Consider the following 144,179-nt stretch of genomic DNA (forward strand, 5'->3'; position numbering starts at 1 on the left):
GCTCGTAAACATCATCTATCCTAATACAATACAATAGGCAATTAATATTGTGAAAACAAGACATAGTAAGCATCACCCATTCTTATAGGGTTAAAATAAACATTTAATCTGAGCCAGTATAAAATACCCAACCCTTAATTACAGTGACTATAATATTGGAATGGAAGCTTGAAGTCGTAGGGTTTTTGAACCAAAATCCCAAACTGTTCAGATAGTTGAAAAGAAATTGTGTATGCAAATCTGAAACCCAGGCATGGATCTGCTACCAAAGACTAAGCCATTCAGACTGTCAAGAATCAAATATGGAATGGATGCTCTCAGGCCTGGGCCTAGTGTCCTCTCACGAACATAAAACACCTTAGAATATGGCAAGTCTTTTTTTTTTGGGGAGAGCTAAGGCCCAGGCCCAGGCCAAGGGTACCCTGCCAAATTGCTTTGAAATAATGAAATCTGCGGCATGATTTTGTGGCAATAGCCAAAAGCCAAGGACCTAAAGCCAAGACTTCAGGACAGAGAATATAATAAATCCCTCTTTAGTCTCCACGATTGATACGAAATTGCGATGAAATTACTGAAGCCCAAGGAAAGAACAAATACCCATGACCCAGATTTTTAGTGTCTAAAGATTAAACATTTCAACAGGTGCCAAGGCCTAACATCATCTGAACTCACATAAAATCCTTATAATAGTACCAAGAAATTTTGTTTGTTTATCTGAAGCCCAGGCCCAGGGTCTTTTTCTCAAGCATTTTTCGTTTAGCTATGAAAGATTAAAGACTATGATTTGTTTTCTAAGGCTCTGGTACGTAGCCCTTTAACAATGAACTAAACTTTATGTTGAAAAGAAAGACCTAACACCCTTCCAAAGTTCCAGGAGCATGAGCCAGCCATTTGGACTCAAACTCCCTTAGAATCAGACCAGGACCCAACCTCTTAGAATAGCAACTATAATATTTGAATGGTAATTTGCAGGATAATGCCCAGGGTCTCATAACTGCACTTGTTAACTGAGGCCAAGGATGAAAATAATTGCAATGAAATCTCTGAGCCAATACCCAATATGAACCATTTCATTTTGAAAGTGTAAAATGGCACATGAGCTCTTGAACACAGGCCCAGAGGCCTCTATCCTATTACAATCGAATAGGGAATTAATATTGTGAAAACAAGACCTAGTATTCATGACCCAGTCTTTTAGGCTTAAAAAAACATTTAAAGTGAGGTGATTAAATCTGTATAATCATGAATTCGCAGTTTTGGGTGTTTGTTCACACTGAATAGGCATTTACTGCACTGCACAAGCGCTTCAACACTTTAGGAAAAGCCAGGAGCACGTTTCAGCATTCTCTCAACGTGAAAACATCATAATGATTATAAATAGACATTTCTGCCATGAAATACCCTTTACATGTAATGGAAAAGAAAGAAAATCCCATTTCCTTGAGAAAAAATAGGACTACTTTAACTTGGGTGACTACACCTGTACAATCATGAAGGTTTAGGCGGTTCTCTACACTGAAAAGGCTTTTCTAGCACTCCACAAGTGCTCAAATGCTTTAGAAACCCTAAAATCGCTTTGCAGTACTCTCTAAACCTGAACTCATTATAAAGATCAGAAACAGACATTTCTGCTGGAACATACCCTATCTCTCCAAAGCAACTGAACTATAATCCACTTTGTAGGAGATAGAACGCAAAAGCATTAACTAGGAAGACCAATCCTGTACAGTATTGACCTCGTCCTTATGTACTGTAGCATACAATGAAAAGACGTTTACTGCACTCCTCAAGCGCTCAATCGCTTTGGAAAAGCCAGGAGCGCTATTCACCGTTCTCTTAAGGTGAAGACACCATAAAGCTTAAAAACAGACATTTCTGCCAAAAAATACCTTTTATATATAATGAAACAGACCTTAAATCACATTTTCTTAATTAAAAATATGACTACTTTAACTTAGGGGACTACACCTGTACAATCATGACGTTGTGTATTTAGACGGTTCTTCACACTGAAAAGGCGTTTCCAGCACTCCACAAGCGCTCAAATGCTTTAGAAAGGCTAGAAACGCTGTGCAGTATTCTATTAACGTGAACTCATTATAATGATCAAAAACGGACATTTCTTCAATAAAACACCTTTTATATGCAATGGAACAGACAGTAAAAGCCCTTAGAATAAAACCATGACCCAACCTCTTAGAATAAGAACTATAATATTTGAATGGTAATTTGAAGCATAATGCCCAGGATCTTATAACTGCATAACTGCATAACAGATCTTATAACTGCATCGTTTAGAGAACAAATATGACTACTTCACTTGAGTGACTACACCTGTACAATCATAAAATCGTGGTATTCGGCGTTTTCACTGAAAAGGCGTTTGCAGCACTCCTCACAGACATTTCTGCCATAGAATATGCTTTCTATGTAATGGAACAGACCTGTTATATATGTATTTAAGTTTTCTTAAGAAAAACTATGACTACTTTAACTTGGGTGACTACATCTGTACAATCTGTACAAAAAGTCGTGGTGTTAGCCATTTCTTCCTCAGATAGTAAAAATCAGTTGGGCCACTTCTGGCCCAAATGCCGCATACCAAGCATGAATCTCATCAGCCCAGACTCAGTTTGAATCTAGGCCCAATTCTGGCCCAAATGCTCGGCTCACATTCGGGCCAAGTGCCGCATACCAGTATTTAATAGATCGGCCCACGTCAGGCCCCAACGACTGACCCTTGTCCGGGCCGAGTGCTGCATGCCAAAACAGTTGGCGTGGCCTCGGTTTGAATCTAAGGCCGATTCCGGTCCAATTGCTCAGCTCACATCCGGGCTGAGTACCGTCAGCTGATATTTATTTGATCTGCCCACATCCGGCCCGAATGATTGGCCCACATCTGGGCCAAGTTCTGCATGCTGTGATACTCGGCACAGCCTCAGTTTGAATCTAGGCCCAATCCTGGCCCAAATGCTCAGCTTACATCCGGGACGAGTACCGCAAACTGGTATTTGTTTGATCGGCCCACGTCCGGCCCGAATGACTGGCCCACGTCCAAGCCATTTCTTTGAAAACAGCATGTGAACAGACAACTGCTTCTTAATTATGCTTTTTTTATTATTAATTATGCTCCTAGCAACCCACAGCATTTGAGTTTTGTCTACTCCCTCCTCACCCCACCTGATCCAGCTCATGAAGGACATGATAATCAGTTGATGAGCAGGATCAGGTGTGGGGTAGAAAACACGTGAAACTGCAGTGGTTGCCAGGAGCATAATTGGACATTTAACACTAATATTTTGAAAAAAAAATTTCACTTCTGATACTCACTTTGTAGAAAATGTAGAAAATATCCCTACTTGGCATCAACTAGCAGGCCTCCCTGCACCCCTGGTAATAGGCAGTCGTTTAGCCCCTGCTTTTTCAAATTTTCTGTTCCACCTTGAACGGTGCAGCAGTTACATTCTGGTGCCTAAATGCACCCAAATGTTACTGCAGTGCCATTTAATGTGAAATGGAAACTTAACCTTAATTAGCCTTAAGTTTATCAACGACTCCCAGACTGATAAACCAGAAAACCTGGCCACACTTTCAATTAAACACTCTCATCAGGTCATGTATAAAGATAATGTAAGCAACACCAGGGTATATATTGCTCTGCTTTACCCCATCTACTAATGTAAGAATAGCTACTCTTGGGCCCCATTCTTCAGATAAAGCTATTTTTGCTGAGTTTGCTGCTGGCACTGACCTGATGGGATTTCGCCTGACAGGTGAAAGTCTATAAAAAAGAAAATACAATAAGGTCAAATGCATTTTCAAAATCATTTTGCCACAGAATGAGTGCAGTAGGCAAGAATATCTAACTGCTATGAGGAGAAGCATTAGTTCCTTTTGTACATCTGAATTTTGCCCTCTTTCTAGCTTGGACTTCTCTTTAATAATGCAAATTCAAAAGCAGTATTAGACAGTGAAAATGCATATAAGGTAAAGTACATTGTAATTAACATTTTGACACCAATCACATGAAGCATAGCTATGCAACTCTAAAAATACATTTTAATTTAAATAAAGCTACTCATGACAAGTTAATAACAAGTTGAAATAGCTGAATTGAATTTGAACTGCATATATGCGTGGGAAATTTAAATGCAAACTGACATTTTGCATATTACTTTTTCATTATCTATATGGTAAGTAGAGCTGAAAAAATTGGCAATGAGTGTAGATTGAAGGAGGTGTACTTAATGAAGTGTCAGTCGATATATATATACAATTTATCAAAACCTAATGCTTCATAAATCATTTCAATGATAATGAAAATCAGAAGTAGTTTTAGTAAAATGCTGTTTGTTTCCTTCGCTCTCCTGTCCTGATCAGCACAGATCTGCTGCTTAGACCTATATCTTTAGCTGACATGCTTTTTTATATTAACTGATTCATTTAAAATGTTTTAAAAAAATCTAATATTAAATAATGTAATATTGTAGGCATGGGAGATATCTAAAAATTCTCAATATCTGCTCTAGTTCTAGTTTATATGCTTTTCTAAACATTAACTGTTTTAATGAAAATCTTTAATAAAACCACAAATTAAGTAATCTTTTGAAAACTACTTCACCTGTCGTTTTAATAGATGTTACTGCAAACATCTGCTCATAAACCTCTGCTGCAGATTTATGGTGACTTGCATGCTAATCACGCTCCAAAGCCATGCCCACGTGCTTTACATATTAGTAAAAAGCAAGCTGTTTTCCATTGTTATAGTAGAGTTTTCATTACTCAATTAACCACCAGCTGACTTGAGCTGTACAGAAAATAAGGGCAATTTACTGTTGCATACCTGCTTTTAAAGGCCCCATGATAGAGCTGGACAGTGACTGCCCACTTTTTAGCAGCTCTGGTTATGTAAAAATCCCATTAATTTCCTCCACAGACATTTTTTAAAATCCTTAAATAAAGAGTTATAAGCATTCAAGCGAACCAGTCAGCTGTGAGACAAATCATGACCTTACAAACATTAAATTGGTGCAAGAAAAGATTTGAAAAATTAGCAAAAAGGTAAAGGTGCAAGACTGTAAAGGTACAAAGCACTGTGAATGGTTTCAACCAATCCAGTTCACTCCTTTTTTGCACCTACTTTTGCAATTTTCTTTATATTTTCTCTTTAGTGTTTTGTAGATATTACGCTTTTAATATTGTAGACAGTACAGCCTTGCACATCTACATGCACATATAATGTTTGATGTGTATCATTATAGCTTTAACAGTCCGTTTATTCTGTTTTTGCTATCAAGCTTTTTTTAGAAGTCATGGTGCAGTTTATTGACTTCCACAAGAATTATATTAATCCTAATATGGCCTTTCTTCTTATGTTACTCATTGATTTGGCACCAAAGGACAAATACAATCACTGAAAGGGAGCCTGAAGCGTGGAGAAAGTTTGATGCTGTGTTAATGTGTGGAGTGAAGGGGATTTTTGTTGATCTGTGTGGAGTTCATAATGTTTGTCCCTCCACAACCCTGTACATGTCTTTCTAAATCGGACAGAACCGACCACCTGCCCCCCTCACACAAACTACGCTCCACTACACTGCCGGACTCTGATTTTCAGTCTGAGCTCTCTTCTCCTCTGTATCCCTAAAAAACTCATCATATCCGACAGTGAAACCGCGCTGCTGCTGATCGCTGACAGACGCCGCTGTGCTTGGTGCTTTTCTGGCGCTAAACCACACTGTTTAAATCGCCATGGTAACAGCGATGTCTCTGATTGGTGGAGCTCTCTTTAGGGCGTATGGGTAATGTATTTGTTCACGAGAAAGGAATAAAACGCGATTTTTCGGAAACGAAATTACGAATGGGATTTTTGTTTCCAGAACCAGACTGTTCTCAGCTCTATAACTTAATGTTTCAACAGTAACAGTGAATAAAACATGCTGTGTATATATTATTTAATATTACTTGTTACCTTTTTCTGAACCTGTTTCTCGGGCGAAAACGAGGGTAAGAGGATCTTTCTTTCCTGGGCTGGTGCTAGCTTCTTTAGGGTAATGCCCAGTCACTTTAGCCTGCTCTTTTATCGCATCGAGTGACACTTAAGCAAGTATAAGTTCTAAAGCACGTCGGCATTTATTTTCGGTTCATGCACTCAAGCTAAACTTCAGGTAAAGTAAAATAAACAGAGGGAAGAGGGAAGAGCTACGTGGTATGTAAAGCTAGCATTACAGAACGTAGCAGAGAGAATTAACAGTCAGCTAGTCCCCTCTAGTTCTGTCGGTTATTTTTCCAATATGGCGACGATTATCTTTTACGCATAGTCCTATTGCCCTATAGACAAATAACACACACACACACACACACACACACACACACAATACATGGCTCACCTTACCCCACTGCGTTTTCAGGCTCGTTCATCATCTGTGAACACAGAAAGTATTCAAATGTCTAGCAGTTCTTTTTCAACATTTTACAAACCAATAGATTAAGTACTTTTTTATCACCCAAGACAATTCAAGTGACCTGCCCTGTGATGCTTGGAGTTATTAGTCTTCTCATTTTCTAGCCGACTTAGCTAGGAACAGCTAACAGCCAATTAGCTATAAAATTTGTGTTACAGGAATTAATCTGTCAATAAGAATATATTAATGAACATTAACAAATATTGAATAGAAGGAAGGCTGAAGTAGCTAGCTAATGAACTGTATCGTATCGTAAGTTATAAATTCATGTTGCTTTTAGCTAGCTTTTTCAGCTAGGTACCTAGCTAGCTAACATTAACTTCACTGTAAAATGCCTGGAAATACAAAATGGATTTCTGCATTTTTGCACCATTATGGTAACGTTAGCTAGCGAACTTCGTTGTGATGACCCTTATAAGTAAATTAGAAACCTTTAAAATTAAGTATTTACAGAAATCGTGCTGCAATGTGTGTGGATAATGTGGAGTTATATGCTATTCAAAGGACTTAGTAAGTTGACCTTTTAATATAAAGCTTTTAATTAATTTTTGCTAATATTAGATCCCTATTAGAAACTGTTTAGAGTATTCTAAAGTCATTTTAACTTAAGACATAACCATAATTAAACTTACAGAAATTTTGACGCAGCCTCTCTTGAAAGGGGGAATTCCAATGAAGGTGGGGTCTTATCTGCATTGTCGCGCCAATGACACATCATCAGTACTATTTTTTTGTATAAGCAGTGATTAAATAACCTTTTCCAAACAGAAATCCTTATTATTTTACCTAATTTTATTAGAATAAAATACAACATTGCAGTATTTGTTTCTTAATAATTTGGTGAGGACTTATAATATTTCTGCGATTGCAGACAGGCTGAATCTCAAATGGCTCCTTATTCCCTGTATAGTGCACTATATCAGTTAAGCAATTTTGACTTCTTCAACTAAATAGTGCACTGTATGTCCAGTAGGGAACTGTGCACATGCCTGAATCCCAGCTGGCTCTTTGCAAGACATATTATGCACTGTTTGGTTTCAGGAGCCGTTATTTCAAGACCTACATAGTGCACTATGCAGGCACCAGGAAGCCATTTGAGATTTATCTATAATCGGCACGAATCTATAGTGCATGTTTGGGCCGGATGAGCACGTATGGGAATTGGCCCGAGCTCATTTTGCCGACTCTCCAGACACCGAGTGTAACGTGCACTCGACCCGATCCTATAAATACTCATTTGGGCCGTATCAGCAGATACGGGAATTGACCCTAGCTCCTTTTGCCGAATTTAACCCGCGACTGGCCCGAGCCTATGGACGCACACCTGGGCCGCGTCAAAACATACGGGAATCGGCCCGAGCCCCTTTTGCAAGCTCTTCGGTTGCAGAGCGTCATCCACACTCAGCCCAATTCAAGCTGGCCGATGACGTGTCTCAGCCGATGCTGCCACAGATCAGCCGTGTCTTCATGCTATCTAGGTCACACTGAAAATGCATTTCCAGCACTCCTCAAGTGCTCAAACGCTATAGAAAGGCTGAAAACGCTGTGCAGTATTCTCTTAAGTTGCACTCATTGTAATGGTTATAAACAATTATTTCTGCCACAAAATACCGTTTATATATATAATGGAACAAACCGTAAATCACATTTTCTTCAGATAAAATATGACTACGTTAACCACACCGGTACAATCATGAAGTCGTGGTTTTAGGCGGTTCTTCACACTGAAAAGGCGTTTCCAGCACTCCACAAGGGCTCAAACGCTTTAGAAAGGCTAGAAACGCTATGCAGTATAATCTTACGTGAACTCATTACAGTGATCCGAAACAGACAATTCTGCACTAAAGCATTAACTTGGGTGAACAAATCTGTACAATCATGAAATAGTAGTTTTAGGCGTTTGTTAAAAGTATAATCTTAACGTGAACTCATTACAGTGATCCGAAACAGACAATTCTGCACTAAAGCATTAACTTGGGTGAACAAATCTGTACAATCATGAAATAGTAGTTTTAGGCGTTTGTTAACACGGAAAAGCAGGCTTCAGACAAGCTAGAAGGCTACATAAGGAATATGTCCGTATTGCACAGGTTTGGTGTACTTTAGTGTTCTTTCTCATTAAAACTTGATCATAGGTCAGTTGCTTTGGAGACAAAGGGTATGTTATTGCAGAAGGTTCTCTTTCTGATCATTATAATGTCTTCATGTTAAGAGAATACTGCATTGCTCGTCTGGCTTTTCTAAAGCGTTTGGGCGCTTGTGCAGTGCATTACACGCCTTATCTGTGTAAACAAACGTCTTAAACTACGATTTCATGATTGTAAAGGCTTGTTTACTCAAAGTAATACTTTAGTGTTATGTCTCATGAAAATGTGATTTACACATTTTTCCAAAAAGTGTGTTTTATTGAAGAAATATCTGTTTCTGATCATTGTAATGAGTTCAGGTTGATGAAATAACGCACAGCGTTGCTAGCCTTTGTAAAGCGTTTAAGCGTGTTTGGAGTGCTGGAAACGCCTTCCCAGTGTGAAGAACAACCTAAAACCATCACTTCACTGTTGTACAGGCATTGTCAACAAAGTGAAAGTAGTCACATTTTTTCTGACAAGTGTGTGATTTACTGTCTGTTACATTACATATAAAGGGTATTTTATGGCAGAAATGTCTGTTTGTATTCATTATAGTGTCTTCACGTTAATAGAATACTGAATAGCGCTGCTGGCTTTTGCTAAGCCTCTGGGCGCTTGTGGAGTGCTGGAAACGCCGTTTCAGTATAAACAAACGCCGAAAACTACTACTTCATGACTGTACAGGTGTGGTCTCCCAAGTTAAAGTAGTCATATTTGTTTTTTAGAAAATGTGATTTACAGTCTGTTCCCAAACATATAAAGGATAGTTTATGGCAGAAATGCCTTTTTATAATCATTACTATCAGTCCACGTTAAGACCGTACCGCATAGCGTTTCCAGGCGTTCTAAAGCGTAATAGCGCTTTTGGATTCCTGAAAAAGCCTTTTCAGTGTGAAGAAGCGCCTTAATCCATGACTTCATGATTGTACGGGTGTAGTCACCCAAGTTTAAGTAGTCATATTTTTTATTTTAAAAATGTAACTTACTATCTGATCCCACATGTATAAATGGTATTTGATGGCAGAAATGTCTGTTTATAATTCTTATAATGAATTCACGTTAATAAAACACTGCATAGCGTTTCGAGCCTTTCTCAAGCTTCTGAGCGCTTGTGGAGTGCGGGAAACCGCTTTCCAGAGTGAAGACGCGCCGAAATCCACGACTTCATGATTGTACAGGTGTAATCCCCCAGGTTAAAGTAGTCATATTTTCTCTTTTGAAAATGTGATTTACGGTCTGTTTCCACACATCCAATGGGTAGTTGATGGCAGAAATGTCTGTTTATAATCATTAAAATGACTCCACGATGAGACAGCACCGCATAGCGTTTCCAGCCTTTCAAAAGCGTCTGAGCGCTTGTGGAGTGCTGGAAACGCCTTTTCAGTGTTAAGAAGCGCCCAAATCCACGACTTCATGATTGTACAGGTGTAGTCAACCAAGTTAGTCATATTTTTTCTTCAGAAAATGTGATTTCCTGTTTGTTCCCACACATACAAAGGATTGTTGATGGCAGAAATGTCTGTTTATAATCATTATAATGAGTTCACGTTCATACAATAATGCATGGAGTTTGTAGCCTTTTTAAGCGTTTGAGCGCTTGTGGAGTGCTGGAAACGCCTTTTCAGTGTGAAGAAGCGCCTAATCCACGACTTCATGATTGTACAGGTGTAGTCCCCCAAGTTAAAGTAGTCATGATTTTTCTAAAGAAAAAGCGATTTCCTGTCTGTTCCCACACTTATAAAGGATAGTTTATGGCAAAAATGTGTGTATATAGTCATTACAATGAGTCCACGTTAAGACAGTACGGCATTGCGTTTCCAGCCTTTTTAAAGCGTCCGAGCGCTTGTGGCTTGCTGTAAACGCTTTTTCAGTGTGGATAAGCGCCCAAATCCACGACGTCATGATTGTACAGGTGTAGTCCCCCAGGTTAAAGTAGTCTTATTTTCTCTTTTGAAAATGTTATTTACAGTCTGTTTCCACACATACAAAGGATAGTTGATGGCAGAAATGTCTGTTTCTAAAAATTATGATGAGTTAACGTTAATACAACACTGCATAGCGTTTCCAGCCTTTCTAAAGCGTCTGAGCGCCTGTGGAGTGCTCGAAACGCCTTTTCAGTGTGAAGAAGCGCCCAAATCCACGACTTCATGATTGCACAAGTGTGGTCCCCCATGTTAAAGCAGTCATATTTTTTCTTCAGAGAATGTGATTTCTTGTCTGTTCCCACACATATAAAGGTTAGATTATGGCAGAAATGCCTGTTTATAATCATTATAATGAGTTCACGTTAATACAACACTGCATGGAGTTTGTAGCCCTTTTAAAGCGTTTGAGCGCTTGTGGAGTGCTGGAACGCCTTTTCAGTGTGAAGAAGCACTTAAATCCACGACTTCATGATTGTACAGGAGTAGTTATTAACCCCGGTAACTGTCAAAATGATTGATGAGTTATGCGTGACGTCACAGCTGTAACATGTAAAGTATTTTCCCAGGGTGTTGATGTGTATAACAATGTAAACTTCAGTTGTATGATGTCACGTGTGAAACATGTAAAAAATTTCCCAGGGGTTGTTGTGTGCAAAATGTAAACCTCAGTTGTATGACGTCACGTGTGAAAATTGCAACTAATTTTCCCAGGAGGGAATGTGTGTAAAAATGTGAACAACTATTGTAGGATGTTAAGAATTTTTTCTGGTGATAAAATGTTCAATTTTTCCCAGGGTGCGTGTTGGAGTGGAAAGCGTGAACAAATTTTCCCTTGAGAAGTGTTAATGAAAAAAATTATGTGAATTTTGTGTAAACGTTTAAAGGGTTGAAAAATTAAATCGGGTGGTCGTTAAGCGTAAGGATGAAAAAAAAAAAAAGATCCGAGGACTTACCGTCGGTGGGGGTGGTTGGGTTGGGGCGTGGTGTGTGTGTGTGTTTGTGTGTGTGAATGCTTTTTGACAATTTTCCAAGCATTGTCCGGTATGGTACGTGGGAAGAATTTTCAAAAGATTCCCAAGATGTGTTTTGGAAAAAGATTCCCAGGATGTGTTTTGGAAAAAGATTTCCATGATGTAATGGTATGATGCAACCGAATGTAGTTGCTGTTGTGTATTTGAGTGACAGTAGCAAGTGCGGGGCCTCCGTTCTGCTAAGCGTGAGGGTTAGGGTTAGGGTTAGGTTAGGGTTAGGGTTAGGTTAGGGTTAGGGTTAGGGTTATAAGCCAAAAAATAAGCTGGATCAAACCATGTTAATGATAATGATTAAAAATCATAGACTTTAGAAATAAAAATGAAGACACATCAACATGTAGCAACAGGGAACAAGAATGGTTTTATAATTGCATCTTGGCATTATTTTAAATTGAAATCCAATCAAACCAAATCATATCACATTGTGCCAAGAGATTCCTGCCCCTCGACTGTAATCAGTTTTATTTTAAGGCTGTAACACAACAAAGTGTTAGAATAACGAAAGTAGCTTTAAAATTTTGTGAAGGTGCTGTATTTCTAAGGCACTGTCACACATTTTTATAATAATCAGCTTGACTGTTAGGTCCATATTAGTCAAAACGTCATTTCAGTCTTACCAGTCATTCTGCTGGTGATTTCCAAAGCTCTGTGAAATAAAATGCAGACATTAAGCATTTTAATATACTGCAGCAGACCATACTGATAATAGTTTTACCACAAAGTGACTTAACTTAGTACTTTAAGCCAAACTCCTAAAATGTCAGTGTAGTGCAGACTAAACTAGCATAAAGTTATACATCAGACACTTTAATTTACTATCCTAATTCTCTGTGTGAGGGATGTTTCTTTGATTTACCTTCCTAAATGTTTTGTCTGCCTTCTGCTACCTACACAAACGTTGCCAGCTGTTAGCTTACTCAGCTGTAGCTCCACATCAGCTCTGAGTGATTCCGGCTCTTCATAAATGCCGTAGCCGCGCTGTGGGGTTGCTAAGCAACATCAAAGGTTACAGGCAGGCGAGCTAGCTTTCGCTAAACTAAGATTATGCTAGCGTTAACTAACTTACCCAAAAGGTAGTGTCAGCTGACAGACACAGCTAAGAGTATGTAAGCTGAAATTCAGTTGTGACCGTGGTTTTAAACCACAAGCAGAAGAAGTGAGTTCGTCCTCATTCCACTTGATCCAGTAACGCATACGCTTTGGCGCTCGGTGAGAAGAGTCTTCGGTGTTTTGGAGCTGCAGTTTCTGTCATCACGCATCAGTCATCTTAGTAATGAGCATAAGCGAATGTTGTGAAGAGGTTTTACTGCACCAGCTTAATAAAAATGGTAGTTAAACAGGTATCGTTCATTTGGTGAGTATGATTTGAATATACAGAGCTCGAAACGGTCGCGTTTGGCTTAACGGTCACGTCGAGACTCGCGCTACATGGGGGCGGAGTCAGGCCGGACAGCTCCGCCCATTACGTGTTTTACCGGTCTGAAATAAGCTTTTCTTCGCTGAAACTCTCACTAAGGATTTTTATCTTATTTAAGTAATTTATGGCACAAAATAAGTACAAAAAGTCAATGATTAAATTGTTACAATGTTGTGTCTATAGTCAACTTTTTTATTTGTTTAAAGAAGTAGCCCCATGTTACATTGTTTTATTTCAGGGATTTTGAGATGGTTTTGAGATGGTATTTGGCAATACTGAATTCAGGGGATTCAGTTGTTTTTTATGATTCTTAAAAGCGGCCTTTTTAACAAAGGTAGTGTATTCACTGTGCTATGAAGTTGATAAAAGATGAAAGCAGTGTTGCTTTTTTTTTGCTTATTTCAAGAATTCTTACAAAGTAAAACTTGCTTGATTGTTTTAAATATATGCTTATAAAATAGCATGCATAAGGAATACATCTTGGTTTTTGGTCAGAAAACACTATATGCAACATAATTTACATTTAGAAATACATATTGCACCATCAAAAAAAACCAATACCTTTTTTAAGCAGGTCTCATAGAGCTTTGCCATACATGGGTCAGATGCAGTTTTTGCGCGAGTCTCAGTCAGTCGTCAGTTTCAACACTCAGCAAAACAGCCTATTTGCTAGCAGAGATAGTATGGTTGAAGACAGTAACTACAATTCAACATTGATTTAACGTCTTGCTTTCAACGTTGAAACAAGGTTTAAGGATTCAGCCTATGGCAACGTTGATTTGTAGTTGATTTTTGGTCATCAACCAAAAAAGACGAAAATTACGCGATATCAACGTTGATTCAACGTTACTTTGCTATCTGGGTAATGATTGAACAGGTGTCGTGGTGTTTTTCTCCTCACAATACTATAAAAACTGTCCGTAAAAGAGATAGATTGGTGCGGAGAGCGACTTTTCTGCAAAATCATCGTCATGGATTCTCCAGACAGACCGTCTAAGGCTCAAGATGGATCTCCGATCTTGAATTCCTTGAGCAAATGGTGCTATCGTACATTTATTCGGGACAACTTACAAAAGCGTGGAATACCTTATTTCGTGTGGCCAAACAGTCTAAAACGACTGAAACTGAAGGAGCTGCCCCGAGGTCCAGTCAAATTTTGAGCGCGAGGAAGGCCTTCGTTCGCAATGACATACCTTGACACTGCTGGCCCCGTTAGATTCGGGCAGAAAACGATGTTAAACCTTCGCAGAAGAAAAAGCAGGAAATCAACAGATTCAGAGCGGACGACAGTCTGTTTAAACCGAGCATAAAGAGGAGATGTCTTTCGATGACGTATTTGACAATTTTGCCGAAAGAAAACTAGACCTAGATTTAGACCTTGTGGAACGTAAAAAAAAGCGGTGAAAATGACATTTCAGATTCGACCAGGGCGAGCGAGGTAGAAGATGAAGCCTCCGGCGTGACCGATCCGGACAGCGATGAATTTATCGTGGTGGACGAGGACGGGTTGCAAAGCCGACCGTCTTCACCGGCTGACATCGAGCAGCGTGAGAGAGAACGCGAGCGCTTTCTCAGGAACGGGGTCACAAGGTCAATGCGAGGAACCTCTTGACACACATAAATTGTGGAATTTATCTGGGCAAGAGCGATCGTCCTGGCTGTGCGTCAATGGGTCACGAGTGATTGCGGTGGGTGTCAAATTGAACACCCTTCACGGAGGCAACACATCTGCGTTGAAGGCATCCCGTAAGATTTTTAGACAACGAGTTAAAACAGAAGTGGCTGAATCTCATTGCTGCTTGTGAATTGGAGATCGAAGAGTCTCTAAAGCAAGACTTTGAATTAAAAGAACCTCATGAAGGTTTTGTAATAAACATTTTGCATAGAATTTACACGCTGACGCAGGAAAAATTTGGTGAATATAACCCGCTGTCCGAGTACCTGAGCAGAGACCCGTCCGGTTCTATATGCGGCTAGATGAACCTCTGGACTGCGTTGCAGAATCAAAGGCCGCCAACGTGTGTAAAATTCTGACGGGGTCTGAGGATGACAGATCGGTGTAGTGATTCGCGAGAGATTGTGTATTTGTACATAAGACATTTATGACACCGATGTTTTTTTTGCTGCTAGGAAGTTTACACATTGTATATTTTTTATTAGACAAACCATGAAACATTATTATTAGAAAAACCTTTTTGTTTTATTAAAAAACATCACATGCTTTTCATTTAATATTTTAGTAAAAAGTAAGCTTTTTATTTTGTATTTTAGTAATTTGAGAGTTTGTGTAATTGTTTATAACACCTTATCTTTTGATCGCTGCTAGTAGTTTACATATATTTTTTGAACCCCTTTGTGCATGTTTATTAGACAAACTGTGTAGTCTTTTCATTTTAATATTTTTTAATATTTCGAAATCATGTAACCATTTTTAATATTTTTAAAATCATGTAACCATTTTTCATTTTAATATTTTAGTAAAAACGTGTAACCTTTCAATTTTTATATTTTAAATCATGTAACCATTTTTCATTTAAATATTTTAAAATCATGTAACCATTTTTCATTTTAATTTTTTGAATCATGTAATTATTTGTTCATTTTAATATTTTAGTAGAAACGTGTAACCTTATAATTTTTATATTTTAAATCATGTAACCATTTTTCATTTTAATATTTTAGTAGAAACGTGTAACCTTTTAATTTTTATATTTTGAAATCATGTAATTATTTTATACTTCAATGTTCATCACATTTAGTTTGAAACTAATTTACCTATATCTCGGACTAACGGTTTGTCAGTAGATTTGATACTAACAACCATATATATATATATATATATATATAAAAGAAATAAACCATTTATGACAAAATAATTTAAAAAACACATAAAAACCTTTTGAAGTCGTCTTCGTGTCATCAGTTTGTTTTCTCCACATTTTATTTTAGACCGTGTTTTTTGAATTGCCCAGAAGAAAATATAAAATCCTAACATTTTTCAAACCTCGGCCATTTGAACATGTCTCAGACGACGCTGCAAGATTTGTATCATAAACCGGGGTCGGAAGGCAGTCTGTGTGGTAGGCAGCCCTTTATCAAAAGTGTAAGAGAGGTGGGGTTGATTAAAAAAAATAAAGATGAAATTGAACGGTTTTTACAAAGTTAAGACACTTACACGCTACACAATCCCAGAAGAATAAACTTTAAAAGTAGTTTCGTACTGGCGTCCGAAAGAGATTCACAATGGCAGTTAGACTTGGCAGATTTATCCTCTCTATCGGAACACAACGATGGGAAAAAAATTATTTTAACCTGCATAGATGTGTTTTCAAAATACGCGTGGGTAGAGGCGTTGGAAAATAAGAACGCCAAGAGCGTAACAAAGGCCTTTGAACAAATACTTTTACAAGGTAGAAAACCCGTAACTCTTCACCGGGGTCCGGGGGCGAGAATTTTGTAATCATTTATTTAAAAAAAACTTTTAAACAAATATTAAATAAGACATTTTACTACGGCTAGCGAATTGAAGGCCTCTGTGGTGGAGCGATTTAACAAAACGCTCAAAACGCGGATGTTCAGATATTTTACAGGTTTTAACACCTTGAGATATTTAGAGGTGCTTCAGGAACTAGTGAGCTCTTACAATCGCACCTTTCACAGATCTATCCAAATGCGTCCCGAAGAAGTGAACGAGGGCAACCAGATAAAGGTGTTTCATCAACTGTACGGAAAAGAATGAGAGGCGAATTACCCCGACCCAAGTTTAACGAGGGTGATGCGGTTCGCGTTTCCACAGAACGCAGGGTCTTCATGAAAGGTTATGAACAGTCTTTTATGGATGAATATTTTTTGTGGATAAAATTATTAAACGAGAACCACCGATGTATAAACTAAAAGACCTCGATAATGAAATAATGGAAGGTTCTTTTTATGAAGAAGAAATGCAGAAAATTATTGTACCTGAAAATAAAGTCTATCGTGTAGAAAAAATACTGGCTAGGAAATAAAATAAATCCGAGCTACTCGTTAAGGTGAGATGGAAAGGTTGGGATAAAAAAATTGACTCCTGGGTAAACGAAAATTCTATCCAGGACGCTCGATAAAACCGTGAGAGAGCGGGCGAGGCCTATTCAGAAGCGCGGGACCCACCATGGAAGAAACCAGAGATTTTTTCATCACTTTGCCGAGTAACGCTAGCGACAAATTATACCCTCAAAACGATATATCCAGCTACAGGGTGAAATTAGCGAAAATTATTCATCTCAAGGGCGGTTGGGAGGTTGGTGTAGCCGAAATATCATTTCCCCAGAGTTCGTACACGCTGGCGGATGGCGGGCGACAGGAAACGGACTTTTGGGTGTGTGAAGGGCCGGATCTCAGCAAACAGGTGGCTTTTAAATTAAAATGTGGATATTATACCTACATCAATGACATTTTGACCGAAATGAACAAATATTTTAGAACCACCAAAACCCATGTCGAATTATATTTGGATAAGGTCACGAGACGGATAAAATTAGAGGTCACACCGGAGGAGATTAAACGACTGACCTCGCTGAACAGATGGCCTATTCAGATTCGAACGCACGGACAGTTGGCGCACATTCTGGGCTTCGAGGAACAGAAGTGGACAGACCCGACCGAAACTAAATTTCCTGCCCATATTAAAGGAGGAACGTTTTATTTGTTTCTTTATTCGGATATTTTTTCGCATCAGATTTTAGCCGATTCCTTGGCTCCTCTTTTGAACTATTCAAATACCCAAAGCACATCTGGATTTCGTCACACTAAACTTTGACAAAGTGCATTACAACCCGGTCAGCAAAAACGTTTTTGATGAAATTTTAATAGAGTTAAAGACGGATCAAAACCGAAACGTCAAATTCGAATTTGGAAAAGTAATCATGAAGCTACATTTTAGACCGATCCGATAAAAATGTCTGCTTATTGCGCCGACCCTAGCCCCATACGTCCTCTATTATACGCGACAGGCGGGGTCCGGAATAAAAGGTTTCAGCGGAGCGCCCGTGCAGTACGGAAGAGGGATCGGCAACGTTTTTCGGGGTTTGTTTAGACTGGCGGTGCCTCTGCTAAAATCGGGCTTCAACTTGGTCAGACCACACCTCAAGACCGCTGCTAAAAATATCGCGAAAGACGTGGTTTCCGCAGCAGCGGGGAAATTATTGGGAAACGTGTCAGAAAGGCGGCAGGAGGACGAAGGCCTGGTGGTTTTGAGCCGTGCGAATCGGCGCATGCGCCCGCCAGGGCGACGCGGTTCCGTACCTTTTAAAAATAAAAGCGTTTTTTCAAAAGGCCTCAGTCTGAACAGGAAGCTGGTAGGTGCTCTCGTCCGCGCCTCTCGTTTAAGGAATAATAAGAAAAAAAAAGAGCGAGCGGAAAACCGGTGCGGCCCGACATATTTTAAAAGATGTCTCTCAAACACAGCGCCTCGGCGGAATGCATGAAGTCCGAGCTGGACCTATTTACGATCCCTATGACGCAACACAGTATAGAATCCTACAAATATGTAGAAACGCCACCGATCACGGCCATTACCGATAACGGACCCCTTGAATTTTTTATAGTGGGGTCGGGGGACACCTACATCGATCTGAACCGTTCGCCTTTGTACCTCACGTGCAAAGTTACCAACGCGGACGGAACCGATCTGGCGTCCGGCGCGGCCGTAGGTTTGATTAATTACCCCGCGGCTACTCTTTTTAGCCAAGTCGACCTTTCCCTCGGCGATAAGATCATTTCTCAAAGCAGTTCGATGTACGCTTACAGGGCCGTTCTGGAGTGTTTGCTTAATTATTCCGAACCTACTCTGAATTCGCAATTCGCAGCGGGGCTGTTTCGCAAAGACACGGCGGGGCACATGGATGAAGCTGACCCGAACAGAGACAATGAGGGGTTAAGGTGGCGAAGTGCTTATTGCGAAAGGAGCCGAACGTTCGAACTGATGGGGTATTTGCATAACGACTTTGGATTTCAGGAAAAGCTTCTTTTGATTCTGTCGACGTGAGAGTCAAGTTAGTTCGTAATAAAAACGAGTAAGTTTGTTTTAATGTCATCGGATCCGAACCCGGGCTATAAACTTCACATTTTATCGGCCCTTTTGTACGTGAAAAGAAAACACGTGTCACCCAGTGTGAAACTGTGGCACGCGTCAGCTTTGCTTGACGCTAAGTACCCGTTAGAGAGAGTTAACGTGAAAGTGTTAAGCATGCCGGCGGGGGTCGCGTGTCAAACCAGGATAATCTATTTTTGGGCCAAGTGCCAAAATTCATCGCTATAGGTTTTGTTCATAACGAAGCTTTTAGCGGATCTTACGCGCGAAACCCTTTTAATTTCCATCATTACGACATGGAATCTTTAAATTTGACGGTGGACGGCGTGTCCTATCCGTCCATGCATTTTCGACCACTTTTTCCCAGACAGCGCTGTCTGCGAGAATATTTCAGCCTGGTCGAGGCTACGGACAGAGGGTTGAGGGACCAGCCTTTGGCCATTTCTCGTGAAGATTTTTCTCAGGGCTACTGTTTATTCGCGTTCAACTTGACCCCCGACGAAAGCTCCGGCGACCACGTTTCGTTAATACAGTCGGGAACGTCAGGCTAGACCTCCGGTTTTGAGCGCCTTTGCCCAACACCATAAACGTCATCGTGTTTGCGGTTTTCGACAACGTTTTAGAAATTAATCACAAACGTGAAGTGCTTATGGACTATTTTTGAAAAAATGGACACCAGACAGATCGCTAAAGCTTGCGATGCACCCTTCGGATTCAGAGGCGTATTCCCCTGCCATCAACTGCCGCGGGTGTCAAACCACGCACCTCCGTCCGGTTTTATCGTGAATACGCACCCCCACACTCTACCAGGGGAACTTTGGTTGGCTGTTTTAATTCTGTCAGATGGAAATGCCGAATTTTTTTATTCCTACACTCTAAAAATGATTCAGAGGGTTAGTAAATAAAACTTGATATACAACGTGCATTCAACATAAAAAATTAAATGTGTTACATTTTTTTCTAATGATACATTCAACCAACTTGGAAATAAAATTTTTATCCAGATGCATTGTTTTATCCCTTTTGAATGCACAATTTTGCGTCCGTGCAACAAGAGACACGTTTTGAGTTGAGCCAACGAAAACATCTGAGCTGCTGGAACGAACGGAGGAAGAAAATATCTGTGCACGGCCCCTTCCCATTAGGAGACCAACACGAGGTGGGTAACTTGCATTTTTCCTTCTACGTCTGCTGATATAAACAATTTTGCACGACGTTTCACGCTGAAAATGAGCATGGTCTTATTAGAGGGCACGCTCTGTCACGTTAGGTTTATGTCAACTAGATTTTAGCGGTTTATTCCTCCCTTGTAGGAGAGAAGCCTGCTTGGGAAACGTTAGCAGATAGCTAACACGAAGCCCCAGTAATAGACAGCACTTTAGTTCAAACCGAAGCTGCTTTGTAAACCCACTGTAAGAATATACGTTTTGTAGATATTTTTTTAGATTGAGAGGTTATGTTTGAGTCTGAGCTGATAAATGCACCACTGCTAGCTTGGCGCTAGGGGTGCTCATCGTGCATGGGCCATTAGCCGAAATTGGCATTCGCTGACACAGGGTACTTAAACAGCTACTTACTAGGTATCTGCTTTAAACTTTGCATTTCGGCACTACAGCTTGTTATTTTTCTATATTTAGTTAAGTTATATTTCTACCTTTAGGACGTTATTAGCGTTTAGCCTTGCTGCAGGGTCTGCCCGTATTTTGAGCTCATACATCGGCAAAGTTACTGCCAGAAATAAAGCAGCACTAACTCGCATAGCCAACTAGACGTGACTGCATTTGTGGACGCTTAAATTAGATTGTAAGGCCTTCTTGGTAATATATTGTTTAAATTTCGTGGTGTTTATAGTGCAAAAGTAAGAACAGCAAGTATTACACATTTTGCTCATGTTGGGGGATAAAATGTAGCTAGGTTTTACTGGTTCATCTGATGTCGCCTGTGCGCGCCATTTTGTCCTGTGGTTGGGTAGTTGGTACGATTTATTTCTAATCTAAATCATTTTTGTTTTATGTTTATTAATTATTTTTCGTATTTTGCACATTACCAGCCTCTAATATTACATATCGTCATACTTGTTTGAGATGTTTAACTGCAGGTTTTATAGTTAGCTATGCAGCTATGGTAGCTAACGTTAATTTAAAACAGAAAAAAACATCTCTTGTGAAACAAAAATGCTCTTGTGAAAACTGTTAGCTATATAGATAGCTGCTGGGTAGAATTTATATCATATGCCAGTTTTATTCAGTATTAGGCAGTTTTGTGATGCACTGATTGCTAAACAGCTAGCTAAGACAACTAGTTTAATTAAAATGTGTGACTACTCAAACATTTAAAAATGCATTGGTGCTGTAAAATTTGTACATTTAAAACGACAAATAAGACTGAGCTCTTAAAACATTATAGACTACGACATTGGCATAGTGGACAAATTTTGCCTTGTCTTTATTGGGAATGTTACTGCTCCTTTAAAACATGGGGCAGCCTTAGAACACGTGTCAAGAAGTCATTCCCCACAATTAAAAAAAAAATCCATCTTGGCATTTAAATGTCCATGTTGTGCATTAAGTACTATTTCCACAGAAAAGGAGTACTTTGAGCACATTGGTCGTCATTTAAAAAAGCAAGAAACTGTGACATGTGTCATTTCAGAACAAACATTTATGGGACATATGCATCTCATAGGAGCCGGAAACACAATCCTCACTCGTTGGACGACTTCAAGGGTATTTAAAGTGTGAATCCTTTAAATACAGGTGATGATCTTGATGAAGAGGAAGATGTTCAGGGTGCTGAGGTGGAGAGTGCTGAAGTTGAAAATGATGACATGAGAGAACTGCCTAACCTAATTGAAAAGAATATAGCCCACCTACTGCTGAAGTTGGAAAGTATATTTAATGTACCCAACACGCTGAAAAAAAATTACCAAATGGTTTGTCAACTTTACAAAAACATTTCTTGTGCTATTCACATAAACAAGTTGCGTTTCTTGCTGAAAAGTGATTTCATTGCTTAGAACATACTTAATTCAAACTGAAATAAAATCTATTAGTTCTAATCACGTAGAATTGATGGGTTCCATATGAGTAACATTGACGTGATTTAATTAAGTTAAGTGATTAAGTGAAATCTCGCGAGACAAAGGCATTCCGCGAGATGATTTGGGCGGGAAAGCTTGTCGGCTGGTCTCGCCGAGTAACGCTACGTTTGGGCGTTTTTAAAACAAGTAAGCATAATTCATGTTCAGGTTTCATATTATTTAATGTTGTGTTCTTAAACATGTCAGCTGTAGACTGTATATCCGCTATATATACACAAAGAAAGACATAAGCGTCGTTAGCACTCTCTTTCCAGTTCAGTATGAAACCCACCAAAAGCAACGTTAGGGGAGAGAGGAGTAGCCGTCAAACCAAAACGTTCTTCGGAGCCCCTGTGGGGTGGGGAGGGGTGTTGGGGGCGATTAAAATGTCTTTACATTAACTTTCATTGAGATTAAAGAAAGTTTTGCCCTCTCCTGTAAAGTTACCATTTTGTAGATACTTATTTTTCTTTGGACAGCGAATATATATAGCTATAGGAGACAGACATAAGCGTGGTTATCACTTTAAAATGACCCTCTCCTTCAAGTTCAGTGTGAAACCTGCCAAAGCAACGTTAGAGAGAGGATTAGCGAAAACACAACCCGTCAAACCAAAACATTTGTGGATGGGGTGCGACGCGGCGGTAACGTAACCTATCTAGGTTAGGTTAGCTAACGCTAGATAGCTAGCTAGCTAGGCCTCAAACCAGTATTCTAAGCAATAGTGAAGGTCAAATCTCGCGAGAGGATTTGGGCGGGAAAAGCTCATCGGCTCTGTGCATCGCTAAGGTTTCGAAGCCGGTAAGCATAATTCATGTTCAGGTTTGATATAATTTGTGTTCTTAAACATGTCAGCTCTAGATGGTAGCCCCCTAAAATGGTCATCTCCTTCAAATTCAGTGCAAAACCCAATTAAGTCACATTAGCAGAGAGGAGCTAGCCATCAAACCAAAACGTTCATTGGAGCGGTTGGGGGTGATTAAAATGTCTTTACATTTGCTTTCATTGAGAATAAAGAAAGTTTTGCCCTCTCCTGTAAAGTTACCATTTTGTAGATACTTATTTTTCTTTGGACAGCGAATATATAATACATATATATGTATATGTGTGTGTATATATATAATATTCGCTATAGGAGACAGACATAAGCGTGGTTATCACTTTAAAATGGCCCTCTCCTTCAAGTTCAGTGTAAAACCTGCGAAAGCAACGTTAGAGACAGAGGAGTAGCCATCAAACCAAAAGCAGGGTGGGGGGTGAGGTGTACTAGGGTGCGGCGTTTATCCAAAATGACTTTCGTTAGCTGCTCTGTTGTAAAAACATATGAATCGTGTTTAGAGAAGTACAGTTTTCCGTTGATTCTTCCCCCCCCCCTTCCCCTTTTGCTCTTTGTTGCTGCAGATTGACAAGCAAACTCAGTCTGTGCATGTCTTCTGGAGTCAGCACTTTCACTGGCCTCAAGTTATTGTGGTGAGTATATGTTTTTATGTTTGCTCTGTTAATCGCAGAGCAAATATAACAGTTATTCATGTTAATGGCATGACAGGGCTCTGTTATTTATTCTTTCCCCCTTTTATTATTTTATTTTAATTAGAAACAACTGTAGATTTGATTTCTTCATTAGACATTAATTCTCGTTTATTTGATTCTTTTTGCAGTGAATGGTGCTGCAGGTGTGGTAGAATGTTGCTGTGAATGTGGCGTTGTAAGGCCTGCCCATCAGTTTTACCAAGTAGGTCCCAAGTATTAAAGCATTATTGAGTGAAACAGAGATATTATGGTGGTAATAATCGCTTTCCCTGCGTATATGAAAGCTGCCCGTGCAGTTTTAGGACGTGGAACACGCTTTTAATTCATTTGAATAGATGTCATGTGACTGAAACCAGTCCTCACCAGTCAGAGAGCAGTATATTTAGGTGTCATTTATGTCCTTGCAAGGATCTTGTCTCTGAAAGGGATTACTGGGTGCACATTAATGCACACCTGAAGAAAAATGAGCTTGTAACTTGCATGTTTTTAGATTGCAACTTTCAGACGAATATCTATGGAACATTTAAATCCCACAAGAGTAGAACGCACAGTTCATATTCATTATTAGATTTTAAACCAGAAATTGTGACATCGAACACCTTTGTTTCCCTGGAATCTGTGGGAAATACTTCAGATGATGACATAGAAGAATACTCTGATACACAGCTAGACTGCAATGGTGATGTCCCGGAGGACCTTTCAAATGTAGTCGAACATACTTTTGCAGCAGCTTTGTTAAAGTTAGAGCATTTTACCCATGTACCAAGCACATGATGATTTTTTGCTAGAGCTTCACCACTTAACTAGCTCTCTCTCGAGTTCCCACACTGATGGTGTTCTAGCTGATATTTTTCAGAAGCACAATCGCCAGGTTGACAGTGCTGTCATAGAGAAAATAACCTGTTCTCTGTGCACAGGGAATCCTATAAATAAGGCCATAGGAAAGGGTGGTCTTTTGAGGTCTATATATCAGCGTAAGCAATATTACAAAACAAACTTTAATATTGTTGAACCAGTTGAATATATTTTGAATGCTAAAGAGAACAAAACCTTTCAGTATGTCCCCATTCTTAAATCCCTACAAGCGCTATTGAATAGGAAAGATATTGTGGACAAAATAGTTTGTAATCACGAAACACAGAAGGAAACAGAGACTGCAAAAGAAATTGTGTACAAGTCTTTCAGGGATGGTCTGCTTTATAAGCAGAACAGTTTCTTGTCAGGGCGAGAGTTAAGGCTATCTATTTGTTTGTATGTTGATGACTTCGAGGTCTGCAACCCTCTAGGCACCTCCCGTAAAACCCACAAACTTTGTGCTGTGTACTGGGTGCTGGGTAACCTCCCCCCAGGGTCTCATTCCTCTTTGTTCTCCATTTACTTAGCTATTTTGTGCAAAACAGACAATGTTAAGTTGTACGGCTATGACAAGGTTTTAGAGCCACTTATACATGATCTTAGGTCTTTGGAAGTTGATGGAATTTTTGTCCCACAACTGGGCAGAGCGGTGAAAGGTACAGTTCAGACTGTTGCTGCGGACAATTTAGGAGCTCATGGAATAGCTGGCTTTGCTGAGAATTTTACAGGCCCCTATTTTTGTCGTTTTTGTACTGCAAATGCTTCAGACATCGTATCAAATGTGGTTAGATCAGAAACTTTCAATCTCAGAACAGAAGAAGTACATGGGACTCATGTCAGAGCAGCCTTAGAAAGTGGCAGTAGCTGTTTTGGAGTTAAAAGAGCTTGTCCTTTGACTAAAGCACTTTCTCATTTTCATGTTGTCAGTGGCTACCCCCCTGACATTGCCCATGATCTTTTTGAAGGCATTGTGCCTGTTGAAATAGCATATTGCCTCTCATTACTAATATCAAAGAAATATATCACTTTGGATGACATAAACAGTTCCATTCTACATTTCCCATATAAGTGGACAGACAAAACAAATAAGCCTCATACTTTGCCAGAAAACCTCTTAAGCAGAAAAACCATTGGTGGTAACGCCCATGAAAATTGGAGCTTGTTAAGATTGCTCCCATTTCTAATTGGGCCTAAAATTCCTGAGCATGATCCCGCATGGCAGGTCTTGTTGGACCTAAAACAAATTGTTGAACTTGTCGTTGCCCCAGTCCAGCAGGATGCTAGTCAGCTCAGGCGTCTGTTAGCTGACATAACAGAACTGGCGGTTGGTGCTTTCCTCCGAGCCCGTTCAGATGTCCAGTGTTGTTGTGTTAGCTGCAGTTCGAAAAGATGCAGCGACTCTTCACAGGTCTCGGAGGAAGCCTGTGCTAGCTTTACACCAGAAAATTAATAATGCACTCATACTGCCCCATTGTGAGAGATTTTTATAAATTTATCACATTCACTAGGGCAGGATGAGGTCATTATTAAAGATGCACAGCTACCCGAAAAATGAATTTGAAAAATGTTGGCTTCGTTTGGGCTCAAACTAAGGACCTGAATTGTCTAAAACAGAGATGCACCTGCACCTGAAATACAGCTAACCGCTTATTGTGGAGCTGGGGTGGGCAACCCTGGTCCTCAAGGGCCAGATTCCTGCACAGTTTGTTGATTTGCCTACTCACACACCTGATTCAACTTATCAGCTAATAGCCAGGTTTGGTAGGTGTAACTTTGCAGGAATCTGGCCCTCCAGGACCAGGGTTGCCCACCCTGGATGTAAAGGGTGAATTAAAATAATCAGCTGATTACTGTTAAAAAAACTGCCACTAAGCAATGGTTATCACGCCAAGTATAACATCATTTGTACCCAGAGGGGCAAGCAGATTGAAACACGCTTAAGTCACAGTCCACATTAAGCAACAGTAAGTAAAGTTACCCTTGTTTTGTTTAAATACAAAATGCTGTGAATTGTCATTTTCTGTAGGTAAACAGCTAGGAGTCTTTGCATTTTATTCGTTTTACAAATTGTTTATGGAGATGCCAGTTTTAAGTTAACTGTTACAAAACATTTTTGCCCACTGTCTCTGTTCTTTTGTTTTAATCCTTGAAGATGACATTGATGGTGGCAGAGAGTGCATCATAAAAGGACTCTGCATGTACCTCAATGAGGAACCTGAGGATCTGGTGCAGGAGTACATGGTGAGTGTGCAAAAGTAGGTGGTGCCTTTGCCACATCTTAAATGAATGTTTGTATAAACGTTCAGAAAAAAAGTAATACGTAGCATAAGTTATAAGAACTTACCTGTGTTGTCTTATTATTCCAACAAAGCAGCATATTTATTGCAACTGGCTGGCAAAAAAGTTTAATCATCTTAATGAATTTCATCTTAAATGTATGATTCTGTATTTAATTAAAATTTAACAAGGGTTATCAACTCAAAATACTAAAAATTGTGAAGCGTGTTTGTGATTGCAGAGACACTATAGAATTAATACAGTTAGACTTAAGTATAGCTTATTCTGGTTGCAGTATCCTTTGTCTGCTGGGCTTATCACTTTAGATAGTAAGATGAATTATGAATCTGTAGTGGGAGTAGGACTTAATGCTTTACTTTTTAGTCTACGGCATGTGATGTCATTTGCATTTAACCTGTTCTCTTCATTCTCCAACTTTCTTTTGAAAAGTCTGCAATATTACTGCCTCAACCTACCTGCAAAGCTGACAGTAGCCTTTGATGTGACTAGAAAAATTGAGTGTAAGTTTGGAACTCATGTGATGTAATTGAAGAAACAAATTTAAGGTTGAGTCGCTTTGGAGCAAAAGAAATTACCTTTCATCTGTAATGAACGTTCTTGTTTCACCACAGTGTTTTTATTCACACGATTTAAACCAAGTTTGACAGCTATTAAGCAATTCGGATGTGTCAAATTGTCAATCTGAAGTGCAGTCATAAAGTGATCAGGGTGGTTAAATGGCAAAAGTCATTTCATTAAACTAAAATTGGTGTATGCTCAGTGTGATTGTGTGTAAAACTGATGTTTACTCACATTGAGCTTACTGACATTATTGTAATCAAAGTCCACCATTTACATGGGTTCCGCATTACTTGCATTATGACCTTAGTCACATCGTTAGGGTTCATGTAACCGTACAGCGATTATCCCATTAGATGTTTACAAGGCAAGTGAGAAGATGCTGCAAAGTGCTGCATTTCTTAGCCCTGAGCTAATGGTTAAAAGAATGTCATTCTTAAAACTGTAATTTCTTAATGAGGAGCCTATCCTTAAAGAAATGATTTTCCTTTCTCCAGGACATGACTGAGGCCAACACACTAAGTGCCATAGAGAGAACAACGGTGGGGATCTATGTTGCCAGAGAGACTCCCGGCAGTAACTCTTCTGATGTGGGAGTAATCCTCGAGGGTGTGGTGGTGCTTCACGATCTGGAGAATGTGGCCCTTGCAACTGCCATGCTGTTTGGACTTTTTTACATCTTAAATATGAGGTACCCGTCGAAGCTGCGCTACACCCTGGAAGTTATTCAAAAGGTAATAATGGAGTTGGATGCAGCCGATCTATCAAGAAAGGCCCAAAGCTTGAAAACTAAAGTACACCAGTAAGGAGAACTGTGTTGTTCTTGGCTCACCCTTCCTGTAAAAGAAGGGTAGTTCTGCATTCCTGGACTGAGCAATGTGGCTGGTTTTACAGATATTTGTTTTAATTACTGTGAAGTTCTTAGCCTATTTGATTGTTGATATTCTGTTTGCTGTTTTACAGTTGTAATTACTGTGCAGTTCTCTACATATTTGATATTACTATTTTACTGATCATATGTGAATAATAATGACATTGCTGCACTTTAGGTGCACCTGTGGTGTGCTAGGTTAAAACACTGCTATCTGCAGAGCTTTGCTTTTTATGTTTTCTAGTTGTTGAGAATATTTGACATTTTGTGACATTGTAAGTTGGTCAGTTTAGAATGGGGACACCTGCTGTTTATTCCATTTCTGGAATAAAAGTTTAACAAAATTTGTTCTTGTTTTCAATGAAAAATGGGTGATGTTAGGAATGATCAAGAAACTTAAAGGTATTAAACAAGACAATACTTGCTGAAAGTTTAATTGATTTTTAATCGTTTTTATATTTTATTATAGATTAACACTTTTTAAATGGATGTAATTTAAATTTTACCATGATGAAACATTGATATGGAAATATAAAATAACTAATATTGCTAGAGTTGTGGCTAAATAATGTGGGGACTGAATTGTGTTGGAATAAAATGATCAAATAATTTAATTTACTTTATTAAATCAAATTTCAGTAGCTTTGTATCAACACACAGTACTTGTGTTGATTAAACATAAATAGCTTGTCTTGATTTAACTGAGAATTGTGTTAAATCAAAACAAACTATATGTTCATTCAAAACCAAGTATTTGTGTTGATTTGAACATATAGTTTGTCTTGATTTAACTTGCAGAAATGGATTTAAATCAAAACAAACTATGTTCATTCAACACGTGTTCTTTGTGTTGAATGAACATGAATAGTTTATTTGTATTTAACACAATTGTGTAAGTTGCTGCCAAAGCAAACGATATGTGTGCAACCAATGTCCACTATTGAACTGAGTAAATCCAATGTGTTCTTTTTTTCAGTGCAGGTGTATTGATGAGGTGGTGGAAGAACTAAATTTCATTTCTCGCACCGCTTCAGGGCCTGTCATAAGAGAAATTTTACAGTCATGTTTAAATAAGCACAGTTGTCAGTTAGTCTAGTAGTCTCTGAGATTGTGATGCAGCTCTATGAATCCAATCCTATTAGTTTAGCACTGGGGAGTGATGGCCCTCTCGCCACTTCTTACAAGCGAAGGGAATATTTTAAAGAGCATTTCTCTATGGTACAACCCATTGAATATGTGCTTAGTGCCAGTGAGCGAAGAAGTTTCCAGTACATACCTATTCTGAAGTCTTTACATGAGGTTTTGAAAAAGAAAGAGATCCAGGATTTTGTTTTAGCAGTGAGGGGGGGAAAGCAAACCAACTCTAAATCTCAATACAAGTCATTTCATGATGGCATATTCTTTAAAGCCAACAAATTGTTATCAGGACATGACCCAGCGGTTGCTCTTATTTTGTATGTGGATGAATTTGAAATCTGTAACCCACTTGGAACATCCAGAAAAAAGCATAAAGTCACTGCTGTGTATTGGGTTTTAGCTAATGTTCCATCTTTGCTCCGATCATCACTTACTTCAATCTATTTAGCCATTCTCTGTAAGACTGAGGATGTAAAACAGTTTGGATATAGTGCTGTGTTAGAGCCCCTACTGAAAGATCTTGTGAGCCTGGAAGAGGAAGGAATTTATATATCTTCTTTAAGCAGACAAGTGAAAGGTACTGTATTTTGTGTCGTTGCAGACAACCTTGGTGCACATTCCATTGGGGGATTTGTTGAGAGCTTAGTAGTTCACATTTTTGCCGATTCTGTCTTGGAGAAAAATCACAGTTTCAAGTAAATGAAGTTAGAACAGGAGTATTTTCTTTTAGCATAAAACAAGTGCACAAAATGCATGTCCAGATTGCACAGGAGAATGCGAGTCTGTCTAATTGCTACGGAGTAAAGAGACAGTGTCCACTAACAGACAAGCTAAAACATTTTGATGTTATATCTGGCTACCCACCTGATTTGTTACATGACCTTTTTGAAGGTATTGTACCTTTGGAGTTAGCATTGTGCCTTAATGCTTTAATCCAGGCAAAGTATTTCACTCTTGAAGAGCTGAACACATTAATCAGAACCTTTCCGTACAGGTGGGCAGACAAAAAGGATGCACCACAGCTAGTTCCTCTAAATTTTGCTTCAAGAAGAACTGTTGGTGGGAATGCCCATGAAAATTGGTCTTTACTGCTCCTCCTTCCACTAATAGTTGGAACAAAAATACCTGAGTGTGATCCAACATGGCAGGTTCTTATGAACCTTAAGGGGATAGTTGAACTTGTCTTCTCTCCAGTTCATACTGATGAGACTATTTGTGTTTTAGACAGTAAAATATCAGAGCATCGGCATAGATTCCTTGATGCTTTCCCCGAGGATGGTCTTATTCCAAAACATCATTTTTTAGAACACTATCCACAGCTGATAAAGAATTTTGGTCCACTTGTGTCATTGTGGACGATGCGATTTGAAGCAATAGCAATACCCACAGCTTTCGAAACATTCTGCTGTTTCTGCATATCATCTGCATGGCAGTAATGTAGAGCCTTCTTTACAGGTGACCAAGCTGTCGACGGTGGATCTGACTGTGCTAAGGGAAGACATCAAGGAAGCATTGGAAACAAAATTCCCTGGTGAGTCATGTGTCCAGATCACAAACAACGTGTGTTATTGTGGCACTAGTTACTCCATTGGAATGATCTTGGCAAATGGTTCGTCAGGTGGGCTGCCAGATTTTGGGGAGTTGATTCAGATTGTTGTTGTCAGTGGCAAACTAGCATTCATTGTGAAATGCTTAAATGCTTGGTACATGGAACATCTTAGAAGCTACGAACTTGAAAACACAAGAACAGTAAAAGTCCTTGATCCATCTGAGTTGTCTGACATAATCCCTTTAGCAGCATATATAGTTGCAGGGAAGCGTATTGTGACACTCAAGTGCTTTATCTATTTACCTTAGATGGCTCAGAGGTCCACCTGTGATTTGTCCAATTTATGCTGGTTATATAAGAAATGTTCTTTTTAACCTGATGTGCTTTACACTCCTATGAGTAACTCATGTGTTGTAAGATTCTAGAACATGTAGTCAGATCGGTAGCAAATAAACCACATGCATAAATTAATTCTCAATTAGAGAGATTTTGTAGTGTGTCTTGTGGTAGACTGTGGTAGACTGACCTTGATAAATAATGATTGTTTTTGTATTTGTTTACATTATGCTTGGAAATGTTAGAGGTTCGTTTCCTAGACAGGGATCCAGTGTAGTTCTACAATGAAGTCTCCTTAATTTAAAACCGTCATTTAGAATTTAATGTAATTCAGGGCTAGGCATAATCCCTGTATTAATTTGTGATTCTGCTCTGTTTTTTGAGTCTACTGCTATTCTTGCAGTTTGGTTGTAAAAAAATACAATTGGCTGCTACAAGTCTCCCTTCTTTCTAGAAAATGTAATAGAGACTGCTAGGTGACTATAAACAGACAAGATCTGTGTTTTACGGTGTTTTCTGCAAAACCGAGTGTTAGGTGTAACACTACCTAAGAATAAAAAATTACAGTAATGTATGCAGTACTGTGCCAGTCTTGGGCATTTAAGAAAATTCTATGTATTACCATTCTTTTTTTGTAGTTCATCCAATTAGTCCTTCATTAAATTAAATCAAGTGTTCTTACTGCTGATACAATTTAACAAATGTACATAAAGACTAAAAAATGTGTCTAATTGTGTTTTGTTCTTATCAATATATTAATAACTTTGTTTAAGACAAATACTTCTTACTATGTGTGTATTTTATTTATTATAAGGTTATCTAGTGTGTTTACTGGCAAAGTACCTGCTGAGTGAAAACAGTTTCTTGGCTGCCTAAGACTTTTCTGCAGTACTGTATGTGTATGTAAAATACTGATAGTAAACCAAAGTCATGTTTTTCCAGTTTGATGCTGCAATGTCTCGACCTGCAAAGCTTCGGGTCATCATTATGGACCACAACATTCGGAAACTAGAACTGCCTTCTGGAATCCCAGAGACAGTGGATGAACTTCATTCTGCTGTGCAAGGGACACTTCAGATACAAGGTGATTTTACTTTGCATTTTAAGGATGCTGATTTTAGAGAGGAATATTTTTCTCTAACCTCAACAAGTGAGCTTAAGGACAAAGACACAAAGTGTTTCATGTTGTAGAACCCCCCATTGTCACTTTGACCTTGACTGATGTGGACACCTCCTACACAAGTGCAACAGAAAGCTCCATTACTCCTTCCTACGATAGTTGCTCATCTGGATCCCAAGATACAGTGATTCTCTCATCTCCAGAACCTATGCCACACCGCTCTCAGTGCTGGCCAGTGGAATTTCCAATACCTCGCTTTGCCTATGACACAGAACTTGTACTTGCATCAGGTAATGAGGCTTTCAAAAGGGAAGGAATTCTGCTAAGTCCTACAGTGATTCTTCCTGACATCCTTGAGAAATTAGCTGAAACCATCTTTCAGTATGTTGCATATCCAACAAGTGCTCAGTTAAACCACATGGCAGAGGCTCTGATTCTAAAGCATCCTTGCCAGGTTCTTATAATGGATGTTATGGATGGCAACAAAGACTGAAATATTAAATGGCCAATTACAGGTGCAAACTTCGAACCCTGGGATGCCCTGAGCTTGAAGTAAACTCTCTCAGAAAAAAGCGGGCACATGAGAAGGCAGCTGCCAAAAATGTAAAGAAGCCAAGAAAGGCAGAGGTAAATTATTTGCCACCTCATCCACAAGGTGAAACAGATGATAGTTTGGAGCAAGTCAGACTGGAGCTCCTACATGAAGTAAAGAAGAGGAATAACTCTCATATCATCAGTGAGAAAATGTCAAAGACCTTCTCCATTCACAGGCAGGAAGTTGTCAACCTAGCCCCACCTGTTGGTGATTTCAAAGAACATTGGCCTGCTATTTTTTATCCTGAGCAGGTGGGTATCTTGATGAAATACCTCACATGATCTCAAACCTGGCCCTAATGAATCCCTTTAGGAGTATTTACTAAAGGAAAAAAAATGCTGAGCAGGCCGTACTCCAGGACCAGGATTGAGAACCACTGCAATAGTTGATGTGTTTGCAGTTAAGAAGTATATTTATGTTAAGACATTTTATTTTGTGTGCTATAGATAAATGAAGAATTCAAGAGAATTACCACAATCAGCCTTGAATCAACATTCACGGCAAAGCTTGATAATTACTCCCCAAAATTAATGGACTTGGTGTCATCAAAAGGAGGGGCTGCAAAAATGAAGATCCAGTGCATCAAGGATGCCCTTCTTGAGGTATTCCCAACATTCTAAATTTAAGATCAAGTTTGTTTATGTGGCAACCAATGGCCAATTATTTATCCAGTTTCTGTTACCTGCAGTTTGTTTTGCACTGTAGTGTCTGTCCATATTACAGACATTTAGTTTGTACTGTGTGGGGTTTGGGTTGGTAATAATGTGTGGGGGCTTTGGTAAGGTAGGGTAGTTTGGGTTAGTTGTACTGGGTGGGGCATTGATTTATTTGTACTGGGAGAGGTTTGACTTGTACTGGGCACCTGCATGTTTATGTGGTTTGGCCTCCAGATGTAATCCTGATACTGAACATGCATGAAGTGACCAGATGTTAGCAGGGTCTTAGTCTGTTGTCTTTACCAGGAGTTCAGCTTTGAGTAATCATTTGTTGGCGTGCAGATGTATTTTATGCACATGTGTATATATTTGTTTGTTTGTTGTGTTTTTTGTCAGGACAACACGATAGAAAAAACGCAGAGAAGTTGCTATTCGTTGCATGGTGGTATATCTCGGAGAAAAGGAAGAGGATCTTTTCAAAGAATATTTGGTAGGTAAATCTAAATCAATCACTATCTTTTATTTTAAACTCCAAGTGCTCTTTACTTTTGATTTTAAAATGCTTGATGAATATGATATTGAAAATGAAATGTTCTCTGTCAGGATGCTGATGCGCAAAGTGGAGATCTTGCTGGGGAGGTGATGAAGATCATGGTCAACAAAGGTGCATTTGATCCAGCCAATGCGACTATTGTGATAGAGGGAACAGAAGCCCTAAAAGGACTGGACATAGCAAGGGCCTGTGCCCTGCTGATGGGTCTGATATACACCCTCAATCTAAGCTACCCAAGACAGCTAAAGCACAGCTTTGAAGTTTTTCAGAAGTTACTACTTGACCTGGATAGTCCAAAAGTAACATCCCTTAAACATAAGCTGTTGTCCTAAAGATGTGTGTATTCAACGGACAGATGTACTGGATGTGGGGATTTCGTAGTGAAGTTATCACAAATCTGCTCTTGTAATTTTTGTTTCATTTGTTTGAGTCAAACAGTTTTTTTTTTTTTTTTTTTGTTTTTTGAAGTTGTTGAATTGATCAAGATTTGCAAAATTGTTTTGTTCTTAAACCTGAACATGACTGTTTTTTTTATTTTTTTTATTAGCATTGTTGCTTTTTGTACATTTGAATCAGAAATTGCACTTTAATAAGGGTTGACATGTTAGTGTTGTTGGTCCATATAACATTATATTGTAGTTTGGTTCAGTTGCTCATATCTCAACAAAGAATTTTTACATTTATGTTGAATTACCAAGCCTAAATATAAGCCATTATAAAAGCCTTTTTTGTTGCTTCAAGTGGTTTGATTATATATCTTTTTTTATACAAATGCTAAAGTGTTTTTCCTCCAGCATTTCTAATTTAGCAAACTTGTTTCTGTTAAGTGCGGAATGTTTAATTTCAAGATGCTGATGGTACGCCAACATACACACTCAGTAGTTGGGGGAACTGGGCATGGTGTGGCCTTTAAGAGACTGAAGTGACTTTGAGAAGACTACACTGTAAAAAATCATTGTTCAGAAATGTTCTGGGAATAAAAAAATTAATGCTGGCACAACATAAAACATGAAAGTAGTTGGCCCAAAACAAAAAAAAAAAAGTCTAATCATTAACTATATCATGTTTGCTATTCAACTTACAATTTTATATTCGGTGAACAAGCATAACTGTGTTCGGTCGACTGTTCAAGTTGAACAAAAAAATCTGCGTTTGCTGAGCAAAAGAGACGTTTTGAAACTACTGAGCATGCGCACAAAGAAGAAGAAGGATCGCGTGCCACATTTTCCAGAGAAACGAGCAACACTGAAGTCACCCATCAATGCGTAGATCTTGGCTGAGCGGTGAGTCCAGACATACTCATACGAATAACCATTTATCTATCTAACTAATGTTAGTTTATGCCTGGTAACTCTGTGCAGCAGTGTTGTGACTAGTTAGCCACGGACTTTGTCCAGCAAATTGGGCAAGACAGCATTTTTCAGCCTTTTTCTCCACTAGCTAAGCTCTGTGAAAGTGATCTTACTCTTGCATTTTACCGGAACACTAAGTTAGCAAAGCTCTTTGATTTGTTTGCATTCAAAAGCGACTTAAATGTCACTTGCCGTTAGCCTATATCACGTCGTATAATTTGATATTTCCGCTTCTGGTTCATTGAAACGACCACAGAAATTCTAAGTTATTCTCTCGAGTTATTCTCACTACAGATTATTTCAGTCGATGTCAATTTTGTATTTGATAACAGTTGAAGAGGATTATCTTGATTTGACTTTGATTAAAATTTATTGTTATGTACAAAGTGTTATATCAGAGCATGCCTTGGAAGCATTTAGCTACCGTCTTTAATTTTCTGTGGAGGATATGCAATAGCATTAACGTGTGCACAGCTACCTAATTCTGTTTGTGCACACTTACTGGCAGATAATCATTAGGACATTTTAATATCTGAACAAATTGTACGTTTACTTAGGTTGTGAAATGCACTGTCTTAATACAAATACATACTAGCTGACAACTGGCTAAGTGCTTGAAATATCTACCATTTGTATTGTTTTTATTTTCCAGGTGTTTAGCTCTCAACACAAGGTGAACCCTATGCAGTGCCGCTACTGTAAATTTTCAACGCCACAACAAGACATCCTATTCAAGCACTACAGACTTCATCATTGGCAAGCTGGTAGAGATTCTTTTCCCTGCTTATATCCAGAGTGTGTTTGTACTTTTAAAACAACAGGGGCCTTAAAAACACATTTATGGAGAATACATTCTAAACCAGACAAATCTTCTGAAAATGCCTCATTCTGTTGTGAAATATGTGAATTTAAAGATGTTTGCTCCCAGGCAGCATTTCTTCATCATTTAGGAAGACATCTTAAAAACCATGAAAGAATTTTCAAATTGTGATTTTAGTAGTACTAATCACACCACCTTCAGAGCTCACAAGTCCAAGAAGCACAAACACCACACAGTGCATGACTTCAGGACATCTATTTGTACTGCACTTGGTGCAGTTATTGAGTTTGCTGCATCTTCATCACAAGGTGTGCTAAGTGAAGCTGAAGAAGCTGAAGAAATTCAAGAAGAAGCACCGATTCCAGATTTAGATCCTGTAGATACTGAGCATATACTTGAACACAAGCTTGCAGCCTTGTTCTTATGTATGCAAACAAAGTTGCATGTCCAAAAGTTCCTCTCAGCAGATCATTGACAGTGTAAATGACATTCTGTTAATCTCAAAACCAAACACCTGTCATGCAATTGAAGAAATTCTGCGCAGACATAACTAACATTGATCAGTCAGTTGTTGCTGATATTGCAGATGCTGTTCACAAAACAAATCCATTTTTGACCACTACCACTGGAAAAGGTCTTCTGTCTACCGACCATAAACGAACCCTCTACTTTAAAAACAATTTCAGTGTAACTGAGTCTGTTGAATATGTTTTTAATAGGGCAAAAAAACACACATTTATGTATGTTCCTCTTCTGAAGGCACTGAAGACCCTATTGAGTCGACCTGAAATATTTGAGAAGACATTTCCCATCAAGGAGAGTAACCAAGGATTTTATACATTGTGTTTTGATGGTAAGTACTTCAAAGAAAGCACACTGCTTGGTGGCCATGATTTCAGACTTTCACTTGGTTTATATGTTGATGACTTTGAAGCATCAAACCCTCTGGGCACCTCTCGAAAGAAACACAAAATTACTGCAGTGTATTGGGTCATTTTGAATTGGGCTTCACAGTACCGATCAAGTCTCAATTCGATTCAGTTGGCACTCCTTGGAAAGAGTACTGAAGTCCAAATCTATGGCTATGAAGCATTTTTTGAACCCCTTTTAAGTGATTCAAAAAGTCTTGAGCAGGATGGGGTGTTTGTTAAACAGATTGGTGAGAGTGTTAGGGGGACAGTGCTCACTGTGTCTGCAGACAACCTTGGAGCCCATGGACTTGCAGGGTTTCAGGAGGGTTTTCATGTGGAGAAATTTTGAAGATTTTGTCTAACCTCTTTAAATGACATTCAGACCACAGCTGTGAGTTAGGGACTTTTTCAGCTTAGAAGTCCAGAGCAACACAATGGCTGTATTGCTGAGTTACAGAGCAACAAGACATTGACAAATGTGTTTGGTGTGACATCTGAATGTGTTCTACAGAAACAGCTTTCTTTCTTTCACACCATTACTGGCTTTCCTCCAGACGTACTGCACGATCTGTTGGAAGGGATAGTGCCATTTGAATTAGCTTTGTGTCTGCGGAAGCTGATTGCTGACAAGTGCTTTACCTTTGAAAGGCAAAACAGCATCATTCAGTGTTTTCCATACCGATTTTCTGATAGGATTAACCGTCCTCAAAAAATCCCTAAGACCTTTTTCTCCACAATTGGAGGAAATGGTCATGAAAATTGGACCCTCCTAAGACTAATCCCTCTGATGGTAGGTGATATGGTGCCAGAGGGTGAAAAGGCTTGGGAAATGATTATGGACTTGAAAGACATTGTGGAGTTAGTGGTTAGCTCAAAATTGTCACACAAGTCTGTCTGTTATCTAGAGAGCAAGATTTCAGATCATCGTCAGTTGTTCACTGAGGTCTTTCCCAATGAGAGACTGCGACCAAAACATCATTTCTTTGAGCATTATCCGCACCTGATCCGTTGTTTTGGTCCAGTTGTTGATCTGTGGACAATGCGATTCGAGGCGAAGCACAGCTTCTTCAAGAAGGTTGTGCATGATGTTCATAATTTCAAAAATGTCCTCAAAACATTGGCAAGTAAACATCAGCTAATGATAGCTCATGCTCTGGACTCACAAAGCTTCTTTAAAGCACCATTACACCTTGAAAAAGTGAAAGTCGTTAAAATATCATGATTCTATCTGTTGGAAACTGTGGTGGGTTAACAGAATTTTGTCGAATTCATAGCATTCTGATTGTTGGCACAGAGATCACATTAATGGTGGAAAAGCTTTCCTCGTGGTATGTTGAACATTTGCGGGCATATGAGATTGTGGAAAATACCTATAGTGATGTAGCTAATGTGAACCCACAAGATCTTAATAATTTTTTCCCCTGGCTGATTACAGAGTTGGTGAAAAGCTTATGGTGTCAGCTAAGAGATTTCTGCTTTGCTGAAAGTCTTTCCTTTTCTAGGTTACAATGTTACTTCGAGTCATTCTCTCACCTGATAATATCAGGAAGCTGTCTATTCCAACCCCATCCTCAGTGGAAGAACTCACTTCCATTCTCTGTGAAAAACTGCAAATCGAGAAGGGTTTTACAATTCAGTATTAAGATCCGGACTTTGACAATGAACTTTGTAACTTGCATGACATCTCAGAGCTGCCACCAGACAAAGCTACTTTAAAACTTCATTGGGAATTAGTTTTAACCACAATTCCAGCAGATTCTGACTTGTCAGACTTCACCCTGGACACTGCAAGCATGTCTTCATCCACCCAGTCATCTTCCTCCACAGCCTCATCAGATTCAGCCAGTTTCCAGTACCTTCATTTTCCTATGATGTGGAGCTAAGGCTTCAGAAAGCGAATGAGGCTTTCAAAAACAATGACACGACCCTGAATATCACAAGAGATATCAAAATGTATGTCTTGGGTAAGATGGCAGGAGCAGTATACTTGTACAAAGCGTACCCAAGGACTCTGAATTGGAGAAGGTAGCATGTGCGTTAGTGGAGAAACATCCTTGTCTTAAAGCTCCAGGATGTGACACTGGATGGGAAGGGTGGAAATTCAGTCTCAAGTTTAAAATGGCAAATTACCGTCAGAAACTCCGCTATGCTGGGTGCACTGAGATTACAGTAAATCATTTGAGACAAGATTCATCCAGAAGGTCCCTAAAGAGACCCCGAAGATCTGACCTGAACTTTCTTCCTGACCATCCTGCTGGATTAGATGAAGAAGCTCTGGAAAAAGAAAGGGCATCAATGGAGGAAGAGGTGAAGAAGAGAGACATGAGCTTGAGTATCTTCAACTTGAAGATGGATGTTACCTTCTCTTTGAGAAGAAAGGAGATTGTGCAAGACCAACCACTGGTGTCAACTGTTAAACAAAGATGGCCAGGACTCTTCATTGAGGAACAGGTAAACATTTAAGTTTCAGGTGACACTGTAGTTTCATGTCTTGAATACAGTAATTCACTTAACCCACAGAATTCTTTCTCTCTCCATGTCTCTCTTTTTTTTCTCTCTCTCTCTTTCTCTCATACTCTCATGCATTCATAGGTATATGCAGAATTTCAATGCATTAACCACATTGACCTGAAGTCAATACTCATGACATCACTGGATAGTCATACCAGAGGTTTACTTAAGATGTAAAGAGCCAAAGCAAATCAAGGAGGTGGTAAAATGGAAGAGCTCCTGGAGAAACTGGATGTACAGGTAGATGACTAATTTATGGACTAGAGTATTTTTTTCTTTATCTGTTGTTTTCTTGAATTTTTTCTTGATTACTTAGTTTCATTTCGTCACTGTCCGAAAAAATGTATCTCCATTTTTGTCGATTTGTATTTTTCTGCATTAATTGAGCACAGCAGCTCCCATAAACATTGTGTGAAAATTTCATCCTGATTGTAGAAATGCTACAGAATTTCATGGAATAAAGTCTCTTTACATTTACTTACATTAAAAGTAAAAGAAGCGACAGTATACAATCTTGTCTTCAGCTAACACTCATCACTCATTACCCACCACTCCCTTGCTTTTTTAAAATTATTTATTTTGGCAGACTACAGACTTAACAGCACACAGAAGATCTACTGTTCTTCGGGGGCTTCCCTTGTACTTGAGAGAGTGTCCTTCACTTTCAAGGACTATTTTGGTAAATTACTTTCCTCACTGTTATAAAATACAGAATTACTGACTTTGCTGTACTGAAACATGCAGCTTATGAAACAGGCCACTGCTTTAGCTTGAACCATAAAGAAGAGAAAGCTAGTTCTTTGTGAATGTTTGTAATAACATGTGTTTTAATACTTATACACAATATTCGTTGTAATATTATTTGTATTCTGTAGGATACTGAGGCATTAGAAGATCACACAAAGGACATGAAAATGGGAATTCTTGAAATGGTGAAGGACAGCGCTGCCCCATCAAGATCACTGCCCAGTGTGGTCAATTTTGCAGTTGTACTTGAAGAGCAGGTAGTCATGGATAACTTGCAAGACTACAGAAATGCCTTCACTCTTCTGTTCGGTCTGTTGTATGCACTTAACATAGAATACTGTAAGGACCTAAAGTACACATTTGAAGTGGTCCAGAAAGTCTTCCTCCACTTTGGAAATGAGTGCACTGCAAGAGTGCAATCTCTAGTTATTGCACATGTAAGTAGTACATGTACATCAGTGTTTTTTTTTTTGTTGTTGTTTTTTTTTCTTGTTTGGCACTGCTGTTTTGACAGAGAACAATTATTGTGTTTGCAGATGTTGACTGTGGTGAGTGTGATACTTTTGTAACATTGTTACATTTGTAAATTCCTTAAATTGATATGGTAAAGTGGATATAGGAAGTTAGAGACAAATGTTGAATGCTAACCTTAAGAAGTAAGCACAGAGTTTTTTTTCTGCAATGCAAAAAGAGCTTTCAAAGCAAGGTGTTCAAGTCATTTTTTTTATAAGCAAAGCTGCTTTAACACTTGGCATGTGTGGCAATATCTTTAACATCTGTTGCATACAGTATGCTTTAGTGTGCTCTAAAAGTGCTGTAATACTCTACAAATATTAAAATGTGTTAATAAAATGCATATGTTTATAAAATGCTTTTCTTATGCATTTGCTTTATTATATACTGTATCTTCAATTTATTAAGTTTAGTGTACAAGTCCTATTTCAGTCAACTTTCTCATGCTAGTTTCATAATTATGTGAACTAAACAAAAGTAACTAATACAACACAGGATATATTGTTGGGCCAACTAGATGTATTTGGTGAATTTAATTGACACAACTTAATTTTTTTAGTTATTGTAACATTCTAGGGTTGTCACCCTAAACTAAAATAAGCATTTCACAAAACTTAAATTGGGCCAACTTAAAAATTTAGTGGTGATATATTATATTATATGAAATATTAAGTTGGTGAGGCTTAACATTTTTTACAGTGCACATACAAAGGATAGTTTATGTCAGAAATGTCTGTTTATAATCATTATAATGAGTTCACGTTAATACAATACTGCATGGAGTTTGTAGCCTTTTTAAAGCTTCTGAGCGCTTGTGGAGTGCTGGAAATGACTTTTCAGTGTGAAGAAGCTCTTAAATCCACGACTTCGTGATTGCACAGGTGTGGTCTCCCAAGTTAAAGCAGTCGTATTTTTTCTTTTGAAAATGTAACTTACTATCTGTTCCCACATAGATAAATATATTTTGATGGCAGAAATGTCTGATTATAATCATGATAATGAGTTCACGTTATTAAAACACTGCTTAGGGTTTCCAGCCTTTGTATTCCCCCACGTTAAAATAGTCATACATTTTCTTAAGAAAAAGTGATTTCCTGTCTGTTCCCACACATATAAAGGTTAGTTTATGGCAGAAATGTCTGTTTATGATCATTATAATGAGTTCACGTTTATACAATACTGCATAGCTTTCCAGCCTTTCTAAAGCTACTGAGCGCTTGTGGAGTGCTGGAAACGCCTTTTCCGTATGAAGAAGCACCGAAATCCACAACTTCATAATAGTACAGGTGTAGTCACCCAAGTTAATGTAGTCATGATTTTTTCATAAGAAAAAGCGATTTCCTGTCTGTTCCCACACATATATACGATGGTTTATGGCAGAAATGTATGTCTATAATCATTACAATGAGTCCACGTTAAGATAGTACGGCATAGCGTGTCCAGGCTTTTTAAAGCGTCCTAGTGCATGTAAACGAGTTTTCAGTGTGAATAAGCGCCTAAATCCAAGACTTCATGATTGTACAAGTGTCGTCCCCCAGGTTAAAGTAGTCATATTTTCTCTTTTAAAAATGTGATTTACAGTCTGTTTCCACACATGCAAAGGACAGTTGATGGAAGAAATGTCTGTTTATAATCATTAAAATGACTCCACGATGAGACAGCACCGCATATAGCGTTTCCAGCCGTTCTAAAGCTTCTGAACGCTTGTGGAGTGCTCGAAACGCCTTTCCAGTGTGAAGAAGTGCCTAAAACCACGACTTCATGATTGCACAGGTGTAGTCCCCCAAGGTAAAGCAGTCATATTTTTTCTTTTGAAAATGTAACTTAATATCTATTCCCACATAGATAAATGTTATTTGATGGCAGAAATGTTGGATTATAATCATGATAATGAGTTCATGTTCATACAACACTGCATAGCGTTTCGAGCCTTTCTAAAGGTTTTGAGCGCATGTGGACTTTCCAGTGTGAAGAAGCGCCTAAAACCATGACTTCATGATTGTGCAGGTGTAGTCACCCAAGTTAAAATAGTCATTTTTTGGCTGTCCCAAAAAAATGCGTTTCTAAGGCGTTTTATCTTCCCCAGAGGACACTTGGCCTAGGCCGTAGAGCGTCCATTCCAAATGTCATTCTTGACAGTCTCATTGCCTTGGTCATTTGCAGCATGTCCATGCCTGGGTTTTAGACCTGCATTCACAATTTGTTTTCAACTATCTGAACAGGTTGGGCTTTTGGTCCAAAAACCAAAAGACTTCAAGCTCCCATACCAATATTAAAGTCACTGTAATTAAGCGTTGGGTATTTTCTACTGGGCCCATCATGACCTTTGGCTAATAGCTCAGATTAAATGTTTTCTTTAAGGCTAAAAGTCTGGGTCATGATTACTATGTCTCCATATAATTAATTCCCTATTCAACTCTAATAGCATAGAGGCCTCTGGGCCTGTGTTTAAGAGCTCATGTGCCATCTTACTCTTTCAAAATGAAATGGCTCATACTGGGTACTGGCTCAGAGAATTCATTGCAATTTCTTTTCATCCTTGGCCTCAGTTAACAAGTGCAGTGATAAGATAATAGGCTTTGCCTTCCAAATGACAATTTGAATATTGTAGTTCCTGTTCTAAGAGGCTGGGTCTTGGCCGTCTCCTAAGGGATTTTGTTTTGGTCATACAATGTTGGGACTTGGCCTCTCAACTCCTATTGCAAATTTTGTTCTTTAGAGTCCAAAAGGCTGGCTCATGCTAATGGAACTTTGTAGGGGTGTTAGGTCTTTCTCTTGAACATTATTGTCACTGTCTTAAGGTTTCATTGATTCTTAATGGGCTACGGACCAGTGCCTTACAACATGAATTATAGACTTTAATCTTTCTCAGCTAGATGAAAGAAGCTTGAGAACAAGACCCTGGGCTTCAGATGAACAAACAAAATTTCTGGGGACGATTATAAGGAATTTATGTCAGGGGAGATGATGTTAGGCCTTGGCTCCTGTTCAAATTTTTAATTTTTAGACACTGAAAGTCTGGGTCATGGGTACTTGTTCTTTCCTTGGGCGTTAGTAATGTCATCGCAATTTCATTTCAGTCACGGAGACTAATCAGGGATTTATTATATTCTCTATATTTCAGTGTTGGTTTTAGTTCCTTGACTTTTGCCCTTTGTGTCAAAATCATGCCCACGATTTCATTATTTCGAAGCAATTTGGCAGGGGACCCTTGGCCTGGGCCTGGGCCATAGCTCTCCCAAAAACATGACCTGCTATATTCTAAGACGTTTTTTTGTTTGCAAGAGGACACTTGGCCTAGGCTGAAGAGTTAACATTCCACATTTCATTCATGACAGTCTCATTGCCTTGGTCTTTGTAAGCAGATCCTTGCCTGGGTTTCAGAGCTGCATTCACAATTTGTTTTCAACTATCTGAACAGGTTGGGCTTTTGGTCCAAAAACCAAAAGACTTCAAGCTCCCATCAATCATGGCGACTAATGAGGGATTTATTATATTCTCTATCCTTCATTGTTGGTTTTAGTTCCTTGACTTTTGTCCTTTGTGTCAAAATCATGCCACAGATTTCATTATTTCGAAGCAATTTGGCACGGGACCCTTGGCCTGGGCCATAGCTGTCCCATAAAAATGACCTGCTATATTCTAAGGCGTTTTGTGTTCGCCAGATGACCCTTGGCCTAGGCCAACGAGCTGCCATTCCACATTTCATTCACGACAGTCTCATTGGCTTGGTCATCGTAAGCAGATCCTTGCCTGGGTTTCAGAGCTGCATTCACAATTTCTTTTCAACTATCTGAACACGTTGGGCTTTTGGTCCAAAAACCCAAAGACTTCAAGCTCCCATACCAATATTATAATCACTGTAATTGAGGGTTGGCTATTTTATACTGGGCCCATGATCTTTGGCTCATAGCTCAGATTAAATGTTTTCTTTAAGGCTAAAAGCCTAGTTATGATTATTATGTCTTGTCTTCACATAATTAATTCCCTATTCAAATCTAATAGGATAGAGGCCTCCGGGCCTGTGTTTACTGGCTCAGAGAATTCACCGAATTTTTTTTTCTTCCTTGGCCTCAGTTAACAAGTGCAGTTATAAGACCATAGGCTTTTCCCTCCTTGGGCGTTAGTAATGTCATCGCAATTTCATATCAATCATGGAGACTAATCAGGGATTTATTATATTCTCTATCCTTCAGTGTTGGCTTTAGTTCCTTGACTTTTGCCCTTTGTGACAAAATCATGCCCACGATTTCATTATTTTGAAGCAGTTTAGCAGGGTACCCTTGGCCTGCGCCTGGGCCATAGCTCTCCCACAAAAATGACCTGCTATATTCTAAGATGTTTTTGTTTGCCAGAGAACACTTGGCCTAGGCCAACGAGCTAACATTCCACATTTCATTCATGACAGTCTCATTGCCTTGGTCTTTGTAAGCAGATTTCACAATTTCTTTTCAACTATCTGAACACATTGGGCTTTTGGTCTAAAAACCAATAGACTTCAAGCTCCTATACCAATATTTTAGTCATTATACTTTAGGGTTGGCTATTTTATAGTGGCCCATGACCTTTGGCTTAAAACTCAGTTTAAGTGCTTTTTTAAACCGAAAGGTCTTTATCATGATAATTACGTGATGTCTCCACAATATTAATTCCTTCTTTCATTTTCATAGTATAGAGGCCTCCGTGCCTGTGTTTCAGAGCTCATGTCCGATCTTACACTTTCAAAATAGCTCATACTTGGTATTGGCTTAGAGATTTCATTGAAATTTAGATTTATGACATTTTGCAGACGTTCTTATACTGAGCTACTTAACTTTGAATATTTTATACAGGTAGGGGAAGGTCATGTTAGGAGTCTTGCCAAAGGACTCTTATACCCAGGGGGGGATGAAACCCCAACCTGCAACATAGAATTCAGAAAGTTTACCCCCGACACTATACCAAGCAAAGTCTTTTCATCCTTGGCCTCAATTCACAAGTGCAGCGCTGGGCTTTGGCCTTCAAATTACCATTCAAATATTATAGATCTCGTCTAAGAGATTGGTTCTCACCCATATTCCAAGGGATTTTGTCTTGGTGATACGATGTTGGGACCTGGCCCCTGAGCTCCTATTGCAAATTTTCAAGCTACCATACCAATATTAGAGTCACTGTAATTAAGGGTTGGGTATTTTCTACTGGGCCCATCATGACATTTGGCTCATAGCTCAGATTAAATGTTTTCTTTAAGGCTAAAAGTCTAGGTCATAATTAGTAAGTCTCCATATAATAAATACGTTAACCACACCGGTACAATCATGAAGTCGTGGTTTTAGGCGCTTCTTCACACTGAAAAGGCGTTTCCAGCACTCCACAAGCGCTCAAACGCTTTAGAAAGGCTAGAAACGCTATGCAGTATAATCTTAACATGAACTCATTACAGTGATCTGAAACAGACAATTCTGCACTAAAGCATTAACTTGGGTGAACAAGTCTGTACAATCATGAAATAGTAGTTTTAGGCGTTTGTTAACACGGAAAAGCAGGCTTCAGACAAGCTAGCCTACATAAGGAATTTGTCCGTATTGCACAGGTTTGGTGTACTTTAGTGTTCTTTCTCATTAAAACTTGATTATAGGTCAGTTGCTAGGGAGACAAAGGGTATGTTGTTGCAGATGTTTCTCTTTCTGATCATTATAATGTCTTCATGTTAAGAGAATACTGCATTGCTCGTCTGGCTTTTCTAAAGTGTTTGGGCACTTGTGCAGTGCATTAGACGTCTTATCTGTGTAAACAAATGTCTTAGACTACGATTTCATGATTGTAAATGCTTGGTTAAATTTTTTCTTTTGAAAATGTAACTTTCCATCTGTTCCCACAAAGATAAATGTTATTTGATGGGAGAAATGTCTGATTATAATGTTGATAATGAGTTCACGTTAATACAACACTGCATAGCGTTTCTAGCCTTCCTAAAGCGTTTGAGCGCTTCTGAAGTACTGGAAAGGCCTTTTCAGTATGAAGAAGCACCTAAGTGCACGACTTCATGATTGTACAGGTGTAGTCAACCAAGTTAAAATAGTCATATTTTTTGTAAAGAAAAAGTGATTTCCTGTCTGTTCGCACACATATAAAGGTTGGGTCATGGCATAAATGTGTGTATATAATCATTACAACGAGTTCCCTTTCATACAACAATGCATAGCTATCCAGCCTTTCTAAAGCTTCTGAGCGCTTGTAGAGTGCTGGAAACGCCTTTTCAGTGTGAAGAAGCGCACAAATCCACAACTCCATGATTGTACAGGTGTAGTCACCCAAGTTAAAATAGTCATATTTTTTTCTTTTGAAAATGTAAATTACTATATTTTCCCACGTAGATAAATGTTATTTGATGGGAGAAATGTCTGATGATAATCATGATAATGAGATCACGTTCATACAACTGCATACCGTTTCAGGCCTTTCTAAAGCTTCTGAGCGCTTGTGGAGTGCTGGAAACGCCTTTTCAGTGTGAAGAAGCGCCTAAATCCACGACTTCATGATTGTACAGGTGTAGTCACCCAAGTTAAAATAGTCGTATTTTGTCTAAAGAAAAAGTGATTTCCTGTCTGTTCCCACATAGATAAATGTTATTTGATGGGAGACATATCTGTTTACAATCATTATAATGAGTTCACTTTAATACAACACTGCATAGCGTATCAAGCCTTTCTAAAGCTTCCGAGCGCCTGTGGAGTGCTGGAAACGCCTTCTCAGTGTTAAGAAGTGCCTACATCCACGACTTCATAATAATACACGTGTAGTACTCCAGGTTAAAGAAATCATATTTTTTCGTTAGAAAACGTGATTTCCTGTGTGTTCCCACACATATAAAGGATAGTTTATGGCAGAAATGTGTGTTCATAATCATTATAATGAGTTCACGTTAATACAACACTGCATAGCGTTTCTAGCCTTTCTAAAGCGTTTGAGCGCTTGTGGAGTGCTGAAAACGCCTTTTCAGTGTGAAGAAGCGCGTAAATCCACGACTTCATGATTGTAAAGGTGTAGTCAACCAAGTTAGAGTAGTCATATTTTTTCTCAAATGTATGTGATTTACTGTCCGTTCCCATACATAAAAAGGATAATTTAAGGCAGAAATATCTGTTTAGAATCATTACAATGAGTCCACGTCAAAACAATACTGCATAGCTTTCCAGCATTTCTAAAGCTTCTGAGCGCTTGTTGAGTGCTGGAAACGCCTTTTCAGTGTGACGAAGCGCCTAAATCCACGACTTCGTGAAAGTAGTCCCCCTAGTTAAAGTAGTCATATTTTAAGACACTGAAAGTCTGGGTCATGGGTACTTTTTCTTTTCTTTTAATTTCATTGCAGTTTCATGTTCATCGTGGAGACTAATCAGGGATTTATTATATTTTCTATCCTGTAGTGTTGGTTTTAGTTCCTTGACTTTTGTTCAGATAGTTGAAAACATATTGTGAATGCAGCTCTGAAATCCAGGCAAGGATCTGGTACCACAGACTAAGCCATTCAGACTGTCAAGAATCAAATATGGAATGGATGCTCTTCAGCCTAGGCCAAGTGTCCTCTCACGAACATAAAACACCTTAGAATAAAGCAAGTCATTTTTTTTTTTTTGGAAGAGCTAAGGCCCAGGCCCAGGCCAAGGGTACCCTGCCAAATTGCTTCGAAATAATGAAATTGTGGGCATGATTTTGAGGCAGTAGCCAAAAGCCAAGGACCTGAAACCAAGATTTTAGGATAGAGAATATAATCAGTTCTTGATTAGTCTCCACAATTGATATGAAATTGCCACTACTAAAGCCCAAGGAAAGAACAAATACCCATGACTCAGATTTTTAGTGTCTAAAGTTTAAAATTGGAACAGGAGCCAAGGCCTAACATCATCTGAACTCACATAAAAACCTTATAATAGTACCAAGAAATTTTGTTTGTTTATCTGAAGCCCAGGCCCAGTATTTTTCGTTTAGCTAAGAAAGATTAAAGTCTATGATTTGTGCTCTAAGACTCTGGTTCGTAGCCCTTTAGCAATGAATTAAACTTTATGTTGAAAAGAAAGATGTAACACCCTTCCAAAGTTCCAGTAGCATGAGCCAGCCATTTGGACTCAAACTCCCTTAGAATCAGACCAAGACCCAACCTCTTAGAATAGGAACTATAATATTTGAATGGTAATTTGAAGGATAATGCCCAGGGTCTTATAAATGCACTTCTGAACTGAGGCCAAGGATGAAAATAATTGCAATGAAATCTCTGAGCCAATACCCAATATGAACCATTTCATTTTGAAAGTGTAAAATGGCACATGAGCTCTTGAACACAGGCCCAGAGGCCTCTATCCTATTGCAATCAAATTGGGAATTAATATTGTGAAAACAAGACCCAGTATTCATGACCCAGTCTTTTAGGCTTAAAAAAGCATTTAAAGTGAGGTGATTTACCCTGTATAATCATGAATTTGCAGTTTTGGGTGTTTGTTCACACTGAATAGGCATTCGCTGCACTGCACAAGCGCTTCAACACTTTAGGAAAAGCCAGGAGCACTTTTCAGCATTCTCTCAACGTGAAAACATCATAACGATTATAAATAGACATTTAAGAAAGTAAATCCCATTTCCTTGAGAAAAAATATGACTACTTTAACTTGGGTGACTACACCTGTACAATCATGAAGATTTAGGCGGTTCTCTACACTGAAAAGGCATTTCAAGCACTGCACAAGTGCTGAAATGCTTTAGAAAGCCTAAAATCGCTTTACAGTACTCTCTAAACCTGAACTCATTATAAAGATCAGACACAGACATTTCTGAAGTAACATACCCTATCTCTCCAAAGCAACTGAAGAGATAGAACGCTAAAGCATTAACTAGGAAGACCAATCCTGTACAGTATTGACCTCGTCCTTATGTACTGTAGCACACAATGAAAAGAACTTTACTGCACTCCTCAAGCGCTCAATCGCTTTGGAAAAGCCAGGAGCGCTATTCACCGTTCTCTTAAGGTGAGGACACCATAAAGCTTAAAAACAGACATTTCTGCCAAAAAATACCTTTTATATATAATGAAACAGACCTTAAATCACATTTTCTCAATTAAAAATATGACTACTTTAACTTGGGGGACTACACCTGTACAATCATGACGTTGTGTATTTAGACGGTTCTTCACACTGAAAAAGCGTTTCCAGCACTCCACAAGTGCTCAAACGCTTTAGAAAGGTTAGAAACGCTATGCAGTATTCTATTAACGTGAGCTCATTATAATGATCAAAAACGGACATTTCTCCAATAAAACACCTTTTATATGCAATGGAACAGACAGTAAAAGCCCTTAGAATAAGACCAAGACCCAACCTCTTAGAATAAGAACTGTAATATTTGAATGGTAATTTGAAGGATAATGCCCAGGATCTTATAACTGCATAACTGCATAACAGATCTTATAACTGCATTGTTTAGAGAACAAATATGACTACTTCACTTGGGTGACTACACCTGTACAATCATCAAGTCGTAGTATTTGGCATTTCTTCACAATGAAAAGGCGTTTGCAGCACTCCTCAAGTGTTCACACGCTATAGAAATGCTAGAAACGCTATGCAGTATTCTCTTAACGTGAACTCATTATAATGATTATCAACACACATTTCTGCCATAGAATATGCTTTGTATTTAATGGAACAGACCTGTTCTCTATGTTTTTAAGTTTTCGTAAGAAAAACTATGACTATGTTAACTTGGGTGACTACATTTGTACAATCATGAAGTCGTGGTGTTAAGCATTTCTTGCCCAGATAACAAAAATCAGTCAGGCCACTTCTGGCCCAAATGCCGCATACCAAGCATGGATATCATCGGCCCAGACTCAGTTTGAATCTAGGCCCAATTCTGGCCCAAATGCTCGGCTCACATTCAGGCCAAGTGCCACATACCAGTATCTATTAGATCGGCCATTTAATGTGAAATGGAAACTTAACCTTAATTAGCCATAAGTTTATCAACAACTCCCAGACTGATAAACCAGAAAACCTGGCCACACTTTCAATTAAACATTCTCATCAGGTCATGTATAAAGATCATGTAAGCAACACCAGGGTATATATTGCTCTGCTTTACCCCATCTACTAATGTAAGAATAGCTACTCTTGGGCCCCATTCTTCAGATAAAGCTATTTTTGCTGAGTGTGCTGCTGGCACTGACCTGATGGGATGCCTGACAGGTGAAAGTCTATAACAAAGAAAATACAATCAGGTCAAATGCATTTTCAAAATCATTTTGCCACAGAATGAGTGCAGTAGGCAAGAATATCTAACTGCAAAGAGGAGAGGCATTAGTTCCTTTTGTACATCTGAATTTTGCCCCCTTTCTAGCTTGGACTTTTCTTTAATAATGCAAATTCAAAAGCATTATTAGAGAGTGAAAATGCATATAAGGTAAAGTACATTGTAATTAAAATTTTGACACCGATCATATGAAGTATAGCTATGCAACTCTAAAAATACATTTTAATTTAAATAAAGCTACTCACGACAAGTTAATGACAAGTTGAAATAGCTGAATTGAATTTGAACTGCATATATGCGTGGGAAATTTAAATGCAAACATACAAATAAACTGACATTTTGCATTTTGCATACTACTTTTTCATTATCTGAAAAAATCGGCAATGAGTGTAGATTCAAGGAGGTGTACTTAATGAAGTGTCAGTCGATATATATATATGCAATTTTTCAAAACCTCATGCTTCATAAATCATTTCAATCAAAAAATCAGAAGTAGTTTTAGTAAAATGCTGTTTGTTTCCTTCGCTCTCCTGTCCTGATCAGCAAAGATCTGCTGCTTAGACCTATATCTTTAGCTGACATGCTTTTAATATAAACTGATTCATTTAAAATGTTTAAAAAAATCTAACATTAAATAATGTAATATTGTAGGCCTGGGAGATATCTAAAAATTCTGCTCTAGTTCTAGTTTATATGCTTTTCTAAACATTAACTGTTTTAATGAAAATCTTTAATAAAACCACATATTAAGTAATCTTTTGAAAACTACTTCACCTGTCGTTTTAATAGATGTTACTGCAAACATCTGCTCATAAACCTCTGCTGCAGATTTATGGCGACTTGCATGCTAATCACACTCCAAAGCCATGCCCACGTGCTTTACATATAACAGTAACAGTGAATAAAACATTATGCTTATATATTATTTGGTTTCTCTCCTGGGCTGGTGCTAGCTTCTTTAGGGTAATGCCCAGTCACTTAGCCTGCTCTTTTATCGCATCGAGTGACACTTAAGCAAGTATAAGTTCTAAAGCACGTCGGCATTTATTTTCGGTTCATGCACTCAAGCTAAACTTCAGGTGAAGTAAGATAAACAGGGGGAGGAGGGAAGAGTTATGTGGTATGTAAAGCTAGCATTACAGAACGTGGCAGAGAGAATTAACAGTCAGCTAGTCCCCTCTAGTTCTGTCGGTTATTTTTCCAACATGGCGACGATTATCTTTTACGCATAGACCTATTGCCCTATAGACAAATAATACACACACACACACACACACACACACACACACACACACACACAATACATGGCTGCGTTTACGCCTGCGTTTTCAGGCTAGTTCATCATCTGTGAACACAGAAAGTATTCAAATGTCTAGCAGTTCTTTTTCAACATTTTACAAACCAGTAGATTAAGTACGTTTTTTTGATCACCCACGACAATTCAAGTGACATGCCCTGTGATGCGTGGAGTTATTAGTCTTCTCATTTTCTAGCCGACTTAGCTAGGAACAGCTAACAGCTAATTAGCTATAAAATTTGTGTTACAGGAATTCATCTGTCAATAAAAATATATTAATGAACATTAACAAATATTTAATAGAAGGAAGACTGAAGTAGCTAGCTAATGAACTGTATCGTATCGTAAGGTATAACTTCATGTTGCTTTTAGCTAGCTTAAGCAGCTAGGTACCTAGCTAGCTAACATTAACTTCACTCTAAAATGCCTGGAAATAGAAAATGGATTTCTGCATTTTTGCACTATTATGGTAACGTTCGGAACCTCGATGTGATAACCCTTATAAATAAATTAGAAACCTTTAAAACTAAGTATTTACAGAAATCGTGCTGCAATGTGTGTGGATAATGCCAACTAGCGTTAGCTAACGCAGCTGAGTTATATGCTATTCAAAGGACTTAGTAAGTTGACCTGTTAATACAAAGCTTTTAATTCATTTTTGCTAATATTAGATCCCTATTAGAAACTGTTTACAGTAATCTAAAGTCATTTTAACTTATTACATAAGCATAATTAAACTTACAGAAATTTTAGGGAATTTTAGGGAACTGTGCACACCTGCCTGAATCCCAACTGGCTCTTTGCAAGACATATTATGCACTGTTTGGTTTCAGGAGCCGTTATTTCAAGACCTACATAGTGCACTATGCAGGCACCAGGAAGCCATTTGAGATTTATCCATAATCGGCACTAATCCATAGTGCATGTTTGGGCCGGATGAGCATGTATGGGAATTGGCCCGAGCTCATTTTGCCGACTCTCCAGACACCGAGTGTAACGTGCACTCGGCCCGATCCTATAAATACTCAATTGGGCCGTATCAGCAGATACGGGAATCGGCCCGAGCTCCTTTTGCCAACTGTCGAATTTAACCCGCAACTGGCCCGAGCCTATGAATGCACACCTGGGCCGCGTCAATACATACGGGAATCGGCCCGAGCCCCTTTTGCAAGCTCATCGGTTGCTGAGCGTCATCCACACTCAGCCCAATTCAAGCTGGCCGATGACGAGTCTCAGCCGATGCTGCCACAGATCAGCCGAGCTCGGGCCGTGTCTTCATGCTATCTGGGTCACACTGAAAATGCGTTTCCAGCACTCCTCAAGTGCTCAAACGCTTTAGAAAGGCTAGAACCGCTGTGCAGTATAATCTTAACGTGAACTCATTGTAATGATTATAAACAATTATCTCTGCCATAAAATACCGTTTATATGTAAGGGAACAAACCGTAAATCACATTTTCTTCAGATAAAATATGACTACGTTAACCACACCGGTACAATCATGAAGTCGTGGTTTTAGGCGCTTCTTCACACTGAAAAGGCGTTTCCAGCACTCCACAAGCGCTCAAACGCTTTAGAAAGGCTAGAAAAGCTATGCAGTATAATCTTAACATGAACTCATTACAGTGATCCGAAACAGACAATTCTGCACTAAAGCGTTAACTTGGGTGAAATCTGTACAATCATGAAATAGGAGTTTTAGGCGTTTGTTAACACGGAAAAGCAGGCTTCAGACAAGCTAGAAGCCTACATAAGGAATATGTCCGTATTGCAAAGGTTTGGTGTACTTTAGTGTTCTTTCTCAGTTACTTCTTCTGGCTTTTCTAAAGCGTTTGGGCGCTTGTGCAGTGCATGACACGCCTTATCTGTGTAAACAAACGTGTTATGTCTCATGAAAATGTGAAAGTTTCTGATAATTGTAATGAGTTCAGGTTGATGCAATAACGCACAGCGTTGCTAGCCGTTGGAAAGCGATTAAGCGTTTAACAGCATAGCGTTTCCGGCCGTTCTAAAGCTTCTGAGCGCTGCACAAGAAACGCCTTTTCAATGTGAAGAAGCACGTAAATCCACAACTTCATAATAGTACCCGTGGAGTCAACCAAGTTAAAATAGCCATATTTTTTCTTAAGAAAACGTGATTTCCTGACTGCTTCCACACATACAAAGGATAGATCATGGCAGAAATGTCTGTTAATAATCATTAATATGAGTTCACGTTAAGACAGTAACGCACAGCATTTCAATCCTTTCTAAAGCTTCTGAGCGCTTGTGGAGTGCTGGAAACGCCTTTTCAGTGTGAAGAAGCGCCTAAATCCACGACTTCATAATAGTGCAGGTGTAGTCCCCCAAGTTAAAATAGTCATACTTTTTCTCAAGAAAAAGTGATTTCTTGTCTGTTCCCACACATATAAAGGATAGTTTATAGCAGAAATGTCTGTTTATAATCATTGTAATGAGTTCACGTTCATACAGCACTGCATAGCTTTCCAGCCTGTCTGAAGCTTCTGAGCGCTTGTGGAGTGCTGAAAACGCCTTTTCAGTGAGAAAAAGCGCCTAACTCCACGACTTCATAATAGTGCAGGTGTAGTCCCCCAACTTAAAATAGTCATATTTTTTCTGAACAAAAAGTGATTTCCTGACTGTTCCCACACATACAAAGGATTAGTTCATGGCAGAAATGTCTGTTAATAATCATTACAACGAGTTCACGTTAATACAAAGCTGCATAGTGTTTCTAGCCTTTCTAAAGCGTTTGGGCGCTTGTGGAGTGCTGGAAACGCCTTTTCAGTGTGAAGAAGCGCCTAACTCCACGACTTCATAATAGTACAGGTGTAGTCACCCAAGTTAGAATAGTCATATTTTTTCTCAAGAACAAGTGATTTCTTATCTGTTCCCACACATATAAAGGGTTAGTTCATGGCAGAAATTTCTGGTTATAATCATTGTAATGAGTTCACCCAAATACAACAATGCATAGCGTTTCCAGCCGTTCTAAAGCTTCTGAGCGCTGTGGAGTGCTGGAAACGCCTTTTCAGTGTGAAGAAGCGCCTAACTCCACGACTTCATAATAGTACAGGTGTAGTCACCCAAGTTAGAATAGTCATATTTTTTCTAAGAAAAGTGATTTCCTGACTGCTTCCACACATACAAAGGATAGTTCATGGCAGAAATGTCTGTTAATAATCATTACAATGAGTTCACGTTAATACAACACTGCATAGCGTTTCAATCCTTTCTAAAACTTCTGAGCGCTTGTGGAGTGCTGGAAACGCCTTTTCAGTGTGAAGAAGCGCCTAAATCCACGACTTCATAATAGTGCAGGTGTAGTCCCCCAAGTTGAAATAGTCATACTTTTTCTCAAGAAAAGTGATTTCTTGTCTGTTCCCACACATATAAAGGATAGTTCATGGCAGAAATGTCTGTTTATAATCATTGTAATGAGTTCACGTTCATACAGCACTGCATAGCTTTCCAGCCTGTCTGAAGCTTCTGAGCGCTTGTGGAGTGCTGGAAACGCCTTTTCAGTGTGAAAAAGCGCCTAACTCCACGACTTCATAATAGTGCAGGTGTAGTCCCCCAACTTAAAATAGTCATATTTTTTCTAAACAAAAAGTGATTTCCTGACTGTTCCCACACATATAAAGGTTAGTTCATGGCAGAAATGTCTGTTAATAATCATTACAATGAGTTCACGTTAATACAACACTGCATAGCGTTTCTAGCCTTTCTAAAGCGTTTGAGCGCTTGTGGAGTGCTGGAAACGCCTTTTCAGTGTGAAGAAGCGCCTAAATCCACGACTTCATAATAGTGCAGGTGTAGTCCCCCAAGTTAAAATAGTCATATTTTTTCTCAAGAAAAAGTGATTTCTTGTCTGTTCCCACACATATAAAGGATAGTTCATGGCAGAAATGTCTGTTTATAATCATTGTAATGAGTTCACGTTCATACAACACTGCATAGCGTTTCCAGCCTTTCTGAAGCGTTTCTGAGCGCTTGTGGAGTGCTGGAAACGCCTTTTCAGTGTGAAGAAGCGCCTAACTCCACGACTTCATAATAGTACAGGTGTAGTCCCCTAAGTTAAAATAGTCATATTTGTCTAAACAAAAAGTGATTTCTTGTCTGTTCCCACACATATAAAGGATAGTTCATAGCAGAAGTGTCTGTTAACAATCATTACAATTAGTTAACGTATTACAACACTGCACAGCGTTTCTAGCCTTTCTAAAGCGTTTGGGCGCTTGTGGAGAGTTGGAAACGCCTTTTCAGTGTGAAGAAGCACGTAAATCCACAACTTCATAATAGTACCCATGGAGTCAACCAAGGTAAAATAGTCATAAGTATTATATATCCTACACTGTTTTTCAAAGTATGATTTATGACCCTGATTTATGGCTCTGATTTATGGCTCTGATTTACGACCCATATGATTTGTGGTTCTGTGATGGACAGATTGGACAGACATTTTAACAAGGGGGCCCTCTCCCCACATTACCCATCCACCCCTCCCCATCACCTCCCTCATCACCCCCACCCTTCACCACACCTCACCCCAAAGATTTACGACCCCCTGTGCGACAGCCCGATTTATGACACCCCCTCTCTGTGACAGGTCAGTTTGAGGGACAGGTCTGCCTGGGTTTGAGTGTTTTACGACACCCCCCTCACCCCCACCCCCTCTACCACCAACATTTGTGTTGGGGGAGCATGGTGAGGGGCTTGGTGTGAGGTGTGAATGTCGAGCCCTTTTCATGTAGGTTTTCACTGTTTGTAGTTTGATTGCTGATTCTTAGCTATGGGTGTTGTGTATGTCTCCAGCGTGTTAAAAGTGCCAGAATGTCTAGACGGATTAAAAACAAAAGGGGGGTTTTAGAGTGGCGTGTGGGGGTTAAATTGTTGTTATCAGTGTGTCTCCAAAATGTGTTAAAAGTGCCAGAAAGTCTAGATCTTAAAAACACAATTCATTTTGAAACATTTATTTAGTTGTATTGAAACTATTTGCTTTGCTAGTTTTTTCTTTTTTTCTTTTTGTTAATGATTGCTCTGGACGTGTGTACAATAATTCCTAGAAATAAGATTCCGGAGTGCGACCAGGTTAGTGTTTGTCCAAAGATCGTGTTGTCGGTTTTAACTATGAAAAAGAAAGCTGTTACACTATTTATTCTCACACCCGAAGAAATTAACTGGAAATACGAACGAGTGACTTTTTGGTCACACGACAATGTCCACACTGGGTAAAGATAGGAGAGTCACTCTTATGTGTATAGAATAAAATTCTAATTGTGTTTTTTAAAGGCTACAATAAGGTTTTCAGTTACATACACAAGCAAACACAACAAACCACGCGCAGAATCAACAGGAGAGATTCTGAATTTTATTTTCGTTTTGTCAGTGGATGACGCTACAAGGTTCTTCCGTAAGATTGATGATCTGTTCAGGGGTTTAGGTGCAATTAAAAAGAAATACGCTTTTCGGAATTTAGCTTTGGAAACAAATATTAAGTTCCAGCAAGCCTGCGTGTGTGTGTGTGTGTGTGTGATAGAATTTTTTACACTTTTAGACCTAATCGCAACTTTAAACTTTAAAACTTCTAAGACCATATAATTTTTTTTTTTTTTTTAAATAGTGTTTAACACACTTTTAGGCCTAATTTCAGCTTTGAAACATGTAAGACTGCATTGTGTTTGTGTGTGTGTCGGGTGGGCGGTTCGGCTTGGGAGGGTGTGTCTCATACGACACCATCATTACGGCTACCCAACCAAACCAATCAAACACAAGGTATTCAACAGGTCATAGTAAGGGGTGTGCCATGAGTAAATGGTGTATAAAAACGGCTCGCAAAGACCCTGCATTCACCCTATATACCGTCAATGGCATTGTTGTGTGCGTGCGTGTTGGATTTCGGGAACAAGAAATGGACGCCAACTTTCTTTGTAAGTAGGTACCAAGCTACAGACCTTTTGCCTAATTTTCCGTTTAAAGTAGTAACTAAAAGACTGTTACAATTTGTATTTAACAGGAATTTCTTGGTCTAGGTAACTCTGAGCTTGAAACAATCGAAGCCATCAGAAGTATTGAAGGTTTATCTCAACTGTTTGACGGTATGTCGCTGTTTGTTTATAGCTATATTTACTTACTTATTTATTTACAGCTTTTGATGTTCATTAAAAAATATTTCCTGCATTTCTACAGAACCTGATGGTGCATCGGCTTGTGAAAACCCCCTTGGTGAGACAAAGTTTATGTTTTGATTTTTGATTTTGTAGCAAAATGATATGTTATACTAATTCAGACTATTTGTTTTCTGTAGTAGGTTTAAACCGTTTGGTTGAGTCCGTTGGTCTCCTAACACCACTTGGATTCGACGCTGTACCCAGCACCTCTGCGGCTAGCGATCCCCGCGCTTTGTCGACGTTTAAGCCTTGTTTAACAAGCAGTCCTGGGGGTCCGCCACAGAGTGGAAGGAGTCAAACAGCCGATGATAGCTCTGTTTCCCGCGGAAAACGTCCAAGGATATGTTTGAGCACTAACAACGGGTCAATTTCACGTGGGAAACGTCTTAGGCTTGATGATAGCTACAAATCCGTGGGTAAGAAAATACTAATTAAAGTGAGCACTTTTTACAATGTTATTTTTTTTACATTAACAGTTGTGTGTAAATGTTTTTTCTTAAACAGTTTACAGATTTGCACACCGGTGATCGCACTGCATGTGGTGATGTGGCGCGGACAGGAGCAGTTTCGGAGGTTGACGCTGTCGTCTGGACTGATGAGCTTTTGAATACGTGGGACCAGAACAGTTTCACAGAAAAGCCGGATGAGGTCGAGGATACTGGCTCAATTAATACTGGACTAAATCCAATATCGGAAGAAGTGAGAGACATTGATGGAGAGGGTTTAAAACCAAATCAGGAGCACGAACGACGGGTAAGCGGCACTTATCTTTCTAGCGGTGGTACTGAGTTAAAAACATTGCTGGGTCAGCATTCACAAGAGATCATCAAAAATACAATTGAACAGCGTAGACAAGGTGCAATTGTGCGTAGATTAAATAATATTGTTCAAAAACTAACTGAAAATAATCGGGAATTAGTAAAAGAAAACCGTATACTGTTTGAACAGGTATCAAAACACATACAGATTGTACAGGTTATGCGTGAAGAACAAAATGCACATTTTAAATCTTTAACAGATGTGATATTTAAACTCAACAGGGTTTTACAGTTAAAAACATCAGCAAAATTGTCTGTTGCAGGACCATCCAAGTAGTTATTGTGTGGCAATTGAAAATATTTTTGTTCTTTACACATATTTCTGTCTACCTATTAAACAAACCACATCATCAGCACGTCATAATTTATTGTTTAAATAATTATTAGTAAAAGAAAGAAACAAACAAAAATAATGGGGTCTAAAAGGTGTCGGGAGTCAGACAACAATCCGCGTGTTAGCGACTTAAATGATGTTTGGGAGCAAATGTCTATTAGCGATCGATTGCAATGTTTAAATGATGAGTATGAGTCGGATACTGGTATTAATCTGCAAAACACATACAATCAACACAACGCAAATGTTAATGATTATATCACACCTGATGGTTTACAGACCACATTGGATAAATGGTTCTCAAATAAAAACGACGCAATACACAGCCCACCAACAACACGCCGTAGATGCGACGATAATTATGGACATTCCGTAGATTTTATGTGTAATACCGCCATAACCGATGCTTGGGAGCAGACATCCATTAGTGAACGACTGCTATGCTTAAATGATGAGTATGAGTCTGCTTTAATGTTCTTAGAAAACCCGGTACAAAATAATACACTACACCTAAACAGAGAACAGACAGGCACCGGTCTGCAGACACATAGTTTTCCTACATTCGATCCAACAGCTCCTAACTTTGGTTTATCTAGTAATGACATGGTTCAGTTGGTGAGAAATGGTGGTGAAATAAATGGATACACTGTAGTGCCGAGAAATAGGTTTAATAGTGTTGTGCTACACAGAACGCTGAATTTACGCGATGCTCCATCCACAGACATGGCCTCATATACTGTCTATGTACACAATATGCTATCAGACATTGTGGCGTTCTCCAGGGTGTTGGCTGGTGATGGTAGTGTAATCAACATAACCCTAAGAGGTGATAGTTTAACATCTGATGTAAATGCTTTGTTGTCTTCAAGAGATGGTTACAACGTTGACAGGTTTGCAGATGCAATTGAAAGGGTTATGCAGAGTAACAAGTACATTACAACAGACAGTAGTTTGGTGTTGACAGTCTCCATAGCTATGAGTAAAAATGGCGGTGTTCGGCGTAAGGTGCGTGACCTTGCGCACAATCAGGTGATTGATAGGAACAGAATGAACCTCTTTTGTCCAACAAACATTTCAAATAATCTGTGTTTCGCGATCTGTCTTGCTCATTTTCTGAACAAACATGCGCCACATAACACGTTAGAGACTATAGCCGATCAGATACAGGCAAAGGCCGGTTACATGCGTGATCACAAGGTTGGGTTTAATGACATTGGTCGTTTCGAATTCAAGTTTGGTGTTAAAATAGTTGTGTTCCACAAGAGCGGTTCGGGTGGTTTAGAGAAGTACCAAACGAAAGACAAACCACATGCCAGGACTGTGTTTCTGTATCTCCACGATGGCCATTATTACTTGGTAAAAAATTTGAAAGCGTTTATGGGCGTACCGTATGTTTGCAAGTTTTGTTATAAGGGGTACACTAACGCGCGGGATCATAGTTGTAAATATCATTGCGATGTGTCAGGACCCATACGTGTCAAATATTGTGATGACTGTTCACGCTATTGTAAATCTGACTATTGTTATGACCAACACAAGAAAAAGAAACAACAACTTATTACCGGGGAGATGGCGTCCTCATGCGATTTGACTAAATACTGTAGATCATGCAGTCGACGTTATCATGTTAGTTTCACTAAACCAAAACCCCACAAGTGTATGTCAGGACGTTGTGTTCACTGCCGTGAAGAATTAATATCAGATACAACACATGAATGTTACATACAGCCGATCAAATTAAAAGAACCAAGCGAGTCTTACATCTTCTTTGACTTTGAGACACGGTTTGAAAACGGTAAGCATGAAGCTAACTTTGTCTGCGCAATCACATTTGACGGTAGAGAGTTCACAGCAGAGGGGTCTGACTGTGTAGAACGACTCCTCAGAGAGTTTAGAACCCCCAAATATAATGGTTACACATGGTTAGCACACAATGCAGCCAGTTTTGACAATTTCCTATTACTGGAATATTTTTCTAAAGCGGGCATTTCTGTCAAAATCACCATGATGGGGTGTAGACTCATCTCCATGTATGACGAATCGTACAAACAGCGCTACATAGACTCATACTCGTTCATTCCAATGCGTTTGGCTAATACGGCATCAGCGTTAAATCTAACATGTTCAGAGAAGGGGTATTTTCCACACAAATTTAATTTGACACAAAATGAGAACTATGTGGGCCCATACCCCGACAAGAGTTTTTACGGCTATGACTCGATGAGTGACAAGGACAGAGAACAGTTTGATGAGTGGTACAGCACAGTCTCTGGTGGTGTGTTTGATTTCAAAAAGGAGTTGTATGTTTATGGCAGGAACGACGTTGTTTTACTTCGTGAAGCATGCATTAAGTATCGTGACGAGTTCATTCAGTGTACAAAGCTAGACCCATTTAATTATACAACATTAGCATCATGTTGCATGGCTGTGTACAAGACACATTTTCTACCCAAAGACACACTAGCATTGACACACAACAACGCGTACATTAACCAACACAAGACATTCTCAAATGTTTCAATTGAATGGCTTGAGTATGTTAAGAGTACCAGAGGTGTTGACGTGCACCACGCCCTAACTCATGGTGAAATGAAGTTTGGTGTGTATTATGTGGACGGGTATTATGAAAAGGGAGGTGTACGAAAAGCCTTAGAATTTAACGGGTGTATGCATCATGGTCATGAATGTCGTTACAGTCCAAACCAGCCTCATCCGATGTCAAAGGTGTTGTATGGCGAATTGCGAAAGCAGTTTAACACCAAGGTAGAGATCCTTGTTCGAGCATATGGGCTAGACGTGGAAGTAATGTGGGAATGTGAGTGGGCCAAAGCTAAGAGGGATGATTTGGGTGTAGCTGCGTTCATGTCTAACTACACACCGCCTGAAAGATTGAAACCAAGAGATGCGCTCTTTGGTGGCAGAACCAACGCATATAAGCTGTACTACAAAGCAAAGGAGGGTGAGAAAATCAGATATTTGGATTTCACTAGTTTGTACCCATTCTGTCAGGCTAGAAAGAAATACCCCGTAGGTCATCCTCAAATATTTTTCAAAAATTTTCGACCTCTGGAGGAGTACTATGGTTTAGTCAAGGCCACCGTACATCCGCCAAGAAAACTCCTACACCCTGTATTACCATACCGCTGCAATGGTAAGTTAATGTTCCCACTCTGTCGTACTTGTGCCGAGCAGGAAAACCAGCTTCAAACTTGCACACATAGTGATGAAGATAGATCCATTACAGGGGCTTGGGTCAGTATTGAATTGATGAAGGCTATTGAGAAAGGGTATGGGGTCGCAAAAATCCATGAGGTTTGGCATTTTCCAGACAGTTCAGAGACGTTGTTCTGCGAGTATGTAAAGACTTTTTTACAGTACAAGCAGGAGGCCAGCGGTTATCCAGCACACGCTGTCACAGAGGAAGAGAGGGCCGAGTACATCAGGGATTATTTTGAAAAGGAAAAGATTCAGCTGAATCCTGACAAGATAAGCCTTAACCAAGCACGTCGTTTTATTAACAAATTGTTGTTAAACAGCTTGTGGGGGCATTTTTCAATGAAGGAAAACTTGCCAGTGTCCGAGCTGTTGACCGATCCAGAACAGTTTTCACAGCACATATTTGGCGATGGATATGATGTTAAACACTTTTCATTTGTGTCTGATGTCACAGCGTTGATCCAGTGGTGCTATTCTGCCGGGGACAGCTGCCCTACACGTGACATTAATGTGTTTCTCGGCGCTTTTACAACAGCGCACGCTCGTTTAGAACTGTACGATCTAATGGATAAATTAGCTGACAGACTCTTGTACAGCGATACTGACAGTGTTATTTTTGTTTCTCGTGAAGGTGATTGGGAACCCCCTCTGGGATCCTACTTAGGTGATTTGACAGACGAAATTGGTGGTGATGATTTCATTACAGAGTTCTGCTCGGGAGGGCCCAAGACAAACGGTTATCGCACAGCAACCGGTAAAACGTATGAAAGCTAAAGGTATCACCCTAAACTCTGACAATTCAAAAGTCATTAGACTCGACACACTGATTGGTCTTGTCGACCATTATGTGGTAAATCGCGACGGTAGTCGACACATACTGGCTCATGCAGACGGCATCGTAAGAAATAAAAAGAACCTCACGCTGAAAAACAAGTCAGTGGTGAAACGCTTTAAAGTCGTATACAACAAACGGGTCCTGTTGTCTGACTTTTCAACACTCCCTTATGGCTACTAAACGTGTTCATCACTATCATGGGGTGCGCGATGTTGAAGGGTTTGATTTCAGATTACAACACCCTTTTTCTTGTGTAATAAGTGGCCCATCAAATTCTGGAAAAACATTTTTTGTAAAACAGTTGATTGAACATGCTGATGTGTTGGTTTCAAAGAAAATAGAAAACATAGTGTACATTTATGATTGTTGGCAACCCCTTTATGATGAAATGTTAAAAATAAGAAATATTAATTTTGTTCAAGGGATACCAACAACCCTAAATGATGACACACTTCTGCCACTTAACAGAAATAATTTATTAATTATTGATGATGTTATGAAAGATGCTAGCAATAATGCTGAAGTGGAAAAGGTATTTACACAGTATGTACACCATCGAAATTTAAGTGCCATTTACCTAATACAGAATTTATTTTTTCAAGGAAAGTCTAGTAGAACTATTGTTTTGAACACAAACTACCTCATATTGTTTAAAAATCCTCGAGGCAACAATCAGGTCGGTGTATTAGGTAGACAGATGTACCCTGGTAATACAAAGTTTTTCATGGAGTGCTTTCAAAATGCTGTAAGTAAACCATTCGGTCATCTTATGATTGATTATAAAGCAAAGACTCCTGAAGACTTTCGTCTCAGAACGGATCTGCTTTCAAACAGTCCTGTTGTTTACATTCAGAAAAAACACAGATAGATCAATATGTCTGACAGACCATATAGAAACCTGGCACTTCTCAAACTTTTATTTAAAGCTAAGCCTGCACAGAGACGCGTTATTTTACAAGCTGCGTCTAATGAATTTATTTTAACTCTGTGTGAAGTGGCTCTTAACGTACTTAACGGTACCATACCTCTCACACCGACACAGTATCATGCGTTAAAGAAGAAGAAGTCTGAAATTAATTTTTTTGCTGATAAAAAGATTGGTGTTTCACGAAAAAAGAAAGTAATTAATCAGAAAGGGGGCTTTCTTCTACCATTGTTAAGTATTGCTTTACCGTTTATAACAAGTTTGATAACAAAATAAATAAACTGAAGTGATGGAGCACGCTGAAAAAATGTTTTTGGTACCGCAACACCAGCTGGATAAGTTAAAGAGCGAGAACTCACGGGGGGCTATCAGACAAATTGTGGAAAATGACTTGGATGTGTCTATTAGAAATATTTGGGGTAGGAATGATCTTGACGCTCATGAGAAAGCCAAGCTTTATGCCGCTGTTTTGCAGAGATATTTAATCATTGCTAAACAGGGGGATATGGAGACCAACACTTTAACATTGTCATTACCACCCGCAGATAATGTTAATAAGGATGTAAATGTCATTGATCAGACTGATGACAAAAATGATGTAATTACTGATGTTCTTAGAAATGTACCATCACGAAGCAGGAGGAATGTTCAGTATGTTTTACATAAAATGTCTAAATCAAAAGATGTGTCTTCATGGAATGAATCAGGAGAGTTTGTCTTGCATGGAAATCCAGTCCCAGGGTCGCATATTCTGGACTTAGTAAAAAGTATAACAGCTCCTCACAAGGTTAGCGATGATCGTAGACCATCTGGTTGGGATGAGTTTCTAGAGGCTTTTGCTGTTTTAAATATACCTCTTTCTACCATACCAAACAAACATGTCAGACAAAAAGTTGTTTTGTTAAAAAACAAAAAGTCTGCTGGTTATGCTACCCCGACAAAAGACATTTCGCAACCTGTTAAGAGTGTTGAAACCCCAGCATTCATCTCCCCCATTCTAGACAGAAGTAAATGGTTAAGCTTCTAAAATGTTTTTTTTGTTTGTTTGTTTGTTTATGTATTTCATTTATTTGTTTATCATATTGTTTTTTATCATGACTATGTAAATACATTTCAGAAAATACTGTGTTAAATTGATGTTTCACTGATGTGTTACATATTTGTAAATAAATGACACTGAGTTGAAATTCTTTGTTTTGTTTGTTTTTATTTATCAACCATTACATCACATAGGGACACAATTATACATTAAACATTTGTCCTGATTGAACATGCTGGACACATTTAAACAGCTTGTTCTTACAAATACATGGATAAAATTTCTTTACAAATGTTGAAACCATATTGTCATTTTTTATCAAATCTAAACAGTATTTAGACATCACATCTTCATAACTTAACCCTTTGGTGATGAAGTTTAAAAAAAACACACAGTGTTGGCCGCAAGTAGTTGAAGCAAAGTCTTATACTTGTCTAGTTGAGTACCGCTGTGTTATGCATGATGTTTTAAGAAAGTCACTAATCATGTCAGGGAACCTCTCTGGTGGGTTTCCAAAACTGTCAAAAAAGCATCCAACACGATCTTCAGTTATGTAGACAGCAAGCCAGTGTTCACCCGGAAGGTCTGATGTATGTGTATTTATAATAACCATTGTTGGTAATTTCTTGATGACGTTTGTTGGCAAATGGTCGCATGCTAACACCCCGAGAAAATGTGTGTTGACAGCTACTTTGTCCATGATGGCGTTTAACTCTAAAGTATTCATTAGTAAAAATCAACCAAAACTTGTCTTCGATTAGACACTTCAATGATACTGTCAAAAACAGCATATACAATCAAATTTATGGTGTGTGGAAGGGGTTGCCTAAAACGAGCTTCCAGTCTTATATTCCCAGATTTGACCAAAGACACATGTTGGCTACATTCTTCATCAGGTGTAAGATTAAATGCATACAGAGTGTAGCCCTGTAGGAAATCCGTTCTATCAAAAGACAACGCCTGGTTTTTCAGATGTCTACCAGACGCTAAAGCCAACTGATAAAATTCACGCACAGCAGAACCAGACTGGAAATCGGGTTGATGTGGTTTAGCAGGATACTGTTGCCCAGCTACATAGACAGCGAGAAACTCTAAATCATAATGTTTGAATGCAAATGGGTTTTTATTGTATGCACCTGTGAAAGCGTCATTGTCAACCATTGCTATTATCATAGACTTTGGTAGTGTTCCCAAGAACAAATTCTCTTGATTAGAAACTCTCGTCCCTGCTGGTATAGAGAAATTTTTTAGACACACTCTGTCAATTGGGTATTTAGCAGTTCTTGACAGCAACGCCTGCGCGTGACCCAACCTTACAGCTGGTGATACAGACACTTTTTTGACAAATAAAGATGCTGAGAGAATGTTTACTTTGTAAGCTAATGCATCATGTCGCATTAGACAGAATTCATCCTTACTACGCGTCATACGTATTTTTATATCCACACCATTAAGCATCGATTTCTCCTGAAAAAATATGTCACTATGAATCGGTGCCAGCAGCTCCACCACAATACCAGCGTTTGTAAATGCAGCCCTCTTTCTCAAGCCTAGATTGTTTCTAATGGGGTTTGTCTCATCCATATGTCCAGCTGTGTCCAGATAAAAGAGTCCAGCAGAAAAAACTGTTTCCAAGGTATCCCGACATTCTATGATACTGCGGTATGGATAGGTGCTGGAACTCTGTGATATTAGTCGATCACCTAGCGACACATCGACCTGTGAAAATATTGTGGCTCCTGGATAGTTTATCAACCCCACAGCAGTTCCGTCATCAATGTCACTTCCATCAGGTTTTGTGATTTTAACACGAAGGTACAAGAGGATGTTATTCAGATCCGTATAATCTTCACCATGGCCTGCTATAAAAAATTCCAAAGGGGCTGTGTCCGATATTGCTGAAAGCGGTTGAATTTCTACATAAGTGTTTTTCTCGATAGATGTTTGTGTTAAAGGCACTGTGAACAAGTCTAGTTCCGACTTGATACATTCTTCAGACATGTGATGAAGTAGAGCCATGTTCAGAAAATAGTACTGACAGCCTTTCTTCGGGGTGTTCGTTTGGTCTGTTTCCCCTTTCTCTTCCTTTTTGAATCTATGCGTTTTTTCAACTCACGCTTGGTTTTCTTAGCAGGGCGACCACGCCTCTTTCCAGGGGGTCGTTTCACAGATTTTCGTGCCATTACTAGCATGCCTGATCCGTCCTGGTTGTTTCACATTGCATGTGTCAAACCGTTGCTAACTATATCGCTTACAATGTTTTTAGCCGCGGTTTTTAGATGCGGTTTGGCTATACTAAACCCCCTCTTGAACAACGGTATAGCCATTCTGAATAAATTTCTAAAAATACCACCAAAGCCAGCTCCGTACATAGCTGGACTACCTGCATAACCAGGCATGATACCGCCCGCTTGATTTTGGTAGTAAGAAACATAGCGTTCAGGGTCCATAGCGTGTGCATTGAATGCATCCATTTTAAAACCCTGTTGGTTGTTTTACAGATCTAAAATGTAGTTTTGCAACCACTTTCCCGTATGAAAAATTGACGCGTTGGTTTCGATCAGTTTTCACCTCTATTGTAATGTCACTAATGTGGGTCTTAGTTGCCGACACGTAGTGTGGCTTGTCGTATCTAACAGTGACAACATCGTGAATGTCCCCTGATATATGTACACATCTTAACAGAGGCACAAAGGAGTCTCCAACTGTTTGGTATTCGATGATGTCTGTGTAAACATACAGTGTGTAGAAACCCCCATAGATGTCGGCTGGGTGCGGCGCGTACCGTTTCTGAAAACCTTCTTGATCTCGAACCGTTTTAGATGCAGATTCTAGCATCTCCCCCGGTTTTAGACCTAAGATAATAGCTAGTTTTCCATCAAATACTAAACCTACGCCAGGTCTTGCCTTGATATAAACCTTGTGTCTTATTTGATCGTAACCAATAAATACTGAATGTGATGATATTTTAAAATTGATCTCATCAATCAACATGGATATGTCTTTATAATATCCGATAGGTAATTTTATTTTTGTTATTTTTGAAGCAATTTTATCGATCATCATAAATGTTGCGTCATCTTCATCAAATGTTTTCCACGTCCGTGGTTACTGAAACTCTAAAACACCCACTTCTCAGTCACCTTTTAAATCAATTGGTTTTGCCAGTTTTGTTCTGTAATTAGAAATTTGATTGTCGGGGTATACTGACATCGATGAGTTGCATGGCAAAGTAATGCAAAAACCATTGTCACCCATGTTTGTCATTTGTTGTAATGATTGCATTCACAAATGCCACACATCTTTTAAGGCTTTTGTATATCCACCACATCCTTTTCAGGAATCCAACTGTTGAATTTGGGAGGCCATCCCAGCCATTTCACCAAAACCATATTTTTTTTACCCTGTTTTTTGTTCTCTAAAATCTTTTCAACTTTGAATGTTTTATCTCGAGGCACATTTATTTTTTGCAACTCTTCTTCATAGAAACAACCTTGTATAACATCACCATCATAATCGTTCAATCTATAAACAGGTGGTTGACGAGGGATACACTCTGAAATAGTGAAAAATTCATGTGTATAGTTCTCCTCGTAACCCTTTGCAAAAACCCCTGACTTTGGAAATTCTCACAACATCACCCACCTTGTACTTAAACACAGTTTTCTTGCTTAGCCCGTCTCTCACACCATGCAACGTTTTAAACACAATAGTTTCATTGTCTTTGGACACATCAGCTGGTTTCATTTTTATACTTCTGTGGTGACTGTTGTTGTAACCGCACACTATGTCTTGTAAAACATCAATGTACCTTTTGGAATTTATAGCCGTTAGATATCGCCACATACGACTTTTTAGAGTTCTATTAAAACGCTCTACGACACTAGCCTTTAGTTCACTACCTGTAGCAAAATGCGTAATTTTGTTTTTTGACATCAGGTTTTGAAAATGATTGTTAAAAAACTCTTTGCCCCTGTCAGACTGTAATTTTTGAGGCACTCTACCCTCAGCTAGTATGGACGCAAACGCGTTAGCGACTTCCAAACCCGACTTATTTTTTAACAACCGGACCCAGGCATATTTGCTAAATACATCAATACACGTCAACATATATTTATAACCATCGTTTTCCTTAGAATATGCGTTCATATCAACAAGATCGGTTTGGAATTGTGAGTCAATACTGTATACCACCACCCTGTTCCTTCTGTAATTATGCCGTATAGGTTTGTGAAGGGTGTATGCATCTTCACCTGCTAACCAATCTGAAACCTGTTGATCAGACAGACGCACACAGCCTGTTTCAAACGGTTTTTACCACCTAGTGAACCAGAATTTGAAGGTGTGTAATAAGCTGCTCTCATAAGATCTGACATGTTCACAGACGCCATCACTGAAAATAATGACCCAAAATTTTGTTTGATTTACTGTTTTATTCACAACTCACAAAGCATCAATGAATTCAAGAAATTCCACACATACATCGACATTTTTCTCAACCAAGTATTCAACAAGTATTTCAACCACTTTACAAACATTAATTGGTTTATTTGCTGAAAGATTTAAAACACAGACATCTAATACATATGCACACAGACAAAACACATGGCTGATTTTCATTGTATTGTTGCTCTCTGGCATTAAAGACAGCAACCTCCTGACAGTCACATGAGGCGGTTTGTCAGAATCTAGACATAACTGTGTTACGTTGCACCAATCATCTGACAATGATTTGACAATACTCATTTGATTCTTGAAATTTTGTAAACGTTTAGCTTCAACTTCATACACACTATTAAAGAGTTTAAAATCGACCACACAATCCTCAATACATTTATACAACAAATTGGTCATTTCACAGTTCACACGGTGTTTCAACACATGGCCCACCAGACCCTGGAATCCACAAACATTCCCCATTTGTCTTAAACAGCACTGCAGGTGTTTGAACCAGCTTTCCAACAATCAACAGCGTCAGCGACAAACTCCCCAGATATGTGATCAACCAGATTTTCTTATATTTCATGCAACTTTTCCACAATGTACGGCTCGCTCCGCAATTCACAGACAACTGTTTCAGCGCATCCTTGAATTTTTTGAAGAGGCAGATGTATTCCAAAACACTTTAGAAGCCCCGCGATAGCATGTTTCAGTTCAGGCGTGAACAATGACTTTTCAAAGAAGAAGATATCCGGCTCAAACAGACACGAATGTCGAAGTTGACTGGGGTGGTCCACTTCACAACCAAGACACGTTTCCTTCAGTTTGTTGTTTATGATATGTTGTAAGATTACAACGACAGCAGACTTTATAAGTTTTAATCCTGTAGCACATACTCGGCCATCCACATCTTCGGCTGATGCGGGTATAGGCATGCATTCAGGAGCTTCGACGAGTGTTTCATCATCTTCCATGCGCGCCGGTACCGGTGAAAAAAACAGGAAAGTCATATTTGCACGTGCAAAATCTTCACACAAATGGTCTAACCAGTTGTTGTCTGATGTGTTAGATAGTGTTGACCGGTGACCGGCAACGAAAGTTGTTGTCTGATGTGTTAGATAGTGTTGACCGGTGACCGGCAACGAAATGCATCGCGATACCGGCTCTTCCTCGGCGCAAACTCCAAATTGGTTTCACTACTACAAGAACTAACAGTTGGCGTTGCTGTAGAAACGCTAAGAACGGTTTGATTTAAACTTGCAGAAGACATTTTGCAGCAATAGTCGCGCAAGCCGCCTGTGAGAATAATGCTTAAATACAACATATCTAAGCCACACCCTGCTCCCCCAACACAAATGTTGGTGGTAGAGGGGGTTGGGGTGAGGGGGTGTCGTAAAACACTCAAACCCAGGCAGACCTGTCCCTCAAACTGACCTGTCACAGAGAGGGGGTGTCATAAATCGGGCTGTCGCACAGGGGGTCGTAAATCTTTGGGGTGAGGTGTGGTGAAGGGTGGGGGTGATGAGGGAGGTGATGGGGAGGGGTGGATGGGTAATGTGGGGAGAGGGCCCCCTTGTTAAAATGTCTGTCCAATCTGTCCATCACAGAACCACAAATCATATGGGTCGTAAATCAGAGCCATAAATCAGAGCCATAAATCAGGGTCATAAATCATACTTTGAAAAACAGTGTAGGATATATACTACTGTCATATTGTTTCTCAAGAAAAAGTGATTTCCTGTCTGTTCCTACACAAATAAAGGTTAGTTCATGGCAGAAATGTCTGTTCATAATCATAAAAATGAGTTCACGTTAATACAAAGCTGCATAGCTTTCCAGGCTCTTTAAAGCTTCTGAGCGCTTGTGGAGTGCTGGAAACGCCTTTTCAGTGTGAAGAAGCGCCTAAATCCACGACGTCATGATTGTACAGGTTTAGTCCCCCAAGTTAAAATAGTCATATGGTTTCAAAACAAAAAGTGATATTCTGTCTGTCCCTACACATATAAAGGTTAGTTCATGGCAGAAATGTCTGTTTATAATCATTGTAATGAGTTAACGTTAATACAACACTGCATAGCTTTCCAGCCTTTCTAAAGCTTCTGAGCGCTTGTGGAGTGCTGGAAACGCCTTTTCAGTGTGAAGAAGCGCCTAAATCCACGACTTCATAATAGTGCAGGTGTAGTCCCCTAAAGTTAAAATAGTCATATGTTTTTCTAAACAAAAAGTGATTTCCTGTCTGTTCCCACACATATAAAGGTTAGTTCATGGCAGAAATGTCTGTTCATAATCATTAAAATGAGTTCACGTTAATACAACACTGCACAGCGTTTCTAGCCTTTCTAAAGCGTTTGAGCGCTTGTGGAGTGCTGGAAACGCCTTTTCAGTGTGAAGAAGCGCCTAAATCCACGACGTCATGATTGTACAGGTTTAGTCCCCAAAAGTTAAAATAGTCATATGTTTTCTAAACAAAAAGTGATTTCCTGTCTGTTCCTACACATATAAAGGTTAGTTCATGGCAGAAATGTCTGTTTATAATCATTGTAATGAGTTAACGTTAATACAAAGCTGCATAGCTTTCCAGGCTCTTTAAAGCTTCTGAGCGCCTGTGGAGTGCTGGAAACGCCTTTTCAGTGTGAAGAAGCGCCTAAATCCACGACTTCATAATAGTGCAGGTGTAGTCCCCTAAGTTAAAATAGTCATATGTTTTTCTAAACAAAAAGTGATTTCTTGTCTGTTCCCACACATATAAAGGTTAGTTCATGGCAGAAATGTCTGTTTATAATCATTGTAATGAGTTCACGTTAATACAACACTGCATAGCGTTTCTAGCCTTTCTAAAGCGTTTGAGCGCTTGTGGAGTGCTGGAAACGCCTTTTCAGTGTGAAGAAGCGCCTAAATCCACGACTTCATAATAGTACAGGTGTAGTCCCCAAGTTAAAATAGTCATATGGTTTCAAAACAAAAAGTGATATTCTGTCTGTCCCTACACATATAAAGGTTAGTTCATGGCAGAAATGTCTGTTAATAATCATTAAAATGAGTTCACGTTAATACAACACTGCATAGCGTTTCTAGCCTTTCTAAAGCGTTTGAGCGCTTGTGGAGTGCTGGAAACGCCTTTTCAGTGTGAAGAAGCGCCTAAATCCACGACTTCATAATAGTACAGGTGTAGTCCCCTAAGTTAAAATAGTCATATGTTTTTCTAAACAAAAAGTGATTTCCTGTCTGTTCCTACACATATAAAGGTTAGTTCATGGCAGAAATTTCTGGTTATAATCATTGTAATGACTTCACCCAAATACAACAATGCATAGCGTTTCTAGCCTTTCTAAAGCGTTTGAGCGCTTGTGGAGTGCTGGAAACGCCTTTTCAGTGTGAAGAAGCGCCTAAATCCACGACGTCATGATTGTACAGGTTTAGTCCCCGAAAGTTAAAATAGTCATATGGTTTCAAAACAAAAAGTGATATTCTGTCTGTTCCTACACATATAAAGGTTAGTTCATGGCAGAAATGTCTGTTTATAATCATTGTAATGAGTTAACGTTAATACAACACTGCATAGCGTTTCTAGCCTTTCTAAAGCTTCTGAGCGCTTGTGGAGTGCTGGAAACGCCTTTTCAGTGTGAAGAAGCGCCTAAATCCACGACTTCTTAATTGTACAGGTGCAGTCCCCTAAGTTAAAATAGTCATATTTTTTATAAACAAAAAGTGATTTCCTGACTGTTCCCACACATATAAAGGTTAGTTTATGGCAGAAATGTCTGTTAACAATCATTACAATGAGTTAACGTTAATACAACACTGCATAGCGTTTCTAGCCTTTCTAAAGCGTTGGAGCGCTTGTGGAGCGCTAGAAACGCCTTTTCAGTGTGAAGAAGCGCCTAAATCCACGACTTCATAATAGTCAAGTCAAGTGAAATTTATTTGTATAGCGCTTTTTACAACTGATGTTGTCACAAAGCAGCTTCACAGAAATCCATTAAGGACAACGTTTTAACATGAAATGTAAATCCTCCAAGTGAGCAAGCCAGGGGTGACAGTGGCAAGGAAAAACCCCTCAGAGCTGAGGAAGAAACCTTGGGAGGAACCAAGGCTCACATGGGGGGACCCATCCTCCTCTGCTCAAACTACCTACAAAATTATTATACTACTAATATTAATAGTAGTAGTAGTAGTAGTAGTAGTAGTAATAGTAATAGTAGTAGTAGTTAGGAGTCCATGAAAACTTCAGTGTAGAGTGGGAGTGGGCAGCTAGTCCAAGTCAAGTGGCGGTAGCTGGGCAAGTGGCGGCGACTGGGGCGTAGGCAACTGGTCTGAAGCGGATAGCAGGAGAGCTCCGCAGACAATAATCCTCAGTGTCCGTCCAGCAGGTGGGCAGTCGTTTACTCTGAAAAAGGTAGGGAGATGAAATTAGTTTTATTTTGTTTGAGTGTATGTAAAACAGAGAATGTGAACATTTCCAGAGTGTGGCTAATGACTCCGGCAAATCTGACTATAACAGCTTAACTAAAAGGAGAGAACCAAAAGGACACCCAGACACGGGAGCACCCTGAGACAATCTGGCATCCCTCCGCTCCACCGTCCACAAACCTGAGTGATCGCGTGCGAGCGGTGGGACAACAGCACCAGCGTCTCAGTTTACTATAATTCCCTGTGTCCATGGACCCCTGGATCTGCTGCCTTTATCTAAGGGGGAACATTAACTACCAAAAGCTAAACTAAACAAGTGAGTTTTCAGCCTAGATTTGAAGATTGCGACTGAGTCTGAGTCCCGAACATTTTCTGGGAGATCATTCCAGAGTTTGGGGGCTTTATAAGAAAAGGCTCTTCCCCCAGCTGAAACCTTCTGAATTTTGGGAACTATTAAAAAGCCAGCACTCTGTGATCTGAGTAATCGTGGTGGCTCATAATGGGAAATAAGGTCTTGCAGGTACTCATGTAGGGCTTTATACGTCAATAAAAGAATTTTGTAATCGATACGGAATTTAACAGGCAGCCAATGGAGTGATGATAGAACTGGACTGATATGATCAAATTTTCTAGTTTTAGTGAGAACCCTGGCTGCAGCATTTTGAACTAGTTGAAGTTTACTTAAATTCCTGCTGGTGCATCCTGACAGTAGTGCGTTACAATAGTCTAGCCTTGAAGTAATAAAGGCATGTACTAATGTTTCTGCATCATGCAGCGATAAGGCATTTCTTACTTTGGCGATGTTGCGAAGATGTAAAAAAGCTGTTCTAGTGATACTGCTTATGTGTTGATCAAATGATAAATCTGGATCAATTATGATGCCAAGGTTTTTTGCTGCTGAACCAGGTATAACTGGAAAGTCAGCAAGATTTAAAATTAAATCTGGTAATTTATTTCTTGCCACTTTTGGAGAAAAAGGAGAACCTCTGTTTTGTTACTGTTTAGAAGGAGGAAGTTATGCAACATCCAGCCTTTCACATCTTTTACACAGTCCTCTATTTTCTATTTTCTATTTTCTTTATAATAGTACTATAATACTACCGGAGGAGTCAACCAAGCGAAAATAGTCATATTTTTTCTTAAGAAAAAGTGATTTCCTGTCTGGTCCCACACATATAAAGGTTAGTTCATGGCAGAAATGTCTGTTTATAATCATTACAATGAGTTCACGTTAATACAGCAGTGCATAGCGTTTCCAGCCTTTCTAAAGCTTCTGAGCGCTTGTGGAGTGCTGGAAACGCCTTTTCAGTGTGAAGAAGCGCCTAAATCCACGACGTCATGATTGTACAGGTTTAGTCCCCGAAAGTTAAAATAGTCATATGTTTTATAAACAAAAAGTGATTTCCTGTCTGTTCCTACACAAATAAAGGTTAGTTCATGGCAGAAATGTCTGTTTATAATCATTGTAATGAGTTAACGTTAATACAAAGCTGCATAGCTTTCCAGGCTCTTTAAAGCTTCTGAGCGCCTGTGGAGTGCTGGAAACGCCTTTTCAGTGTGAAGAAGCGCCTAAATCCACGACTTCATAATAGTGCAGGTGTAGTCCCCTAAGTTAAAATAGTCATATGTTTTTCTAAACAAAAAGTGGTTTCTTGTCTGTTCCCACACATATAAAGGATAGATCATGGCAGAAATGTGTATTCATAATCATTATAATGAGTTCACGTTAATACAACACTGCACAGCGTTTCTAGCCTTTCTAAAGCGTTTGAGCGCTTGTGGAGTGCTGGAAACGCCTTTTCAGTGTGAAGAAGCGCCTAAATCCACGACGTCATGATTGTACAGGTGTAGTCCCCCAAGTTAATGTAGTCATATTTGTTCTTCAGAAAATCTGATTTACAGTCTGTTACCACACACATAAAGGTTAGTTTATGGCAGAAATGTCTGTTTATAATCATTATAATGGGTTCACTTTAATATAACACTGCATACTGTTTCTAGCCTTTCTAAAGCTTCTGAGCGCTTATGGAGTGCTCAAAACTCCTTTTCAGTGTGAAGAAGCACCTAAATCCACAACGTCATCATTGTACAGGTGTACAATGGTGTACAACAGGTGGCACCCAAGTTAAAGTAGTCATATTTTTTCTCAAGAAAATGTGATTTACTGTCTGCTTCCACACATTTCAGGAATATTTTATTGTAGAAATTTCTGTTTATAATCACTAAAATGAGTCCATGATGAGACAGTACCGCATATCTTTTCCAGCCTTTCTAAAGCATCTGAGGTACAGGTGTCATGCCCCAAGTTAGAGTAATCATTTTTTTTCTTTGAAAATGTAACTTACTTTCTGTACATATTCAAATAAATGGCATTTTATGGCAGATATATCTGTTTATGATCATTGTAATGAGTTCACGTTAAAAAAAAACCAATTGTTTCCAGACTTGGTAAAGTATCTTAGCGATTGTGGAGGGCTGGACACGACTTTTCAGTGTGAAGAAGCGCCGAAATCCACGACTTCATGATCGTACAGGTGTAGTCCCCCAAGTTTGAGTTGTCATATTTTTTCTTAAGAGTATGTGATTTCCTGTCCATTACTACACATACAAAGGATAATTTCAGGCAGAAATATCAGTTTATAGTCATTACAAGCTTCTGAGTGCTTGTTGAGTGCTGGAAACACCTTTTCAGTATGACGAAGCACCTAAATCCACCACTTCGTGATTGTACAGGTGTAGTCCCACAAGTTAAAGTAGTCATATTTTAAGACACTGAAAGTCTGGCTCATGGGTATTTGTCCTTTCCTTGTAATTTCATTGCAGTTTCGTATCCAAAAGGCTGGCTCATGCTAATGGAACTTTGTAGGGGTGTTAGGTCTTTCTCTTGAACATTATTGTCACTGTCTTAAGGTTTAGTTGATTCTTAATGGGCTACGGACCAGTGCCTTACAACATGAATTATAGACTTTAATCTTTCTTAGCTAGATGAAAGAAGCTTGAGAACAAGACCCTGGGCTTCAGATGAACAAACAAAATTTCTGGGGACGATTATAAGGAATTTATGTCAGGGGAGATGATGTTAGGCCTTGGCTCCTGTTCAAATTTTTAATTTTTAGACACTGAAAGTCTGGGTCATGGGTACTTGTTCTTTCCTTGGGCGTTAGTAATGTCATCGCAATTTCATATCAGTCATGGAGACTAATCAGGGATTTATTATATTCTCTATACTTTCAGTGTTGGTTTTAGTTCCTTGACTTTTGCCCTTTGTGTCAAAATCATGCCCACGATTTCATTATTTCGAAGCAATTTGGCAGGGGACCCTTGGCCTGGGCCATAGCTCTCCCCAAAAAAATGACCTGCTATATTCTAAGGCGTTTTATCTTCCCCAGAGGACACTTGGCCTAGGCCGTAGAGCTTCCATTCCAAATGTCATTCTTGACAGTCTCATTGCCTTGGTCATTTGCAGCATGTCCATGCCTGGGTTTTAGACCTGCATTCACAATTTGTTTTCAACTATCTGAACAGGTTGGGCTTTTGGTCCAAAAACCGCAAGACTTCAAGCTCCCATTCCAATATTTTAGTGGTTGTACTTAAGCGTTGGGTATTTTCTACTTGGCCCATCATGACCTTTGGCTTAAAATTCAGTTTAAGTGCTTTTTTAAACCTAAACCTCTTTATCATGATAATTACCTGATGTCCGATCTTACATTTTCAAAATGAAATGGCTCATACTGGGTATTGGCTCAGAGCTTTCATTGAAATTTACATTTATCGCATTTTGGAGACGCTCTTATCTAGAGCTACTTAACTTTTAAAAAATTTAATACAGGTGGGGGAAGGTAATGTTAGGAATCTTGCCAAAGGACTCTTATATCCAGGCGGGGATGAAACCCCAACCTTCAACATAGAATTCAGAAAGTTTACCCACTATACTATACCAAGCAATGTCTTTTTATCCTTGGCCTCAATTCACAAGTGCAGCCCTGGGCTTTGGCCTTCAAATTACCATTCAAATATTATAGATCCTCTTCTAAGAGATTGGGTCTCACCCTTATTCTAAGGGATATTGTCTTGGTGATAAGATGTTGGGACCTGGCCCCTCAACTCCTATTGCAAATTTTGTTCTTTAGAGTCCAAACGGCTGGCTCACGCAAATGGAACTTTGTAAGGGTGTTTGGTCTTTCTTTTCAACATTATTGTCCATGTTTTAAGGTTTAGTTTATTGTTTTAATGGGCTATGGACCAGAGCCTTACAACACAAATTCTAGACCTTAATCTTTCTTAGCTAAACGAAAGAAGCTTGAGAATAAGTCCCTTGGCCTGGGCTTCAGATAAACCAACAAAATTTCTTGGTACTATTATAAGGATTTTATGTCGGGGGAAATGATGTTAGGCCTTGTCTCCTGAACAAATTTTGTTCAAATGTACCCATGACCCAGACTTTTACTGTGAAGATTAAAAATTTGAAGAGGAGCCAAAGCTTAACATCATCTCCCCTGACATAAAATCTTTATAATAGTACAATAAAATTTTGTTTGGTTATCTCAAACCCAGGCCCAGGGTCTTGTTCTCAAGCTTCTTTTGTTGACATGAGAAAGATTTAAATCTAGGATTTGTGTTCTCAGGCTTTGGTCCGTAGCCCACTAACACAGAACCAAAACTTAAGACAGGGACATTAAAATTTGACAAGAAAGACCTCACATCCAGGCAAAGTTCTAGTAGTACAAGCCATCCATTTGGACTCTAAAGAATAAAATTTGGATTAGGAGCTCTGAGGCCAGGCCCCAGCACCATATCACCAAGACAAAATCCCTTAGAATAAGGCCGAGACCCAACCTCTTAGCATAGGAAGTATAATATATATTTGAACGCCAAAGCCCAGGGTCTTATAACTGAACTTCTTCACTGAGGCCAAGAATGAAAAGAAATTGCAATGAATTCTTGTAGCCAATACCCAGTATGAGCCATTTCATTTTGGAAGAGTCAGATGGGACATGATCTCGTAAACATCATCTAATCCTAATACAATACAATAGGCAATTAATATTGTGAAGACAAGACATAGTAAGCATCACCCATACTTATAGGTTTTAAAAAAAACATTTAATCTGAGCTTTGAGCCAAAAGTCATGATGGGCCCAGTATAAAATACCCAAGCCTTAATTACAGTGACTATAATATTGGAATGGGAGCTTCAAGTCCTGGGGTTTTTGAACCAAAATCCCAACCTGTTCAGATAGTTGAAAGGAAATTGTAAATGCAACTCTGAAACCCAGGCATGGATCTGCTACCAAAGACTAAGCCATTCAGACTGTCAAGAATCGAATATGGAATGGAAGCTCTTAGGCCTAGGCCAAGTGTCCTCTCACGAACATAAAACGCCTTAGAATATAGCAAGTCATTTTTTTTGGGAGAGCTAAGGCCAAGGCGCAGGCCAAGGGTACCCTGCCAAATTGCTTCAAAATAATGAAATCGTGGGCATGATTTTGAGGCAATAGCCAAAAGCCAAGGACCTAAAACCAAGATTTCAGGACAGAGAATATAATAAATTCCTGATTAGTCTACACGATTGATATGAAATTGCGATGAAATTACTAAAGCCCAAGGCAAGAACAAATACCAATGACCCAGATTTTTAGTGTCTAAAGATTAAAAATTTCAACAGGTGCCAAGGCCTAACATCATTTGAACTCACATAAAAACCTTATAATAGTACCAAGAAATTTTGTTTGTTTATCTGAGGCCCAGGCCCAGGGTCTTTTTCTCAAGCATTTTTCGTTTAGCTAAGAAAGATTAAAGTCTATGATTTGTGTTCTAAGGCTCTGGTATGTAGCCCTTTAACAATGAACTAAACTTTATGTTGAAAAGAAAGACCTAACACCCTTCCAAAGTTCCAGTAGTATGAGCCAGCCATTTGGACTCAAACTCCCTTAGAATAAGACCAAGACCCAACCTCTTAGAATAGGAACTATAATATCTGAATGGTAATTTGACGGATAATGCCCAGGGTCTTATAACTGTACTTCTGAACTGAGGCCAAGGAAGAAAATAATTGCAATGAAATCTCTGAGCAAATGCCCAGTATGAACCATTTCATTTTGAAAGTGTAAAATGGCACATGAGCTCTTGAACACAGGCCCAGAGGCCTCTATCCTATTACAATCAAATTGGAAATTAATATTGTGAAAACAAGACCTAGTATTCTTGACCCAGTCTTTTAGGCTTAAAAAAGCATTTAAAGTGAGGTGATTAAACCTGTGAGTTTTGGGTTTTTGTTCACACTGAATAGGCGTTTACTGCACTGCACAAGCGCTTCAACACTTTAGGAAAAGCCAGGAGCACTTTTCAGCATTCTCTCAACGTGAAAACATCATAACGATTATAAATAGACATTTCTGCCATGAAATACCCTTTACATGTAATGGAAAAGAAAGTAAATCCCATTTCCTTGAGAAAAAATATGACTACTTTAACTTGGGTGACTACACCTGTACAATCATGAAGATTTAGGCGGTTCTCTACACTGAAAAGGCCTTTCTAGCACTCCACAAGCGCTCAAACGCTTTAGAAAGCCTAAAATCGCTTTGCAGTACTCTCTAAACCTGAACTCATTATAAAGATCAGAAACAGACATTTCTGCAGTAACATACCCTATCTCTCCAAAGCAACTGAACTATAATCCACTTTGTAGGAGATAGAACGCTAAAGCATTAACTAGGAAGACCAATCCTGTACAATATTGACCTCGTCCTCATGTACTGTAGCATACAATGAAAAGACGTTTACTGCACTCCTCAAGCGCTCAATCGCTTTGGAAAAGCCAGGAGCGCTATTCACTGTTCTCTTAAGGTGAAGACACCATAAAGCTTAAAAACAGACATTTCTGCCAAAAAAAACTTTTTATATATAATGGAACAGACTGTAAATCACATTTTCTTAATTAAAAATATGACTACTTTAACTTGGGTGACTACACCTGTACAATCATGAAGTTGTGTATTTAGACGGTTCTTCACACTGAAAAGGCGTTTGCAGCACTCCTCAAGTGTTCAAACACTATAGAAATGCTGGAAACGCTATGCGGTATTCTCTTAACGTGAACTCATTATAATGATTATCAACACACACTTCTGCCATAGAATATGCTTTGTATGTAATGGAACAGACCTGTTCTCTATGTATTTAAGTTTTCTTAAGAAAAACTATGACTACGTTAACTTGGGTGACTACATTTGTACAATCATGAAGTCGTGGTGTTAAGCATTTCTTGCCCAGATAACAAAAATCAGTCAGGCCACTTCTGACTCAAATGCCGCATACCAAGCATGGCCCAGACTCAGTTTGAATCTAGGCCCGAATGACTGGCCCACATCCAGGCCATTGAGAACAGCATGGGAACAGACAACTGCTTCTTAATTATGTTTTTTTTAATTATTAATTATGCTCCTAGCAACCCACAGCACTTGAGTTTTGTCTACACTCACTCCACCTGATCCAGCTCATGAAGGACATGATAATCAGTTGATGAGCAGGATCAGGTGTGGGGTAGCAAACAGGTGAAACTGCAGTGGTTGCCAGAAGCAAAATTAGACATTTAACACTAACATTTTGAAAAAAAAAATTCTACTTCTGATACTCACTTTGTAGAAAATGTAGAAAATATCCCTACTTGGCATCAACTAGCAGGCCTCCCTGCACCCCTGGTAATAAGCAGTCGTTTAGCCCCTGCTTTTTCAAATTTTCTGTTCCACCTTGAATGGTGCAGCAGTTACATTCTGGTGCCTAAATGCACCCAAATGTTACTGCAGTGCCATTTAATGTGAAATGGAAACTTAAAAAAAGACGACTCCCAGACTGATAAACCAGAAAACCTGGCCACACTTTCAATTAAACACTCTCATCAGGTCATGTATAAAGATCGTGTAAGCAACACCAGGGTATATATTGCTCTGCTTTACCCCATCTACTAATGTAAGAATAGCTACTCTTGGGCCCCATTCTTCAGATAAAGCTATTTTTGCTGAGTGTGCTGCTGGCACTGACCTGATGGGATGCCTGACAGGTGAAAGTCTATAACAAAGAAAATACAATCAGGTCAAATGCATTTTCAAAATCATTTTGCCACAGAATGAGTGCAGTAGGCAAGAATATCTAACTGCAAAGAGGAGAGGCATTAGTTCCTTTTGTACATCTGAATTTTGCCCTCTTTCTAGCTTGGACTTCTCTTTAATAATGCAAATTCAAAAGCATTATTAGACAGTGAAAATGCCTATAAGGTAAAGTACATTGTAATTAACATTTTGACACCAATCATATGAAGCATAGCTATGCAACTCTAAAAATACATTTTAATTTAAATAAAGCTACTCACGACAAGTTAATGACAAGTTGAAATAGCTGAATTGAATTTGAACTGCATATATGCGTGGGAAATTTAAATGCAAACATACAAATAAACTGACATTTTGCATTTTGCATACTACTTTTTCATTATCTGAAAAAATCGGCAATGAGTGTAGATTCAAGGAGGTGTACTTAATGAAGTGTCAGTCGATATATATATATGCAATTTTTCAAAACCTCATGCTTCATAAATCATTTCAATCAAAAAATCAGAAGTAGTTTTAGTAAAATGCTGTTTGTTTCCTTCGCTCTCCTGTCCTGATCAGCAAAGATCTGCTGCTTAGACCTATATCTTTAGCTGACATGCTTTTAATATTAACTGATTCATTTAAAATGTTTAAAAAAATCTCATATTAAATAATGTAATATTGTAGGCCTGGGAGATATCTAAAAATTCTCAATATCTGCTCTAGTTCTAGTTTATATGCTTTTCTAAACATTAACTGTTTTAATGAAAATCTTTAATAAAACCACATATTAAGTAATCTTTTGAAAACTACTTCACCTGTCGTTTTAATAGATGTTACTGCAAACATCTGCTCATAAACCTCTGCTGCAGATTTATGGCGACTTGCATGCTAATCACGCTTCAAAGCCATGCCCACGTGCTTTACATATTAGTAAAAAGCAAGCTGTTTTCCATTGTTATAGTAGAGTTTTCATTACTCAATTAACCACCAGCTGACTTGAGCTGTACATAAAATAAGGGCAATTTACTGTTGCGTACCTGCTTTTAAAGGCCCCATGATAGAGCTGGACAGTGACTGCCCACTTTTTAGCAGCTCTGGTTATGAAAGTAAAAATCCCATTAACTTCCTCCACAGACATTTTTTAAAATCCTTAAATAAAGAGTTATAAGCACTCAAGCAAACCAGTCAGCTGCGGGACAAATCATGACCTTACAAACATTAAATTGGTGCAAGAAAAGATTAAAAAAATTAGCAAAATGGTAAAGGTGCAAGACGGTGTGCTTACAAAGCACTGTGAATGGTTTCAACCAATCAAGTTCACTCCTTTTTTCACCTACTTTTGCAATTTTCTTTATATTTTCTCTTTAGTGTTTTTGTAGATATTACGCTTTTAATATTGTAGACAGTACAGCCTTGCACATCTACATGCACATATAATGTTTGATATGTATCATTATAGCTTTAACAGTCCGTTTATTCTGTTTTTGCTATCAAGTGTTTTTTAGAAGTCATGGTGCAGTTTATTGACTTCCACAAGAATTATATTAACCCTAATATGGCCTTTCTTCTTATTTTACTCATTGATTTGGCACCAAAGGACAAATATAATCACTGAAAGGGAGACTGAAGCGTGGAGAAAGTTCGATGCTGCGTTAATGTGTGGAGTAAAGGGGATTTTTGTTGATCTGTGTGGAGTTCATAATGTTTATCCCTCCACAGCCCTGTATGCGCTGTATTTCTAACTCGGACAGAACCGACCACCTGCCCCCCTCACACAAACTACGCTCCACTACACTGCCGGACTCTGATTTTCAGTCTGAGCTCTCTTCTCCTCTGTATCCCTAAAAAACTCATCATATCCGACAGTGAAACCGCGCTGCTGCTGATCGCTGACAGACGCCGCTGTGCTTGGTGCTTTTCTGGCGCTAAACCACACTGTTTAAATCGCCATGGTAACAGCGATGTCTCTGATTGGTGGAGCTCTCTTTAGGGCGTATGGGTAATGTATTCGTTTACGAGAAATAAGGGAATAAAACGCGATTTTTCGGAAACGAAGCTGAAACCCGACTGATTCGTGGCTTTAATTGGAGCATCCCAGCATCTCACAATCTCATGGCTCAAAGGTTACATTGGCTTGATAAAAATCTAATTCCCTATGGTGATTATGAATGGGATTTTTGTTTCCAGAACCAGACTGTTCTCAGCTCTATAACTTAATGTTTCAACAGTAACAGTGAATAAAACATGCTGTGTATATATTATTTAATATTACTTGTTACCTTTTTCTGAACCTGTTTCTCGGGCGAAAACGAGGGTAAGAGGATCTTTCTTTCCTGGGCTGGTGCTAGCTTCTTTAGGGTAATGCCCAGTCACTTTAGCCTGCTCTTTTATCGCATCGAGTGACAAGTATAAGTTCTAAAGCACGTCGGCATTCATTTTCGGTTCATGCACTCAAGCTACACTTCAGGTAGCTACGTGGTATGTAAAGCTAGCATTACAGAACGTAGCAGAGAGAATTAACAGTCAGCTAGTCCCCTCTAGTTCTGTCGGTTATTTTTCCAACATGGCGACGATTATCTTTTACGCATAGACCTATTGCCCTATAGACAAATAATACACACACACACACACACACACACACACACACACAATACATGGCTCACCTTACCCCACTGCGTTTTCAGGCTAGTTCATCATCTGTGAACACAGAAAGTATTCAAATGTCTAGCAGTTCTTTTTCAACATTTTACAAACCAGTAGATTACGTTTTTTTGATCACCCACGATAATTCAAATGACCTGCCCTGTGATGCGTGGAGTTATTAGTCTTTTAAGTTAACCTTTTAATACAAAGCTTTTAATTAATTTTTTTCTTATTAGCAACTGTTTACAGTAATTCAAAGTCATTTTAACTTGACATGGTACGCATGACGCATCATCAGTGCTATTTTTTGTATAAGCAATGATTAAGTAACCTTTTCCAAACAGAAATCCTTATTATTTTACCAAATTTTATTAGAATAAAATATAACATTGCAGTATTTGTTTCTTAATAATTCGGTGAGGACTTATAATATTACTGCGATTGCAGACAGGCTGAATCTCAAATGACTCCTTACTCCCTGTATAGTGCACTATATCAGTTAAGAAATTTTGACTTCTTCAACTAAATAGTGCACTATATGTCCAGTAGGGAACTGTGCACACCTGCCTGAATCCCAACTGGCTCTTTGCAAGACATATTATGCACTGTTTGGTTTCAGGAGCCGTTATTTCAAGACCTACATAGTGCACTATGCAGGCACCAGGAAGCCATTTGAGATTTATCCATAATCGGCACGAATCTATAGTGCATGTTTGGGCCGGATGAGCATGTATGGGAATTGGCCCGAGCTCATTTTGCCAACTCTCCAGACACCGAGTGTAACGTGCACTCGGCCCGATCCTATAAATACTTAATTGGGCCGTATCAGCAGATACGGGAATCGGCCCGAGCTCCTTTTGCCAACTGTCGAATTTAACCCGCAACTGGCCCGAGCCTATGAATGCACACCTGGGCCGCGTCAATACATACGGGAATCGGCCCGAGCCCCTTTTGCAAGCTCATCGGTTGCTGAGCGTCATCTACACTCAGCCCAATTCAAGCTGGCCGATGACGAGTCTCAGCCGATGCTGCCACAGATCAGCCGAGCTCGGGCCGAGTCTTCATGGTATCTGGGTCACACTGAAAATGCGTTTCCAGCACTCTTCAAGTGCTCAAACGCTATAGAAAGGCTGGAAACGCTGTGCAGTATTCTCTTAATTTGAACAAAGGGTGTGTTATTGCAGAAGTTTCTCTTTCTGATCATTATAATGTCTTTATGTTAAGAAAATACTGCATTGCTCTTCTGGCTTTTCTAAAGCGTTTGGGCGCTTGTGCAGTGCATTACACGCCTTTTCTGTGTAAACAAACGTCGTAAACTACGATTTAATGATTGTAAAGGCTTGGTTACTCGAAGTAATACTTTAGTGTTATGTGTCATGAAAATGTGATCTACGCATTGTTCCATTGCGCAGAAAGTGTGTTTTATTGAAGACATGTCTGTCTGTGATCATTGTAATGAGTTCAGGTTGATAGAATAACGCACAGCGTTGCTAGCCTTTCTAAAGCGTTTAAGCGCTTCTGGAGTGCTAGAAAGGCCTTTCCAGTGTGAAGAACAGCCTAAAACCATCACTTCATTATTGTACAGGCGTAGCCAACCAAGTGAAAGTAGTGACATTTTTTCTGAAAAATGTGTGATTTACTGTCTGTTACATTACATATAAAGGGTATTTTATGGCAGAAATGTCTGTTTATGTTCATTATGGTGTCTTCACGTTAAGATAAAACTGAATAGCGCTCCTGGCTTCTGCTAAGCGTCTGGGCGCTTGTGGAGTGCAGTAAACGCCTTTCCAGTATAAACAAATGCCGAAAACTATTACTTCATGACTGTACAGGTGTGGTCACCCAAGTTAAAGTAGCCATATTTTTTCTTAAGAAAATGTGATTTACTGTCTGTTTCAAAACATTTAAAGAATATTTTATTGTAGAAATGTTCATATCTGTTCATAAACAATATAATGAGCTCACGTTAAGACAATACTGCACATCGTTTCCAGCCTTTCTAAAGCGTCTGAGCGCTTGTGGAGTGCTGGAAACGCCTTTTCAGTGTGAAGAAGCTCCTAAAACCACGACTTCATGATTGTACAGGTGTAGTGACCCAAGTTAGAGTTGTCATATTTTTTTTTAAGAAAATGTGATTTCCTGTCTGTTCCCACACATATAAAGGTTAGTTCATGGCAGACATGTCTGTTTATAATCATTGTAATGAGTCCCCTTTAAGACAGTACTGCATAGCATTTCTTTAAAAAATGTGATTTCCTGTCTGTTCCCACACATGTGTTGGGGCAGAAATGTCTGTTTATTAACATTCGGATACGTTCATGTTAAGACAATACTGCATAGCGTTTCCAGCCTTTTTAAGGCGTTTGAGCGCTTGTGGAATGCTGGAAATGCCTTTTTAGTGTGAACAAGCGAATAAATCCACGACTTCATGATTGTACAGGTGTAGTCACCCAAGTTAAAGTAGTCAAATTTTTTCTTTAGAAAATGTGATTTACTCTCCGTTCCCATACATTTAAAGTATATTTTATGGGAGAAATGCCTGTTCGTAAACCTTATTATGATTTAACGTTAGAACAATACTGCATAGCGTTTCCAGCCTTTCTAAGGCGTCTGAGCGCTTGTGGAGTGCTGGAAACGCCTTTTCAGTGTAGAGAACCGCCTAAATCTTCATGATTGTACAGGTGTAGTCACCCAAGTTAAAGTAGTTATATTGTTTCTTTAGAAAATGTGATTTACTGTCTTTTCCCATACATTTAAAGGATTTTTATGGCAGAAATATCTGTTCATAAACCTTTAACCAGGTTAAAGTCGTCATATTATTTCTTTAGAAAATGTGATTTACTGTCTGTTCCCATTCATTTAAAGGATATTTTATGGCAGAAATGTCTGTTTATAAACATTTTAATGAGTTCACATTAAGACAATACTGCCTAGAGTTTCAACACATTCTCATTCCTAACTCGTCAATATTCGCAGCTTGGTCAAGAGCCCCTAGCGTCAAGTTTGACGGTGGGGTGCCCCCTAGTGTCACATTTGGACGTGCAAGGTAGGCTGACAGACTCCTATTGCTCTAAACCAAGTCGTAGTTTCGACCATCCTGGGACTGTACTGCTACTTAAATTATAAAATGCATTATAAAAATATAGACCCCTTGAAACACAATTTAAACATTATATATGGCAAAATATTGTAATTAATGTGTAAAATTCATTGCCGTTTTTGTGGAAACTAAAGTTAAAGCCAAATAACGTTGGCCAATCGAGCAAGTTTCCAAATCCATTCCCTTTTTTCTTTCAAACAATGTCTTTAGTAATAACAGTGCCCAGCTCTGGGATTATAAATAGTCATACTGCACTTAGATTTAGTGCAATAAAATCGGAACGCTTTTTAAAAAGAAGGACTTTTTTAATCAGCGGCACGTTGGACGTGTTAACGTCATTCCCTGCGACGATCACACGCACATTTCGTTGAGAGCTTTGGTAAAAACATTTAGAAAGCTAGCTCCAGCTAATGCTACAGTTGTTTTTTCTTTAAAAATCACCAGTTCTATCGAAAGATAGCGCACGTAAATAATGTATGAAGGCGTGAAATGAAATCAGCACCACATAACGATTGCATATGGTAGGTTTTAGACCATTCTTAGGGATAGACAACACGTGTTGTTTTGAGGGGGTCGTAGTTAGCTAATGGGGAGAGACTAGCAAACTCTAATTGCACGTTCGAAATGTCCATGTGTTTGTATGTTCTAAATGTTTAATGTTTGTTTTTTGTTCTTCAGATTCTCTGAACAGGTCCTTCAAGACATCCGTTAAACCCAAACCCAAAGGCACTTTTAAGAGCCATCTGTCTGTCTATCTGTCAGTCCGTGTTTTGTGTCTGTATTTTCCTTTTTGTTCTATTTGTTATAGATAAATAGGACATTTTCTATCTGTGTTTTTTTTTGTTGTTTCTTCCTGTTTGTTTGTCTTTAAGTCTGTTAGTCTGTGTTTTTTTTTTTTATTCTGTCAGTCACACTATTATAATGAGTGATTGGGAGCTGGAAGTAGAAAATGAGCTCAGGAGTGTTGATGACCTGTTTGATCACCTGCAGGCAGAAGCAGTTGCTTCTGAACTTAAGAGTCTTAGTGACTTCGGAGAGCTTCAGGCAGGAGTGGTAATTTTCACATTTTTGTTTAAATTTCTTAAATTGCGCTGATGTTGTATGCTATACTGATTATAAAAACAGTATAAAAAGTTTTTTTTTATATATATATAAATGTCACATTAACATGCAGTAATAGAGTAAACCTTTCAACAATCAAAAAATGCTAGTAAGACTAAATTAAGATTTAATACTAATTTAATCATACATTCTAATGTATGATTTGTGATATATCTTGACAGAAAAAATAAAAATGTGCTTTGGTTTTTCAGAAATTTGAGGAATGGCGTTAACACGGTCCTTATCAAAATATCTAGGGCCCATTTCATACTGGTGAACCAATGAAGGCACCTGAAAAAAGAGTCAGATGGAGAAAGAGAGACAGTAATGGGAATGAAGTGTATCAGAGGCAAAGGTCAACCAGAAACCTCTCAAAACATGGTCAGTATTCAGGATTCATGTGATATTGCAATTTATTTAAGTCATTACAAGTTGTAAAAATAAGTCATTTGACTTTGTTTGGTACAGAAGGTCACAGGAGTAAGCCACCTAATGATGATGTTCTATTTCATGCTTCTAATGAGACAAATGGTGGAGTGGCCATAGCACCTGAGCCTCTTGGTATGTATGTTGTGTCTTGTACAGGACATTTCCAAGCATGACCGTAACCAGCTATGAGGACACCAAAGTCCAGACCTTGATAGTTTCAGAAGGGTTTTCACTTTCCTCCATTTATGAAATTAAATGTAGAAACAGCTCCATTACGATAATACAGTCTACTCAGAGTCAACTAATTTCTTTACCTACTCATAACATACTACAACAGACATGAGAAAGTTCACTGTTAACCAGCATATTGATGATCATGTGGCTAACATTAACAAATCAGAAGGTACATTAAACTGTATTTTGTCTCATAAACTGTTTGAGTAGCTGCCTTTCCTGTTAGCTGGGTTTTGGTAGACACAGACTTTTATAATGTATGTTGAATGTGTGCTATTTCAGTAATCAGTGAGGACAGAGATGAGAAACACAAGCAGACAGAGAAAGGAAAATTAAATTAAGTAAATTTGAAAATATTACTTGATTTAGTGTAGGTTTCAACATTATTTAAATAAACCTAACAGGGTAGGAGTCAAATCAGTTTATGGAACAGCAGTTTATAGACGAATGGGATGAGGGTGGGATAAATGAAAGAAAAAGATGCATAACAGTAACGAGTGGGTAAAAGGGAGCAATGATCGTGTTAAAAAAATAATTAAAGGAGTAGCTTACAGTTGGTGTAATGGTGTAATATGGTTGCAGTTATTTTATTCACTATGAGATGTAGGTCACATTTCTGACACTAAAATTTTGATCCTGGTTATGGCCCTGTTTCCAAGCTTCCTCACAAGCACTGCTTTTGGTGAAGTTTGTGGTGAAATGTCATTAATGTTGCTTAATACAAACATTGTTTTTGTGTACTCTATAATTTTGGCAGAAACACTTCTGCAGGACTTTCAATATTCACTTAGTAGTGATGGTTCAGATGCCAAGCAAGAAGCAGCAGCCCCAACATCATCTCTTCTAGCTTCCTCAGACTGGAGCACTCGCAATAGTTTGTTCTCTGAAAGGTGGAGGGAAGAGAGACCATGTCTGGTAAACAGCATGCTGGCTCAAGAGAATGTGGCATCATACATCTGTCAACAGTGTGGGTTTAATCCAGCTGTCATACGATGTCGAGACTGCTTACCACATGCATTCTTCTGTGCTGAATGTGACATCAAGGTACACACTAGATATGTGCTTCATAACAGAGATGCGTTGATATCAGGCTTCTTCCACGCTTTGGCTCCAACCAATTGTGTCAATAATCAACATCTTTCTCAGTGTGGTAAGTTCTAGTTTGAGAGTAGAATATAGAGTTATATTCTCTTATTTATGTATTCTTTTTCATTAAATTGGAAGTTTGTTGTGATTTTTTTTCAGTGCGGTCTTTACCTGTGGCAATGCCTTACCAAATTTGTGGTTGCCCACCAGGGGTGCTGAAAGTCAATCCGGGAAAGATGGTCACTCTTATCACAGTGAATGGTAAGGATACAGATTAGTTGTATTTTTATTCTACAAAACATTTAAATGTTTTCTATCTTAGGGTTATTATTCAATTTACCATAGTGTTAATCACCCACCTTTTATAACACAGCACCTGTTTTTTCTGTATATACAAAATTGACTGTGTTTAGAAACATGTTCCTTGTACCTACTCTCAGTGACTATCAGAAACACCTACCATAGAAAATAACTTTATAGGCTTCCACTACTAACTGTAGCTCATATGTTGGACTAACTATAAACCCCTCTACTCTGTCCATCAGGTGACAACGACACAACTGAACCAGATAATATTTAGGTAGAGGAACATTCTCAGCACAGCAGTGACCCTGTGCTCTTTGTCCATGCACTAACATACCGCAACACAGCAGTGCTGAGAATGGTCCACCCCCTAAATTGGTCAGTAGTTGTCCTATGGTGTCCCTTTCTGTTTAAGGATTGTGCAGAAAGAAATGGGCTACAGTCAGTAATTGTTTCATTACACATTATAGACCACTTCTAAGAATTAAATAGTTTGTATTAGAAGTTGTTCAGAGTGGCCTTTACACATGTAAGAAATTTTAATGCTATATTATGATTAATATCATCTTTATTAGAGAAATAAAAATATGTTTTCCATTATACATGAGCTGTTATTCTTTTCAATATTCTTTTCACTCATTATATCCAAAATTGTTACAAACGGATGTACAGCGTTTTGGAATGAAACTGTTCAGTTGTTTATTTGCACCTATATGGTAAAAGATTAATGAGTATATGTGCAAGGTAAGTACAAAGTAAGTGTAGTTAATAACTTCCAGCTGATTAAATATGATACGCTGCACGTCATTAACCTGCTTAGCTACTTTGCTCTGACACTTCATAGAGCAAGATGTGTGTGTCTTACGGTATATTATAAAAATAAAGAAACTACAGCATAACTAACATTTGTTATTTGTTATACATTTGTTTGTGGAGGGGAATGGACAGCGGCCAGAGAGATCGCTCACAAATCCAACAGCAAGGTCGAAGAGGAGGGCCTGGAGCTTGCAGTTTGCCGACACAGGGTGCTTCTGTCTGACCTTAACATGTACAGGGGAGAAATTTTTGCTTATCCACTGTTCCTGCAGAAACAGCTAGCAAGTAGTCGTGGAAACATAACTTTTTTCTGTACTGATGTCACCTGCAAATATTGGCCTTACCTTCAGAGAGTTTGTAAAGATTGTCCAGAACTCCAGCATCTTCAGAACATAAGACCCTTTTTATCTGTCCTTCACGCCAAAGCCCATGACTTAAAATGTCAGGTAAGTGAACATTATTCTGTGATATAAATTAAATGGTCTATAAACCTTTTCATAACTTTGTGCTAATCATTACCAATGTCACTAATGTTGGACAGTTTTTGTTATTGAAACTAGGTTAAATGGAGTGGGGCTTACCAGGAAAATGCTGGCTCCACACTAGGTGAGGAGGTAGAACAGTGTAATGCCTTCCTTTCCAGGATTGCTGTGACTACAAAACACATGTCAAAAGCAGGTGAGATACCAGTATGTACAGTACCAGAAAGATCACAAGTGTTGCTAACTCGCACAGGACTAGATGATGATAATGTGTTTGCAGGACGCGCAGACATGTTGATGCTCTTGTCATTGAACTGGAACAAGCAGAAGTTTCAAAATATGGCCTCTTCACTTACCCACAGATATCAGAAGGTAATGACATTAGTAATGTTTGTGCAGATGTTTATTGGTCTGCATTAGAAGCATATCTGTTTGAGGCTTCTGGTTTGGTTAAATACTAAACAGTTATTTCACTCTGTAACACATTAAACGCCACTTTCATATTTTTTCTGTCATGAGATACTTTGTTGGGAGTAGGCTTTACACATTAAAGAAATATCAGTGCTATGTTATGATTAATGCCACCTTATTTATGAAAATAAAAGTTTTTGACAGAAGTGTGATTTTTGTCAGCTGATATTCTTTTCAGACCTATTATTTCCAAAACACCAAATGGATGTAAAAACCTTTTGCAGTGAAAATCTTAATATGTACTTATATACATATCTATTTATGTAGATCTATCACAGTAGTGCTACTGGAGCTTTTAAACACTGTGTACACTTACCGATCAATTTATTAGACACACCTATCTTGTCTGTACAGCTTGTAGTTGTGAAGTTTGAGATAGCTGTTGATCTGCAATTTATTATTTTCTATCCCTTTGCTGGATATTGCTTTGTGGTAGATCACACTCAACCAGTTGTGACACTGACCTGTGTAAAGAGCGTAGCAACACTACATGCCTGATACTCATAGTAGCACCACACACACTGCCATGTCAGTGTCATTGCTATTTTGAGAATGGTCTGCCACCCAAAAATAATAATATCTGGTCAGTGGTGGTTCTGTCCTGGTCCCTTTCCATTGAATGGGGTAGAGTGAGGCTGATAAATTGTGTGGCAGCGGATGGGCTACAGTCAGTAATTGTAAAGCTACAAAACTCCCCTATATAGTAGGTGTACCTGATTTAATGCCCACTGAGTGTAGGTATAAGAAACGTTCCTGTTTCCTATATGTAGGAATTGATATATTCCAATTTATCTGCAAAGTGTATACATCTTCTGTAAGCCTAATGACTACAGTTAATTATTTTTTTTTTTCAATAAGAGCTTGTAATTGTGAAGCATTTCTTGATTGTCACTGCAGACTTGTAAAGCTCTCCAAAGTCAACTAGAAAATCTGGAATCCCTGAAAGCCCATTTGGCAGTTGCAGAGAACGAGCTAGAAGCCTGGGTTAATGATGTTAAGGAGTGGGCTGAAGGTGAAATAATGACTGCTACAAAATTATTGTCACCAAACAATAATCAGTCATATTTGTCAGTGCAAATTAACACAGTCTGATAAAATTCTTGGTAGCAACAACTGCCAATCAAGATGCCACACCCCAGTCATTGTGCAGTAAAATTGAAGCCCTGGTAGCAAGCATAAAGACACGCTCACAGCGTCTTTACAAACAAACAGGTATATTTCAACTTAAAATGACAAATTTTTGCAAACCTTTTGGAGTTAAAACAACAGTGACATACTGCATTATGTAATTAGAAAGAATCACTCTTTTGCCAAAAGACACTGCATATTTTTCAGACACCAATAAGGGTCGACATAGAATACAGTGAAAAATCAGAGAGGAGAAGAGGACTCTGGCTGCCCTTGTGGAGTGGTATAACAGCCTTGTGCCATCTAACCTAACTGTGTGCCTGGATGCCGTTTTCCACCAAGAAACACCATGGCCTTGGCAACTACCATGCAGTTGTACGACAGCATATGGCAGGGGTGTCCAGCTTGTCCGGTCTTATCCACAAAGGGTAGTTGTGGCTGTGAGTTTTCATTCCAGCAGCTTAAGAGCACACATGATCAGTTTTTGAAGACTAAATGATAAGCAAAAGGAATCACGTGCTCTTGCTTGATCGGAATAAAAACTGGCAGATGAGATTGGGCAGCCCTAGCATGTGGGCTAGATTTTCTAAAAGTCGAGTTTTAGTAATAATACTTCATTTAAAAGTACATACAAAAGTATTTGATTATAAATGTACTTATGTGAAAGCACTTTGCCTTAATGTAGCTACTATGTAATATTTTGATTGACATGTTCCATTAAGGAGATTTCTGACTGCACAAACAAACAGCTAAGTCGGTTTTTCAGGTCTGCAGCCACCCAGGTCTCCTTTATAGAACTTGTTCATAAAAGTAATACTATACAGTGTGTGTAATAACTCAAAATACTTTTACTTTTGATAGTTGGGTATATTTCCAAGCAAGTATTTTTATAGAACTATATTAGAAATATAGATATACTTAAGCTTTTACTCAAGAGATGCATTGTACTTTTTCCCACCCCTGACACTTCTTATTCACAAAATGTCAGTGGGATGGCAGGTAAGTTAAAGTTAATTGTAATTTGTGAGTTCAGACCATGCCTTCAACATGTGGTGGTAGTATGAGGAAGAATTGATTGAGAGAGGGGGGAGAACTCTGAGAACTTGGGCTGGAGTTCTGGGCAGCTTCTGCCTGTAGCTAGAAGGCCAGATCCCCCCTCATAGCTATAGTAGGCCTGATGCAGGACTGAGGAATGGGGAGGAGATGGGGTGGCGTTGGGGATTGCGAACACGTCGTTACGGGAACAGTAGGTGAGGATGTGAATTTATAGGGCGTTCGATTGAAAGAAGGAGGGGTTTCAGCCATGCTCCTCCCCTCAAACTTCAGTTTTAACATAACTACATTCAAGCAGAAGCATATCTGATTCCATTTATTTAATCGGTAGATATTAAACAGTTCATTTGTTATATGGGGTGTGCTCCTTATTGGTTGAAATGAAATTCTGCAATCACACCGGCACTTTGTGGATAAGATGGGCAACACTTGCGCTAACCATCTTGCAAGCTTGTTTTTTTGTCAGTGAGTTTATTTGCACCTGTATTTATGCATTTTAGATTCTGTTGATTTAAGGACAGAAAATGGTGTTTGACAACATCATGGCTGTGAGAAGACTGAATGAAGAGAAGCAGATATTGGTGACGGAGATGGATCAACATTGGACGTTTCTGACAGTTCGTGCAGCCATCCTGAAGGAGCTGTCATTCCTCTTGGTTTCTGATCACACAATGAAAAGTAAGACAGTGTATTCTAATATTATACAGCATACGGTTACACAACATGAACATACATGACTGTTCATGAAGTAAACTACTGCAACTGCCATTTCAATGCTGAGGAAATTCTGTTGAATATAAATTTGTTTGTGTTACACAGTGTGATGTATGTTTTGTTGCTATTAAGATTCCCAGTGGAGTCTGACAGAGGAAGGTTCCAAAGGACTTCTGTGTGTCATCCGGAAAAGGCTGTGGGAAACTAAAACTGGTCAGAAGCATGTGAGAGACTCATATCTGCATTTTTTTTCTGAATCAAATGATGGCAGAAACTTCTTGCTACAGACTTCGAGCGATGAGCATTATGATAGTAGTTCTCTAAGCTCAGATGATGATGACACATGCATTGCGTAATTATTTTCCATGGAGCTCAGCTTAAAAGACTAATACTTTGTTTTAGATGTTCATATGGTCCTATTGTAAATCTTACTATAACATGTTTATAGCACTGAAACATACAAGCACTAAACAGACCATTAATATTACTACACAGTAATATCACTACAGTACAGTAGCACAACAGACCTTTACTACCACATATTAATATCACTACAGTACAGTAGCAAAAGACCGACCGTTTCTATCAGATATTAATATCACTAAAGTACAGTAGCATAACATACCTATACTACCAAATATTAATATCACTAGAGTACGGTAGCACTAGAATGACCTTTACTACCACATATTAATATCACTACAGTACAGTAGCACAAGACTGACCTTTACTACCACATATTAATATCACTACAGTACAGTAGCACAACAGACCTTTACTACCACATATTAATATCATTACAGTAGACTAACAAAAGACAGACCTTTACTACCACATATTAATATCACTACAGTACAGTAGCACAAGAATGACCTTTAATACCACATATTAATATCACTGCAGTACAGTAGCACAAGACTGACCTTTACTACCACATATTTATATCACTGCAGTACAGTAGCATAACAGACCTTTACTACCACATATTAATATCACTACAGTACAGTAGCATGAGACATTTACTACCACGTATTAATATCATTACAGTAGACTAACAAAACACTGACCTTTACTACCACATATTAATATCACTACAGTACAGTAGCACAACAGACCTTTACTACCACATATTAATATCACTACAGTACAGTAGGGTAAAACATTTACTATCACATATTAATATATTACAGTAGACTAACAAAACACTGGCGTTTACTACCACATATTAATATCACTACAGTACAGTAGTACAAGAGTGACCTTTACCAGATCTGAATATCACTACAGTACAGTAGCACAACAGACCTTTACTACCACATATTAATATCACTATAGTACAGTAGCACAAGACTGACCTTTACTACCACATATTATCACTACAGTACAGTAGCACAACAGACCTTTACTACCACAAATTAACATCACTACAGTGCAGTAGTAACCAAATATTAATATCACTACAGTACAGTAGCACAACAGACCTTTACTACCACATATTATCACTACAGTACAGTAACACAACAGACCTTTACTACCACATATTAATATCACTACAGTACAGTAGCACAAGACTGACCTTTACTACCACATATTAATATCACTACAGTACAGTAGCACAACAGACCTTTACTACCACATATTAATATCACTACAGTACAGTAGCACAACAGACCTTTACTACCACATATTAATATCACCACAGTAGAGTAGCACAACAGACCTTTACTGTCACGTAATAATATCACTGCAGTTCAGTAGCACAACAAACCTTTGTTACCACATATTAATATCACTAGAGTACAGTAGCAAAACATACCTTTACAACCAAATATTAATATCACCACAGTACAGTAGCACAACAGACCTTTACTACCACATATTAATATCACTACAGTACAGTAGCACAACAGACCTTTACTACCACATATTAATATCACTACAGTACAGTAGCACAACAGACCTTTACTACCACATATTAATATCACTACAGTACAGTAGCACAAGACTGACCTTTACTACCACATATTAATATCACTACAGTATAGTAGCATAAAACATTTACTACCACATATTAATATCACTACAGTACAGTAGCACAAGACTGACCTTTACTACCACATATTAATATCACTACAGTACAGTAGCACAACAGACCTTTACTACCACATATTAATATCACTACAGTACAGTAGCACAAGACTGACCTTTACTACCACATATTAATATCACTACAGTACAGTAGCACAACAGACCTTTACTACCACATATTAATATCACTACAGTACAGTAGCACAACAGACCTTTACTACCACATATTAATATCACTACAGTACAGTAGCACAACAGACCTTTACTACCACATATTAATATCACTACAGTACAGTAGCACAACAGACCTTTACTACCACATATTAATATCACTACAGTACAGTAGCACAAGACTGACCTTTACTACCACATATTAATATCACTACAGTACAGTAGCACAACAGACCTTTACTACCACATATTAATATCACTACAGTACAGTAGCACAAGACTGACCTTTACTACCACATATTAATATCACTACAGTACAGTAGCACAACAGACCTTTACTACCACATATTAATATCACTACAGTACAGTAGCACAACAGACCTTTACTACCACATATTAATATCACTACAGTACAGTAGCACAAGAGGACCTTTACTACCACATATTAATATCACTACAGTACAGTAGCACAACAGACCTTTACTACCACATATTAATATCACTACAGTACAGTGGCACAAGACTGACCTTTACTACCACATATTAATATCACTACAGTACAGTAGCACAAGACTGACCTTTACTACCACATATTAATATCACTACAGTACAGTAGCACAACAGACCTTTACTACCACATATTAATATCACTACAGTACAGTGGCACAAGACTGACCTTTACTACCACATATTAATATCACTACAGTACAGTAGCACAACAGACCTTTACTACCACATATTAATATCACTACAGTACAGTAACACAACAGACCTTTACTACCACATATCACTACAGTACAGTAGCACAAGACTGACCTTTACTACCACATATTAATATCACTACAGTACAGTAGCACAACAGACCTTTACTACCACATATTAATATCACTACAGTACAGTGGCACAAGACTGACCTTTACTACCACATATTAATATCACTACAGTACAGTAGCACAAGACAGACCTTTACTACCACATATTAATATCACTACAGTACAGTAGCACAACAGACCTTTACTACCACATATTAATATCACTACAGTACAGTGGCACAAGACTGACCTTTACTACCACATATTAATATCACTACAGTACAGTAGCACAACAGACCTTTACTACCACATATTAATATCACTACAGTACAGTGGCACAAGACTGACCTTTACTACCACATATTAATATCACTACAGTACAGTAGCACAAGACTGACCTTTACTACCACATATTAATATCACTACAGTACAGTAGCACAAGACTGACCTTCACTACCACATATTAATATCATTACAGTACAGTAGCACAAGACTGACCTTTACTACCACATATTAATATCACTACAGTACAGTGGCACAACAGACCTTTACTACCACATATTAATATCACTACAGTACAGTGGCACAAGACTGACCTTTACTACCACATATTAATATCACTACAGTACAGTAGCACAACAGACCTTTACTACCACATATTAATATCACTACAGTACAGTGGCACAACAGACCTTTACTACCACATATTAATATCACTACAGTACAGTAGCACAAGACTGACCTTTACTACCACATATTAATATCACTACAGTACAGTAGCACAACAGACCTTTACTACCACATATTAATATCACTACAGTACAGTAGCACAACAGACCTTTACTACCACATATTAATATCACTACAGTACAGTAGCACAACAGACCTTTACTACCACATATTAATATCACTACAGTACAGTAGCACAACAGACCTTTACTACCACATATTAATATCACTACAGTACAGTGGCACAAGACTGACCTTTACTACCACATATTAATATCACTACAGTACAGTAGCACAACAGACCTTTACTACCACATATTAATATCACTACAGTACAGTAGCACAAGACTGACCTTTACTACCACATATTAATATCACTACAGTACAGTAGCACAAGACTGACCTTTACTACCACATATTAATATCACTACAGTACAGTAGCACAACAGACCTTTACTACCACATATTAATATCACTACAGTACAGTAGCACAAGACAGACCTTTACTACCACATATTAATATCACTACAGTACAGTGGCACAAGACTGACCTTTACTACCACATATTAATATCACTACAGTACAGTAGCACAACAGACCTTTACTACCACATATTAATATCACTACAGTACAGTAGCACAAGACTGACCTTTACTACCACATATTAATATCACTACAGTACAGTAGCACAACAGACCTTTACTACCACATATTAATATCACTACAGTACAGTGGCACAAGACTGACCTTTACTACCACATATTAATATCACTACAGTACAGTAACACAAGACACCTTTACTACCACATATTAATATCACTACAGTACAGTAGCACAAGACTGACCTTTACTACCACATATTAATATCACTACAGTACAGTGGCACAAGACTGACCTTTACTACCACATATTAATATCACTACAGTACAGTAGCACAACAGACCTTTACTACCACATATTAATATCACTACAGTACAGTAGCACAACAGACCTTTACTACCACATATTAATATCACTACAGTACAGTGGCACAAGACTGACCTTTACTACCACATATTAATATCACTACAGTACAGTAGCACAACAGACCTTTACTACCACATATTAATATCACTACAGTACAGTAGCACAACAGACCTTTACTACCACATATTAATATCACTACAGTACAGTAGCACAAGACTGACCTTTACTACCACATATTAATATCACTACAGTACAGTAGCACAACAGACCTTTACTACCACATATTAATATCACTACAGTACAGTGGCACAAGACTGACCTTTACTACCACATATTAATATCACTACAGTACAGTAGCACAACAGACCTTTACTACCACATATTAATATCACTACAGTACAGTGGCACAAGACTGACCTTTACTACCACATATTAATATCACTACAGTACAGTAGCACAACAGACCTTTACTACCACATATTAATATCACTACAGTACAGTGGCACAAGACTGACCTTTACTACCACATATTAATATCACTACAGTACAGTACAGTGGCACAAGACTGACCTTTACTACCACATATTAATATCACTACAGTACAGTAGCACAAGACTGACCTTCACTACCACATATTAATATCATTACAGTACAGTAGCACAAGACTGACCTTTACTACCACATATTAATATCACTACAGTACAGTAGCACAACAGACCTTTACTACCACATATTAATATCACTACAGTACAGTGGCACAAGACTGACCTTTACTACCACATATTAATATCACTACAGTACAGTAGCACAACAGACCTTTACTACCACATATTAATATCACTACAGTACAGTGGCACAACAGACCTTTACTACCACATATTAATATCACTACAGTACAGTAGCACAAGACTGACCTTTACTACCACATATTAATATCACTACAGTACAGTAGCACAACAGACCTTTACTACCACATATTAATATCACTACAGTACAGTAGCACAACAGACCTTTACTACCACATATTAATATCACTACAGTACAGTAGCACAACAGACCTTTACTACCACATATTAATATCACTACAGTACAGTGGCACAAGACTGACCTTTACTACCACATATTAATATCACTACAGTACAGTAGCACAACAGACCTTTACTACCACATATTATCACTACAGTACAGTAACACAACAGACCTTTACTACCACATATTAATATCACTACAGTACAGTGGCACAAGACTGACCTTTACTACCACATATTAATATCACTACAGTACAGTAGCACAACAGACCTTTACTACCACATATCACTACAGTACAGTAACACAACAGACCTTTACTACCACATATCACTACAGTACAGTAGCACAAGACTGACCTTTACTACCACATATTAATATCACTACAGTACAGTAGCACAACAGACCTTTACTACCACATATTAATATCACTACAGTACAGTGGCACAAGACTGACCTTTACTACCACATATTAATATCACTACAGTACAGTAGCACAAGACTGACCTTTACTACCACATATTAATATCACTACAGTACAGTAGCACAACAGACCTTTACTACCACATATTAATATCACTACAGTACAGTAGCACAACAGACCTTTACTACCACATATTAATATCACTACAGTACAGTGGCACAAGACTGACCTTTACTACCACATATTAATATCACTACAGTACAGTAGCACAACAGACCTTTACTACCACATATTAATATCACTACAGTACAGTAGCACAACAGACCTTTACTACCACATATTAATATCACTACAGTACAGTAGCACAAGACTGACCTTTACTACCACATATTAATATCACTACAGTACAGTAGCACAACAGACCTTTACTACCACATATTAATATCACTACAGTACAGTGGCACAAGACTGACCTTTACTACCACATATTAATATCACTACAGTACAGTAGCACAACAGACCTTTACTACCACATATTAATATCACTACAGTACAGTGGCACAAGACGACCTTTACTACCACATATTAATATCACTACAGTACAGTAGCACAACAGACCTTTACTACCACATATTAATATCACTACAGTACAGTAGCACAACAGACCTTTACTACCACATATTAATATCACTACAGTACAGTAGCACAACAGACCTTTACTACCACATATTAATATCACTACAGTACAGTAGCACAACAGACCTTTACTACCACATATTAATATCACTACAGTACAGTGGCACAAGACTGACCTTTACTACCACATATTAATATCACTACAGTACAGTAGCACAACAGACCTTTACTACCACATATTATCACTACAGTACAGTGGCACAACAGACCTTTACTACCACATATTAATATCACTACAGTACAGTGGCACAAGACTGACCTTTACTACCACATATTAATATCACTACAGTACAGTAGCACAACAGACCTTTACTACCACATATTAATATCACTACAGTACAGTAACACAACAGACCTTTACTACCACATATCACTACAGTACAGTAGCACAAGACTGACCTTTACTACCACATATTAATATCACTACAGTACAGTAGCACAACAGACCTTTACTACCACATATTAATATCACTACAGTACAGTGGCACAAGACTGACCTTTACTACCACATATTAATATCACTACAGTACAGTAGCACAAGACTGACCTTTACTACCACATATTAATATCACTACAGTACAGTAGCACAACAGACCTTTACTACCACATATTAATATCACTACAGTACAGTGGCACAAGACTGACCTTTACTACCACATATTAATATCACTACAGTACAGTAGCACAACAGACCTTTACTACCACATATTAATATCACTACAGTACAGTAGCACAACAGACCTTTACTACCACATATTAATATCACTACAGTACAGTAGCACAAGACTGACCTTTACTACCACATATTAATATCACTACAGTACAGTAGCACAACAGACCTTTACTACCACATATTAATATCACTACAGTACAGTAGCACAAGACTGACCTTTACTACCACATATTAATATCACTACAGTACAGTAGCACAACAGACCTTTACTACCACATATTAATATCACTACAGTACAGTGGCACAAGACTGACCTTTACTACCACATATTAATATCACTACAGTACAGTAGCACAACAGACCTTTACTACCACATATTAATATCACTACAGTACAGTAGCACAAGACTGACCTTTACTACCACATATTAATATCACTACAGTACAGTAGCACAACAGACCTTTACTACCACATATTAATATCACTACAGTACAGTAGCACAACAGACCTTTACTACCACATATTAATATCACTACAGTACAGTAGCACAAGACTGACCTTTACTACCACATATTAATATCACTACAGTACAGTAGCACAAGACCGACCTTTACTACCACATATTAATATCACTACAGTACAGTGGCACAACAGACCTTTACTACCACATATTATCACTACAGTACAGTAACACAACACACCTTTACTACCACATATCACTACAGTACAGTAGCACAAGACTGACCTTTACTACCACACATTAATATCACTACAGTACAGTAGCACAACAGACCTTTACTACCACATATTAATATCACTACAGTACAGTGGCACAAGACTGACCTTTACTACCACATATTAATATCACTACAGTACAGTAGCACAAGACTGACCTTTACTACCACATATTAATATCACTACAGTACAGTAGCACAAGACTGACCTTTACTACCACATATTAATATCACTACAGTACAGTAGCACAAGACTGACCTTTACTACCACATATTAATATCACTACAGTACAGTAGCACAACAGACCTTTACTACCACATATTAATATCACTACAGTACAGTGGCACAAGACTGACCTTTACTACCACATATTAATATCACTACAGTACAGTAGCACAACAGACCTTTACTACCACATATTAATATCACTACAGTACAGTAGCACAACAGACCTTTACTACCACATATTAATATCACTACAGTACAGTAGCACAAGACTGACCTTTACTACCACATATTAATATCACTACAGTACAGTAGCACAACAGACCTTTACTACCACATATTAATATCACTACAGTACAGTAGCACAACAGACCTTTACTACCACATATTAATATCACTACAGTACAGTAGCACAGACAGACCTTTACTACCACATATTAATATCACTACAGTACAGTAGCACAACAGACCTTTACTACCACATATTAATATCACTACAGTACAGTAGCACAAGACTGACCTTTACTACCACATATTAATATCACTACAGTACAGTAGCACAACAGACCTTTACTACCACATATTAATATCACTACAGTACAGTGGCACAACAGACCTTTACTACCACATATTAATATCACTACAGTACAGTGGCACAAGACTGACCTTTACTACCACATATTAATATCACTACAGTACAGTAGCACAACAGACCTTTACTACCACATATTAATATCACTACAGTACAGTAGCACAACAGACCTTTACTACCACATATTAATATCACTACAGTACAGTAGCACAAGACTGACCTTTACTACCACATATTAATATCACTACAGTACAGTAGCACAACAGACCTTTACTACCACATATTAATATCACTACAGTACAGTGGCACAAGACTGACCTTTACTACCACATATTAATATCACTACAGTACAGTAGCACAACAGACCTTTACTACCACATATTAATATCACTACAGTACAGTGGCACAAGACTGACCTTTACTACCACATATTAATATCACTACAGTACAGTAGCACAGACAGACCTTTACTACCACATATTAATATCACTACAGTACAGTAGCACAACAGACCTTTACTACCACATATTAATATCACTACAGTACAGTAGCACAAGACTGACCTTTACTACCACATATTAATATCACTACAGTACAGTAGCACAAGAAGACCTTTACTACCACATATTAATATCACTACAGTACAGTAGCACAACAGACCTTTACTACCACATATTAATATCACTACAGTACAGTAGCACAACAGACCTTTACTACCACATATTAATATCACTACAGTACAGTAGCACAAGACTGACCTTTACTACCACATATTAATATCACTACAGTACAGTAGCACAACAGACCTTTACTACCACATATTAATATCACTACAGTACAGTGGCACAAGACTGACCTTTACTACCACATATTAATATCACTACAGTACAGTAGCACAACAGACCTTTACTACCACATATTAATATCACTACAGTACAGTGGCACAAGACTGACCTTTACTACCACATATTAATATCACTACAGTACAGTAGCACAACAGACCTTTACTACCACATATTAATATCACTACAGTACAGTGGCACAAGACTGACCTTTACTACCACATATTAATATCACTACAGTACAGTAGCACAACAGACCTTTACTACCACATATTAATATCACTACAGTACAGTGGCACAACAGACCTTTACTACCACATATTAATATCACTACAGTACAGTAGCACAAGACTGACCTTTACTACCACATATTAATATCACTACAGTACAGTAGCACAACAGACCTTTACTACCACATATTAATATCACTACAGTACAGTAGCACAAGACTGACCTTTACTACCACATATTAATATCACTACAGTACAGTAGCACAACAGACCTTTACTACCACATATTAATATCACTACAGTACAGTAGCACAAGACTGACCTTTACTACCACATATTAATATCACTACAGTACAGTAGCACAACAGACCTTTACTACCACATATTAATATCACTACAGTACAGTGGCACAAGACTGACCTTTACTACCACATATTAATATCACTACAGTACAGTAGCACAACAGACCTTTACTACCACATATTAATATCACTACAGTACAGTGGCACAAGACTGACCTTTACTACCACATATTAATATCACTACAGTACAGTAGCACAACAGACCTTTACTACCACATATTAATATCACTACAGTACAGTAGCACAAGACTGACCTTTACTACCACATATTAATATCACTACAGTACAGTAGCACAAGACTGACCTTTACTACCACATATTAATATCACTACAGTACAGTAGCACAACAGACCTTTACTACCACATATTAATATCACTACAGTACAGTAGCACAACAGACCTTTACTACCACATATTAATATCACTACAGTACAGTAGCACAAGACTGACCTTTACTACCACATATTAATATCACTACAGTACAGTAGCACAACAGACCTTTACTACCACATATTAATATCACTACAGTACAGTAGCACAACAGACCTTTACTACCACATATTAATATCACTACAGTACAGTAGCACAAGACTGACCTTTACTACCACATATTAATATCACTACAGTACAGTAGCACAACAGACCTTTACTACCACATATTAATATCACTACAGTACAGTGGCACAAGACTGACCTTTACTACCACATATTAATATCACTACAGTACAGTGGCACAAGACTGACCTTTACTACCACATATTAATATCACTACAGTACAGTAGCACAACAGACCTTTACTACCACATATTAATATCACTACAGTACAGTAGCACAAGACTGACCTTTACTACCACATATTAATATCACTACAGTACAGTAGCACAACAGACCTTTACTACCACATATTAATATCACTACAGTACAGTAGCACAACAGACCTTTACTACCACATATTAATATCACTACAGTACAGTAGCACAAGACAGACCTTTACTACCACATATTAATATCACTACAGTACAGTAGCACAACAGACCTTTACTACCACATATTAATATCACTACAGTACAGTAGCACAAGACTGACCTTTACTACCACATATTAATATCACTACAGTACAGTAGCACAACAGACCTTTACTACCACATATTAATATCACTACAGTACAGTAGCACAAGACTGACCTTTACTACCACATATTAATATCACTACAGTAGACTAATACAAGACAGACCCATATGACCACAGTTTACTGTAACAAATCAGGGTGTTGTATTTTCTATTATGACCACATGTAACATAAGAGTTTAAGTGCAATATAAAGGTATTATATAGGTATGATATTAAATCAGTAGTGTCCATAATATAATTTATATCTGTTTATGTAGTCATTTGATATGTAATGTCATCAAGCTTTTTGAAGTTTTAATAATCTACTTAGGGTTCTTTTTTTTTTTGGTAAACTTTCTGCAGTTGTGCCTTTATGCTTTTGAATGAATATGAATATAGATGTATATGTTGTCTGACATCACATGCATGTACAATAAAAGTTATGAATACTGACATATTTGGTCTGTGTGATACATTTTATATATTTCAAGTAAAAGGCATGAACAGTGTATGAGATCATGTAGGTAAAGGCAAGTAACGCTAATTTAATATTTTCACATTTTGGATATGTCATATAAGTAACAAGTGTTCCCTATGAGAGATTTCAACAGTAAATAATGTGCTGTGTTAGAACTATTTTGCGAGCTACATAACAAATATTCAGTATAAATTCATTGAGGAACTACATGCATAATAAAACAAGTATCTCCATTTTTTTACAAATTTTATTTTTCTGCGGAACTCTGCAGCTGGCCTTTACATTGCGTGAAACATTCAGGAAGACTGGACTGATAGAACTGCTTCAAAATTGCTTGGAATAAAACCACATTGTATTTACTTACATTAAAATATTAAAATTACAAACATTTTTGCTCTATCCTGTAAAGTTACCATTTTGGAGATACTTGTTTTTCTTTGGACAGCAATGATATGCACAGGGTAATTCCCCAAAAGTGCCCCATCACCCGGTGAAAAACCCATGATCTGGCAAACAAGTGTAGTCTAATCACTGTCTCTGGACTTTCTGGAGGCAGTGACAAAGAAGAGGATTGTAATATTATTGGAGAACATATGAACAATTCTGTCCCCTCTCATTCCCCACCCCCAACATCCCATGACATGAAGGAACCCCTTTAGCCACCAGCTCATTCCACCAAGGTGCTCTGCTTTGCACAACTGGAGATCTTTCCTGCTGACTGCCTGTATGTTCTCTGAACAAACAGTAGGACAGAATCTTCCTACACAAACAATAATACATATAGCATACCACTAAATGTTTTTACATTAACAAACAGGTACTCCATATTCTACACACCATTCTATACCATCTATGCAAATTACAAGGTTCAGAATGGTAATAACACACACCAAGTTATAAATGATGTTTATATGAATAATTTAGGCTTATTAGTGATTGCAAACAAAAATGTCATAGGCCAAATAATATAATAAACATCTCAAATGAGAGACGTGTTTTCATCAGCACCAAACGGTTAATAGTAATATCCTGTCACTGTATATCAGGATCATTATTTCAACTGGCTGACTATAATTAGTCACCTGGTATGTTACCATAAATATATTCAAAAGATATATTTAATATAGTTTAATATAGTTCAAAAAGTTATAGTTCATCACCTTTCCAAAAATGACACTTTTGTGTGTGGTTTTTACATGACTTATACTTTTTTTTTTCAATTATAATGACTTATAATTCACAAAGAAAATGGTGGCATGTAATTGACATCTACAGTAAATGTTTAATTGCAATATTTAATTTGTAACAGATGACTCTCTTAAAAATGTACACTCTTAAAAATGGTGGTTATTCAAGGGTTCTTTAGTAAAGAAAATGATTCTGTATAAACCCATGAACACTCAAAGAACCCTTTGTATGATTAAAGTGTTCTTTGTATTGTGAAAGATTTCTTTAGATTGTTGGAGAATGTGCTATAGATGGAACCATCTATAGTACATTCTCCAATGGAACCGTCTATAGCACATTCTCCAACAATCTAAAGAAATCTTTCACAAGACAAAGAATCTGTTAACCATTAAAGGACCATCTTTAAAATGTGTCTACAAGTAAATTCATGTGTAGTATATATTACTCTAGGTGAAATTTATGGCATGTAGAAAACAGAGCAGTGAGATATGGAATAGGTGTAGGCCTTGATTTCTAAGCTTCCTGTCTGATTGATGAATTGTTCCTCTATTGTTGAAAGACAGATTATATCATGGTTGACTAGATTAAACATTTTTTGTTTGATCATAACTGTTTGGTAAGAATGTTAAGTTACCACCTTTCTAGAATAGTGTGAAATTGGTGTATTGTCAGTTCCATTCTTAATTAAACTGAAATGTAGTTCTATGACCCTTCATTTATCTCCAAACAGTAAGATACAATTGTTAAACAAGTGAGAGGATTTTGCATTACAGATGAAACACCTGATTTACTCAGCAAAAAGATCAACTTTTTTTAGTTCATACGCATACGTAAATGCATATGTTTTTCCTGTCATTATGGACCCTACAATCATTCACCTTCAACAGAACATGCAGTTTATCATACCAGCATAGTACATGGTGAACAAAATGAAATTGCTCATACAGTCTTGCAAAGCTGCATAGGTGGTTCTCTATGATAGAGACATATTCCCACAGTAGGGCTCAAATCAGCCAAAAGCTTATGTAGAAAGGTAAAATTATGTAGGTTTTGTGATTCCTATGTCAATACGGTTAGAAATTATATATTAATTATTTAATTATTTAAATATTGGCATTAAAATTCATTAACTACCTTATTCATTAGCCTGTGTGTGAAATGTAATGGAACAATATGGTGTTATTTTTAAGTTTTTAAAGGAGATGTTAGGGCTTTTAGCAACATTCCATGCAAAATTCCATTGACTTTGTCACATCACCATTTCCATGCAAAATTCCATTTGACTTTGTCACATCACCATTTGGTCTGGGTCCCTAATTTTCCCATTGACTTTAGCATGAAGATGTCCATTACGAAGACAGCCAGTGCTGCTCTACTCCTGGGTGCTCTGGTGTCGGGTGAGCTCTAAGCGCCTTGGTTCATTTTCACACCGTCCGATCGCCACCGGACTCTTTGGTATGCTTTGGTAATATCAGTCCCCAACACTGAACACCAAATAAGATCAGGATGGTAAAATAACACCAAAGTGGAGCTTGAGAGGTCAAGCAGAGCACTTGCGCACAGGTCCTGGGTTTCTATGACCTCCATAAAGGTACTTCCTGGGGGCCAGCGCTCAGATATGTAATCTGTTACACCCCTAAAGGACCCATGGTTCATTTCAGCACTGATATGAGCCTGGGGCCTATGGGTCAAAGGGTCAAGGAGATACTTCTGGGTGTACAGTTCTATTTCAGGCCTGTGGCAGCTGCTCAGCAAAATGTATGTCGGAAGCAAGGCAGTATAGCCACCAAATTCATAACACTTTGTTGTCCTGTGAGTACTCATATCTGAGTTTGGTGGCTCCAGGCTCAAAGGTCAAGGAGTATAGGTAAGAGTCGAGAGCTTTGGTAATATCTGACCCTAACAACAAAAATTATGGTTGTGAGATAACACAACAGAGATCAGGAGGTCAAGCCGAGTGCACTTGTGCAAATGTTTCTAGACTCTCTGAAAACTACTTCCTGTTCGTGTCCACTTATGCAGCATGCCTCTGGAGACCTCCACATCTATTTTTGGAATGATCCAAGCACTGAAAGTTAAAAATGGTTTTCCTGGCCCAACCAGCCCAAACTCTGAGTACTTTGTCGCCTTACTCCACTAATACCCAAATTAGGTGGCCCGAAAGTCCTAGTGACTTTCTAGGGGTCCCTGAGGACCGGTTTGAGAACCCGTGGTTCCCAACTCAGTCCCAGACAGTCCACATTTTTTTCCTTCATCCTTATGTGTGGTGAGTTGTGTTGAAGCAAAAATGGATTGGGGGAGCCCTAAGGAATGGATTGACAACCACTGGTCTACACATCTACAAGGGTGATTCCAAGACATAGGGAGTAAAAATGTTCAGTTAGAAAGGAATTTCAAACTTCATATGGAATAGTTAACACTGGTTTATCACTTCACAGGAAGTTACAGGAAAGTTGAGCCATCAGTCATTACATGTCTCTTGAAGATGCTTGTTGGTTCATGTTAGATTATGGCTATAGGATGTTCAAGTATCAACTGCAGTTCCCTAACCAACATCCTGTGCTCAAGAGTTTAGGGAATATAAAAGTACTGTTTAAGGATCCTTTGGGATGGAATGCAATTGTACGCACAGAAAACATGGACATTATCATACTCATGATATCTCATTATCATAAGTCCAAAATCATACTCAAAGAGTACCCTACTTGTCTGCCTTTTGGAGTGGCAAACATCATCTTGGAAAACATTTAACAAAATAAAGTAAAAAAGCTTAAATGTTAAATAACAGTAGTGTAGGTAGGGACTTTGTGTGATCATTCTAGACTTCATTTGTCTAGTTGTACAGTCGTTAAATTTAGTTTGGTTAATAATTAATTAATTAATGATGCTTTCTCAATGCCGAATAGCATTTTGTTATCATGTTTGTAAATTTCAGTGGAGTTCTGCTGTCCCTTTACCCTTAGAGGACTTATGAACAATAATGCTTGGACTAAGCCAGCTAAACAAAAATAAACAATTCCTGTCAAGGTATCAAAATATCTTTACTGACCTAAATTAAGGCAACAAGATGTCAGAAATAAAGTGTAGTAGTTAACTAGAATGAATGTGAAATGGTTTAAGACATTTCACTGAAAGCCTACAGAAGCTGATATAGAAGATTCTTTCGGTTTGCGTGTCCATACAATCCACCTTTTATTAAGTTGGCATTCTTCATGCACATTTTAGCCAAAATAACCTGTAATTGTTTTATTACATCTTGATTCGTGTTACATAAACACATTTATTTATATCCATGTCAAATTTTCATAGTGAATATTAATCCGACCAATCTTCTTGCTGGAGATTACATAAACAAGTGACAAAGTGGTACAAAATCCCAGTGGAGACATGCAAAAAGCCTCTTAGCAATTATAAGAACCGTTTGCTGTGATGGCAAATAAAGGCCTTGTCTATGATTAAATTTATATCTCTAGTACAAGGTCTTACCATCTCTTGTTTATATTCATATTAGCCAGAAGAAACCTAATGGTCAGCAAACAGAATCCCCAACAAATATCCACAAGGTTCAAGACCTATCACTGCACTCCAACAGGAATCTGCAGCTCAGTGCCTGACGTAATGCAGCACGACCAGTCTCCAGTATGTGTAGCATCCCAGTTTTATGACCCAGTTAACACTAGTCAGTGCAAAAAAAGATTATGAAGTCACAACCCACCATAACAAATATCTGTTTATCGTTGCTCAGTAAATATCATCAGAAATGTCTCTGTTCCATGAGGTCACATGCTCCTGAATAATAAAAAAAATAATGCTTGGTTATTGTATTGGTGGGTGGCGCTGTCACCTCACAGCAAGAAGTGCCTGGGTTCAATTCTGGGCTGGGCAATCAGGGTCCTTTTTGTGTGGAGTTTGCATGTCCTCCCCTTGTAATCCAGAAGGATAAGCAATTTAGAAAATGTATTGGCTAAAAGTGTTCTCGCAGCCCACTAGAATTAAAAATTTTAGTTCATATTGCTCTCGTTGCACCATGTAGCATAGTACTTTGACATCTGGTGCATCAGGGGCCTTCAGTGCTGCTGCATTTCCTTACAAAGCATCACTTCCACCTCATGATGAAGACATCTCACAGCAATCACAGTCCTCAATTGGTGTGGTAAACACCACAGATCCCTAAATGAAAAGGATAAATAAACAAACAAAATCATTCATGAGAATATAAAGGAAGTCAGGAGACATCACTAGAACTAGTGTTCTGCCAGTGCCTTACAACAGCCTCAGGCCGATGCCTTCTACTAAGCTGAGCTGCTGGGACACTTTTGTAATATTACTGCACTTTCGTACAACAGCAGCAGCTTTCATTGCTCCTTCAATATTTTTTGTTTTTGCTGTCTATATCACACGTTTATTGAGTAGGATATGTTTTGAAAAAAAAAACTGATCATATTTAAAATTTGGAATTCTTTGAGCCATGGCTTTGTCAGATGCACACATGCAAAATGAACGAATATATTTCAAAATCTGTCCACCAGCATGAAATTTTATTAACTGAATTTGATATTATATTACTGCAATGTTACCTGAGTAACTGCAAAGACGCTGTATTCCCCACTATATGCGGACTGTCAACCCTGGATTTCTTCTTGACACCTCCTCTGATCACCCTCACTAGTATAACTGTCACATTCCAGAAATGGAAAGGCCTGTAAATAGTATTACCCAGCAATCTCAATAATAAGCAAACACTGAATAGTCAACCACATCAGCCTATCACTGCACAACCCATACCCACTGATGCTCAATGCAGACATATAGCTATAGGGGTGACCTACAGCGTATAGCTTTTAGGGGCGTCACTATACACGTTTATTATTCATTCTCGATAAGGGGGTCACGAGAAGATGTGCACCATGAATCGAATACAGTTAGATTTTAGCTAGACAGGCCTGATACAAAGGGTGATTTATATGGTTTCTATTTAACATAGTCCATGATACCCCAAAAAGAGAGAACCACGAATTAAAAAAAAAAAAAATCCCTGTCCCTGGAAAACTGAAACTCACATGAAAAATAACCAATACTATTTATCTGACCAGAACCACCAAACTTTTGCATAGGACTGTGTATGTAAGAAATATCCAAAGCAAAACATGAAATAAATCGACTAATGAAGAAACATTTGGCATAGTATTGTCATAATAACAGTAAGGGATTGCGATACCACCATAAATGATAGACCAGCAGTACAAAGACATAAAATAACAACATCTTGAGACATACTTTATGTTGATGAATCAGTCCTTAAACAACACAAAGTTTTAAAATGTCACTGTAAACTTACTGTTTACCTCCATGTATCTTATTGTGTTCATAAAAGCACATGCAATCTTACCTCACTTTTCCATAAATGGGACTGGCATGCATCTCTGAAGGAATTCATGGACTGCTCATGCTCATGTTAATTCAAATGACATTCATTTAAAGAAGTGCAAAATGCAGTACACTAAAACAGTCACTGTAGCAGTGTCATTTACTCCCTGCTATGTGTTAAGCTTCAGACCAGTTTCTGAAGAATGGCAAGAAAGTATGGCAAATTTAAAGCATATTCAGACAGATATGTAATTATTTATTTATAAATTTATTTCATGCAAAAGTATTTTGACACTGTGTGCTGTAACAAGCTGTGGTTATTTCTTTTTTACAAGGACTTCTCAATCACAGTGGCAGGTTCCCATGTGTCATCCCAGTTTTTCCCACTGCAACATATTAAAAAAAATCCTTAGTACAAACAAATTTATTAACATCACAAACACCCCCTGTAAAATATAGAACATTATTGTATTATGGACTACTTCTTACCATGCAGAGCAAGGTAGCCAACACAGTTTCACTTCTGCTTTTCCCTAGCATACAAACACATGTCACAAGTAACAGGTTATACGTAAGGACTTCACACTTTGTTTCAGTATCTCTGAACAAACAGAATTATTTTTAATACACCAACATGCCAAAAGTCATGGGATAGCAGTATGTAAATTGATTATGAAGTGGTGTTACCTCAGGGGGATAGCTTGGGAACGCCTACATCTGTATAGGTGGTGGGATTTGTTATCTTGTGACTGAGGTTAAACACTGGCTAGCTTGCAAGACAACAGTATTTATCGGAGTTCAAACAAGGCACGATAGTGGGCGCCAAACGGATGGAACATAGCATATCCAAAGTTGTGCGGGCATTTAAAATTCCTCAATCCACAGTGTCACGTGTGTACCAGGAATACGTCATAGAAGACCTTAACTCTCACAGTGGACAGTGCAGTGGCCGCCCAAGGGTGCTTAATGATCATGACCAGCAGCATCTGGCTAGAATTGTCTGTGCAAACAGACAATTGACTCTGGCAGAAATCACACCCACATTCAATGCCGGAGGCCCCACATGCATATCCCACAGGTCAGTGCAGCGTTCTTTAGATTCCATGGGACATGGGAGCAGAAGACCCACCAGAGTGCCTCTGTTAACACCAGACACAGTGCCTCACCTGGGCCTGTGAGGTTGCTAGGGTTTGAGTGTGGTGCAGACTCCATGAAGCCATTGACCCCAGCTGTAAACAATGCACTGTGCAGGCTGGTGGTGGTTCCATACTTGTGTTGGGTGTGTTCTCATGGGATGGGTTGGGCGCACTGGTCAACCTGAACACGTCATTGACCATTTCTGTGCTTGTGACCATGTGCAGCCCTTCATGGACTTCACGTACCTCCACAATGTTGAGATAGTGCACAGTGCCATTGTGCCCAGGCTGTCCAGAATAGTTTGAGAAGCATTCTGGAGAGTTCTGATGAATGGCATGGCCTGCACGTTTGCCCCAGCCGAGCATTTATTGGGTGTGGTGGAGAGGTCCATCCACATCAGAGAACCTGCACCTACAAATATCACAGTGCTGTGGGTGGCTATCTAGACGGCATGATTCAACATCCCTTCAGACGACTTCTGTCCACTTGTGGAATCGATGCCACTTCGAGTTGCTGCACTTCGCCAGGGTAGAGGGGGCCCTACATGAAGTTCCCATCCCTTGACTTTTGGCATGTCATTGTATATTGATCCATCCACTATTTCAGAAAACTAGACAATAATTCAAGTTCTGCATCTTACCTCATTCATTCTTCTCTCAAGTATTTTCTCAAAGTGGAAAAGTTTTTGCCTGCTACATTTTCTGCACCCTAAAATGTAAAACACCAAAGACAATCGATTAAATGCTTACCTAATTCTCTAAAATTAAATGTGTCCAATGAAAACAAACAGTAATAATTTTTCTTAATAGAAACGTTGCATCTACTGTCTTAACCCCAGTCATTAAGTACAAGCTATTCATTTATCAGGAGATACATCTGAAGAAATTACAGCAAGCATAATCTTATGTTAATTAGATAATCCTGCGCTTGCATAAGGAAGGGGAAAATTGAAAGAAAATAAGTGAAAAACAGGAGTTGTTTTTAAATGGGTACTTCTAACAACCATACTCAATCATGGTCAGACACAAGACCTGACATCTGGCCAAGCCAGAACCCAGACCACATCAGTATATTTGAGATTACTTTGATTGTAAGTAGCAGAAAATGGTAAATTATACCTACAGGTTTCTTTGAAAAACTCAAAGCAGGTTTTCCAGCTATAATAAAGGCAAAGGCAGGACACACTAAAGATATCTGGGCAATTTCTGTTCAATGCATTTCCTGTTTTTTTTACCCCCTGACCTTCAAAAATGAATATGTTAATGACTCTTTTGAACAGAAACTTAATAAATGAAGGTTAGTCTCATAGCAGTGGTGGACAGTAACTAAGTAAATGTAATTTGTTACTGTACTTAAGTAGTTTTTTTCGTGTATCTGTACTTTACTGAAGTATTTCCATTTTGGGCAACTTTTTACGTTCACTCCACTACATTTCAAAGTCAAATATCTTACTTTTTACTCCACTACATTCTGCGAAATCTGTCATTCCTTTTGGCTTATGTGTGTATAAAAATGTAACAGATTTCAAACCAAAAAAATGAAAAGAAGCGCAAAGCAAGAACACCAATCAGGGCACAGCGCGCACTTTGTTTTGAGCTTGTTTTGACCTGTTGGACATACCGACCCAGTGCAAGCACACGGTTCAACGTCAGTGCAGCAGTGTAAAGTTTTGGGAGAGTCTATTCAACATAAATGATGGAACTAACCTAACTTTGTGTAAATAGACCACAATATAGAAATATGTACACATATGCAGTTGTGACTGACGTGTCTTTTTTCTGAATTTATACAAACACTTTTTTATTTTATAGTAAATTTGTTTTGGCTAGTTTATGTTTATTAACAGAGACCTACAGATGCAGTTTAGTAAAGGAAAACTCATTTGGGAATCTGAGTTTAAAGCAAGTTTTTATTAAACTTAAACTTGTAACTAAGTTGCAAGTAAATAAATCTTAAACTGAAACTTTGCTTGTTTGGAAAAACTTATTTCAGAGCCACTCGGTTCTACCTAATGGAAGTTGTTTACCTTCAGTGTTTTGTGCTTATGATAATTTTAATCAGTGTCAGACTAATTAATGACATTCTATTAAAAGACTGGTTTACCAAGAATGACACTATAGTATTTTCACCAATAATAACAACAATAATAATAATAATAATATTCATGGCCATATGTAAAGCCAACAAAATTATTTATTTTCTAAGAAAGAATATTTCTTACTCAGAATAAATTTGTATGCTCGCGTCATTTTTTCCAGGAAGAGTTTCAAATGTCCCTCTTTCTTTGGACACATATACATTATGACTTCAGCTACGCAGTTTGTTTTGCCATGCTTTCCGAGGAATAATATGGGATTGTAGCCCAGTGCTTCCAGTTTCCTAACCTGAAACAAACAGGAGCAAAACCACAGTAGTTTGCAGTTTAAGGGGTTTATTAAACGTTTACACAATTCTATAACCTAAGAACAGCTCAGCCAGTTTGTACTGTAGTCCCTGTAGTTACTGAATAATAAGATTTAATATGTAATAAGCCTGAGATTTTAAGTGGTGAAGTACAGATGGGGAAATTATCTTGAAGTGTCACTTACAAGGACTTTAACACCGCACCACACATTGAAATAACATGTTTTTGATATAGTTCACCTACTATTTGAGCACAGTAATGTTTTAATGATTAAAAGAAAATATCCTATTTGCCAAGGTAGGGTTGGTCATGGCACAGAATTCAACAGCTGTTGTTTGTCGTGTAGGTGGATAACAAAAGCAAAACACTAGGCGAAATTATTTCAACCCAGAAATGTAAACTCTTTTTAAATTAACAATGAAATTATATAAAATGGTTAAGCTTTACTTAAAAACATAAATGTGAACATAAAGGGTAACCATCAATTAAGACATCAATACTTCCATTTAATTACATATCACACCAATCACAAACTTAGTTATCTTACACAAATTTTGAAGGAGCATTGTTGCTTACCATTATACGGGCAGAGTCCACCACACGGGCAGCATTTCTGTTTTTAAGGATGCCTTGCCCCCACTGGCCATCCTTATAGAAATCCTCTTTCTCTCCGAGTTTTTTTTTTTTAAACTAAGGGTAGTGTAGCAACTGTGGCAAGTCTTCCGGTTCGCCTGGTTCAATGACTGGCAGGTGGGACAAGGCTGAAATTTGGGTCGCGTCATAACAGTAACAAACTGAAAAATAGACAGAGAAACAAGAGAATAAATAGTTAGTTATACAAGAAGACAAACAGCTATGTAGACCATAAAGTGCTAATTTATAGACTGCACAGACTGGGAAAAGACATGAAAGACTAACTGTATTGACAGAATATAGACTTAAATCTATATGTTTTTCTCGAAACTCTGAAATTGTAACTGACTACAAAATACACATTTTACATGCTTGCATATGTGTCAAAAGACAGTAAAGCACATATTCACTATATATGACTCTAAAGACAGTAAAACTCACATTTACAGCCTCCAACCTTTATAAATTTACTGATATTCATGTAACAAATATCAAAAACTACAATAGAATACTTTAACAGTTATACACCTAGACATTCTCTCTTTAAGTTAGGCGGCCCATATTCATATTCACTTTTGACATTTGTAAGGGTTTATGAACCAACAATAGACATCATTAATTCAAGTGATCTTTTTTGAACATAGCTTTATCCCTTAAAATTGAACAGGCTGTTTGCATTACTGTGTTTTTAAGATTGACACATATAAATGCTCTCTGTTCTGACTGATTGATTGTGCCTCATTCAAAAAGCAGTCCGGACTGAAATGCTCCATGTAACTTTAAAATGAGTGAGTGAGGCTATTCTGAGGCTGAATAGGAGGGTATTCATCTGTCTCAAGTGATGTTTCTGTATGATCATGCTACCATTTTAATGATCAAAATATATTCAATGTGTAACAGATTAACATTAATCAGAAAACAGAAATTAAACATTTTACTGTTTTCCTGTGTAAACTAACTGGCATGACAATGTTTAATTACTTCAGTGTTTGAATAGTAACATCACTTACATTTACTTGCACAAAAGCTGTTAAAACTAATCATACTGATCGTTGATGCTATGCATAACGGTCCACATGGTGGCTATTGCTATAAGAATAAAGTTAGTGCTCATATCTGAACAGAGAAAAAAACATCTGCTCTCCCTTGTGCTGGGCGGCATATTCACATTATCAATATAGCCGATGGATGAGTCAACTTGACAAACAGGTAAATATGCATGTAGTTGGTTTTCATGACATGACAGAAACAATGAATTAAGAATAGGCTTATTCAGAACAGTTTTCACAGACGTTTCCTATATGTACTGAAGAGTGAATTGTACCTTTTGAAACATTAGCAATGTTTACTACATTGAGCTCTTTTATTTCACAGAAATGATGGAAATTCAGTTTTCCACAACACTGGCCTTTTAAAAACACAAATACAATAAAAGGCAATCAAAGAGACAGACAGACAGACAGACAGAGAGAGAGAGCAGGGTCCACGCAAAGAAAAAAAACTGAGCACGACAGACTTGGCCAGTTTATAGGGAAACTGACAACACTTATACAGCCCTATACTTTCAAAACTGAGACATAACAGTATTTTATATGGGTAAATTCTATGCATAACTGACCTGACCACGAGAGGTTTGAGTAAGTTAGCTAACATTAGCTAACTACATTGTGCTCTTTGATCCTAGTTATGTAAGAACAAACATGTAAACAAGCATTGATCTGGCAACTGGGGAAAGAATTTCTGACAACGTGATGTAAAAATGTTAGGCAGGAGATTCGCTGTTGGCTGTATATATATTTAATAGCTACAGCTACTTCAACTAAGCTAGCCTAGCTAACTAAGTTAGCACGAACGTACCATGCTCATGGTCATCACCACCTACTGACATACCCGCGAATTTCAAAAGAAAGCCCCACATTTTAACATGTATTTATCGTATTGTAGCTTACATTTCAAACCTACCAAATCTACCAAATGTCAATAACCTTCGCTAGCCCTGCCAAACACAACGGTCCATAATATCCCTTCTGCAATTACGTGGTTCAAATACCACTCCAAGTCCAATAAAATTGAAGTCCGTGCATTTTTCACCTTGGTAAAAGAGCTGCGTTTGAACTTGCAAATCTGTATATTATTTACATGCACTATCTTTCGATAGAACTCGTGATTTTTCAAGAAAAAAACTACTGTAGCACTAGCTGGAGCTCGCTTGCTAGGTGCTCTTACCGAAGCTCTCGACGAAATGTGCTTGTGATCGTCGCAGGGAATGACGTTAACACGTCCAACGTGCCGCTGTCCGGCTGATTAAAAAGTCCTTATTTTTAAAAAGCGTTCCGATTTTTTGCACTAAATCTAAGTGCAGGATGACTATTTATAATCCCAGAGCTGGGCACTGTTATTACTAAAGACGTTGTTTGAAAGAAAAAAGGGACTGCAATCGATTCTGGATTTGGAAACTTGTTTGATTGGCCAACGTTATTTGACTTTAACTTTAGTTTCCGCAAAAACGGCAATGATTTTTACACATTAATTACAATAGTTTGCAATATTTAATGTTTCAATTGTGTTTCAAGGGGTCTATATTTTTATGATGCATAATTTTATAATTTAAGTAGCAGTACAGTCCCAGGCTGGTCGAAACTACGACTTGGTTTAAAGCAATAGAAGTCTGTCAGCCTACCTTGCACGTCCAAATATGACGTTAGGGGGCACCCCACGGCGGCGATACTTGACGTGGGGGGCTCTTGACCAAGCTGCGAATATTGACGAGCTAGGAATGAGAATGTCCCAGTGAGCAAGCGACGTCCGCAGACGTTCAGAACTGGCTGATAATAGGCCAGTCCATCGGGCTCTGTTTTGGATGTCCATAGACGTTCTGACTTGGTTGAAAACTGTGCTGTCAGCTGGAGTCGTAATTGGACATCTTATAATCATATGCCAAATAATAAAAAAAAACACTAGTCGTGCGGTTATAATACTCAGAATGTCAAAACCTGTCTGTACCAACAGGATATGTAATGCTACACCATTACGTCAGGCAAAAAAATATTTTTTACTAACGTATGTTTTAATGAACTACGTCATTTCGCGCCCTTTCATCTCCTTCCCTCTGAGGGAGAAGGGCAGCGGCACCGGCACCGGCACCAGCAAGCCGGTGCAGTCGGTAAAGGTAAGTTAAACTGTCTTTTAGTGAACACCTTAAAGAATTAGTTACATTTGTTGTACTTGGTGAAGTCATGTAAGGCTTGGTTAACTTTAATCCAAATAGAAAAAAATCGCTTAACGTTACCCACCTAACGTTAACCTGTGCCAGTAAACGTTAGCTAGCTAACTAGTTACCAGCATTAGTTTGAGTTTGCAGCATGAACCAACAACTCTGACTACGACTTTGAGTGTAAATTAGCTAGCTAAAATAGTCTCTTCATGGGCAGCTAGTGGAACATGTATGAATAAAAGCATGTGTGCGTTACATTGTAATTAATGTTCAGCTGTATTTTAGCTAAGGTTAAATGTTGTTAGCGTAGCTAGCTAGATAACGTTAGCTTAGCAGACAAAATTGTTAACCGCTAGCTAACGCCACAGATGGCTAATGCTACCTTTACTTCTACTTTTGACCCCCTGAATACTAGTTATAGCTCTAACTTTTATATGCAGTTTGCTTTAGGGTTTTGTTGTTCGGGAGCTTTATCTTGTGTAGGTAGCTTAGTGAGTTAACCTACAATCAAGTCAAGATGGTGTTGTATATTTGCATGATGGGCTAGACACTAAATTTAGATGGCTGCTAAGCTCTGAGGTAATGTTAGCTAACGTTAGCTAGCTAGTTTGAATTGCTGTTTGTCCTTTGGAAAATGTGAAGTGTTTTGGATTAATGTAGCCAGCTAACCAATATAACCATAGCTTTAGTATGTTAGAGAAGCTAGCTTCTTATGAAGTGGTAGAAAGAGGTGTAGCTATTTATAGTTAGCTTACTGTTTGTCTTTCTTTTGTTGTTGAATCCTTCTTTCTCTTTCTCATCCTCTAATTTCTTTTTAATTCTTTCTCTTCTATATTCTGTCACTCTTTTCCCCCTCTACCCTGTAAAAAAAAATTGTTGTAACTTTTAAACTTAAAAATGAATGTAAACTGGTTAACTTGACATTTGAGTTCATTAAACTTGTAATGTTATGTTAATAGAAGAATTCTTTGTGTTTTAACTACATTCGTAAAAGTATTAATGTGCAATGAACTCGCTGTATCAAGTGAGCCCAGTCACTTACTTTATGTTTAAAAGGTGCATAATGATTTCTGTATTTTTTTCTCATTTTCTCTTGATCTCATTTTCTTGTCTATAACTCTCTTCTTCTCACTTTTCTGTTGTTTTTTGTCTTTTGTTCTTTTTTTAATGTCTTATAGTTTCACTGTTTCTGTCCTTGTAATTTATTTCCAAATGAACTGTACATGTTTCTGTCTCACTAACAGGTGGGAGGAGACTTTAGACTAAGAGAGAGTGAGTGCAAGCAACGGAGGACGCACAAACCTCAAATTTGTCACAGGCAAGTAAACCATATGCTCAAACACCTACATGTCCAGCTGTGGACAGCTTCTTACAAAGCTGTATTTTATGTCGATAAATGATGTTTGTAACTAACAATTTAACATACCAACTCCTGAGCTAATGTTATCTAGCTAGTTTGAATGGTCATATTTGCTTTGTTCTTTGCTGAAAAAGATGTGATGACAATGCCATTTTAGGTATTGTAGGCAGTGCAAGCAAACTAACAACGATATTACTACAGCTTTGTCATGTTATCTTAGCTATTATGTTTAGTGGTGCAAAGAGATGTAGACACATTTAACTTAGGGATGCATTAGTACCAGTACTGGTATCGGGTATTGGGCCAGTTCAGAACTTACCCGTACTCATGCTCATAAAAATTCCCCAATACCGACATTCCGATATCTGCTGATACTGTGTGATGTAAGTTGAGTGTACACTGCTGTGCCAGTGAACAAACAACTCAAGCAGGCAGTGAACGAGAGTCTGCTCACACAGCGATATGCTGCTGACACCGTGGTGGTCGGACACAAAGCTGTTGGTCACTTTAAACATTCCACCTTGACTATGTTCACATTACAAGCCTCATTGCTCAAATCCAATTTTTTGCTCAAATCCGATCTGTCTCACACGATGGTTCACACTCGTTTAGGTAAGTTATTCAAATCTGTCATTAATATGAACGAACCAGCATCCTGAAAAATCCTGTATGAGCACATCCTACTCAATAACGTCACATGAATGAATCACGGGCGTCACGTGCATCATCAGCAAACAGACTAACAAGCAGAACGAGTTTCGCTCAGAAGATAATTAACTCTGATCAGCTCTCAGCTGCTCATTATTAGAGCGAGACTAAGGCGAAAAGGTGAGACGTGTTGCTTTTCCACCTTTTACAGGGTTCAACTTCTGTTCGGCTGCTGCCATGGTAACGCTGAATGATGGCGCAGTGCAGTGGAAAAAAGCACATGAATTCCGATCTGAACGTTCACATTAAGGTCGCATGGCCATGAATCGGATACGTATCCAATCTAGGACCACATATGAAAGTGACTCAAGTCGGATTTGAAAAGATCAGATATGTGTCCACACAGCTCTGAAAACATCAGATCTGAGTCACATTAGGGCGAAAAATCGGATTTGTGCCACTTCAGCATGGTAATGTGAACGTAGCCCTTGTCATAGTAAAGAATAGCAAGGAATTCAAAGGAGTGGTTTCAGCCCATTTTTATTTACACAATATCACAACCACTTCCCCAATACGGGTGGAGACACGGAGGCAGAAAAGTCGACAGTTGCTTCTAAAGTAAAATATATGCTGAATTTACTTAGTTTTACTGAATATAATAGTAAAAACTGAATATAATAATCACGTTAAAACTGTGATTTTGGTGACTGTTTTTGTGAAATAGGCTTTAGACAGACTTTATTGTCCTACCATGTATATTTCATTGCACATTGTGGTTAGCCAAGCTGCTCAGTACTCAGGTGTGCATCATGTTATTTGAATGAAACAGCTAAAGTTGAAATTGCCCGTCGACAGAGCTGTCTATAACAGCTGTACAGAAGTGTTTTTCTGATGTGGAACAACACCCAGTGTTCTTCACTGTCATGCTACTCCGTACAAGGTAACTAATGTAGTTAGCATGGATAGCTAATGCACTAAAATCAGCTAGAAATTAATGATCGAACTATTATTGCAGTCATTTACACCAACAACTACCTCATTTGAAATAATTCACTATGGTATCATAATTGGTATCAGTGAGTCCTAAAAAACATGTACTTGATTTGAAAAAAAAAATGGTATCAGTGCATCCCTAATTATTCTCTATCATAAAATGTTGGTTTTAGTTCCTGAGCTTTTGGACTTTGCCTCAGAATCATGCCTCAGATTTCATTATTTTGGGGCAATTTGGCAGGGTACAATTTGCCCGGGCCTGGTCCTTAGCCCTCCCAAAAATTATTATTTGCTATATTCTAAGCTGTTTTATGTTCGTGAGATTACACTGGGCCTTGGCCTCAGACCTTCCATTTCACAATGTATTCTTCACGGTCTCAACTCTTTGGTCTTTGGTAGCAGATCCTTTCCTGGTTTTCAGAGCTGCATTCACAATTTCTTTTCAAGCATCTGAACAGGTTGAGATTTTGGTTCATAGACGCAATGACCCAAAGCAAACACTCAAATATTATAGTCACTATTAAAAAGGGTTGTTTTTTTTAGGAGCCCCATGACCTTTGGCCTAAAGCTCAGACTGAATATTTTTTTTAGCCTAAAGGTCTGGGTCATTGTTACTAGGTCTTGTCTCCACAATAATAATTCCCTTTTCTATTGTAATAGGAGTTTGAGAGCTCATGTCCCCTCTTACTCTTTCAAAATGACAAGGCTCATACTGGGTATTGGCTCAGACATTTCATTTCAGTTTCTTTCATCCTTGGCCTCAGTTCAGGAGTGCTATTATAAGACCCTGGGCTATGGCCTCTAAATTACCATTCAAATATTATAGTTCCTCCTCTAAGCGGGTGGGTCCTGGCCTTATTCTCGGGGATTTTGTGTTGCTGATTGTCTGGGATTTGTGTTCTAACGCTGTGGTCTGTAGCCTTCTAACATTGAATCAAATATTAAGACAGGGGCAAAAATTTTGAAAAGAAAGACCTAACACCCAGGCAAAGGTTCATTAGCATGAGCCAGCCGTATAGACTCTATTCAATAAAATTTGCAATAGGAGCTCTTAGGCCAGGTCCCAGCATTATATGACATCATATGAATGACATTTGGGGCATGATTCTGAGGCAATGTCCAATGGCCTAGGAACTAAATCCAACACTTAAGTATAGACAATAAAATACATTCCTGAAAAGTCCAAGTAATTAACAAGTACCCATGACCAAGACATTCTGGGTGTAAAGATGAAAAATTAAAACAGGATCCAAGGACTAACATCATCCACAAAAAAGAAAACCTTGGAACAGGACCAAGAAACTTTGTTTGATTCTCTGAAGACCAGGCCCATGATCTTGTTGATCTTTCGTTTAGCTAAGAAAAATAAAAGTCTAGGATTTGTGTTCTAAGTTTCTTGTATGTAGCCCAACAATGAACCAAACCTAAAGACAGGGATAAAAATGTTGAAAAGAAAGATCTAACACCCAGGCCAAGGTCCAGTAGCATAAGCCAGCCGTATGGACTATATACAATAAAATTTGGAATAGGTGCTCTGACGCCAAGTCCCAGCATCATATCAGCAACACAAAATCTCTTAGACAAAGGCCAAAACACACCCTCGTATAATAGGAACTATATTGGGTACAATGGGACTTATAAGTCTTATAATTTCACTTCTGAACTGGGGCCAATGATGAACGAATTTGCAATAAAATCTCTGAGACTATACCCAGTGTCAGCCATTTCATTTTGAAAAAGCAAGATTGGACATGAGCTCTGAAACACAGGCCCAGAGGCCTCTATCCTATGACAATAGAATAGGGAATTAATATTTTGAAGACAAGACCTAATAACCATGACCCACACTTTTAGGCTTAAAAAAATATTTAATCAGAGATTTGTAACAAACATCATGGGCCCCCGAAAAAATAACCAACCCTTAACCATAGTCACTATAATAATGGAATGGGAGCTTGAAGTCATTCTGTCTTTGAACTAAAATCCTAACTTGTTCAGATGGTTGAAAAGACATTGTGAATGCGGCTCTGAAATCCAGGCACGAATCTGCCACCAACGACCAAGCCATTGAGACTGTAAATAATTAATTGTGGAATGGAAGCTCTGAGGCCTATGCTCAGGGCCCTCTAGCGAACATAAATCACCTTAGAACATAGCAAATAATTATTTTTGCGAGGGCAAAGGCCCAGACCCAGACCAATGGTACCCTTCCACATTGCGCCGAAATGATGAAATCGGGAGCATGATTATGAGGCAGATTCCAAAAGCCCAGGAACTAAAACAAACACTTAAGGACAGAGAATATAATAAATTCCTGATTAGTCTCCACGACTGATGAGAAATTGCAGTGAAATTACTAAAGCCAAAGATAGCCATATTGATTCTCTGAAGCCCAGGACCAGGATCTTGTTCTCAAACTTCTTTCATTGAGCTAAGAAAAATTAAAGTCTAGGATTTGTGTTCTAAGGTTCTGGTCTGTAGCCCAGTACCAATGAACCAAACCTAAAGAGAGGGACAATAATGTTGCAAAGAAAGACCTAACAACCAGGCCAAGGTCCAGTACCATGAGCTAGCCATATAGACTCTAAAGAATAAAATTTGGAATTGGAGCTCTGAGGCCAGGTCCCATCATCATATCAGCAACACAAAGTCCCATAGAATAAGGCCAAGACACACCCACGTAGAATAGGAACTATAATGCTTGAAAGGTACTTTGGAGGCCAAAGCCCAGGGTCTTATAACTGCACTTCTGAACTGAGGCCAAGGTTGACAAGAAACTGCAGTGATATGTCTCAGCCAATACCCAGTATGAGCCATTTCATTTTGAAACATTAAGATGGGACATGAGCTCTGAAGCAAAGGCCCAGAGGCCTCTATCCTATTACAGTAAAGTAGGGAATTAGTATTGTGGAGACAGGACCTAGCACCCATGACCCAGACTTTTAGCCTTAAAACTGTTTTTGGGCCAAAGGTCATGGGCCCACTAATAATAACCAACCCTTAGTAACAGTGACTATAAAATTCAAATGGTTGCTTGGGGTCATGGGGACTTTGAACCAAAATTCCAACCTGTTCAGATGCATGAAAATTAATTGTGAATGCAGCTCTGAAACCCAGGCAAGGATCTGCCACCAACGACCAAGCCATTGAGACTGTAAAGAATACATTGTGGAATGGAAGCTCTGAGGCCTAGGCCCAGTGTCCTCTCATGAACATAAGTCACTTTAGAATATTGAAAATAATTTTTTTTTGGGATGGCTAAGGCCCAGGCCCAGGCCAAAGGTACCCTGCCAACTTGTTTCAAAATAATGAAATGTGGGGCATGATTCTGAGGCAAAGTCCAAAAGCCCAGGAATTAAAACAAACACTGAAGGATAAAGAATATAATAAATCCCGGATAAGTCTCCATGACTGATTAGAAATTGTGATGAAATTACTAAAGCCCAAGAAAAGAAGAAGTACCCATGACCTTTAGTTTCTAAAGATTAAAAATCAGAACAAGAGCCACGGCCTAACATCATTTGCCCTGACCTTAAATACTAGTACCAAGAAATGTTGTTTGGTTCTCTAAAGCTCAGGCCCAGGGATCTGATCTTAAGCTTCTTTCGTTTAGCCAAGAAAGATTAAAGTCTAGGATTTGTGTTCTAAAGCTCTTGTCCATAGCCCCCAAACAATGAACCAAACCTTATGACAGGGACAATAATGTTGAAAAGAAAGAAAGACACCCATGCTAAGGTCCAGTAGCATGAGCCAGACATTTGGACTCTATAGAATTAAATTTAGTACAGGAGCTCTGAGGCCAGGTGCCTGCATCATATCACCAACACAACATCTCTTAGAATAAGGCCAAGACACACCCTCACAATAGGAACTATAATATTTCAATGGGACATTGGAGGCCAAAGCCCAGGGTCTTATAACTGCGCTTCTGAACTGAGGCCAAGGATGAAGGAATTTGCAATAAAATCTCTGAGCCACTACCCAGTATAATCCATTTCATTTTGAAACGTTAAGATGGGACAGGAGCTCTTAAACAGTGTCCAAGAGGCCTCTATCCTATTAAAATAGAATAGGGAATTAGTATTGTGGAGACAAAACCAAGTAACCATGACCCACACTTTTTAGGTTTAAATAAATATTCAGTCTGAGCTTTGGGCCAAAGGTCATGGGCTCCCTAAAAAATAACCAACCCTTAACAATAGTGACTATGATATTCGAGTGGTTACTTGGGGTCGTTGGGTCGTTGAACCAAAATCCCAACCTGGTCAGATGCTTGAAAAGAAATTGTAAGTGCAGCTCTGAAACCTAGGCAAGAATGTGCTACCAAAGACCAAACCATTGAGACTGTAAAGAATCAATTGTGAAATGGAAGCTCTGAGGCCTAGGCCCAGTGTCCTCTCACGAACATAAATCACCTCAGAATATAATGTTTTAACCTCAGCAAATAATTTTTTTGGGGAGGGCTTAGGCCCAGGCCCAGGCTAAGGGTCCCCTTAATATAATAAATTCCTGATTAGTCTCCACAATTGAGAAGAAATTGCGATAGAATTATGAACAAGTACCCCTGACCCAGACATTTAGCATCCAAAGATTAAAAATTTGAAAAGGATCCAAGACCTGACATCATCTCCTCCAAAATAAAACCCTTAGAATAGTACCAAGAATTTTTTTGGTTCTCTTTCAGAGGCCTCTATCCTATTACAATAGAATAGGGATATAATGTTTTGAAGACAAGACTTAGATACCATGACCCAGACTTTTAGGCTTAAAAAATTGTTCAATCTGAGCTTTGGTCCAAAGGTCATTGGTCCCGTAAATCATGACAAACCCTTAATAATAGTGACTATAATATCGGAATTGTAGCTTGGAGTCATGGGGACTTTGAACCAAAATGCCAACCTGTTCATAAATTGTGACTGCAGCTATGAAGCCCAGGCAAGGATCTGCTAACATGACAATCAAGGCTGTAAAGAGTGAAATGTGGAATGGAAGCTCTGATGCCTAGGCCCCATGTCCTCTCATGAAATTCCTTGAATGGACACGACCATAAACAAGATTTTCATGAGAACTGACACTGAAGCTTTTATTTTGGTGACTAAACGTGTACAATACTGAAATCTTTGTTACAGTCGCTAAGTTGCACTAAGAAGTCGCTCAAATGCTTTATAAAGGCTAGAAACGCTATGCAGTATTCTCTTAATGTGAACTCATTAGAATGATCAGAAACAGACATTTCTGCAATAAAACTCCCTTTATATGCAAGAGAACAGAAAAAATTATGACTGCTTCTCTTTGGTGACTTCACCTGTACAATCATGAAGTCCTGTTGTTCGACGTTTCTTTACACTGAAAAGGCGTTTACTGCACTTCACAAGCGCTCAAACGCTTTACAAAGGCTAGAAATGCAAGGCAGTATTCCCTTAATGTGAGCACATTAAAATGCTTATAAACAGACTTGTCTGAAAACGAACTGACCTATAATCAGATTTTCATGAGAAAGAACACAAGAAGTTGCGGATTTAGGCGTTTCTTCACTCAGAAAGGCGAATCAAGCACAAGCGCTCAAACGCTTTAGAAATTCTGGAAAAGATTTGCAGTATTCACTTAAAGTGAACGCATTATAATGATCAGAAACAGAAATTTCTGCCATGAGATATCCATTAATTGTAAAGAATAGGACAGTATGTCACATTTTCTTGAGAAAATACATGACTACTTAAACTTGGGTGATTACACCTGTATGATCATGAAGTCGTGGACTTAAGCGCTTCTTCACACTGAAAAGTCGTTTCCAGCACTCCACTACCACTCAGACTCTTTAGAAGTGCTGGAGTCTGAGCGCTTGTGGAGTGCTGGAAACGCATTTTCTTTGGGAAGAAGGGCCTAAATCCACGACTTCATTATTGTACGGGTGTAGCCACCCAAGCTTGAGTAGTGACATTTTTCTGAAGAAAATGTAATTTACTGTAATATACATAATATAAAAAGGATATTTTATGGCAGAAATGCCTGTTAATAATCATTATAATGAGTTCGTTAAGAGTATACTGCAAATCGTTTCCAGACTTTCTAAAGCGTCCGAGAGCTTGTGGAGTGCTGGAAACGACTTTCCAGTATGAACAAGCGCCGACATCCCCGACATGATTATTGTACAGGTGTGGGCACCCAAGTTATGGTAGTCATATTTTTTCTTAAGAAAATGTGATTTGCTGTCTGATTTCTAAAATGTAATGGATATCTTATGGCAGAAATGTCTGTTAATTATCCAGAGTTTCCAGCGTTTGTAAAGCTTCTGAGTGCTTGTGGCGTGCTGGAAACACCTGATCAGCGTGAAGAAGCGTCGAAATCCACGGCTTCAGTGTTATACAGGTAGAGTAACCCACGATAAAGTAGTGATATTTGTTGCTAAGAAAATATAATTTACTGTCTGTTCCATTACATTTAAAGGATATTGTATGCCAGAAAACCCTGTTAATAATGAAAATAATGAGTTCACGTTCAGAGAATACTGCATAGCGTATCCAGCCGTTCTAAAGCATCGGAGCGCTTGCAGAGTGCTGGTATGGCCTTTTCAGCGTGAACAAATGCCTAAATCCACGACTTCATGATTGTTCAGGTAGAGTCACCCAGGTTAATGCAGTTATATTTATTCTTAAGAAAATGTGATGTACAGCCTTTTTCATTGCATAATAAGGTGTTTTCGTGGCATAAATGTCTTTTAATAACCATCATAATGAGTTCCTGTTAAGAGAACACTGCATAGCGTTTCCAACCTTTTGAAAAGGGTATGAGTGCTGGAAACGCTTTTTCAGCGTGAGGAAGAGCCTAAATCAATGACTTCACGATTGCACAGGTGTAGTCACCCAAGTTAAAGTGGTCATATTTTTCTAAAAAAAATGTGATTTACTGTCTGTTCCATTATATATAAAGGATATTTTATTGCAGAAATGTATGTTAATCATCATTACGATGTGATCACTTTAAGATAATACTGCATAGCGTTTCCAGCCTTTCTAAAGCGTCGGAGTCCATCTGGAGCGCTGAAAACGTCTTTTCAGCGTGATCAAGCGCCTAGAAACGCGACTTCATTATTGAACAGATGTGGTAACCCAAGTTAAAATAGTGATATTTTCTGCTCAAGAAAATGTGATTTACTGTCTGTGCCATTATATATAAAGGATATTTTATTGCAGAAATGTCTGTTTGTAACCATTTCGTTGAGATCACGTCAAGAGAATACTGCATAGCGATTCCAGCGTTTCTAAACAGTCTGAGCGCTTCTGGAGTGCTGGAAACGTCTTTTCAGCGTGAAGAAGCGCCTAAAACCACCACTTCATTACTATACAGGTGTACTCTCCCAAATTATGGTAGTCATGTTTTTTTCTTAAAAATGTGATTTCCTGTCTGATTTCTTAAATGTAAAGGATATTTTATGGGAGAAATGTCTGTTACTAATCATTATAATGAGGTCACATCAAGAGAATACTGCATAGCGTTTCCAGCGTTTCTAACGCGTCTGAGCGCTTCTGGAGTGCTGGAAACGCCTCTTCAGCGTGAGGAAGCGCCTAAATTCACGACTTCATGATTGTCCAGGTAGAGTCACCCAAGTTAAAGCAGTCATATTTATTCTCAAGAAAATGTGATATACTGTCGGTTTCTTAACATCGAAAGGTGTTTTCGTGGCAGAAATGTCTATTAATAATCATTAGGACGTGATCACGTTAAGAAAATACTGCATAGCGTTTCCAACCTTTGTAAAGCGTCTGAGCGCTTGCGGAGTGCTGGAAACGCATTTTCAACGCGAAGAAGCGCCTAAATCCAAGACTTCATGATCGTACAGGTGTGGTCGCCCACGTTAAAGTAGTGATATGTTTGGCGAAGAAAATGTGATTTACTGTCTGTTCCATTATATATAAAGGATATTTTATGGCAGAAATGTCTGTTAATAATCATTATGATGTGATCATGTTAAGAAAATACTGCATAGCGATTCCAGCGTTTCTAAACAGTGTGAGCGCTTGGGGAGTGCTGGAAACGCCTTTTCAGCATGAAGAAGCGCCTAAAACCAACACATCATTATTATGCAGGTGTAGTCACCCAAATGATGGCAGTCATGTTTTTTGCTATGAAAAATCGATTTCCTGTCTGATTTCTTAAATAGAAAGGATATTTTATGGGAGAAATGTCTGTTACTAATCATATAATGAATCCAGGTTAAGAGAATACTGCATAGCGTTTCCAGCATTTCTAAGGCCACTGAGCACTTGTGGAGTGCATGAAACCTCTTTTTAGGGCGTAAAAGCTCCTAATTCCATGACTTCATGATTGTCCAGGTAGAGTCACCCAAGTTAAAGCAGTGATATGTTTGGCGAGGAAAATTTGATTTACTGTTTGTTCCATTATATATAAAGGATATTTTATGGCAGAAATGTCTGTTAATAATCATTACGATGTGATCACGTTAAGAAGATACTGCATAGCGTCTCCAGCTTTTCCAAAGAGTCTGAGCGCTTCTGGAGTGCTGGAAACGTCTTTTCAGCATGAAGAAGCGCCTAAAACCAACACTTCATTAAGTGCAAGTGTAGTCACCCAAATTATGGCGGTCATGTTTTTTGCTATGAAAAAGCGATTTCCTGTCTGATTTCTTAAATAGAAAGGATATTTTATGGGAGAAATGTCAGTTACTAATCATTATAATGAGTCCACGTTAAGAGAATACTGCATAGCGTTTCCAGCGTTTCTAATGCCACTGAGCGCTTCTGGAGTGCTGGAAACGCCTTTTCAGCGTGAAGAAGCGCCTAAAACCACCCCTTCATTACTATACAGGTGTACTCTCCCAAATTATGGTATTCATGTTTTTTCTTAAAAAATGTGATTTCCTGTCTGATTTCTTAAATGTAAAGGATATTTTATGGGAGAAATGTCTGTTACTAATCATTATAATGAGGTCATGTCAAGAGAATACTGCACGGCGTTTCCAGCGTTTCTAAAGCGTCTGAGCACTTCTGGAGTGCTGGAAACGCCTTTTCAGCATGAAGAAGCGCCTAAAACCAACACTTCATTATTATGCAAGTGTAGTCACCCAAATTATGGCAGTCATCTTTTTTGCTATGAAAAAGCCATTTCGTCTTTGTTTTCTTAAATATAAAGGATAATTTGTTGGAGAAATGTCTGTTACTAATCATTATAATGAGTCCACGTTAAGAGAATACTGCATAGCGTTTCGAGCGTTTCTAATGCGACTGAGCGCTTGTGGAGTGCTGGAAACGCCTTTTCAGCGCGAAGAAGCGGCTAAATTGACGACTTCATGATTGTACAGGTGTGGTCGCCCAAGTTAAAGTAGTGATATGTTTGGCGAAGAAAATGTGATTTACTGTCTGTTCCATTATATATAAAGGATATTTTATGGCAGAAATGTCTCTTAATAAACATTATGATGTTATCATGTTAAGAAAATACTGCATAGCGTTTCCAGCGTTGCTAAACAATGTGAGCGCTTGGGGAGTGCTGGAAACGCCTTTTCAGCATGAAGAAGCGCCTAAAATCAACACTTCATGATTATGCAAGTGTAGTCACCCAAATTATGGCAGTCATGTTTTTTGCTATGAAAAAGCCATTTCCTGTCTGATTTCTTAAATAGCAAAGGATATTCTAAGGGAAAAATGTCTGTTACTAATCATTATAATGAGTCCACGTTAAGAGAATACTGCATAGCGTTTCCAGCGTTTCTAATGCCACTGAGCGCTTGTGGAGTGCTGGAAACGCCTTTTCAGCATGAAGAAGCGCCTAAAACCAACACATCATTATTATGCAGGTGTAGTCACCCAAATTATGGCAGTTATGTTTTTTGCTATGAAAAAGCGATTTTCTGTCTGATTTCTTAAATAGAAAGGATATTTTATGGGAGAAATGTCTGTTACTAATCATATAATGAGTCCAGGTTAAGAGAATACTGCATAGCGTTTCTAATGCCACTGAGCGCTTCTGGAGTGCTGGAAACGCCTTTTCAGCGCGAAGAAGCGCCTAAGTCCACGACTTCAGGATTGTCCAGGTAGAGTCACCCAAGTTAAAGTAGTGATATGTTTGGTGAAGAAAATATGATTTACTGTTTGTTCCATTATATATAAAGGATATTTTATGGGAGAAATGTCTGTTAATAATCATTATGATGTGATCACGTTAAGAAAATACTGTATAGCGTTTCCAACCTTTCTGAAGCGTCTGAGCGCTTGTGGAGTGCTGGAAACACATTTTCAACGCGACGACGCGCCTAAATCCAAGACTTCATGATTGTACAGGTGTGATCGCCCACGTTAAAGTAGTGATATGTTTGGCGAAGAAAATGTGATTTACTGTCTGTTCCATTATATATAAAGGATATTTTATGGCAGAAATGTCTGTTGATAATCATTATGATATGATTATGTTAAGAAAATACTGCATAGCGATTCCAGCGTTTCTAAACAGTGTGAGCGCTGGGGGCGAGCTGGAAACGCCTTTTCAGCATGAAGAAGCCCCTAAAACCAACACTTCATTATTATGCAAGTGTAGTCACCCAAATTATGGCAGTCATGTTTTTTGCTTTGAAAAAGCGATTTCCTGTCTGATTTCTTAAATAGAAAAGATATTTTTTGGTTGAAATTTCCGTCACTAATCATTATAATGAGTACACGTTGAGAGAATACTGTATAGCGTTTCCAGAGTTTCTAAAGCCTCTGAGCGTTTGTGGAGTGCTGGAAACGCCTTTTCAGCGTGAAGAAGCGCCTGAATTCACGACTTCATGATTGTCCAGGTAGAGTCACCCAAGTTAAAGCAGTCATATTTATTCCCAAGAAAATGTGATATACTGTCTTTTAATTAACATCGAAAGGTGTTTTCGTGGCAGAAATGTCTATTAATAATCATTAGGACGTAATCACGTTAAGAAAATACTGCATAGCGTTTCCAACCTTTCTAAAGCGTCTGAGCGCTTGTGGAGTGCTGGAAACGCATTTTCATTGCGAAGAAGCGCCTAAATCCAAGACTTCATGAGATGACTTCAGGTGTGGTCGCCCACGTTAAAGTAGTGATATGTTTGGCGAAGAAAATGTGATTTACTGTCTGTTCCATCATATATAAAGGATATTTTATGGCAGAAATGTCTGTTAATAATCATTATGATGTGATCATGTTAAGAAAATACTGCATAGCGATTCCAGCGTTTCTAAACAGTGTGAGCGCTTGGGGAGAGCTGGAAACGCCTTTGCAGCATGAAGAAGCCCCTAACACCAACACATCATTATTATGCAAGTGTAGTCACCCAAATTATGGCAGTCATGTTTTTTGCTATGAAAAAGCAATTTCCTGTCTGATTTCTTAAATAGAAAGGATATCTTATCGGAGAAATGTCTGTTACTAATCATTATAATGAGGTCACATCAAGAGAATACTGTACGGCGTTTCTAGCGTTTGTAAAGCGTCTGAGCGCTTCTGGAGTGCTGGAAACGCCATTCCAGCGTGAAGAAACGCCTACCACCAACACTTCATTATTATGCAGGTGTAGTCACCCAAATTATGGCAGTCATGTTTTTTGCTATGAAAAAGCAATTTCCTGTCTGATTTCGTAAATATACAGGATATTTTATGGGAGAAATATCTGTTACTAATCATTATAATGAGGTCACGTTAAGAGAATACTGCATAGCGTGTCCAGCGTTTCTAATGCCACTGAGCGCTTGTGGAGTGCTGGAAACGTCTTTTCAGCGTGAGGAAGCGCCTCAATTCACGACTTCATGATTGCCCAGGTAGAGTCACCCAAGTTAAAGCAGTGATATGTTTGGCGAAGAAAATGTGATTTACTGTCTGTTCCATTATATATTAAGGATATTTTATGGCAGAAATGTCTGTTAATAATCATTGTGATGTGATCACGTTAAGAAAATACTACATAGCGTTTCCAACCTTTCTAAAGCGTCTGAGCGCTTGTGGAGTGCTGGAAACGCATTTTCAGCGCGACGAAGCGCCTAAATCCAAGACTTCATGATTGTACAGGTGTGGTCGCCCACGTTAAAGTAGTGATATGTTTGGCGAAGAAAATGTGATTTACTGTCTGTTCCATTATATATAAAGGATATTTTATGGCAGAAATGTCTGTTAATAATCATTATGATGTGATCATGTTAAGAAAATACTGCATAGCGATTCCAGCGTTTCTAAACAGTGTGAGCGCTTGGGGAGAGCCGGAAACGCCTTTGCAGCATGAAGAAGCCCCTAAAACCAACACTTCATTATTATGCAAGTGTAGTCACCCAAATTATGGCAGTCATGTTTTTTGCTATGAAAAAGCAATTTCCTGTCTGATTTCTTAAATAGAAAGGATATTTTATGGGAGAAATATCTGTTAATAATCATTATGATGTGATCATGTTAAGAAAGTACTGTATAGCGATTCCAGCGTTTCTAAACAGTGTGAGCGCTTGGGGAGAGCTGGAAACGCCTTTTCAGCATGAAGAAGCGCCTAAAACCAACACATCATTATTATGCAGGTGTAGTCACCCAAATTATGGCAGTCATGTTTTTTGCTATGAAAAATCGATTTCCTGTCTGATTTCTTAAATAGAAAGGATATCTCATGGGAGAAATGTCTGTTACTAATCATTATAATGAGTCCACGTTAAGAGAATACTGCATAGCGTTTCCAGCGTTTCTAATGCCTCTAAGCGCTTGTGGAGTGCTGGAAACGTCTTTTCAGCGCGACGAAGCTCCTAATTCCATGACTTCATGATTGTCCAGGTAGAGTCACCCAAGTTAAAGCAATGATATGTTTGGCGAAGAAAATGTGATTTACTATTTGTTAAATTATACATAAAGCATACTTCATGGCAGAAATGTCTGTTAATAATCATTACGATGTGATCACGTTAAGAAAATACTGCATAGTGATTCCCGCGTTTCCAAAGAGTCTGAGCGCTTCTGGAGTGCTGGAAACGTCTTTTCAGCATGAAGAAGCGCCTTAAACCAACACTTCATTTTTATCCAAGTGAAGTCACCCAAATTAGGACAGTCATGTTGTTTTGCTATGAAAAAGCGATTTCCTGTCTGATTTCTTAAATATAAAGGATATCTTATGGGAGAAATGTCTTCCAATAATCATTATAATGAGTCCACGATAAGAAAATACTGCATAGCGTTTCCAGCGTTTCTAAAGCCTCTGAGCGCTTGTGGAGTGCTGGAAACGCCTTTTCAGCGTGACCAAGCGCCTAAATTCACGACTTCATCCAGGTAGAGTCACCCAAGTTAAAGCAGTCATATTTATTCTCAAGAAAATGTGATATACTGTCATTTTCTTAACATTGAAAGGTGTTTTCGTGGCAGAAATGTCTGTTACTAATCATTATAATGAGTCCACGTTAAGAAAATACTGTATAGCGATTCCAGCGTTTCTAAACAGTCTGAGCGTTTCTGGAGTGCTGGAAACATCTTTTCAGCGTGAAGAAGCGCCCTAAACCACGACTTCATTATTATATAGGTGTAGTGACCCAAGTTAACGTACTCATATTTTTTCTTGAGAATATGTGATTTCCTGGCTGATTCCTTAAATGGAATTGATATTTTATGGCAGAAATATATGTTTATTACCATTATAATAGAGTTCACGTTAAGAGAATACTGCATAGCGTCTCCAGCGTTTCTAAAATGTCTGAACGCTTGTGGAGTGCTGGAAACGCCTTTTCAGCGTGAACACGCAACTTAATCAATGACTTCATGATTGTTCAGGTAGACTCACCCAAGTTAAACAAGTCATATTTATTCTTAAGAAAATGTGATATACTGTCTTTTTCTTTACATATAAAGGTTTTTTCATGGCAGAAATGTCTGTTAATAATCATCATAATGAGTTCACGTTAAGAGAATACTGCATAGCGTTTCCAGCGTTTCTAAAGCCTCTGAACGTTTGTGGAATGCTGGAAACGCCTTTTCAGCGTGAAGGAGCGCCTAAATCCACAACTTCATGATTGTCCAGGTAGAGTCATCCAAGGTAAAGTAGTCATATTTATTCTTAAGAAAATGTGATATAATGTCTTCTTCATTACATATAAAGTTTTTTTCATGGCAGGAATGCCTTTAATAATCATCATAATGAGTTCACGATAAGGAGAATACTGCATAGCTTTCCCAGCCTTTTAAAAGTTTCTGGAGTGCTGGAAATGTCTTTTCAGCGTGAAGAAGCGCCAAAAACCACGACTTCATTATTGTACAGGTGCAATCACCCAAGTTAAGGCTGTCATATTTTTTCTTAAGAAAATGTGATTTCCTGTCTGACTCCTTACATACAAAGTATTTTTATGGCAGAAATGTAGGTTTATTATCATTATAATGAGTTTATGTTTACTACTTAGCGTTTCCAGCGTTTCTGAAGCCTCTGAGCGCTTGTGGAGTGCTGGAAACGCCTTTTCAGTTTTAACAAGCGCCTAAAACCACGACTTCTTTATTATCCAGGTGCAGTAACTCAGGTTAAAGTAGTGCCATTTTTCCCTAAGAAAATGTGAATTACTGTCTGTTTCCTTAAATATCAAGGACATTTTATGGCAGAAATTTCTGTCTACAATCATCATAATGAGTTCACGTTAAAAGAATACTACATAGCGTTTCCAGGCTTTCTCAAGCGTTTCAGAGATTGCTCGAGAACTTTTATAGTTCTTGTTTTTAGAGGGTGGATCTTGTAGTGCTGGAACCGACTTTTCAGCGTGAACAAGCGCCTAAAACCATTACTTTTTGATTGTACAGATTTTGTCACCCACGTTAAAATAATCATAATTTTTAATAAAAATTAAAAAAAAATGTGATTTACGGTCTGTTCCATTACACATTAATGGTACTCTATGGGTAGTGTATTCACTTGAACAGAATACTGAATAGCGCTCCAGGCTTTTCCCAAGCGTTTGAGCGCTTGCGGAGTGCAGTATATGCCATTTTAGGGTATCTTTGCGTACAGAAGGACGATTTCAGCATTGTACAGGGTTGGTCACCTTAGGTTAAGCTTTCATTTTCTTTCGTTTTTAGCCTTTCTAAAGCATTTGATCGACTTTTTGCAATTTAGCGTCTATAACAAAGATTTCAGTATTGTACATGTTAAGTCGCCATATTAAAAGCTTTCATGTCAATTCTCATGAAAATGTTTTTTTGTGGTCGGTTCCATTGCACATAAAGGGATTTCGCGAGAGGACACGGGGCCTAGGCCTCAGAGCTTCCATTCCACATTTTACTCTTCACGGCCTTAATGTCTTGGTAGCAGATTATTGCCTGGGCTTCATAGTTGCATTCACAATTTCTGTTGAAGCATCTGAACAGGTTGGCATTTTGGTTCAAAGTCCCAAACGACTCCAAGTTACGATTCGAATATTACGCTCACTATTGTTAGAAGTTAGTTATTATTTAGGGAGCAAATGCCTTTTAGCCCGAAGCACAGATTGAATATTTTTTAAGCCAAAACTTCTGGGTCATGGTATCTAGGTCTTTAATCCACAAAACAATACCCCTATTCCATTGTAATAGGATAGAGGCCTCAGACAGAGAACCAAACAAAATTTCTTGGCACTATTCTAAGGATTATATTTTGGGGGAGATGATGTCAGGCCTTGGATCCTGTTCAAATTTGTAATCTTTGGACCCTAAATGTCTGGGTCGTGGGTACTTGTTCTTTTCTTGCGCTTTCATCGCAATTTCTTATCAGTTGTGGAGACTATTAAGGAATTTATTATATACTCTATCATAAAATGTTGGTTTTAGCCCCTGGGCTTTTGGACTATTGGCCTCAGAATCATGCCTCAGATTTCATTATTTCGGGGCAATTTGGCAGGGTACAGTTTGCCCGGGCCTGGGCCTTAGCCTTCCCCAAAAGAATTGTTTGCTATATTCTAAGATGATTTAGGATCACTACAGGACACTGAGCCAAGGCCTCAGAGCTTCCATTTCACAATTTATTCTTTACAGTCTCAGTGGCTTGGTCTTTGGTGGCAGATTCTTGCCTGGTATTCAGAGCTGCATTCACAATTTCTTTTCATACATCTGAACAGGTTGGAATTTTGGTTCAAAGACTAAACGACTCCAAGCTCCCATTCCAAACATTATACTCTTTAATGTACAGGGTTGGTTATTATTTACAGGGTCCATGACCTTTGGTACAAATCTCAGGTTAAATATTTTTTAAGCCTAAAAGTCTGGGTCATGGTTACTAGGTCTTTTCTTCAAAAAATGAATTCCTTATACTATTATCATAGGACAGAGGCCTCTGGGCCTGTGTTTAAGAGCTCATGTCCCATCTTAACCTTTCAAAATAAAAGGGCTCATACTGGATATTGGCTCAGAGATTTCATTGAATTTCTTTCATTCTTGACCTCAGTTCAGAAGTGCAGTTATAAGACACTGGGCTTTGGCCTCCAAATTAGGATCTACCATCTTGTTTCCACAATAATAATTCCCTATTCTATTGTAATAGGATAGAGGCCCCCAGGCCTGTGTTTAAGAGCTCATGTCCCATCTTACTCTTTCACAATGAAATGGCTCAAACTGGGAATTGGCTCAGAGATTTCATTGCATTTTATTGCATCCTTGGCCTGAGTTCAGAAGTGCCGTTATAAGACCCTGGGCTTTGGCCTCCAAATTACTTCTATCTTTGGCCCAAAGCTCAGATTGAATTTTTTTCTGAATAAACTAACACTTACGGATAGAGAATATAATAAATCCCTGATGAGTCTCCAGGACTGATAAGAAATTGCGATGAAATTACTAAAGCCCAAGAAAAAGAACAAGGAGCGATGACCAAGATGCTTAGTGCATTCTTTCGTTTAGCTATGAAAGATTAAAGTCTAGGATTTGTATTCTAAGGCTCTGGTCCGTAGCCCACTAACAATGAACCAAAGCTTAATAAATGGACAATAAAGTTGAAAAAAAAGACCTAACACCCAAGCAAACGTCGAATACTATGAACCAGTCATTTGGACTCTCTAGAATAAAATTTGGAATGGGAGGTCTAAGGCCAGGTCCCATATCACCAACAAAAAATTCCTTAGAATAAGGCCAAGGGACACCCTCTTAGAAAAGGAATTATAATATTTGAATGGTAATTTCGAGGCGAAAGCCCAGGGCCTGGTAACTGCACTTCTGATGTGTGGCCAAGGTTGAAAAGAAACTGCAATGAAATATCTGAGTCAACACCCAGTATGAGCCATTTCATTGTGAAAGAGTAAGATGGGACATGAGCTCTTAAACACAGGTTTATTTTTTGAACAAAAGTTTGAACAGGATCCAAGACCTGACATCATCTCCCCCAAAATAAAATCCTTAGAATAGTGCCAAGAAACTTTGTTTGGTTCTCTGTCAGAGGCCTCTATCCTATTACCATAGAATAGGAATATTGTTTTGTGGATTAAAGACCCACCATGACCCACACATTTCGGCTTAAAAAAATATTCAATCTGTGCTTTGGGCCGACAGGCATTTGCCCCCTAAATAATAATTAACTTTTTACAATAGTGACTGTAATATTCGAATCGTAGCTTGGAGTCGTTCGGGACTTTGAACAAAAACGGCAACCTGTTCAGATACTTCAACAGAAATTGTGAATGCAACTATGAAGCCCAGGCAATAATCTGCTACCATGACATTAAGGCCACAAAGAGTAAAATGTGGAATGGAAGTTCTCAGGCCTAGGCCCCGTGTCCTCTCGCGAAATCCCTTTATATGCAATTTAACCGACCATATATAACATTTTCATGAGAATTGACACTGAAGCTTTTAATATGGTGACTTAACATGTACAATACTGAAATCTTTGTTATAGACGCTAAGTTGCACTAAAAAGTTGATCAAATGCTTTATAAAGGCTTGAAACGCTATGCAGTATTCTCTTAATGTGAACAGACATTTCTGCAATAAAACTCACTTTATATGCAATGGAACAGAAAAAATATGGCTGCTTCTCTTTGGTGACTTCACCTGTACAGTAATGAAGTCCTGTTGTTCGACGTTTCTTTACACTGAAAAGGCGTTTACTGCACTCCACAAGCGCTCAAACGCTTTACAAAGGCTAGAAATGCTAGGCAGTATTCCTTTAATGTGAGCACATTAAAATGCTTATAAACAGACTTGTCTGAAAACGAACTCACCTATAATCAAATGTTCATGAGAAAGAACATAACTTCACTCAGAAAGGTGTATCAACCACTACACAAGCGTTCAAATGCTTTAGAAAGATTGGAAACGCTAGGCAGTATTTTCTTAACGTGAACGCATTATAATGATCAGAAACAGAAATTTATGCCATTAGATATCCGTTAATTGTAATGAATAGGACAGTATATCACATTTTCTTAAGAAAATACATGACTACTTTAACTTGGGTGACTACACCTGCATAATCATGAAGTTGTGGATTTAAGCGCTTCTTAACACTGAAAAGTCATTTCCAGCACCCCACGACCGTTCAGACTCTTTAGAAATGCTTGAGTCTGAGTGCATGTGGAGTGCTGGACACGCCTTTTCAGCGTGAACAAGTGTCTAAATCCATGACTTCATTATTGTACAGGTGTAGGCACCCACGTTAAAGTAGTGATATTTTTTGCTAAGAAAATGTGATTTACTGTCTGTTCCATTA

Source organism: Colossoma macropomum, unplaced genomic scaffold (assembly GCF_904425465.1).
Source record: "Colossoma macropomum unplaced genomic scaffold, Colossoma_macropomum, whole genome shotgun sequence".
Lineage (NCBI taxonomy): Eukaryota > Metazoa > Chordata > Actinopteri > Characiformes > Serrasalmidae > Colossoma > Colossoma macropomum.